This window comes from Garra rufa, chromosome 1 (assembly GCF_049309525.1).
Source record: "Garra rufa chromosome 1, GarRuf1.0, whole genome shotgun sequence".
In the NCBI taxonomy this organism is placed as follows: domain Eukaryota; kingdom Metazoa; phylum Chordata; class Actinopteri; order Cypriniformes; family Cyprinidae; genus Garra; species Garra rufa.
The window spans coordinates 22390473-22500469 of NC_133361.1; the positions used below are offsets into that span (position 1 = coordinate 22390473).

The 109997-nt window shown below is 35.4% G+C and overlaps 8 protein-coding genes and 1 long non-coding RNA gene across 13 annotated transcripts in view; 6 read left to right on the plus strand and 3 right to left on the minus strand.

The window, feature by feature from the left end:
* Positions 1 to 5577, minus strand: part of LOC141344121 (ral guanine nucleotide dissociation stimulator-like 1) — a 22102-nt gene extending 16525 nt beyond the window's left edge. The window contains exons 1-2 of the mRNA XM_073848884.1: positions 5257 to 5577; positions 519 to 793 (exon numbers count right to left, since the gene is read on the minus strand). Of these exons, the coding sequence (XP_073704985.1) occupies positions 519 to 793; positions 5257 to 5280 (299 nt within the window). The 5' untranslated portion in view covers positions 5281 to 5577. The remainder of the gene's footprint in view (positions 1 to 518; positions 794 to 5256) is intronic.
* Positions 5578 to 13578: 8001 nt separating this feature from the next.
* LOC141332336 (choline transporter-like protein 2) lies at positions 13579 to 50500 on the minus strand. 3 transcript variants are annotated; one of them, XM_073837485.1, is made up of 23 exons: positions 50363 to 50500; positions 40239 to 40287; positions 39319 to 39392; positions 39111 to 39189; positions 38166 to 38250; positions 35580 to 35690; positions 35431 to 35491; positions 35211 to 35331; positions 34998 to 35081; positions 33383 to 33495; positions 33165 to 33296; positions 32909 to 33008; positions 27490 to 27582; positions 26868 to 26952; positions 26470 to 26732; positions 26296 to 26390; positions 24519 to 24622; positions 23836 to 23909; positions 23602 to 23672; positions 22711 to 22799; positions 21515 to 21599; positions 18817 to 18996; positions 13579 to 14357 (listed from the first exon to the last, which is right to left on the minus strand). In XM_073837485.1, the coding sequence occupies exons 1-22, from the start codon at positions 50388 to 50390 to the stop codon at positions 18836 to 18838; spliced, it is 2157 nt and encodes a 718-aa protein (XP_073693586.1). In that variant the 5' UTR covers positions 50391 to 50500; the 3' UTR covers positions 13579 to 14357; positions 18817 to 18835. The 3 variants fall into 3 exon arrangements, with proteins under 3 accessions (XP_073693586.1, XP_073693578.1, XP_073693593.1); XM_073837477.1 differs by lacking the exon at positions 50363 to 50500 and adding an exon at positions 45501 to 45695; XM_073837492.1 differs by lacking the exons at positions 18817 to 18996; positions 50363 to 50500 and adding an exon at positions 45501 to 45686.
* Positions 50501 to 55219: 4719 nt separating this feature from the next.
* On the plus strand, positions 55220 to 58394 carry LOC141344128 (uncharacterized). Its single transcript, XM_073848899.1, has 5 exons — positions 55220 to 55386; positions 55593 to 55813; positions 56360 to 56495; positions 57026 to 57114; positions 57292 to 58394. Exons 1-5 carry the CDS (start codon positions 55291 to 55293, stop codon positions 57386 to 57388), a joined length of 639 nt encoding a protein of 212 aa, XP_073705000.1. The 5' UTR covers positions 55220 to 55290; the 3' UTR covers positions 57389 to 58394.
* Positions 58395 to 58641: 247 nt separating this feature from the next.
* Positions 58642 to 66663, plus strand: LOC141344132 (probable serine/threonine-protein kinase irlD). Its single transcript, XM_073848911.1, has 10 exons — positions 58642 to 58721; positions 59985 to 60023; positions 60167 to 60418; positions 60504 to 61100; positions 61225 to 61382; positions 64102 to 64322; positions 64919 to 65092; positions 65705 to 65816; positions 65926 to 66014; positions 66211 to 66663. The coding sequence occupies exons 2-10, from the start codon at positions 60011 to 60013 to the stop codon at positions 66311 to 66313; spliced, it is 1719 nt and encodes a 572-aa protein (XP_073705012.1). The 5' UTR covers positions 58642 to 58721; positions 59985 to 60010; the 3' UTR covers positions 66314 to 66663.
* A 5467-nt stretch (positions 66664 to 72130) lies between these two features.
* Positions 72131 to 74898, plus strand: LOC141344143 (uncharacterized). Of its 2 annotated transcripts, XM_073848931.1 has the most exons (3): positions 72131 to 72711; positions 72895 to 73488; positions 73570 to 74898. In XM_073848931.1, the coding sequence occupies exons 1-3, from the start codon at positions 72516 to 72518 to the stop codon at positions 73767 to 73769; spliced, it is 990 nt and encodes a 329-aa protein (XP_073705032.1). In that variant the 5' UTR covers positions 72131 to 72515; the 3' UTR covers positions 73770 to 74898. The 2 variants fall into 2 exon arrangements, with proteins under 2 accessions (XP_073705032.1, XP_073705024.1); XM_073848923.1 differs by having other exon boundaries at positions 72895 to 74898.
* A 6925-nt stretch (positions 74899 to 81823) lies between these two features.
* LOC141326555 (uncharacterized) lies at positions 81824 to 82796 on the plus strand. Its single transcript, XR_012353919.1, has 3 exons — positions 81824 to 81951; positions 82046 to 82134; positions 82435 to 82796. It is a non-coding gene; the product is annotated as an uncharacterized lncRNA (long non-coding RNA).
* Positions 82797 to 85658: 2862 nt separating this feature from the next.
* Positions 85659 to 89171, plus strand: LOC141344157 (serine/threonine-protein kinase/endoribonuclease IRE1-like). Of its 2 annotated transcripts, none has more exons than XM_073848943.1 (9): positions 85659 to 85816; positions 85927 to 86021; positions 86373 to 86934; positions 87042 to 87139; positions 87215 to 87393; positions 87676 to 87837; positions 87994 to 88129; positions 88331 to 88419; positions 88862 to 89171. In XM_073848943.1, exons 1-9 carry the CDS (start codon positions 85741 to 85743, stop codon positions 88956 to 88958), a joined length of 1494 nt encoding a protein of 497 aa, XP_073705044.1. In that variant the 5' UTR covers positions 85659 to 85740; the 3' UTR covers positions 88959 to 89171. The 2 variants fall into 2 exon arrangements, with proteins under 2 accessions (XP_073705044.1, XP_073705053.1); XM_073848952.1 differs by having other exon boundaries at positions 87045 to 87139.
* A 916-nt stretch (positions 89172 to 90087) lies between these two features.
* gcdhb (glutaryl-CoA dehydrogenase b) lies at positions 90088 to 98745 on the plus strand. The gene is made up of 12 exons (XM_073848963.1): positions 90088 to 90212; positions 90639 to 90756; positions 91013 to 91051; positions 91152 to 91292; positions 91405 to 91467; positions 92446 to 92616; positions 92749 to 92878; positions 94962 to 95178; positions 95815 to 95918; positions 96096 to 96221; positions 97822 to 97982; positions 98269 to 98745. The coding sequence occupies exons 2-12, from the start codon at positions 90657 to 90659 to the stop codon at positions 98340 to 98342; spliced, it is 1326 nt and encodes a 441-aa protein (XP_073705064.1). The 5' UTR covers positions 90088 to 90212; positions 90639 to 90656; the 3' UTR covers positions 98343 to 98745.
* A 544-nt stretch (positions 98746 to 99289) lies between these two features.
* Positions 99290 to 101487, minus strand: syce2 (synaptonemal complex central element protein 2). The gene is made up of 4 exons (XM_073838766.1): positions 101404 to 101487; positions 101238 to 101314; positions 100941 to 101148; positions 99290 to 99484 (listed from the first exon to the last, which is right to left on the minus strand). The coding sequence occupies exons 1-4, from the start codon at positions 101485 to 101487 to the stop codon at positions 99290 to 99292; spliced, it is 564 nt and encodes a 187-aa protein (XP_073694867.1).
* Positions 101488 to 109997: the final 8510 nt, after the last annotated feature.

Sequence of the window (109997 nt, forward strand, 5' to 3'; positions counted from 1 at the left end):
ACTTATTCCCAACTATTTATCGAGCTTTAAGTTACATCTCAAATGACAAGGGATCAACTTATAATCGTGTTTATATTAATTAACCCATGAAACTATTCTCTCAGATTTAGCTTATATGGACGGAACTGATGTGACCTTTCCAACGTGATTACATAATGCGTGAAGTTGAGCTAGTGCAAAATGAGCATTTGTGGTTAAAAAATATATGTTTTTTTATTGTTTTAAGAAAATTACTGATTGTTTCACTAGATTCCTTGGCCCTTTGAAGCTGCATTGAAACTGCAATTTGGACCGCCAACCTTCTGGCCACCATTGAAGTCCACTATGTGGAGAAACGTCCTGGAATGTTTCCACTCAGTGGAAAGAGTTCAAGGAAGTAGTCAGTGGTGACGTATTTTATGAACTAATGATATAGGGGGGGAAAAATACAACACACACAAACTACAGATAACCAAATGCAGCTGACCATCATAAACTCATTTGCATATGCACTAACGTGCACACATCTAAACACTGACCTCTGGAAAAGCATCTCGATGAGTTTGTTGGAGCTAGTGAAGGTGCGATACGTGGACAGCAGTATCCTGCCGTAGTCTTGCTCCTGGCAGCTGGGGTCCAGAAGGTGAGAGACAAGCTTGTCCAGTGTGGCTGCTTTTAACCTGCGTACTTTACATGTTCGGTACTGAACGAAAGCTTCTGTGGGATCAGCCGACTCCAGGACCGGCTCTCTGCGCAGGGTGATCCCAAACACCGCCCCATCTTCATGCTCCTCACCCCACTCCTGAACAGGCTCCTTTGCCACAGATACAAATAAAAAGCATAACTAATAATCCTTGTGTTTTTTATGAAAATAATATAATACTGTAGTTCACCAAAAATAAATAAATAAATACATTGTTTAAAAAAATATTAATTTAAAAATAAACTATTAAATCTTACTGATCCTAAACTTTAGTGTCCAGTTTCCCTTATAAATTTGTGTATAAAATCTTAATATTTTAAACATTGAAGTTAAGCAAGAGATCTTAAGAATCCATAATACAACATAGCACCAAATGGATGAGGCATATTCTAAATCAAATACTACTCACCAAAAACACTCCTCATAATGCATGTATGTTTGTAAAACAACACTGGTGGCCGGCCTGTCAGCTAAAAGCAGCATGGATTTGCAAACCACAGACATGAGAACAAAGAATCATTATGACATGCTTTAGCTGGCTGACAAAAAGCTGATGTGACCATAACATTAGGGCAAGTCCACACGAGCACAACTCGGGATCACTCCTGATGCTGAGTGTGGGTTATGTGCTCACCGTAAACTACTATTATGAGCTGCTGTGACACTCGAGACTATCAATTACAGCCCATTATTGACGAGTTAAAAGGATAAACAAGAGGAGAGTCGAAGATGTGAAAACACAAGCAAGCAAAACAAGAGACTACTGTTCAAATCCATAGAGTGTTAAAACAAGAAAAAGGAACAATAGGTGGTCGAGCATATTGCTGTGCAGTTGCTAGGGTGTTCTGGTGGTTGCTAGGTGAAGATCCACAGTGTACCAAACAGTTGTGAGTTGGCAGAACATTGCTAAGCAGATGTTATGGTGTTCTAAGTGGTTGCTAAGATGCTGCTAGGATGTTCTGGGTAGTTTCTAAGCGAAGAGTGTTTCCAAAATTTACCAGCATGATGCTTTGGTGTTGTGGGTTGCGAAAGTGTTGCTATGAAGTTCCTGTGGTGTTCTAAGTGGTTGCTAGGATGTCGCTAGGATATTCTGGGTGGTTGCTAAATGAAGAGTGTATCCAAAGTTCACCAGCATGATGCTTTGGTGTTATGTGTTGCCAAGGTGTTGCTATGCAGTTTTTGTTATGGTATTCTAAGTGGTTGCTGGGATGTCGCTATGGTGTTCTTGTTAGCTGTTAGGTAAGGAGTGTATCCAAAGTTCACCCGCATGACGCTTTGGTGTTATGGGTTGCAAAAGTGTTGCTATGCAGTTGTTATGGTGTTCTACATGGTTGCTAAGATGTCACTAGGGTTTTCTGGTTAGTTGTTAGGTAAGGAGTGAATTCACAGTTCACCAGTATGACGCTCTAGTGTTGTGGGTTGCCAAGGTGTTGCTATGCAGTTGTTGTGGAGTTCTAAGTGGTTGCTAGGATGTTTCTAGAATGTTTTAAGTGGATGCTAAGTGAAGAGTGCATACAGAGTGGAAGAGCATGATAGTTTGGTGTTGTGGGTTGTCAAAGTGATGCTATGGTGTTCTAAGTGGTTGCTAGGATGTTGCTATGATGTTCTGGGTGGTTGCTAAGTGAAAAGTGTATCCAAAGTTCACCAGCATGATGCTTTGGTGTTGTGGGTTGCCAAGGTGTTGCTATGCAGATGTCGTTATGGTGCAAGTGGTTGCCGGGATGTCGCTATGGTGTTCTGGTTAGCTGTTAGGTAAGGAGTGTATCCAAAGTTCACCAGCATGATGCTTTGCTGTTAAGGGTGGCCAAGGTGTTGCTATGCAGTTGTTGCAGAGTTCTAAGTGGTTGCTAGGATGTTTCTGTTTCTAGAATGTTCTAAGTGGATGCTAAGTCAAGAGTGCAAACAAAGTTCAACAGCATGATAGTTTGGTGTTGTGGGTTGTCAAAGTGTTGCTATGGTGTTCTAAGTGGTTGCTAGGATGTTGCTATGATGTTCTGGGTGGTTGCTAAGTGAAAAGTGTATCCAAAGTTCACCAGCATGATGCTTTGGTGTTATGGGTGGCCAAGGTGTTGCTATGCAGTTGTTGCGGAGTTCTAAGTGGTTGCTAGGATGTTTCTGTTTCTAGAATGTTCTAAGTGGATGCTAAGTCAAGAGTGCAAACAAAGTTCAACAGCATGATAGTTTGATGTTGTGGGTTGCCAAAGTGTTGCTATAGTGTTGTAGGTGGTTGCTAGGATGTCCCTAGGATGTTCTGGGTGGTTGCTAAGTGAAAAGTGTATCCAAAATTCATCAGCATGATGCTTTGCTGTTATGGGTGGCCAAGGTGTTGCTATGCAGTTGTTGTGGAGTTCTAAGTGGTTGCTAGGATGTTTCTAGAATGTTCTAAGTGGATGCTAAGTCAAGAGTGCATACAAAGTTCAACAGCATGATAGTTTGGTGTTGTGGGTTGCCAAAGTGTTGCTACAGTATGCAGTTGCTATGGTGTTCTAAGTGGTTGCTTGGATGTTACTAGGATGTTCTGGGTAGTTGCTAAATGAATAGTGTATCCAAAGTTTACCAGCATGATTCTTTGGTGTTGTTGGTTGCCAAGATGTTGCTATGCAGTTGTTGTTATGGTGTTCTAAGGGGTTGCTAAGATGTTCTGGGTGGTTCCTAAGTGAACAGTGTATCCAAAGTTCACAAGCATGACACTTTGGTGTTGTGGGTTGCCAAAGTGTTGCTATGCAGTTGTTGTTATGGTTTTCTGGTTACAGTAGTTGTAGGTAAGAGTGTTTCCAAAGCTCACCAGCACAATGCTTTGGTGTTGTGGGTTGCCAAGGTGTTGCTATGCAGTTGTTAGGGTGTTCTAAGTGGTTGCTTAGATGTCACTAGGGTGTTCTGGTTACCTGCTATTTGCAGTTGTTAAAGTGCTCCAAGGGGTTGCTAGGATGTTGCTAGGGTGTTCGGGTTAGTTGTTAGATAAAGAGTGTATCCAAAGTTCACCAGTATGACGCTTTGGTGTTATAGGTTGCCAAGGTGTTTCTATGCAGTTTGTTATGGTGTTCTAAGTGGTTGTTAGGATGACACTAGTGTGGCCAGCAAAGTTTAAAACTCGTTTTATGGCAATGGCTGTTTGAAAAAGCATGTCTGCCCCAGTTGCTAATAATTACATCTATTATAACTCACAATCTGAATATATAGTCTTTCCTGATGAATAAGCAAACTGTAGCGTCTTTTGATTTATTCCAGTGAACAAACACTACAGCTAATGAGAAGCTGTCCAAAGCTAAAGAGCAACAGCACTTCAGTTCAAAGGACATGCACCTGGACACAAAACATATCATCAAGCATACAAAACATGTCATTAAAGCTGCATAATATGAATTGAAACCTTTTTAACATCCTCCTGTCCTTTTACCAAAACACCCCATTCTCAGTGCCCTGACAGCTCTATATCTCCTCTAACCGCACGTTAATGGTTACTGTAGACACATTCATAACATTTTTCACTTGATCACACGAGGTCATGGGCGTTTGCCATCAGATAGCAGGACACAACAGAAACTGGCTATTATTCAAGGACCAGCAAAAGAATAACGTCTACTTTAGGGCCATGTCTGTTGTCAGTAAAGCACAAAACTGGCACACTTTTTTCCCCCTCAACAAAATAAGCTATTCAACAAAAGCTGAACTGGAAATGCTGCTGACTAGGTCATTTACGTTGGCTTAATGTCTGTTGCCCACATTCACCAGGACAAATCTCACAGCAGACAAAACAGAGGCACATGACACACAAGCCTGGGCACAAACTGCTGGCTGGTGTTGATTAGTTAGTTACAAAATGATAGAAACAATAGAAACAAAATGAATAAGAGGTTTCACGTCAATGTATATATACAGTATATATGAAGGGTTGCCAGGTTTTCACAACAAAAACCACCCAATTGTATCTCAAAACTAGCGCAATGGTGTTTCAGAGGGGATAAAATGTGTTTGGGGGTAAAAGACACATTCCAGACGCTAAATATCACGTTATTTGGGTCGATTCAACCAGCAGACATGAAAAACAACCTGTGGCAAGAGTGTTAAAGTAGCCCAATTTGACTTAAAAACAGCAGGCTTGGCAACCCACTAAGGTGGGTTTTAAAGGTATTTCAAAAATATAATGACAATTCACTTCTGCATTAGATTTTCACTTGATACTAGTTATTTTTAATAAACCCACTATACTACAAAAACAGCTGTGTGTAACTGGACTTAATTCAAGCCCCAACTTTTACTGTTATATAACGTTTGTGACAACTTGCCCCGTCCAGCCATGATTTATGACACTGTATTTGAACACAGTAACATCAAGCCCCTCTCTGACCCACATTGAACGGCTTCGTCTGTCAGCATTGATGTATATCTCTCAGGTGCTGGGACAGCACATTTTCTGAACACGATCTCTTACTCTATTTAAAGAGCATTCAGCCCATAGCAACACACTGCATTCAACACATACAACTGAGTTCATAACCTACTTACATTATGCGCAACTATAAAGTACTTGTCATTCAAAAAATAGACATATAAAAAATAATGCATTGTCTTACCATTGTCAACTGCCATTTTCCCATTTCTACGAGGATGCTTTTATCACATAATCCTTCCCATCTTCAAAAATAATCAGAAAACTGAATTACCTTGTAGAGAATAAAAGCATTTGGCTAATTTTTTTTAATTTTGATCCATGTAACATTCAGCCTAAGTTATTTCGCTATTTATAACATCTTACAGTTGCATATAAAACAGCAGCCTTTTGAATAATGCTCAATTATTTTAGACATACAAATACTAAACGATTATAAGCCTGTATATATTTCCTCTAACTATCAGAAACGCCTAGATCACATATCCTTAGAATATCCTTGCTTTGTGGCAGACTGATCGCACTAATGTGTCGTTTCACCTGCACTCATAAGGGCATCATAAAGTGGGAGGTGTTAAAGAAGGAAGCAGCTCATTATTTATTTACACTGAGCGCCGCCAAACAACTACTACGTCCATTTTTATATTCAACAAGCAATATGCAAATAATTGAATGACTTCAAAATCGAGTTTCTGACTGAAAGTTGCGAGGCGCAAATCTGTTTTTGGTCTTAAATATTGTGTTTGGGGTATGTACATGTGAAAAAGTAAAGAAGCGATATATTACCTTACTTTTATAGGTTTTATTGTCGGATCGTCAGGTAGTGATCTAAGGGGCTTGATCAGCAAACTGTTACTTCCTCAGGAGAACGCTATATCGTTACTTTTTTAATCATGAATGAGGTTTTTATAGTTACTTTTTTGACTTGAACTAAGCATGCGTTCATGAAAACAAACCATCATTATGCTATTTTTTTTTATATATATTGTATGCCTTTTAACGTGAACATATTGCCTTTATGTACTTACATATCTATAAATATATAAAGATGTACTGTAGTGTAGGCTATACAACAAACTAAATCCATTTTAATATTTATTATATCCATTTTAAATATGTATATAGAAACTGAAAATGCTTCTATACAAAACAATAAACATAGTTGGTGTTAATGCTGTAATATTAGAGATTAATATTTGTTATTTTTTAAATATTAAAATTGATTGTATTTATGTGTATAGTAGTACTTACATATTTATAAATATTTAAGCATGTATAGAAATTGATAATGTTTTAATACAAAATCCATTTTAACCTCCTTTGACCTTTGGAGTTTTAGCCTCTGGACATTATATTTTAGTAAAATTCTATGAGAACTGGCAAGTCACAGTTTTAAGCCTGGATGTCCTGTGCAGAGCACATTCAGGTCTTTTTAGAGATACCAAATGTTTGGAGGTTTGACCATGACCACAAACACTCCTTGGTCTTTAAAAATGGTTAAAATTTATTAAGTGGAAAATTGTACAACCTTATGGAAATATGATCATATTTTATAATTGTCATTTACATCTGAATAAATTTCAAATTGTTTATCATAAAGCAACATCTCAGGAAAATCTTATGGGTTTTCAAATCCAAATATGACCTAATGTTATGAAACAGGACATCATTTCATGCATGAGTGCACACCAGGACTAAAATCATTTTATTATGCATTTTGGGAGACATAACAATTGAATATTCTTATGGAATATTAGATATTATTATAAAAATCTGGCCAATTATTATTCCCATTATGACCATTCTTTTTTCAACATCCTGTCCCAACCTCAACATATTAATATGCAAATTAAATGCAGTGTGCATTATGGAAATTTTTACACACACACTGCATGAAACAAAATGGTTTTATATACCATTTATTACATTTTTGTTAAATGTTTTATAACATAATTGAGAATCATCCTTAAAGTTTGGTATAAAAAAATACTGAAATTTAAAAATCAATCAATTCAAAAATACTAATTTCCCTCTTTTTTTTCTAATGCTCTAAACAATGTAATGGCATGAAAAAATTATTTTCTTTTAATTTAAATTAATTTCGTTCTGGGTCTTAAGAGGTTAAGTATTCAGAGTTTAATAGTGTTTAATATTAATCATTTTAAAATATTAAAACATATCACCTTTATAGAGTACATACACATCTATGAATGTATAAAGATTTATATAAAATTGTTTTAATACAAAATCAAGTGTAATATTTAAACATAAATAGTTGCTGTCAATGCCATAATATTAGATTTAAATATTGGAGCTCATTATTTATTATTTTTTAAATAATACATTTGATTGTCTTTATAGGGTATTTACATATCTATAAATACATAAAGTAGTATATAGAAAATGTTTTAATAAAACAATTTTAATATTTAAAAAATAATGTAGTTGTTTTCATTGCCATAATATTATAGAGTTCGGTTTTATTCAGTATTTAATAAGAGTTCAATATTTATTATTTTTTTTAAATATTAAAATGTATTCCTTTTACATGTGAAGTACTTCATATTTCTAAAAATATAAAGATGTATATAGAAAAAAAATGTTTCATATTTCATATTTAAAAAATACCAAAAGTAGTTGCTGTCAATGCCATAATATTAGAGTTAAATGTTAGAGTTCAATATTTATAATTTTTTAAATTTAAAATTTATTGTATTTATATGTAGGGTACTTTAATATCTATAACATATACAATGATGTATAAAGAAATTGACAGTTTCAATACACACACACACACACATATACATACATACATATATATATATATATATATATATATATATATACATACATACATACATACATATATATATATATATATATATATATATATTTTTTTTTTTTTTTTTTTTTAATAACGTAGTTGCTGTCAATGCCATAATATTAGATTAAAATATTAAAGCCCATTATTTATTATTATTTTTTAATTCTACAATTGATTGTCTTTATATGTAGGGTATTTACATATCAATAAATAAATAAAGATGTACATAGAAAATGAAAGTGTTTTAATAAAAAAACAAACTATTTTAATATTTAAAAAATAAATGTAGTTGCTTTCAATGTCATAATATTAGAGTTAAATTTTCAGTATTCAATAAGAGTTCAATATTTATTATTTTTTTAATATTAAAATTGATTCCCTTTATAGGTAAAGTACTTCATATCTATAAATATATAAAGATGTATATAGAAAATGACAGTGTTTAAAAAAAAATAGCAATGTAGTTGCTGTTAATTTAGTTGCCATATCAGATTTAAATATTAGAGTTAACTATTTATTATTTTTTAAATATTAAAATTGATTGCATTTATAGGTAGGGTACTTTCATATCTATAAATACATAAAGATGTACACCGTTCAATAGGTTTGGGGTCAGTAAGACTTGTAATAGTCTTAAAAGAAGGCTCTTATGCTCATCAAGGCTGCATTTATTTGATTAAAAATACAGAAAACAAGAGTAATATTGCAAAATGTTTTTACAATATAAAATAATGTTTTTATTTTATTTTTTATTTTAACATACTTTAAAATAGAATTTATTCCTGTGATGAAAAGCTGAATTTTTATCAGCTGTTACTCCAGTCTTAAGTGTCACATGATCCTTCAGAAATCATTCTAATTTGCTGATTTATTATTAGAATGATCAATGTTGGAGAATATCAACAGTTGTGCTGCCAAATATTTTTTGGAACCTGTAATTTTTTTTCAGGATTCTTTCATGAATAACAAGTTTAAAAATTACTTATTCAAAATATAATTTTTTTTATAACAATGTAAATTATCTATTATTAACTTTTAATAAACTTAATTATTAATTTAATACATCCTTGGTAAATAAAAGTATTAATTTCTTTAAAAAAAAAAACAATAAAAATGTACTGACCCCAAAATTTTGAACGGTAGCGTATATAGAAAATGACATTGTTTAAAATAACTATTTTAATATTTAAAAAAAATAGTAGAGTTCAGTTTTATTCAGTACTAAATAAGAATTCAATATTTATTATTTTGTTATATTAAAATTGATTCCATTTATATGAAGAGCATATCTATAAACATATAAATTACAAATTTCAATTAAAAAATAATATCTAAAAAAAGCAGTTGCTGTCAGTGCCATAAAATTTGATTTAAATGTTTGAGTTCATTATTTATAATTTTTTCAATATTAAAATGGATTCCCCTTTATATGTAAAGTAATTAACATAAAGCTGTATACAGAAAATAAGAATATTTAATATTTAAAATTACAATTTTCAAAAAAAAAATAATAATGTATAAAAAAAAAACAAATGCAGTTGCTGTCAGTGCCATAAAATTAGATTTAAATACTAGTTCATTATTCATTATTTTTTAAATATTAAAATTGATTGCCTTTATATAGAAAATGACAGTGTTTCAATAAAAAATACATACACACAATATATATATATATACACATACAGACATACATATACACATATACACATACACACACACACACACACACACATATATATATGTATGTGTATACATATATATATGTGTGTGTGTGTGTGTGTGTGTGTATATATATATATATATATAACATTTAAAACATAAATGTAGTTGTCAATGCATAATATTCATAATATTATTATAATCATAATTAAATATTAGTATTCAATAAGAGTACAGTAAAGTTCAATATTTATTATTTTTTAAATATTAAAACATATTGCCTTTAAAAATAAAGATGTATATAGAAAATGACAACTTTTTAATACAAAATCAATTTATTAAAAAATATATACAAATAAATCTAGGCCTAGCTGCTGTCAATGGGATACAATTAGTTATATATTTTTGAAAATGATTTGAGAAAATTTGAGAAAATCAATATTGAACTATATTATTATAGCATGGACAGCAATATAACAACTACTGATGTATTTCCTAAATTTCATAACACACTTTGATTTGTACTCTGTGTACAGTGACTTTGACAGTCAAACTGAATTATTACATATCCTCATAAACTACAAGGCTAGAGATGAAGCGCCCGAGGGAAGGGCTTTTCTGGTTGGTGCACAACGGAGGCCAAGAGCTCAGCGTGTGTCCCGTGGGACTGGTGTGACGTGGTTACTATCGTCACTGCCGATCATCTGATCTAGCCGCTACTTGCCAAATAGTATTTTACACACTGGCAGAGACATGTGTGCTTCATTGCTATAAGGACAGGTGGAATTTTCCAATCTCAAATTGTCTTTCATCTCAGCAGCAAAATGAAGTGAAATGAAGCAAACAGAAATCGGGACAGGGCTGGTACTGTGAAAATGATAGGCCAAGCCAAGGCCACAAAACCTATCCGAATATGATGTCATTATTGCCAAGCGCACACAACACCTATATTTTGTGTTAATACACAATAACTTGAAATCTGAGCTCTGGATTAACCTCTCAAAGTGTATATGAGCTCTATAAAACTGGGTTTCGCTGTAACAGGAAGACATGAGCCCCTGGAGAGGTGCATGGGTATCATGGAGAAGTAATCACATGTCACTATGGGAGCTGTCCTTCTGTATTGTTGAGGGAGTTCAGGCACTGCAAAACAGTGTTACCCAAGACGATTTGCTTTAACGCAATGGTTATTTGTAGCACAACAGAACTTCCCTATGGGAAAGAGATTTAGTATTTTAGTACTTTCCTAATGCTCTAGAATATCAGAACATTTTTATAACACTCCCATAAGAGTTCAAGACATCTTTCAACATTTCAAATATGGAAAATTTGAATATTCAAAATTCTAATATTCTACTTAGAAATTTTCTGGTAAGATATACAAGCTATAACTAACAATTCCAGTATGAGAGTTTAAGAGATCTTCCCAACTTTAAAATATAGTAAATCTGAGTAAATTTAGCTGGACTAACTCTAAATTTCCCCATAGAGTTAACATTGTTGTTGACATATAAATTTAAATAATTTGACAAAGTCACCAAAGAGAATAGTCTTGTTTGATGCAGTCAGAACCAGCATATGAAGCAAATTTAAACAATAAAATGGGACAAAAAGTGAAAAAGTTTAAACAATACTGCCAGAGATAAAGTATAACTTATGCGCTATACTTAAAGTAATAGTTCTCCCAAACATGAGAACTTGCTGAAAACGTACTCACCCTCAAGTCACCCAAGATGTAGATGAGTTTGTTTCTTCATCTGAGAAATTTAGCAGGATGGATCCTCTGTAGTGAATGGGTGCCGTCAGAATAAGAGTCCAAACGGCTGATAAAAACCCTGGGTGAACCTATAAAGACTGTTTGTACGATAAGTTGGCATACATTTTAAACTACTTGAGCCAGGGGGTGAAAACTTCAGGGTAAATTTCACTTATTTTGTCTTCTGGGACACATGTAGGCATCTTCTGTAGCTTCTGAAAGGGCAGTACTAAATGAAAAAATTATGATATTTAGGCAATATGAGAAAAAAGTATACATCTTCAAAGTTTACACCCCTGGCTATTGATACATTTTTTTTTCCTTCTTAAGCATCAGTGAGCATTTAAAGCTTCTGTAATAGTTGCATACGAGTCCCTCAGTTGACCTTAATGTCAAAAGATGGATCTCAAAATAGAGTCAGTGTTGGAAAGGGTTCAAATAAACAAACAAACAAACAAAAAAAAAAGCTGAAAAAATAAATAAAAATGTGGGGCCTGAAGGATTTTTCTAAAGGACAGCAGGCAGTTTAACTGCTCAGGACAAAAAAGACACTCATGAACAACTATCACTTAACAAAAAAAAAACAAAAACAAAAAAAAAACAGCTGTGGATCATTCACGTAATAACACAGTATTAAGAATCAAGTGTATGTAAACTTTTGAACTATTATTTTCTCTTGTGGACTATATGTAAACATCTTTTATGTGAAATATCTTATTCAGGTCAGTATTCAATAATAATAATAAAAAAAAATAAAAATAACATGCATTTTGGTAAAATAATTAACATTTTGCAAATTCTGAAAGATGTCAACTATTTTTAAGACTCCAAGTCTGTACTAGTAGACGGTTATTTGAAAAAAGTCTTGAAAATGGAAAACAAGACCTGTATAGAAATTGTAGTACATGAAGTACTAATCATGAAATGATTTTGCATTAGTTAAGCCTTGAAAACACATGAAAAAGTCTACTCATAATAAGAAAAAAATTTCTTTAAAGCGAGTTAAAGCTGGTTTATAGCCACATATCTGATGTAGTTTCTGTTGAGCTCCAACAAAAATAGATGGACTTTTGTATATTTGGCCAACAGCGCCACCTTGTGGTTCACTGACGATCTGACTGAAGACGTCTAAGTAAGTAACTAAAAGAAAGTGTAGTAAACAGTAAAATTATTTGCGATACAAACCACTGTGTTAAGGAACTAAATTAAAATAATGTGATACGAAATAACAGTCTGCAGTATCAAGAAACATAGGCCTAACAGTCTGTTTTTGTACTGTAAACAGATTACACTAATCCATAGGTTATTGGCCACACTGAACCGAACGAAAATCGATTATTGCTGCTGAAAATGGTCTATTATTGTCATGTTTGGGTTGTAATAATCGGTCAGACCGGGGGAAAAAAAATGAGAATAGGCCTACTGCCAAAAGTTATAACAAATCAAGGAGTGCAAAAAACTGTCTGAAGAACAAAAGACGTTTGTGGTTGGCCAAACTGAACCAGGATTTCCAGAGCAAGTATCTTGACAACATGTTTGTTCTTATCAGCCTAATATTTCACCGACCTGACCGGAAATGATATCTTGCTCGTACATATCTTTACCACCTATTAACTTTAGTTTCTCAAAATACTGTGCCCTTTCCTGCTTAAGGGGCGGTGCGACGCGCTCGTTTTTTCCAGGCGCGTCCGCGCCGCATCGAGATAAAAACATCTCAACTTTTCAGAATGCAGCAAGCGCACCGCAGCTTGGAGCTAGAGCGCAGCTGATGGTTGCTTAGAAACGGCAGACGCTTCCGGAGAGCAAGCGCCCGAGCGCTTTGTTGACAAGGAAGAAAGCGGCGCGCCTAGCGTTTTCCACGCGTTTTTAGGCGCGACATGTGAATGGCCCCTAAGACCATCTTCCACACGTTTTTTTCCGTGGTTTAAACAGCATAAATTAGCAGAACAACGTATTCAGTTGTACATTAACCGTACAATCCATTTTGTTGTTTACATCCAAGTATCACCAGTGCATCCGGGTAACTGACCAAATCGTTAAGTGCAAACCCTCTATGTATTAAACAAAAAGAGGATAGCTAAGCTACTGTAGCTACTGTATGAGGTGAAAATTTAACACACTTACGAAAATTAGCATTTAATGTAAACTTATTTCATGTTTTTATATTTAGGAGCAAAACTTTACTGATCACTTTTCTCCTTAGTGTCTCACACGAAAATACACCAAAGTCTGAAAGTTTAAAGTCTGATATACAGATTTTACACGAGTATTGTAGAAAATTCTTTATTTATCATGTGTTGAGGTGTACCAACATGTAACAAAACATAAAACACTGAATAAAGTCAAAAACACAGCTAAAGTCAAATATTAAACTGTTTTACCTAGGCTACATATAGGCACTTCTTATAATGTACACAGGGAAATGAGAGGATGATCAAAGTAAAACATTTAAGCATCGTTTTAACAATCGATTCGGCACACATATTGACAAAGGAAAGTTTTTCTACAATCCTGACCAACAGCCCAATGAACAACACTGCATTGTGTTTTTACATAAAATACATAAATATAAGGACTATGAAAAATGCTAAACAAAGTAAACATCAAAACGCAAATCAAAAGATGTAGGCCAAGACAACTCGGTTACTCTTTGAACTATTCATTAAAACATATGGCAGTTATTGTTTCGTTTTTTTTAATAATTCTAAAACCTCTGGGAAAAAGGAGTAATTTGACCTCAGTCTAAAGTAAAGTTTCCGCATTTTAACTCGTAACATATGGCTGAAATAAAGTGACTGAGGTCAGTCACTTTGAAGTGTTTCGTAATTAACATGATTGTCTGGTTCTCTAAGGCACGATGAATACGCCATGAAAACTATTTCAGACACCTCACTATCTTTTTCAATCTCTGCCAAGGCACAAACATATAACCCAACCGTCAGTGAGGACTACTTGGCCTGGTTCTTCTTGCTCAAAACATTGAGAAGGTTCTCAGACATCATATAGGGTCGTTCTGGGCTGCCGTCGTTCCTCTCCAGGTCCTCCACTGTGATAAATGAATGTGAGAAAAGATGTTGAGGAACAGACAAGCCATGCTTTACCTTTAGCTAGCACACTGGAGAAAAGGAAAGTGACATGCCTGCGTTCAACAAACACCGCACACACAATAGACAGACCTAAATAACAAATGCACATCCTTCTTGCGTAATATTTATTAAAGACTAAAATAAAGACTGAGACGTTAAGTAGCAAAGCACCCAAATAACAGTGCAAAAGGCAGCACACAAAGTTAAAGGCTCAAGCCTTTAAGGCAACAAGGTGCTTTTCCAAAACAACCTTAAAGTACATTAAAATGTTATGGCTTACAGTCCAGAGGAAATGCAGCAATAACATCAGCTGCTTGATATTTCAATTACAAATAACATTAGATTTTTGTCCATCAGAAGAATAAAACAGCAGCAAGAAACAGTACACTCAAAAAAGACAAAACGCATTGTTCATCTGATAGCATGGAAAACTTGATGTTAAACAGCCAATGGACATTAAAACAGTAAGTCTGGTAAAGTAACAAGTCTGAAAGTCCTTGCCTTAAAGGGATAGTTCACCCAAGAATGAACCCTTATGACATTCCAAACGCACAAGACCTTTGTTCATCTTCAGAGCGTTTCTAGGCCTTGACCTCGGTAGTCTATGGAGCCCTCAGATTTAATAAGAAATATCTTAATTTGTGTTGTGAAGATGAACTAAGGTCTTAAGGGTTTGGAACGACATGAGGGTGACTAATTAAGGACGTAATTTTCATTTTTGCGCGAACTATCCCTTTAAAGTTGTGCTGTTCAGCAGATGAACATGCAGAGCAGAAGGCACTCACTTAAAATTGAACATGAAAACACTGACCTTATTTACTTTCGTATTATACATTCATATTGTGCATAACTCATTGAAATGTTTATCAAAATGTTATAACCTCCTTTTCAGATTGTGACCACCTGTGATAAAGACACTTTTCATCATCCAAGTTAATGGCTTCAATGGTAAAACTTTACAATAATTGTTATTATTGTATTTGTTAGAGCGTTTATTATTCTTTGTTAACATTACTTCAAAATATAACTGCTCATTGCCAGTTCATGCTTAATAAATATTAACGTAAAAGTTTTGATGATATTAATCAGTATTAGGTGCTGTTGAAATTAACATTAAGATTTAAGGAATAGTTCACTTCAAGAACAAAAATTTACTTTTAATTTACCCCCTTTTCATCAAGGATGTTCATGTCTGTCTTTCTTTAGTCGATAAGAAATTGTTTCTTGGGGGAAAACATTTCATGATTTCTCTCCATATAATGGACTTCAATGGTGCCCCCAAGTTTGAACTTCCAAAATTCAGTTTAAATGCAGCTTCAAAGGGCTCTAAAAAAAAGGGAAAAAAAGGAAAAAGCGATCAAAAAAGAAAAGAAAAAAAAAAGCGATCTGTCATTTTCAAAACAAACCGACAATTTATATACTTTTAACCTCAAATGCTTGTCTTGTCAATGTCTGCGTGAACTGTTTTTTATGGTTCAAGACAGTTAGGGTATGTCTAAAAACTCCCATTTAGTTTTCTTCCTCAACTTTAAAATCATCCTACATCACTGCAGAAGCACCGACCCAGTGTTCACAAAGTGAACATGCAAAGAAGATCAAATGCCATTTACAAAAAAAAATTGTAAAACAGCGATGTTGGATGATTTTGAGGTTGAAGAAGAAAACAAAATTGGAGTTTTTCACAACTGTATTGACCCAGATTACACAAACTACACATGCGCATTGCGCAGACAAGACGAGCATTTGAGGTTGAAAAGTATATAAATTGTCAATTTGTTTCGAAATTGACCGATCGTTTTGCTAGATAAGACCCTTCTTCCTCGGCTGGGATCTTTTCGAGCCATTTGAAGCTGCATTTGAACTGCATTTTGGAAGTTCAAACTTGGGGGCACCATTGAAGTCCACTATATGGAGATAATTCCAGGAAATGTTTTCCTCAAGAATCAATTTCTTTACGACATGAACATGAACATCTTGGATGACAAAGGGGTAAGTAAATTATCTGCAAATTTTTGTTCTAAGAGTGAATTTTAAGGCATGCTTGAGAAGCATTTTTCATTGTTAGTTAATGTTATCCAAGTAGGTTAACAAATGGAACCTTCTCTTAAAGTGTTACAGGTTTTATGATTTAAAGGGGACCCATTATGCAAAAATCACTTTTATAAGGTGTTTGAACACTTGTGTGGCCGCAGTGTGTGAAAACAAGCCTATAAATGGTAAAAATCCACACTCATTTTTTTATAATCCCAATAAATAATGAACAGTCTCTCTGAACATGCAATTCCAGATTTCTCAGAAGTCATTGTGGGGAAAAAGTCCTGCCCATTAAGTTGCCGAGCTAACAGTGGTTCAATTTCATTTTCGAAGGAAATGTTCTAGAAAAACGTTTAGGGATCAATTCCAACGTTTTATGCACAAACGTCAGCTCCAGACGAATTAAGTATCATGCGTTTGCTTTCCAAATTGCCTTTCTGAAAGTGCTTCTTGGCACTCTGTAAAGCTAATGTTGCTAAAGCTACCATTGTTTCTGCCTGTTTTCATTGATGCTGCCTTCACGTGCTACCAGAATAATCAGAAACAGGAATATGGTAGTTAAAAATTGCAAATAAAAGCAATGTAAAGTTGACCGCTTGAATTTGTCAAGCCCATAATCACATGTGGGACTTATAAAGTTTGTGAAAGCATGCGATGGCACCATGAGACCAGCTGTTGTTATTTATATCGTGCCATGCTCTCTGTCTGTATAATTTATAGACGCGCATTTATAATGGGCAAATATCAGATGACTGACTTTTAAACTAATTTTGGTTCAAACATATAAGGCTGAAGACAGCTACTGAGCTTTTCTGACATATTCAGTGCGTGAGATTGTCCTGTTTTGTTTTGCCGGCTCTTGAAACTCCACCCTCTTCTGAAAAGGGACCGGGAGCACCAGCTCATTTGCATTTAAAGGGACAAACACAAAAATGGCACGTTTTGGCTCATACCCCTGCTGAAAAAAACAACTAAAACCAGCCTAGGCTAGTTGGCTGGTCTTAGCTGGTTTAAGCTGGCGGTCTCCAAGCCTGGCCAGGCTGAGAAAGTGGCCAAAACCCCTCTAAAACCAGCCTGCTGACCAGCTGTGACCAGCTAAAACAAGCCTAGGCTGGTTTTAGCCGTTTTTTTTCAGCAGGGACCCTAAAAGTGTCAATTTTAACAAGCTATACAAACTTATCTGTCAGGTATTTTGAGTTAAACACATACACATTCTGGGAACATCAGAGACTTAATTTACATGTCGTAAAAAGGGGCATAATAGGTCACCTTTAATATCCTGTTTGACAGAAATATTACGTTATTGAAGAAGAATGTCTTGTGAATGCATTTTCCTGTCATTTTCCCTGACAATCCTTTTATGCCCATGAAGGATTAGTTCACTTCCAGAACAAAAAAATTACAGATAATTTACTCACCCCCATTTCATCCAAGATGTTCATGTCTTTCTTTCTTCAGTCGTAAAGAAGTTATGTTTCTTGAGGAAAACATTTCAGGAATGTTCTTTATATAGTGGACTTCTATGGTGCCCATGAGTTTGAACTTCCAAAATGCAGCTTCAAAGGACTCTAAACAATCCCAGTCGATGAAGAAGGTTCTTATCTAGCAAAACGATCAGTTATTTTTTATTTTTTTATTACAATAATATACTTTTTAACCTCAAACATGTCTTGCTCTGCCTAAACAGTTAGGGTATGTAGAAAAACTCCCATCTAATTTTCTCCTCCAACTCCTCAAAAATCGTCCTACATCGCTGTTTGACCTTTTTTACTAAGAGTGTTTAATCTTCTTTGAATGTTCACTTTGCAAACACTGGGTTGGTACTTCTGCAGTGATGTAGGATGATTTTGAAATAATTTAAGTTGAGGGAGAAAAATTGAGTTTTTCGACGTACCCTAACTGTCTTGAACCGGAAAAAACAGAGTTCAGGCAGAGCAAGACAAGACGAGATGAGCATTTGAGGTTAAAAAGTATATAAATTGTAATAAAAAAAAAAAATAATAACCAATCATTTTGCTAGATAAGACCCTTCTTTCTCAGCTGGAATCATTTACAATTGCATTTGGGATTGTTTGAAGCCGCATTTGAAAGATCAAACTCGGGGCACCATAGAAGTCCACTATATGGAGAAAATTCCTAAAAATGGTTTCCTCGAAAAGCAATTTCTTTACAACTGAAGAAAGAAAGACATGAACATCTTGGATGACAAGGGGGTGAGTAAATTATATGTAAATTTTTGTCCTGGAAGTGAACTAATCTTTCAACATACAATTATTGAATGCTTGACAACTGAATGAATATTTCATAACTGCAGGCATGATTGAACCTTGTGATCATTCAGTCTCTATATGTAATAAATATGATTATATATCCACATATAATTACAAATTCTGGGTAATTTTCATCAGTTTTCCATAGTTTTTTCTGAAGCCGTCAGCTGCATCGTCTCGTCACGTGAAGTAGGAGTCTGAGCCGCATCCGCTTCCTTCAGCAGAATGTCGCGCAGCCCTGCGGTCATGCAATACGGTCGTGCTGCGGAGCCGTCATTGCGCTCAAGGTCTTCACCTTTGTGTGGTGTTAGTGACGTTTAGTAATGTGAGGATGTCAGAGGGAATGAGAATTGTGTAGGTATGACAAATGTGAAATTAGGTTTGTGAGGAACAGATGTTGAATATGAAGACCAAGAAGGGACAATGGGGGAGGAAAAAGGAAGGGGAAGGAACGGCCATAAAAAGAGAAAGAGAAAAAGAAAAAGAAAGAATCAGGTTATTATGAGATAGAAGACAGAAGAGCATATCAGTCCCATTGAAATGACACACCTTAGTTAAGCAGGTACCATAGATAGATTTGATTAGGAACACCTCATACCAGAATATATAACTGAAAAACAGTACATTCTCAGTCTAGCGTGCCATGAGAGGTTTAAACCGAGCTACATGCACTGCCATGCACAATGAAGAGTCAGTCAGCTCATTAGTGGGTTTCTGCAGGATTTTCAAATCTTATTTAATGCCTTTTAATGCCCTTTTTAATGCCATTTGTAAAAAATTTTAATGCCATACGCAACCAATAACTAACACTGCTGTGTACGAATGCGTGTATATTAATAATGCACAATGAGGCAACAATAAACATACATTACTCTGCTGAACATAATTAGAAATGGATCAAGAGACAGCTTAAAGGTTGTATCAGCGATTTCTAGCCTATATCTAACAGATAAACAAACAGTGTTCCAACCAATCAGCGTCAGGGGTTTGGTGTTGTGGACTTTCGCTCCGCCTCCCTCACATTCCTGCACCAGTAGGAAAGTCCACAACACCAAACCCCTGACGCTGATTGGTTGGAACACTGTTTGTTTATCTGTGGAAAGGTTGGTAGTGCCGATTGTTTTTACCAAACTGTTTCCGTGTTTATCAGTGATACGCGGGTCAATGTATAAACAACCCGAACCCGACCAACGTTTTCAACTAACCCGCCCGCAACTCGGACCGCAAAAAAAAGGTAAATCTTGTACCCGACCCGCATGTTCAGTATTTGCGACTGACAGCAGCGATTATATGCGGCTATGCGGTGGAGATGCGTCATTCGGCATTAATTAGGTAATTTTGTCAAAAGAAATGTTCTTGATTACAAGAAAAATGCAGATTGTTCTTGTTGTGATTTATTTTGTCTTTCCTTTATACAGATTTAAATAGTTTCGTTTTCAAAGTACTCTAAATTATGTCAGTGATTCTCCGATGTTAAATATGATCAAGAATTATTTTGTGTAATAAAAGTTAAGAAAAAGATTAGCCTATAGCACTAAATATATATAGACTACAAGCTAATTCCTTTTTTCTTAACTTTTATCCTCTAAAAATGATCAAGAATATTAAATCAATTTAATAGGCTAGGTTAACAAATTTTCTTAAACAAGTTTTCATATATAAATTCAGGAATCACGAATATGACAAAATAATATTATTTTATATATATTAATAGTTGTATCAAATGAATAAGGAAATTATAGTACTTTGAATTTATTAAGTAATGATTAATTTAGTTCATTTCGCTCTCTGGAAATGTAAAGAAAAATACCGTTTTTACTTGGAATTCGTTTTTTAATCCCTGGTTTTAAACAAGCATAGACATGAGATCATTTATATGTTATTGCTTGAATAAACGTTTAAAAATAGTGCTAGAAATTTTATAATTAAGGAAATTAAACAGACCTAGGCATTTGAAAAGACATAGTGAAATGTGTCAAATAATTCCAAAAAGAAAGAGAAGCATTGGACATAATCTAAATATTCGAGACATTTATTAGGAATACCATTTTCTTAACAATTAAGATGCTGCATGTGTTTATCCAGTCTAATCGAAGTGTGCGTCTCTCCCACAACTTTCCCAACAAAAATCCCACCCCCTCTCAGACATAAAACTGACATTACTGAGCTATATGCGTTTAAAAGTAGCCTATATAAATTCAGTTCAGCTCAGTTCAACGTGTTGGGAAATCGGGCATTTTGTCCCGCGTCAGCATTTATTCAACAGTTAATAACGCTCAACATTCAGAAGGTAAATATTACTCAGCCAATAAAGTGTAGGTCTATGTATTTCATAGAAAATTGTATAAATTACAAAGGTTTAATTGGCATCTTTATTTCAAACGACCCGACCGACCGCGACCCAAATATCATTAAAAATATTTTTGGATGACTCGTAACCGCAGGCACCCACTCATTTTGGATCAACCGGCACATCACTGGTGTTCATCATACTTCACGACGGTGAATCAAAGTGAATCAACACTATCTAAAGTTTTAATGCCTGTATAAAACAATTTAATGCTTTTTAATGCCATTTAAGGCCTTAATTTTCGCAAAATCAATTTAATGACTTTTAATGCTTTTTAATGCCCCGCGGAAACCCTGCAGTATTACCCTAAATGCCGCATTATATCATTTTTTTTAAAGGATTGAAAATTACGATTTTATACTAGAGGATCTACATTGGTTTGATTTGATTTTCTACCTTCCAGAAGGTTTCTTACCTTCACTCATACTACTGGTGAAATTACTTATTAATGCTGAGTACTTACAGAAGCAGAGGAAGAGTGTGTCCACACACATGGCATAAACGCTAAAGAACCCATGTGCAATGAGGTAGGTGCCCACCAACACAGTCTGGAGAAAAATGCAAACAGATATATTCAGACAGACCAAAAAAATCCAGGCTAAATACAAGTAGCACGCACGACTGTTCAAATGTTTGGTTTTTATTTAAAAGTAAGTGATTAAACTATTATTTTATGTATTGATTTTAAAAAAAATGACATTAAAAGACAAAATAGAAGAAAGCAAATCAGCATATTGGAATGATTTCTGAAGGATCATGTGAAACTGAAGACTGAAGTAATGATGCTGAAATTTCAGCTTTGATCACGGCAATAAATTACATTTTAAAATATATTCAAAGCATGCACTTTGTTCAGGAGATCAGCTCTTGATCAGGTGTTTTTCGCACCTTAGAACGGCTCAGTTCACAGAGAATGCATGTGCTGTTTAGCGCACATTTGGGAATGCAACGGCCACCAGTTATGCTTTATTTTTGCAGCAGATGATTACAGCAATTCACTAGATTTGTAGTGAGACGTGTTTTTGTAAGCCTGTTTTCACTGAAGCTGGAGTTTTTCATCAAAATGAAAGCTCTACTGCCATTTAGCTAAAATAAAAGCTTAAAGTGCAATATAAATTGCTGACAGCTAGCGGTTTAAATGGGTAACGTTACTGCAGTCCAAATTCAAAATATCTCTTTCAAATGTAGAAATTAGGAAAGAAGTATTGTAATTTCCCAACTGTAGTGTAAAGCTAAAATAATGTACGTATGAATTACTCACTTTCATTTATTTTGCAGTGCAAATGTTTTACAATATATGGCTATTACTGTCATAGAATATATAATAATAACAATTTTATATCATTGTTATTCCTAATTAGTTTGGCTTCCTAAAACACCAATGTGAATGTAATTTAGACTGAGACAGTATACCACAAATAAAAAAAGTAGTTGAGTCCCATTTAAAGTTCAGGAACAAGTATATTCACTGACTTTTTCTTCTGACTTAAGTTTTCTTAGTTAAGAACATGGGTTGGAGCTCTTAATTTTTAACTGAACTTCTTCATTTGTCTTATATTTTTAATATCACAGTAAATATTGTATCATGGACTCATTGAGATATTATCGTATTGTGAAATTTTGCAATCATTACATCCCTTGTCACAATCTATCACTCACCAAAATGGGAACCCAGTAATAATGGAGACTGGGTGTGGCGCCCTTAAACGCATCTGTATGTCCAGAGAAGAAGAAGAAAGCGAAAATTCCTGGAGGAAAAAAAAAAAAAAGAGGGAGTGAGGAAAAACAACTTGATGCGTTTCATCAAAATGTAGTACAACAAAATAATAAAAGTTGTCTAATTTAAATAACTAATATTAAAGGAGTAGCTCACTTTCAGAACAAAAAATGTACAGATAATGTACTCACCCCCTTGTCATCCAAGATGTTCATGTCTTTCTTTCTTCAGTCAAAAAGAAATTATGTTTTTTGAGGAAAACTTCAGGATTTCTCTCCATATAGTGGACTTCTATGGTGCCCCCGAGTTTGAACTTCCAAAATGTAGTTTAAATGCCACTTCTAAGGGCTCTAAATAATCCCAGCAGAGGAAGAAGGGTCGTATCTAGCGAAACGATCAGTTATTTTCTAAAACATTTACAACTTATATACTTTTTAATCTCTACTCGGAGTACACAGAGCTAGACAAGATGAGCATTTGAGGTTAAAAAGTATATACATTTTTTTTTTTTTTAAATAACCGATCATTTTGCTAGATAAGACCCTTTTTTTCCTTGGCTGTGATCGTTTAGGGCCCTTGGAAGCTACATTTTGGAAGTTCAAACTTGGGGGCACCATAGTAGTCCACTATATGGAGAGAAAACCTGAAATTTTCCTTACGACTGAAGAAAGAAAGACATGAACATCTTGGATGACAAGGGGGTGAGTACATTATCTGTACATTTTTGTTCTGAAAGTGAACTACTCCTTTAAGTAATATTAAAATCTTCAGTGTTAGTTCAGTGTATATCCTTTATTTCATACTTTTTTCCCAGTCTAAAGCAGAAAACTTACCCACAAGCCCCACAATGAGGAGTTTTCCAAGAAATAAGATGAAATCAGTGACCTTATCCAAGACAACCACCCTGTAATTTGTGAAAACATCTGTGAAACATTCTTCAAATTCAGCCAGCCATGTTTCATTGTTTGTCAGCATTTCAAAATATGAGCACTGCATTTTTAAGACACAATTTAAATATGACAAAATCCTCACTCAGTTTCAGTCCCTTCCACACTGCATTCACCCACCTGACTACATTTCTCATGAGGAGGAAGAAGGCATCACGTGCTGAGCGGCAGAAGTTTTTACCGTATATGGCCACCTGCAGCAGAAAAAAAAAACACTTACCAGACTGCATATAGAGATGCTATTAGGATACTATACAGTCAAGTGTGTAGGCATTGGGAAGAAAAACATTTAAAACTGCCTCCTCTTTGACACTTCAGTGAATGGGTGCCATCAGAATGAGAGCCCAAACAGCTGATAAAAACATCACAATAATCTACAAGTAATCCACATCATTCCACTCCATCAAACATCTTGTGAAATGAAAGCTGTGTTTGTAAGAAACAAATCCATCATTAAGACATTTTAACTTCAAATCATTGCTTCCAGCTACAATAGTCCTCCATCTATAATACTGCTTTCTCTACTGGAAAAAGTCAACTGAATGATGAATTTGACTGGTGGTGTGGATTACTGGTGGATTATTGTGATGTTTTCATCAGCTGTTTGGACTGATTCTGACGGCACCCATTCACTGCAGAGGATCCACAGGTGAGCAAATTCTGAAATGCTAGATTTCTCCAAATCGGTTCTCATGAAGAAACAAACCCAAGTATATTTTGGATGGCCTGAGAGTGAGTAAAGTTTCAGCAAATATTAATTTTTGGTGAACACTTCGTTTAAGTTTTAATGAATGAACACGCACCATAATGTACGCGTTCCTGTTCATGAACTTGATGAACTTCTCCAGGCACCAGAAGCAGCATTTCAGACAGCACAACAAGAACTTGGCAAATTTATTCTCTGCTCCTGTGGGAACAAAAGAAAGCAAAAGAGTTCACACACAAACAGATTAATATGGCAATGGAAAACGTTCAGCATCATCTCAAAACAGGAAGCTGCAGGGTTTATTTTGCAACAACAACCAGCTGATGTACTGTACATGAACTAGCTTATTACATGAACAACTATGAATAAATAAAAAGACATTAATTATTGATCTGAGTTGTCATTATTTTATTATGCGAGAAGAAAGAGGCTTCAGAGTAATCAGAGAAACATGAAACTAGCACATCTGTGTACGAAAACAGTCAATTATATGCTTTAAAGGAGAAGTTCACTTCCAGAACACCCCCTTGTCATCCAAGACGTTCATGTCTTTCTTTCTTCAGCCGATAAGAAATTATGTTTTTTGAGGAAAACATTTCAGGAATTATCTCCATATGTGACCCTGGACCACAAAACCAGTCTTAAGTCGCTGGGGTATATTTGTAGCAATAGCCAAAAACACATTGTATGGGTCATAATTATTGATTTTCTTTTTATGCCAAAAATCATTAGGAAATTAAGTAAAGATCATGTTCCATGAAGATTTTTTGTAAAATTCCTACTATAAATATATCAAAAAGTCATTTTTGATTAGTAATATGCATTGTTAAGAACTTCATTTGGACAACTTTAAAGGTGACTTTCTCAGTATTATGATTTTTTTGCACCCTCAGATTCCAGGTTTTCAAATAGACATATCTCTGCCAAATATTATCCTATCCTAACAAACCATACATCAATAGAAAGCTTATTTATTGAGCTTTTATATGATGTATACAGCTCAGTTTTGTAAAACTTAAACTTATGACTGGTTTTGTGGTCCATGGTCACATATAGTGGACTTCAATGGTGTCCCTAAGTTTGAACTGCAGTTTAAATGCAGCTTCAAATTGCTCTAAACGATCCCAGCCTCATCCAGTGAGACAATCGTTCATTTTCACTAATCTGGTTTAGTCTCTGCAATGTGCATGCGTAGTGTGTAATCCAGGACAACACAGTTAGGATATATCGAAAAACTCCAGTCTCATTTTTTTCTTCAATGTCAAAATCATCCTACATCGCTGTTTTACCTTTTTTTTGTACAGGCCATTAGATCTACTTTGATGCAGAAGTACCGACCAAGTGTTTACATGTTAAACATGCAATGTAGGACAATTTTTAAGTTGGGAAGAAAAACCTGGATGGAAGTTTTTTGACATTCCCTAACTTTATTGAACTGGAAAAAAAAAAAACTGTTCACACAGACTTACTGTAGACAAGACGAGCGTTTGAGGTTAAAAAGTATATAAATTGTCAGTTTGATTTAAAAAAAAATGACAGTTCGTTTTGCCAGATAATACCCATTCCTTCTCGCCTGGGATCGTTTAGAGCCATTTGAAGCTGCATTTAAACTCCATTTTGTAAGTTCAAACTGGGCACCATTGAAGTCCAGTATATGGGGATAATTCCTGATTTTTTTTCCCTCAAGAAACATGATTTTTTTATTGACTAAAGAAAGAAAGAACATCTTGGATGACAAGGGGATGAGTAAATTATCTGTACATTTTTGTTCTGAAAGTGAACTTCTCCTTTAACACTGATTATATGCACATATTTGTAAATGTATTAATCAATTATATCAATTTTTCCACAGGGTATAAATGTTTTTCTCTTACCTTTGAGTTTGTGGTCAATATACTCCAGCAGAACCCTGATAATCTGGATGATAGAAAGGATGAGAGAACCAAAAGCCAGGGAGCCTGTGTGATATCTGTGTGTGTACAAAATGCATTAGGACCCAAATGACACACTTTGCTAACATGCATATACATCTTTTTCTAAAGCCACACCTGAGGGATCTGCCCAGAGAGGCACAGAGCGGGTAAGCAGGCATGTCATTGGATTTATTAGGAGCCCAGTAGTAGGACGCAAACGCCCCTGCCAGAGTCATCTGACCCAGAGCAGTGACAAAGTTGGCACACCAGAAGAACAGGAAGACGTTGTAAAATTGAAGGAAGATCAGGTATTTGTGATATGGCGTTTCCCCACCATAAAAAGCAAACAGGCACTCAGACTTCGGACACTCTCCCTTCATAGCAGAAAGAGTGTAGTTCTGCAAGAGATGGAGAAATTAGAAACACGCATCACTCACTTTGGGACTATACTAAATATACACAGTAAAAAAAAAAAAGAATGTTTAATATTTAATTTAATTTAAATTATGCATGAATATGTACATTATACGCACCTCAGGGTTGCAGGTTTGTCTTGCATGTACACAATCGGTTTCATTGAAAACCTTATAAACCGGTTCACTGGATGTAGAGAGGAAACTGATCAGAGCGATTAAGGATTCATACTGGTGTGATCGTGACAAATATCCACCATCCACGCAAAAGTAAGCCTATGGGCAAGTCTTCTGGTTCATTATCCACTATAGGGAAATATCGAGAAGAATAACAACGTGCAGTAAATGGTAAAACTCTTTGCACTACAAACCAGCCTGTTCATATTTAAGATAATGCACCACAATAACATGGTAAGACACCAATATGCACCATCAAGCAGCAAAACAAACGGTTTTGTACAGCTAAAAATAGCTGGATGCGGATAAGATCACATTATTATTTTTTTATTCAATTTAAGTAGATGCTTTGACTGTTCCCCATTTCTTTGTTTTGAGGGTCTTAAAAGCATCAAATGGACTTACATTTGACGTTTTACTTACGTTTTACTGAGTGACTCAGAAGGTGACCTTATGACCTTCCTTTTGTTAATTCAGATTAAGTGAGTGACTGTAAGATGCAAGTTCCTGTCTAATTGTGCCAACATTGCTTAATGTTTCCGCTTCAGTCTTGACTCAAGGATACACAGCAGTGACGCCCCAGAATGCGATGACTATGGTCAGGAGGAAGAAGGTAAAAATAGGGTAGAACAGGGATGACATAACGTAACCGACGGCCCTAAAAGAGGAAAAAGAAAACATCAGGGTCAACAAGGCTTATAGGTATTGTACACCCAAAAATGCTAAGAACTCTAGCAATAATAACTCTCCTTAATGTCGTTCCAAACACGTAATTTTTGCAAGAAATCTGAGAGCTTTTTGATCCTGCATAGACAGCAATGCTACTGACACGTTCAAGACCCAGAAAGGTAGTAAGGACATTGGTAAAATAGTCCATGTGACATCAGTGGTTCAACTGTAATGTTATGAAGCTACAAGAATACTTTTTGTGCACAAAGAAAACTAAAATAACTTTATTTAACAATTTCTTTTTCACTTCCATGATGCAAGTTCTGACGTAGAACCCAGATGCGCTGCATCTTGTTTACAAACAAAAGATGACACACGCTCGCTGTACATAAAACAGTCTTCGTAAACATGTCTGAAGATTTCAACAGAGGATGACTTGCAATTTTTTGCCTAGCCTTACTTACAGTTAAGATCAAATGTTTACATACACCCTCCAGAATCTGCAATTATTTTAGCAAAGTAAGAGGGATCATACAAAATGCATGTCATTTTATAATATAATATAATATAAATATATATAAATATATAAATATATATAAATAAAAGACCCTGTTCAAAATTTTACATACACTTGATTCTTAAAACTGTGTTGTTATCTGAATGATCCAAAGATCTGTTTTTTTTTTTTTTTTTTTTGTTTGGTTTGTGTGTTTGTTTAGTGATAGTTGTTTATAAGTTAAACTTCCTGCTGTTTTCCAGAAAAATCTTTCAGGGCCCATAAATACTTGGGTTTTTCAGCAAACCCTTTCCAACAATGACTGGATGATTTTGAGATGAGGCCGGTCGATAGTGGCAAAAATCATAATCACGATTTTTTAACACAATTATGAAACTTTATATTAGTGATTAATTTAAAAATATCAATACAACAGAAAAAAAGATACAAATGGAAAAAAGAAATACTGTATACTTTTATGCAAGTCTAAAGTAGTCAGCCTACCACAGAAATTGAATGTAATTATTTGAATGTAAAATAAAACTGTCTTCACTGTAAGAATTTAGCATGCTTTGTTTCTTATTAAAACTAAAAAAGTCCTTCATTCAAGAGCAGTGAGTGATTTTTCTCTTTGTATTTTTACGTTTTATGAAAATTAAGCACAGAAGGAATATTATTTGTTGCTGCTTTAAGAGCCACACTGATCTAATATAGGCCTACTGTTACACACATGTTTTCATTCTCAACTGTTTATGATCATTTAAGACATAACTAACAAGGGTTTACATGATTAATCACCAAGCGCCTCATTTTGAAATTTTGTGTGTATTTGACCATTTAGGTGTGCACCTTAAGATAAAAGATAACTTTACATGTCTTTACATGTTCTGCTCCATCTCTGAGCGCATACACAGAACAGCAAGTGCAAATTTCAAAAACACACCAAAGAAACATTAATAAATCAAGCAATATGATTATAATTTTATGAAAGTCACGTTACACGATTTTACTGATTTGCATGTGAAATTAGGCTTTTATGGAGGAGGGAAAGCACACCACTGGAAAGGGGGCGGAATGGGGCACAATAATCATTTCATCTTGATTACTGTATTTTCATGATCGTTTGAAGCTGAAATCGAAATCTAAACTGAATTTCGATTAACTGCACAGCCCTATTTTGAGATCCATCTTTTCACACAGAGGACAACTGAGGGTCTGATATGCAACTATTACAGAAGGTTCAAATGCTCAAACTTTTTGAATTCCAGGCTAAATTTCACTTATTTTGCGTTCTGTAAGTATCATGTGTAGCTTCGGAAGGGCATTGCTAAATGAAAAATTATGACATTTAGACAAAATAAGAAAAATGTACACATCTTCATTGTTCAAAAATGTACATCCCTGGCTCTTCATGCATCGTTTTTCCTTCTGGAGCATCAGTGAGTGTTTAAACCTTCTGTAATAGTTGCACATAAGTCCCTCAGTTGTCCTCTATGTGAAAAGATGGATCTCAAACTCATACAGTCATTGTTGGAAAGGGTTCAAATACAAACTCTTGACCTCAACTGTATTTGAACCAGAATATACAGATGATGAACTAAGGAATTGTTTACACCTTGCCCTTTTAATCAGTCTCAAAATGCTTTTAAATCAGATAAAAAATGTTAACACTCAAACCACTTCAGAAGGTAATCTGTGATGTGACCAGAGAACATGTTTGAAGTGACCATGTGTAAACAGGCCCTAAGAGAGATGGACATTCTACATCAGAAAGCACCAAATGTGTGCGTCATGGTACTCTCCTGAACGTGCATTAAAGACTGACATGGAAGAGAAGAAATTGTTGAATAAAGTTGTTATTTGTGTTTCCTTTGTGCATAAAAAGTATTCTTGTAGCTTCATAAAATTAAGGTTAAACCACTGATGCCACATTAACCATCTTAACATCTTAATCTTAATGCCCTTACTACCTTTCTGGGCCTTAAATGTGTCAGAAAAGCACTCGGATTTAATCAAAAATATCCTCAATGGTGTTTCTTAGATGAACTCTTATGGGGTGAGCTCAATATGAGGGTGAGCAAATAATGACAGAACTTTCATTTTTGGGTGAACTATTCCTTTAAGGGGAGACACTGCAGGCAAAAACACTTTTTTTCCATGCACCTGTCAAGTTTGAGATTTTGGTCTTTTTGGTTTTTCATAAAGTGTTTTTTTCAGACTAGTGGAAAGAAAACATCTAAAAGACACTGTTAAGTGTTTCTTTTAAGGCACTTTATCTATTTGTGTCAATAGATTTCAATTACAATGCATATTTTTAAAGGTTGTTTTCTCAAAATTAGTTTTCCTCCTACACTGAGCCATAAATCTACACTTCAGAAACAATTACACAAACAAAACTTTACACTTTTTTTATTCCTGTCTATATCCTAAAGGTTTTTACAGATTGATTTGTTCAGATATGATTTGCTTGATTGAAATTTTATTCCCCAAAAATGGTAAAAAAAAAAAAAAAAAAAAAGTGTTTCCTGTCTGTTCTAAGTTTTTTTCTGAATCATGTCCTGATTAAATGAGATACTCAAAATTCCCTTTGTAAAAACTTTTGACTCTTAATATGTCAAAAAAAAAAAAAAAATCTGAAACTGGCTTTATCCAAGGCAAGGCAAGGCAAGGCAAGTTTATTTATATAGCACATTTCATACACAATGGTAATTCAAAGTGCTGTACATTAAAAGGAATTAAAATCACAATAGCATAAAAATCATAAATTAAAATAATAATCACAACAATAAAAACAAAATTAAGAACATTTAAGATGATTTAAAAAAAGAAAATGATTTCAAATTAATTAATACAGTAAAATGATTATACATAAAATAATGCCATCTGTTCGGACGTAGCACAGTGCTCATTCAATAAATGCACAACTGAACAGATGAGTTTTGAGTCTGCATTTAAATGTGGCTAATGTATTAGCACATCTGATCTCTTCTGGAAGCTGATTCCAGCTGCGGGCGGCATAATAGCTAAAAGCGGATTCCCCTTGTTTTGTGTGAACCCTTGATATTACTAACTGACTCGATCCTAGTGATCTGAGTTGTCTGTTAGGTTTATATTCAGTGAGCATACAGTATCTGCAATGTATGTAGGTCCTAGGCCATTGAGTGCTTTATAAACAAGTACTTTAAAATCTATCCTAAACATAACTGGAAGCCAGTGTAAGGACCTGAGGACTGGTGTGATATGCTCTGAATTTTTGGTTCTAGTCAGAATCCTGGCAGCAGCGTTCTGTATGAGCAATAGTCTACCCTGCTGGTGATAAAGGCATGAACAAGTTTCTCCAAATCTTGACGGGAAACAAAACATCTAATTCTTGCAATGTTTTTGAGATGATAGTATGCTGATTTAGTTACTGCTTCGACATGGCTACTGAAACTGAGGTCTGACTCCAGAATCACACCCAGATTCTTGACTTGATTTTTTGTTTTTTGACCCCTAGCGTCAAGGTACGCATTTACCTTATGAACTTCATCTTTGTTCCCAAATGCAATGACTTCTGTTTTCTCCTTGTTTAACTGTAAAAAGTTTTGGCACATCCAACTGTTAATTTCATCAATGCATTGGCAGAGGGAGTCAATGGGGCTGTAGTCATTTGGCGATAAGGCTAGGTAAATCTGGGTATCATCTGCATAGCTGTGATATGCAATTTGGTTCTTTCTCATTATTTGACTTAGTGGGAGCATATACAGGCTGAACAACAGCGGGGCTAGAATTGAGCCTTGTGGGACTCCGCATGTCATGGACGTCCACTTAGACTTATGTTCTCCTATACTTACGTAATAACCTCTCCTTTCTAAGTATGACCTGAACCATTTGAGAACCATCCCAGAAAGCCCGACCCAGTTTTCCAGTCTATCTAAAAGAATGTTATGATCGACAGTGTCAAACGCAGCACTGAGATCTAGTAGTACCAGCACTGATATTTTGCCAGAATCTGAATTTAGGCGAATATCATTCATTATCTTTATGAGCGCTGTCTCTGTGCTATGATGTTGTCTGAAGCCAGATTGGAAGTGGTCCAGGTATCCATTTGAGTTTATGTAGTGATTCAGCTGATTGAAAACAACCTTTTCAATAATCTTACCTATGAAAGGAAGATTTGATATTGGTCTATAGTTGCTCAATATGGTGTTATCAAGATTTTTCTTTTTCAGAAGGGGCTTAACAACTGCAGTTTTCAGGGAGTTTGGAAAAGTCCCAGAAAGAAGTGAGGTGTTCACCACTTCTAAGAGATCTGCTTCTAAACAGTTAAGCACACTTTTGAAAAAAGATGTGAGAAGTGTGTCAAGGTGGCAGGTTGATGATTTGAGGTGCTGTACTGTTTCTTCCAAAATGTTGCTATCGATTGCTTCAAAAGTAGACATAATGACTTCTTTTTGAAATTGCAGTCGAATCTGTCTGACCTCTGCATAACTTGAGGGTAAGCTAATTGTCTTTCTGATATTATTGATCTTCTCAGAAAAGAAGGAAGCAAACTAGTACTAGAAATGTATGCAAATTAGCGCATATTTCATTAAATAACATTTTAGAAAACTTGTAATACAAAAAATGTTTGGAATTATCAATGTAATCAATCAACTGGGTAAGTAAGGTGATAACTATTAGTTAATTTTTTTACCCTATTCACCTGCAGTGTCTCGCCTTAAAGGTAAAATGGGTACCATGTCTTTAAACATAACAGGCAGAATCCTCATAACAAGATGTTGATGTGAAAACATCACATCTTTAATATGGTTTCATATGGATCCCCAAAAACACAAACCTGCTGGCCTCCTTCATGAGCTCAACAGCAATCCGGATTCGCTTCCTGAGGAAGATGAGGAGAATGATGATGATGAACTCCAAAATAGCCAAGATGATGACTGGAGAGAAAAACACGAGTTACTTTCACATTTCAAACAGTTATAAACTGCTTAATCTTCAGGCCCAGAGCAAAACGATTTGAGTTGTGAGAGAATAATGACTAGACTATTTCAAATTCCTAACCCCAAATATGAACAACAGTAAGAGTAACTCACTGAAGGCCAGCCAGGTCTGTCTAATGTGCAGGTAGACAGAGAAATCAGGCTGGAAGCCCAGCTGCTGTAGGGTGATATTAGCACCAGGCGCGTCCTTCAGATTGACATACTTTATGCTGCAGTGAGCAATACCTGTGTAAGGAACAGATAAATGATTGACAGTTTAACAGTCCTACTGGACTAGATGAATGTACTGAATAGTTGGATCCATGCCATACCATAGGCAACAACAGCGATGACCAAGATGATCATGACCCAGACCATGATTCCAGCCAGAAAACGCAGAAGAACGATGAAGATCAGACTCAGCACCACAGCAATCAACAAACAACTGCATGAAGAAACAGATCAACACTCGATCACAGCAGGAAACACACATCCACACCACTGTCTCATATCACCGAAATACATCAGGTTTAGATCATATTTCTAAGTTGAAAGATACCAACATTAAAACTGAAATAAATAAGTAGATAAAAAGGTTTGTCAAGACAAACTTTAAATTGGCTTGAGAAAAGCCGGACCAGAAGGTTTAAAAAGTTGCAAAGTTTTAATTAAGTTTGACGGTTTTCAGTCTGAAATAGTTTGAAGTTTAAAGTAGTTTTGAAAGCTTAGTAACATGATCGACACTTGCAAATAATGTTAACAATATGCTAGAAACATGCTAATAACTTGCTAATCATGCTAGCAACATGCTAGTAACTTGACAACTTGCTAATCACCCTAGAAACATCCTAACATCATGCAAACTTGCTAATCATGCAAAAAACCTGCTAGTAACATGCAAACTTGGTAATGATGCTAGAATCATGTTAACAAAATGTTAGCAACATGTTAATCATGCTAGAAACATGTTAACATGTTTTTAACATGATAAGCAAGTTATTAACATGTTTCTAACATGATTAGCAAGTTGTTAATAACTTGCTAATCATGGTAGTAACATGTTAACAACTTGATAATCATGTTAAAAACATGCTAGAAACTTGCTAATCATAATGCTAGAAACATGTTAATAACTTGCTAATCATGTTAGAAACATGATAGCAATTTGCTAATCATGCTAGAAATATGCAAGCAACTTGCTGATCATAATGCTAGAAACATGTTAATAACTTGCTAATCACCCTAGAAACATCCTAACATCATGCAAACTTGCTAATCATGCAAAAAACCTGCTAGTAACATGCAAATAACTTGCTAATGATGCTAGAATCATGTTAACAAAATGTTAGCAACATGTTAATCATGCTAGAAACATGTTAACAACTTGCTAATCATGTTAGAAACACGTTAATAACTTGCTAATCATGGTAGTAACATGTTAACAACTTGATAATCATGTTAAAAACATGTTAGCAACATGCTACACACTTGCTAATCATGTTAGAAATATGCTAGCAATTTGCTAATCATGCTAGAAACATGCTAACAACTTGCTAATCATAATGTTAGAAACATGTTAACAACTTACTAATCATGTTAACAACATGTCAGCAATTTGCTAATTATGTTAGAAACATGCTAGCAACTTGCCAATTGTTCTAGAAACATGTTAGCAGCATGCTAGCAACTTGCTAATCATACTACAAACATGCTAAGAACTTGATAATCATGCTACAAACATGCCAATCATGTTAGAAACATACTAGCAACTTGCTTTTAAACTTTTAAAACGTCTTTAAACGTCTTTACACTTTTTGGTCCAGCTTTCTCAAGCCAACTTAAAGTTTGTCTTGACTAACTTTATATTAAACACTGGTCAAAATATTAACACTAGATATTTCTACTGAAAGATAGGAGATATATTTACTAATACCAAAAATAACTTACATTAGGATCCAGTACCAGGACTTGGTGTAATCCTCAAAGATCTTCATTGCAACTTGACGACCCTCCATGACTATTGTTGCATTCCTTTGATTGTCAAAACAAATATGAATTTATAATAAACAGCCTCTTGAATTGCACTGCAATCGCAGCAGTGGCATTAAATGAGTAATGTTCTTGCATATGCATGTTTGAGTAGTTTAAATATGTGTTTACTTCATTCCAGCCACCAGGTCTTTCGCGTCTCTTATTATCTCTCCATCACTGAATTTTTCTTGATCACCCACTGTGATGACTTCACCCTTTTTGCCCAGAGATGGAAAACATCGCTGCAAAACTGAGAGAGAACAATAGGATTAAGAAACAGAATCATGAAAAATTACTAATCATTTCCCATATACACTAAATATTGTAATAATTAAAACAAAAGCTTTACATGGTTTGCTGGAAATCAGATAAGCAGGGCACAGTTTTTCTTGCAAAATCTGCGGCACTGCCTTTAAAGAGAGACAGAATTGATCGGTCATTAGACTGAAAAAAAAAAATAATGGAAAATTGAACAGCTAAAGTTAAAAACTACCTTACCTTCAGCCCTGGGTCTGCTCTGCAATACCTTTTGTAATATTCCCAGTCGGCTGTTTTTCCATTGGCGGTTACCAGAGTCATAGTGCGATTGGGACACTTTTCTACACACACCTATGCACAGAAAAAAAAAAAAAAAAAAAAAAAAACACCCTTCAGTATATGACTGTCACACCCCTTTGGGCTGTTTATGTTGGTTTGTCCCTGATGTGCCCATATTTTGTCCTTCCTGTTCCTGTCCTATCACCCACACCTGTCCTTGTATCATTAGCATCCCTTTTTTAGTTGGTTCAGTTCTATGTTTGTTTGCCTGGTCTGGTTAATGCAACTCTTTGTGGATTTACCTGTGTGGATTATATTAAAGACGTTGACGTTCATCTTCGCGTTGTGCTCCTTTCTACATGTATTGTGACAATGACAGGTTTGACTCAAAAACAAAACAAAAAAAGTGAAAAGAAATTAAGGTTTTTGAGGAAAACATGTCAGGATCTTTCTGCATATAGTGCACTTAGAAGAAGGTCCAAATTGCAGTTTTAATGCAACTTCAAAGGGCTCTACACAATCCCAGCCGAGAAACAAGGGGCTGATCTAGCAAAAACTAGCTAAAGCTTGACTTTTTTTTTTTTTTTCATGTTTGTCACACTTTAATATTTTAGATCATCAAACAAATTTAAATATTAAATCAAAGATAAGACAGGTAAACACAACATGAAGTTTTTGAATGAAGTTTTTTATTATGAAGGGAAAACTAAATCGAAACCTACATGGCCCTGTGTGAAAAAGTGTTTGCCCCCTAAACTTAATAATGGTTGGGCCACCCTTAGCAGCAACAACTGCAATCAAGCGTTTGCGATAACTTGCAATGAGTCTGTTACAGTGCTGTGCAGGAATTTTGACCCACTCATCTTGGCAGAATTGTTGTAATTCGGCCACATTGGAGGGTTTAAGCATGAACCGCCTTTTAAAGATCATGCCACAACATTTCAATTGGATTCAGTTTTTCTTCAGCAATTCAGAGGTGGATTTGCTGATGTGTTTTGGATCATTGTCCTGCTGCAGAACCCAAGTTCGCTTCAGCTTGAGGTCACGAACAGATGGCCGGACATTGTCCTTCAGGATTTTTTGGTAGACAGCAGAATTTATGGTTTCATTTATCACAGCAAGTCTTCCAGGTCCAGACGCAGCAAAACAGCCCCAGACCATCACACTACCACCACCATATTTTACTGTTGGTATGATGGTCTTTTTCTGAAATGCTGTGTTACTTTTACACCAGATGTAATGGGACACACACCTTCCAAAAAGTTCAACTTTTGTCTCGTCAGTCCACAGAGTATTTTCCCAAAAGTCTTAGGGATCATCAACATTTTTTTACTGGCAAAACTGAGACGAGCCTTTATGTTCTTTTTGCTCAGCAGTGGTTTTCGTCTTGGAACTCTGCCATGCAGGCCATTTTTGCCCAGTCTCTTTCTTATGGTGGAGTCATGCACACTGACCTTAACTGAGGCAAGAGAGGCCTGCAGTTCTTTAGATGTTGTTGTGGGGGTTTTTGTGACCTCTTGGATGAGTAGTCGCTGTGCTCTTGGGGTAATTTTGGTCGGCCGGCCACTCCTGGGAAGGTTCACCACTGTTCCATGTTTTTGCCATTTGTGGATAATGGCTCTCACTGTGGTTCGCTGTCCCAAGGCTTTAGAAATGGCTTTATAACCTTTTCCAGACTGACAGAGCTCAATTACTTTCTTTCTCACTTGTTCCTGAATTTCTTTGGATCTCAACATGTAGGTGAAAGACCGACCCTGTGTTGTCAAAGCGGAACTGCAAAAAAAGCAAACGGCCTTCACAAAAAAAAAAAAAAAAAAAAAAAAAATGAAACAACGATGTTGGGTGATTTTAAAGTTGCTCACCCTACCCTACATTTTTGAACCGAAGTACACAGACAAAAAAATAACCAGAGCTAGCGCACTAGAGCTAGTGCAAGATGTGCGGTTGTTGTTAAAAAGTATAGGTTTTTTTTTTTTTTTTTGGAAAATGACATTGTTTCGCTAAATAAGACCCTTATCCGTGCAGAGCCCTTTGAAGCTGCACTGAAACTGCAATTTGGACCTTCAACCCGTTGATTCCCTTTGAAGTCCACTAAATGGAGAAAAATCCTTGATTGTTTTCCTCAAAAACCTTAATTTCTTTGCGACTGAAGACAGAAAGACATTAAAATCTTGGATGACATGGGGAATTTTTATTATTTATTCTGGAAGTGATCATTTTAAGTATGTGAAAAACAGTAGTATGCAATAACTCCAGTTGCATCAATAATTTAATAAATGCTGTCCATTTATGCCCAAGAAAATAAATATCATGTAAATAAATGTGAATGTTAATGAGAGATATGTTGAGCGCATTGTATTTAGGGATACGGTATTCCCCACAGTGCACTCTGGTTGTATACTGCACATGCAAGCACATTACAGTAGAGAAAATTCACATACAATGAAGAGAATTCTGTTATAATATAAATTCACACGAGTAGTATAGTAGTATGCCAATCCAAAAATAAAGTCACCATAGACAGAAATAGGTGGGCAGGACACAAACCTGAGGCGTTGGACACTGGAACTCCAGGAGGACCATGGGACTGGCACACTTCATCATGTTGAAGTAGAACAACAAGGGCTGCTTTCTGTTACACACATCACAAAAACAAATTCTCAGTTCATTGAGGTTTTACTGATTCATTTCAAATAAATATTCACCGATTCATCAAGCATTCCCAACATTTAGCATTGTTTTTTTTGTTTTTTTTTTAGTGGTGCATCTTCTGGTTTGTTGAAGTTCCACTCAAAAAGATGTGTCGTCATATAAGGTTTTGCTCTATAAACAATCATTATCCATCCGTTTGACTGAATAAGCTGTACATTTTCCTTCATGTTTGTTTTTTCAAAAAGGCAGGAGAATAACATACTGATTGGAAAGTTAATTAACATGGTATAACGAGGACATCCGGTATGAAAATAGTCATACAGTGTGCATTTGTGGTCTGCTCTCCCAATTGTATTTATTATACATGTCCTGTGAATAATTCACTGAAACACACTATGAATATCTTGGTTTTCCCGCCAAATCCACATGCCTCATTCCAGGTAAAAACTTTGAAATCTTTGAACTACTATAACTCATTTTAGTTAATGAGCTAGCTCACTTAAACAGAAGTTTTATGACTAGCTGCCTTTCTAGTTTTAGCATTAGATTTTTTTTAATTGAATTTAATACGTACTGCATTTTGTGTATGTGTTTAAAGGCAACTCAAATGAAGCATCGCAAAGGACAGGAGCAGGCCAGCCATGCTGAGACTGACAATTCATGGAAAGAGAAGAAATTCATTATGATTTTGAGAGGCATCAAAAATTATACTAAAGGGGTACCTTGAGCATCAAAAAGCGATGCCAAGGGATCCTGACCAAGCATCAATGTGAGGAGTTGGTAGTGGGAACGCGTTTAAAAAAAAATCCTAAATTGTTTGCTTAAACTCCTTAAACTTACTCCAGCTTTCCTTGGCCACAGTACTGTCCCATACTGTCTGTGGGGTAGATCACCTTCCTCGGGTCACCGTGAGTCCAGGCTGACAGATGCAAACAGAAATTACACACTCATACACAAACCAATAAACAAAACTACCACATACAAAATTTAAAGGGTCATCCTTGCACAGTACCTAATTCATCTTTCCCAATATTGTAGACTGACTTACCCAGTATTCCCACTGCAACGTAGCCCACTATGGCCACGATGAAGAAGATACAGCAAATAATGTCTGTGCATCCTCTGTGGAGCATATAGAACCAATCTGTTGCAACATACTTTAAAATGCTTTAAAAGGGTTATGAAATGCAGTTTTTCAGATATTTGTAACATTCACAAGGATAGTTTATTTAAAAAAAAACAAGTCCAATATTTGTAAAAAATGATCAATTTCCATCCTCATTTCGACTCTGTGAAACAGAAGCGAAAAGGGCAAAAAGCAAAATAAATGCCCATTGCTGTGATTGGCTAATTTCATCACAAAGCAGCCACGCTCTCTTTTAAAGCATCCCATGAGTTTTGATACCCAAGATGGCATGCTCTGCGATAGAGCTGTATATGTTTGAGCACGACATAGGTTACTATCCTCCCAATTTCAAATCCGGGCGCTTCAGAGGGATACTTTTTTTTTTTTTTTGTAGATTAATCTTTAATGTTTAATTATCAAGAACATTTTGATTCTCCATTCATGAACCCTTTAAAAGCTTTAGGACAAATACAGAATGACCAAGGTACAACATTTCATATGACAAACCATCAAGCATTGCTTTTTGCATATAAGCGCATCCGTGAAATCAGTTTACTAAAATGCCAGGTAAATTTGACCTTGTTCATTAAACAAATCTGTATCACTTTAGACTTAAAATGAATGCATGGACCATTGTTACAACACTTTAATGGCGTTTTATCTTTTTGCAGATTGACAGTGCATAGAAAAACAAGAGAACTATGAAATTTAATCAAATAACAACCTCATCAATCAAAATCATACTCTTATGTCATTTCAAACCTGTAAGTAATGCAAGAATGTTCATTTTTAGTTGATTGCTTCAATTGCTTGTAATATCAAGAAAATCAGTTCGTTCTTACCTGTTGTGGATGGGCCCTTTGAACTCTGGTTCAAATTTTTTGGGCTCTCCTGTGAGAACAACAGGGGAAAATTAAATTAAATACCACTGAATGAAAACAGTCAGTACTTCAAACATCTTAGCAGGCCCTTTTATACCACAAAGACACATTAAGGGCTTTCGCATTGGAGTTACCTTTTCATAATTCCTAGAACTACTGGTGAAAGTTTTTGTGGTGCGAACACACCAAAAAGCATGAACTATGAATGTACAGTAGAAACTTCTTTTGTGGGAAACGAATTTAGCTTCTACTTCAGGGTAGAGTCAAAGGCCTCGTTTACACTGCAGGCCCAGCGAACAGTTTGCTGAAGACAACCTGTCCAAGAGCATGAATTACTGGAACTAGGGTTGTGCCGATAGACGATAGTATCGTGTATCGACGATAGTCAGAGATATCGCCTGTTGCTGATGCCTTTGACGATAGGAAGACGATTATTATTATCCGTCAACAAGGCACCTAACTTTAGCGATGCAGAGCAGTTAATTAGAATTACCATGCGAACAAATGGCGCTAAACATATGCACGTGAATTACACGCACAACGCTTCTCCACATTCTTTATGAACTGAACTACAACATCACCTGATGTCAACGGTCAGACGTAACATTAGCGGTAACATTATCGCAATTTGACGGGTAAAGATACACACATTTGCATTCATGCACGCACATTTACCACTCACTCACTGATGATAGCAGAAAATGAAACCGAAAGTAAACATCTCCGGCAGAACTACCGTCAGCGCTCTGTACACGCACAACATAGTCACATGCCCAATAGCAAGTCTACCTTTACAAAATGAATAAGGAATTTAGTGCATAGATAATTAAATAAATTAGCACGATAGTATCGTGTATCGGCGATCTCTCAGGCTGAGGATAGGATGATATGAAAATTGAACATATCGCCCAACACTAACTGGAACCATGTCCTGTGGTCTGATGAGAATAAAAGATAAACATATTTGGCTCAGATGGTGTCCAGCATGTGTGGCCATGCCCTGGTGAGGAGTACCAAGAAAATTGTGTATTGCCTACAGTCCAGCATGGTGGTGGTAGCATCATGGTCTGGGGCTGCATGAGTGCTGCTGGTTCTGGGGAGCTGCAGTTCATTGAGGGAAACATGGATTCTATTATGTTCTGTACATTCTGAAGCAGAACACGATACCTTCCCTCCAGAAACTAGGCCGAACGGCCGTTTTCCAACATGATAATGACCCCCAAACACATCACCAAGATGACAACTGCCTTGCTGAGGATGCTGAATGTGAAGGTGATGGGGTGGCCAAGTATGTCTCCAGAGCTGAACCCTATTAAGCACCTGTGGGGAATCCTCAAGCGTAAGGTGGAGAAGCACCATGTGTCTAAAGTTCAACAGCTCCATGAGGAGTGAAAGAGGATCCCAGCAACAACCTGCGCAGCTCTGGTCAATTCCATGCCCAGGATGATAAAGGCAGTGCCAGATAACAATGGTGCTACTGCTAACACAAAATATTGACACTTTGGACAAGTTCACTTAGGGCGTACGCACTTTTGTTGCCAGCTATTTTGACAATAATGGCTGTATGTTAAGTAATTTTCAGGGGACAATAAATTTATACTGCTATTCAAGCTTCAATTACTAAATTATGATATTTTTACAGTATATCTTCAATACTGAATATCCTAATGATTTTTGACATAAAAGAAAAATCAACAATTTTGACCCGTACAAAACATATTTGCCTATTGCTAAATAAACCAGTACTACTTAAGACTTTGTTGCCCTGCATTTTTGGGAAGCTTAGATGCTTTTGACTCAATGGGAGCAAAATGAAAAAGAATGTCTGAATTAGAAGACGCTGTTGTGTTGTCTGTCTGCCCACTTTTCCCTCCACTTCCCAGCACCACGCCTTCTTTTGCAGTACTTTTCAAAACTGTGATTAAACAGAGGATTTCAAGACCCATTGAAGAAAACCAATTCCTTATAGGCCATAAACATGCGTTTCATTGTTTACGCAAATAAGCACAACGTATAGGCTATGTGTTTGCATAACCGCTGATGATCTGGAGCCGAGGAGTGTCTCTAGACCACGCCTGGAAAAGGACATTCCAGCACAGTGAGTGAGCAAGAGCTTCTGCAAAATAGTAAAAAACCACCTAAGACACCCTAGCAACCTCCCCAAACAACCTAGCAATGTGTTAAAACCATTCAGAACACCCTTGTCTTCTTTTGATAGTGACTTTTTCACAGGCAAACACCACTCACATTTCCATCAGAAAATGACAACTCTACTTTTGTGCTGGAAATAACAACATTCTACGCATTTTGTTTCTCATTTTACAGCCCTGGAATGAATTTTTTTCCATTACAAAGTGGAACAGAAAGGGTAAGCCGAGCAAGCTAAGAGAGAGCTTTTCCGTGCAATACATGCATGCTTTTAATTACTGTACATTTGTTGCTGCTTGTCAGTTAACATTTAGGGCAGAGGGGGTTGCTTCTAAAATAGGCCAGTCACATGGTATGAAATGTTGTGCTAAACAGCCAAGTGACCGAGTTGCCATGATAAGTGAATTTAGCTTAAACAATGAGTCACCTGGAAGTTTTTGAATTGTTATGTCATGCTTAAAAATATCTGAATGCCATTGCATTAGAAAAGAACGTCAATCCAAACGGCATTTATTAAAAAAAAAAAAAAAAAAAAAAGACAGCGCAAGCACATTTCCATGCAACGTCTATTAGGTTTTAAATTTAAAACCACAAGATACAGGCCGTCTGTTTCAAACCACTTTGAAAGCAGTTGCAGTTCCTTCAGTGCAAAAAAAGGAGAAGTTGTAGTTCTAGGAATTGAGCTCAGGTGCCATTACCTTTGCCATATTTTTGAGTCTAATATAAATGGCATTCAGAAATGTCAGCATGTCCACATTTTGAGTCTACTGAACTTCAATCATGTAAACTGAAATAAAGTAAGAACAGATGTGCAAATGCTCTTATTCGCCAACCACAGAACTGTCTTGTGGAGAAAACTGGTCGAGTTTTCCACTGAGTTCATGAAAATGTCTTGTACTGGAATAGAAAATCTGCTTCGTTTAAGTCTCAAACACTAAATAAACCTTGCATAATAACAACATTAAATTCAACAAGTAATCAATATAAAATGACTTGCACATTACATATACAGTGACTGACAAAAGAGCAACATAACAAGCAATTTGTTAAAAAAATTAAAAAATTGGGTGTAAATGTAAGATTTTTTTTAATTGCATACACATTTCCCTTCATTTGGACTGCAGTTTTAACAAACTAATAAACTGAATTACTTAATGAAAGGAGTATAAACAGGTAAGATTCACTCAAAAAAAAAACATAAACAATAAAATAGACCCAAGTTAACAATAGCCTTTAAAATGACTTAAGTACATAATAGCAATGAGGCAATAATAATTAGTTCAAATAAAGTATCAAAAGCAAGTAGTCATATGGTTTCATTGAACAAAACGGTTCAAATACATAATGTATTATAAACAGTAAAGCTAATGTACATTATGCATTATAACAAATGCCTGCAGAGGGCACCAAAGGCCTGATGATTGTTTTTTTTTAACTTTAATATTTGTTTAATCCTTGTTTAATATTGACTCAAACAGTTACTTAAAATGTCCACTCAATCTTTAAAATTTGCCCATTTGGTGAATATGTGGACATCAAAACGTGTAAATAATTACCACGCATATTTTAAACCTGCATCGCATATATATTTAATTGAATCGTAGCGCTTGCAAATTTTTAATAGCATAATGCTTTCTTATCATTTTAAATGGGTTTTAATATGTGGAATGCGCACTTTCATTATTTTGCCGATTACTCGACATGGGAAAAATGTAATTGAGGATTTTTTAAAATCGAATACTCGAATAGTTAATAATCTAATGTAACGATTCCTCGATTCTATTTGCATCCATTTTTATTTAAAAAACAGTTTTTTTAAGATTATTTATTTAAATGCTTAGAAAAAACCTGTTCAAAGCAAATAATGTAAAAGCAAATACATTTATTCAATTAAAAAAGTATGAACACGGTTAAAACATGGCTAGTTGTTGTACAAGCACTATTCAATTAGTTGAAATGCACGAAACAGAAAAAATTATGGAATTAAAAAAATAATTTATAATTATTTATAATTACTGAGGGTTTATAATTACTGAAATTCACTCTCCAGAGAATCATTCTGCACTGGTTTGATTTCAATCAAGCAAAAACCTAGGGCTAGTTTACTTAGTGACTTTGTAGGCAGCCTGAATACTACCATCCCTCCAAGGTCGGGTCTCAACGACTTATGGTTTGGTCTGCAGAATCAGTTTAAAGTGGAGATCACTGATTCGTGACCATTTTAACAATTACAACAGCGCTACAAGCTTAAACCCCTAATAATGGAAATTAAATATATAAACCTGCTTATTGTGTATTTTGAAATAGATACAGTTTATAAGCACTTTTTAATATATGACTTAAATTTTAAAAATGTGCATCACATTAAGATTAGTTTGTTAAAACTGTGTAATCCTAACAGATAGACATTTTATATGCATTTCAAATACATAATCTTAATCCATAATATGCAATACCAAGTTTAGTATAAAATGGATAAGTAAAGCAGGGGTAAAATACATAAAAGTCTTGCTTTATGGTTGTAAGGTCTATTCAAAACTGAAAAGTGACACCGTGGATTGCTAAAATGTCAAACCCCCACCACTTAATGGGAAGATACTGACATGGGAATTTCTACTGTGGCATGTGACTGTAAATATCCACACCCTCCGAGACAGACATGCAAAGACTGAGAGCTTTAGTTCCCAGGCAGACCAGGGTATTATGAAGATGGACAAAGGCCTAGTATGATACTAATGCAGTGTTAACACGCAAATACGGATACACCGAATGAATGCAAATGGAATAAAAGCCAACAGTAGTGCTATTAGAGCAGCTTCAAGAGACTAAAAACGCCCTAAAACGCAGCCACTGAAATATCTCAAAGGTTATGGGAAACCATTAGAATCAATATCTGGACATGAAACCAGGCTGACTGCACAGACATACTCACAACTATCCCATTACTCATGCAAGAGAACAGAACAGCACAACTTTACTTGTGGTAAGTTGCTCAATGAGCGCTTCAAAGGGCTTGTTCATAAGCCAAAACTATGAAAACACATGCACACTGGCAAACAAGAGGAGTGACTTTACCGCTCTTTTTGTAAGCACCTTCCTCCACGGTCATCTTTATGGTCAATGGCTCTATCTGATGATCTGATATTCCTTCCTCGCTCTTACACTGGGAAACTCTGCTTCAGCCCAGCTTCTGACATTTACTTCCTGATTCAAGCGGGAAAACAACCTGCCACTGTTAAAACTGGTTTGACTAGTCTAACAGGTTCAAGCTGAACTAAACACCGCTTTTTATGCAAGAAAATATTAGATTTCCCTCATTTGATCTTTGTAAACTGGGCTTGGTGTCCTTTCTAACCTGTTTTTCCCTTAGGTTGTCTCTGCAGGATTAAATGGAGATTTTGTGTCTCCAACATGAGGAGGGATCCGAGCGGGGCGTGACAGCAATGACGCTCGCTCAACACCATTTACATTCATATTGCTAATTTGTTGCAAAGTAACTTTGTTGCGTAAGTGTCTCTTGAACCTTTCTAAACTGAAATGATTTGAACAAATATAATATCTTCAAGTTCTCAAACACCCTACTGTTTGCGTAGGTTTATCAGTGTGAAATCAAGTGTGAGAAACCAAACTTTCACAATATCTAGTTAGACCTGTTCATATGTACCACCACTCATGCTAATATGTTGCAGCTAATGAATGCATTGTGATTCTTTTTGGAATTGATTCTGAGCTAGTTTTTAACCACAAACTCAAACTCAAAAGTTCATGAAGAAGAGCACTGGAGAGTAAGTGGTTAAAATGTACTTGCAAATCCGCTTTCATGAAATGAGATTAAAGGGTTCCTATTATGGTTTTTCACAAAGTTTTTACTTTGTTTTGTTTTAGGGGTGCACTAGAACATGCTCTCATGCTTGGTGGTTCAAAAAACGCATTATTTTTCACATAGTTTACATTATTATGATAGCTTTCTCCCAAGGCTGGCACAAATGGCTCGATTAGTTCTGGGTTTGATAAAGACCCGCCTTCCAAAAAACAAAATGTGTTGTGATTGGTTAGCAGTGCCACTGCATTGCAATTGGCGAACAGCTTAGACAGCGTTTCAGTCCTGCCACGCCCCTTCCCAAAGCAGCAAGTTCCATAACTGTTGGTGCAAGCTAGATTAAAATGATTCTTACATTTTAAAAATGGATATTTTTCTTACAAAAACACATTGGTTCACTACAGGATCCACCCAGGTACACGTGAGGCCCTTTTTATTATGGATCGATGCACTTTGTTGTACTTGTTTTGAACTGATGGAGAGAAACTCCAGTCTATGCCATGCTTGGGAGTGCCAGGATTATTTTTTAATATAACTCAGATTGCATTCGTCTGAAAGAAGGAAGTCATATACACTTAGGATACATGGGTGGAGAGTAAATAATACGCTACAGTATCATATCATTGCATCTGGAAAACAAATGCTGTAGTCCAAAGGAGCCATTCGTTGTAGTTCTTAAAAACGAATAATAATAATAAAAAAAACGAAATATATTCCTTTGGAGTGGGCTTTGAGATTTGTAACTTTGTAGATGTTTTTTATGCCCAAACATAAGACTTTAATGTAAACACAGCCCACTGTGAACACACTTGTAATTCATTTCAACCTTTTCGCTTTAACTTTAAAACTTTATGAATAATTATTTTAGGTTCATTGTTGTGTGTGTAAGGAACTGGAAGCAAGCAGAGTACGGCTGTTTTTAAAGCACGCAGTGCCATCTGCTGTTAAAAACTAAGCTCAGAATCCATTTGAGAGAGAATTGCGATGCATTCAGAAAATCGCAGAATCAATCCACGGATTAATTTATCACCGCACCCCTAGTTGCAACTGCATCTTTGCCAAAACTAAGACACACAAAGCAGTTCATCATTTTGATACTACTGTAGTTTTTCCTAATATTAGTTTTTATTTTGATATTTTCCATTTTCATTTTTAATAGTTTGAAGCTTTAGTAATTTTTTATAATCTTTAATTCATTTAAGTCAATATTATTTTATTTTTTTCAGTTATAGTTTTAATCATTTTAGCACATCAAGTTGTTTTATATAGGCAATTTTACAGAATTGGTGCAAAATGCTGTTCCACAAACTAAAAACACATTTAAAAATCATTTAAGTATTCAAATCTTAGATGTTGAAATTATTTTTGCATTTTATTCTTTTTGATCATTTTTTTTTTAAAGTGACGTTCAAAATATATATAAATTAAAAAATGTTGGGACAAATATTCCAAAACTTTCTGAAAATGAGAATTAACTGCACAATTACTAGAAATGTGAAGCTTGGATATCATACTGTACAATTTGCAGTATGACTTTTTTCAGAGACGTTTCTTACTTTGAACCAATTCTGTAGACAAACATATATCAAGAAATAAAATAAGGTTACTTTATATATTTTATTTTAGTTAACGTTTATTTTATTACAAGTGACAGCATTTATAATGATTTTAGTTAACTATAAAAACAAGCTTTTTCACTTTCATGTCAATGACTCTGATAATGATTACAACATGTGGACAAACAATGTCCAAACAAACCGTATAATCTACAAAGTTCATTGCTATTAAAATATGTACTGTACAGAAAGGGAAAAAAAGAAAACAAATCAATAGCACTTTCATTTTTTCTCAGTGACTAATGGAAGGAAAGCTGCCGTCAGCAGTCTACTTCCTACACTAAATGTGATAAGACGACGACTAAATGTTATTGTACATGGAGCTTACACATTTCAAAAGTTACTGTACAGTTAACATATGCTATCAATTTTATTAGTGAGACAAATGTGATTTTTATGTGATTTTCCTGTCGTCTGGCTTCTGAGGAAATAAAAATGTGCTCTGATTAATTCAGGATTTCCCCCAAAAGTTTTCAATACACCATTGCAAGTACATTATAATTACTACAAGATGTTGGTATACATCATAAGACATGAAGGCTGTACTCTCAGTGCTTATTTATATTTTATTAGAGCCTAGCAAAAAACTGTACTGTTAAACTAATAAAGAATGCATTAAAAGGAAATACTCAATTGGGTTTATTCATGAAGAATTGCTACAAAGGAAACTTACATCAGCACAGTGACTCATATAAAAGGCTACGCATCCCTCAAAAACAAATCCGGCTAGTATTTGCCTTGAAATAAGTCTACTGCACAATTCCCAATGGATCATTCCATGTCAAATCAACCAAATTTCAAAAACTTCCCCAGCTCAAATTTTACGATTTGCTAATATTTATTTTTATAAACTGACCCACATTTGGTTTTTGACCACTGAGAATGTGTACACTTTCATGATTTACTTCTAGAGCCATATCGAAGTTCCAATATCTCTAGAACCGAATCTCATAGGGCATTAAAAATAAAGATGCCAAAAGGAAACTTTGTTAAGGAAATATCTAAACGGGCATTAAAATATCTTTAATACTTCTTCAGTTACAGGCATGCAAACTTTGGAGAAAAACGAAAGGTGCCATTTCCCCATTTTTGAATGGTCACCATAGATTGCAACAAAGATTGCCAAGTCAACATATTTTACTAATATAACTACAAAACTGTGCAAAAAAATAAGATAATGATGCTGCTATCCTTCTAAAGTAATTTTTAAATGCCTGTAACTTGACTCTGAATCGAAAATGAAAATTGCTATTTTGACCTCCCTCTACAAAATAGTGGGTTACTCAGTAATTATTCATCCATGATATTTTAATATTTTGGCTTTCATCACTATACATGTGTATCTTTTATCAGAATAAATATTAGCAAAATCAAAAATTTAAGCCGGGGACCTCTGGTTGAGTTGACACAGAATGACCACATTGCAATTAGGCAATATAACAAGTCTCCGGTGACGAACATTGCCTGTAAACTATTAGAGAAGTAGCACTGAATGTAAAAGTTATCCCTTCCCTAATTTAAAACAGCTGCAGTCAAAACTCAGGCCTTCAATGCTAGAAATAGCACATAAGTACAGCTCAGAAGAACATACAAGTTTAAAATGAAGAGGTTTGGCCTTATTTTACATCTTTAAAAAGCGCCATCCTATATTCCACCCTTTAATTACATGCACTCCAACTCATGAGAGCAGCCTCCCATAACCATGTGCTCAATGACTTGGGTTACAAGCTATACTTATGAGGAGATATGCAAAAGTAAAGCAGGCTTTCTAAAAGCTATTTTTTGCAAAGTAATTGTTGCAAAAACAGTTTTTTAACCTAATGCAAGCAATACTGTTCTTCGTTGGTTTCAAACTGAAATCCAGCCACAACTGAGTCTTTCAATGTTGTCCATGACTTGTATTCACACACAGACAGAACAGCTGCGTAGTTTCATATGTCTGTCATATGTCAGCTTTGCTGTGATTGCTTTGACTAACATGGTATTACATGAACATTTTAGCCATAATAACACAATTTAATAGACAGCCAAATGCACAGCATTTATTTTCCAACCACTAAACTTACAGTATCTAGTTACAATACCTAACAGTACTGTAACTTACAGTAACAAATCACAATGTTTACAGATAACAGTTCAGCCTTTATGTTTGTTAAGGAGTAAGAAACTCATTTCACATGACATGAGGTAATATACTTCCAAGGAAATCGCAAAATATGAACTGACAATGGAAATAACGGGAATTGTAGGCGTTGTCTTACCAACAAAACACCAATGAACGACATAAAACCACAGTCTTTCACTTTAACACGGTATGTAGAGCCAAAATAACATTTCTTTGGCTCATCTTGGTATTTCATTAGCATCGGGGAAGTTATTATTAATCAATTTCAGTTTCTGTTTGGAAGAGTAAACATGAAAGGGATCTCTTAAAAACCTCAAACCACAAACTTTAACAACAAACACCAAGAAATGTAATGGTAAACCAGGAATAAACTTACCGTATTTTGGCTTCTCGTCCATATCCATTTCAGCTTAGTGTGTGTTTACCAACTGTGGTGATATAAACTTCAATGATCATGAGCATTTCAACCCACAACAAACTGGAGAGAAACACACATAGACACACACTGCTGAATCCGTAAGCATGCAAGACGAAACAGAGAGTGCTTTGATTGGCAGTTCTTTTAACCAATCACTGGGCATTCTCGGATCTGACAAAAGACCAATAGAATCCTCTTCTGTATCCTACGTTAGACTATTCAAAAATCCTAAACACAGGAAAGAAGTCGTTTATGAAAGACTGATTTTGACCAACGCTCACTCTTTTTTAACAAACGCTGTAAAAAATCGGTTGGAATGAATTCAATATAACAAAGGAAAAGACCCGGTTGAAAAGTTCAACGAGGTAAGTTAAATTTACGTCCGTTGCTTAAGGATGTAGTTATTTTCGGTTTGCTGATGAACACAAAACTATATATCCTGGTGTAAATTTCCCTTTTGCTAAAATATTATTATGTTTTTACTTATTTTAGTCCACCGTCGTAATATACAGTGCCTTGCAAAATTATTCATACCCCTTCATTTTTTTCACATTTTGTTATGTTGCTGCCTTATGTTAGACTACTTTAAATTACTTTTTTTTCCCACAACAATCTACACTCCCTACTCCATAATGGCAAAGCAAAAAATAGGTTTTTAACATTTGTGCAAATTTATTAGAAATAAAAAACTGAAAAGATCCCGTTTCTGGGACACTCGAAATTTAGCTCAGGAGCATTCATGCTTTTAGATGTTACTACACTTCGAGTGTAGTTAAACTGTGGCAAATTCATTTGAATGAGTATGATTTAGAAAGACACACACCTCTCAGAAAAGGTCTAACAGCTGAAAATGCATATCAGAGCAAAAACCAAGTCCTGAGGTCAAGATAACTGCCTGTAGAGCTCAGTGACAGACTTGCGTTAAGGCAATGATCTAGGGAAGAGTTCAGAAAAAAATCTGCTGCATTGAAGGTTCACAGAAGCATGTAGCCTCCATTATCCATAATGGAAGATGATTGGAACAACTAGGACTCTAGAAAATGTCTGGCAGCCCCCATCCAAGCTGACAGAGCTTGAGAGGTGAAAAGGTGAGGCAAAGAATGGCAGATAATTGCCAAATGCAGATGTGCAAAGCTTGTCACATCATACCCAAAAAGACTTGAGGCTGTAAAGGTGCTTCAACTATGTACTGAGTTAAGGGTATGAATACTTATGCAATGTACTTATTTCAGTGTTTTATTTTTAATAAATTTGTAAAATTTGCAAATCTGGTTTTTGCTTTGTCATTATTATGGTGTATGGAGTGTAAATTGATGTGGGGAAAAACTATTTTACAGCAGTTTAACGTAATGCTGCAACAAAACAAAATGTGAAAAAATGAAGGGGTATGAATACTTTTGCAAGGCACTATACATTAAATATTAACAAGTTGAGAAAAAAAAACGCACTAAGTGCGAATTTTGACTGATTTTAGGCAAAACGTTTGATTGGTTGTTATGCTTATACACTACCAGTCAAAAGTTCCTGAACAGTAAGATTAGTAATATTTTTTAAGAAGTCTATGCTCACCAAGCCTGCATTTATTTGATCCAAAATACATCAAAAGCAGTCATTTTGTGAAATATGTTTACTTTTTAAAATAACTGCTTTCTATTTGAATATATTTCAAAGTGTACTTTATTCCTGTGATCAAAGCTAAATCTTCAGCATCATTACCAAGCGGCAACCTCCTGCTCTCTCTATTGAAAGAGACTTAAGTGACTTAACCTGCAATTCATCGACTGGCCGCTAGAGACTGGCTGCTTCACTATACCATTCAAAAGCTTGGAGTCAGTGTGATTATAATGAGGAAAGAAATTAATATTTGTATTTAGCAAAGATACTTTAAATTGATCAAAAGTGATGATAAAGACATTTATAATGTAACAAAAGATTTATATTTCAAATAAATACTGTTCCTCTGAACTTTCTATTCATCAAAGAAACCTTTAAAAAATTCTACTGTTTTCAACATAAAACAATACTAACAATAAAAGTTTTTTGAGCAGCAAATCAGAATATTAGATTATTTCCCGGAGGATCATGTGACTGGAGTAATGATGCTAAAAATTCAGCTTTGAAATCACAGGAATAAATTACACTTTAAAATATATTCAAATAGAAAACAGTTATTTTAAATAGTAAAAAATATTTCAAAATTTTACTGTTTTTGCTGTACTTTGGATTAAATAAATGCAGGCTTGGTGAGCAGTAGAGACTTCTTTAAAAACATTCATTAATGCTCTTACTGTTCAAAAACTTTTGACTGGTAGTGTATATTTCTTTGTTTATTTTGTTAAATAAAGTTGTCAGTATAGGATTTGTTTAAAGAGTTAAGGAGGAAAACAACAACATAAAAAATGTTTCTAATAACAATTCTTAACATTTATTCTAATACTTAGAGTGGGCTACTTAATAATTTAGGCTAAATGTCGTGTAGACATGTACATGAATATTGACATATGTACATTTATTGTATGTAGACTTGCTGCATATTCTAGTATTCATTGCTTGTATCTTTTTGATTAGATTTTCTGTGTACAGGACTTGCAGTTTTTAAAGGCATTGATCAAAAACAATGGAACAGCTGCGTAAGTTTTAAGTTGACACACCAAACCCAAGTTTAACCTGACTAAAACAAATAGCTTTAAAATGTAGATCATATACAATATATTTATTATTAGTTTTTTTATTAGTTATAAAGACTCTCTTGATTGATCTTGATTATTGTCTTTTTTTTTCAGATTCTCTATTTGTGAAATATCACAGAGAAGTCCTCATTCAGAGGGTTACTTCTGTGATGGCCATTGCTGAGGCACTAAGAGACAAAAAAATTATTTCTTTGGAAACACATAAAATGATTCTGGAAGCATCCTCAGATGCTAAAATGACAGTGCTTTTAAATGCTCTGAGCACCGACAAAGCAATATCTTATTTTTACAATGTGTTGCAAGCTAAGATGCCAAACTTGGTTAAAGAGCTTGAACATCAAGGTGAGAGGGATTTTGAAATAGTAAGGATTTTTCAACATATACTGTACAAGTCAAAACTCAACTGGCTGTGGCACAGGGATAAAGGGACAGTTCACCCTAATATTTAAATTCTCTCATTTTCTTACCATCATTTCATTCCAAACGTATGCCTTTCTTTCTTCTGTAGAACACAATATAAGATATTCTGAAGAATATGGGTTACCAAACTGTTACCAGGATAGCCATTGACTTCCATAGTATTTTTTTCCTTGCTATGGAAGGTAATGGCTACCGGCAACTGTTCCGTTACCAACATTCTTTGTGTTCAGGAAAAAAAAAAAAGAAACTCATGCATGTTTGGAACAACTTGAGTGTCAGTAAATGATGAATTTTCATTTTTTTGGGTAAACTATCCTTGCAAACTCCTTTAATGGATATGTCTACTCTGCATTATTACTCACATTGCTTTGTGCCAAATATTCTGGTTTAACTGTCATTTGTTTTTCAGATGCTCAGTTTGTGGACAGTCACAGTAACAAGCTCATCCAAAGGATTTCCACTGTGATGCCCATTGCTGATTCACTGAAAACTCTTAAAATAATTCATGAGGAAACATACTCAAAGATATCTGCAGCCTCTACACCTATGGATAAAATGAGAACGTTACTTGATGCTCTGAGCACCAACAAAGCAAAATCTGCTTTTTATAATTTCCTCCAATTTAATGACCGCTTTCTGGTTGAAGATCTTAAAGGACAAGGTGAGAGAGAGTAGGACACATGCAACTACAGCATGGAATGGATATACTCATGTTTTAAATGACTAAAATATGTTTATATTTATAATATCTGTAGTTTTAGTTTTACTTCTAATTTAATGTTTATACAGTACTAATACTAAAATCTAAGTTGTGAGGATGCATAATTATTATTTCATGGTCAGCAAGTGTACTGCATTATGTTGTGCAATTGAGATATAACACCTCAGCTTAAAATAAAAAATACTTGCCTGACCTCTTAATTATATATTTTCTTATAACTTTAAAGTAAACAACATTTATTTATTTGTAGGAGTTCAACAAGACATTCCAGGGTCATCTGCACAGACTTCAGAATCTCGCTCTGAAAGTACAGAAATACTACAGATGCAAGCTATCCAACAACGATCTGAGGACAAGCAAATCACCTGGCGAAATGAATCCTCTACAATACATAGTACAAAAATAAAGGAGATGTTAAGAGAGCCTAACATAAAAAATATAGACAGCCTCTACTTTTATAAAGATGGGAAGTACATGATAGGCTCTGGAGGAAGCAGCACCCAAGTATATATTGGAATGAGAAAAGATGGTATTGAGGTGGCCATTAAACTAATAACCAAGAACCCAAAGAACAACAAAGACTTTGAAAATGAACTGAAGCTTTTGCGAGATTTGAGCCTTGAAAGCAAGTATATCGTCAGGTATATGACCTTTGCAGAGGATAAAGACTTTTACTATCTTGCAAACCAGCTTTGCGAATATGATCTAGAGGAGTATATGAAATGTCTTCGTCAGTCAGAGCAAAGCGACCAAAAAGAGACCACTTTGAAGAAAATAGTGAAGGAGATGCTTCTTGGCCTTCAAGTTCTTCACCATGCTGGAGTGATACATCGAGATATAAAGCCCAGAAATGTTTTGATAGGTATTAATATACATATAGTTTTGTTTGATTATTTACAGAATATTATAAATGAAACTTTACTGTTAAATTACAATAGAATTACATTTCAATTCAATGTATTCAAAATTCTAACATATTTCTGATAGATCTAGAAAAAAGAGCAAGGCTGGCCGACTTCGGTATAAGTCGCAAACTGGAGGAGGGGAAAACCACTATGTATACTGATAGAGCTGGTACACAAGGCTGGGAGGCGACAGAGATTGTGAATCAGACTGAAAAAGGCAGTTACAAAAAGAGCTCAGACATCCAGGTTTGTAAAATACCATGAATGAACTGAAGCCATGATAATAATGAGATCATCTAACTAAAAGAGGATTTTATTATCAGTTTAGTTCATAGAAATCATGCCTATTTGTGATTATGCTTACACTCTGCCTACTCTAATCATGTCCAGTGGTTAATATTGTGCCGTTTGTCCCCTGTTAGATAATGTTGTTTTTGCACTATGTATTGTAGGTAGCAGGGATGTTAACCTATTACATCCTCTCTGATGGGAAACATCCTTTTGGTGATGGCATCCGCCGTGAGGTGAATATTTCTGAAGGGAAATTTTCTCTTAGCGATATTCAAGATATTACAGCAAAGGATCTCATAGAATGGATGATCAACAAAGATAAAGATAAGAGGCCATCCATTGACAAGGTCCTTAATCACCCTCATTTCTGGGATGACAAACGGTAAACTATAATTCATGTTTGATCCTTAAGAAGAAATCATTTGCTCCTTATTCTTGCTTTTACCATTGAAGGTGGCAGTTACATGAAACTGTAAGGTGTTTCTTCACTGTTACCCCTATTATCTTCTGCCTAGTCTTTAACTGCATTCTTTTACTCTTTTACTTCTTGCTCCTTTTATGTCTTTTTCCAGTTTTTCAGATGCTGTTTTTACCTGATTTTCAAAAAGAGTCTTTCTGGCACTGGCCACTGGCAGTGTCTTGTTTCTGAGGGCTTTTTATTATCTTGCCATCTATCCTGAGCTGTCAGTCTGCATGAGTTCTGATCTTCCTTGCTTTGCTGCCTCTTAGTAAGTGTACATTGTTAAATTTCCCTATTAATAAGAGTAGACCATGTCAGGGAAGTTTTTAAGTCATAAATTCCCTCATATTTATGTACCAGTTTTTCTCTGAAAGAAGAATTAGATCATTATTATATAGCTGATCCATGCAGAAATTATATGGACTAACCCCTGAACTTGCAGTTTGCCTTCATTTTGTTTTCCTTCAGAATAAAAGATGTTCTTCACAATCTGGGTAATGAAGATGATGTCCAGGAATACAAGGACTATGAAAACAATAAAAAGCTTTATGACACTGTACAAAAATACACAAAGGGAAAAACCTTTTCTGACTGGAGGACAAAGGTGAGCAATGACTTATTCACATAATAAGTGCTTTCCTCTCCTTGCTAAGTTGCTGATTGGTTGAGGGTGTGTTTGGACTATAAACAGCACAGCAATTAGTGTTTCCTAACTGGTAGGTCTTGAGTAGTACTCGTGACCCCAAATTAGGTTGTCTCTCATGTTCGGATGAAGGAAAATCGATGCTAAATAATAAAGCGCACATAACCATATAATCGTGCAAATTAGACAAACACCCTCACAATTCATACAACAAAATACACTAAGCAGGGAAAAGTACAAACCAGTTCATTTATAAGTTATATAAGTTTATTTGCAACATAGCAAAATCTAGTTTGTGCTGTCTTTATGTGCTACATGTGAGATTCATATTATTTTTAATATGATATATTATTGTTCTTATTTAAAGAACATTTAAATTATATTGATTCTAAAAAAAAAATATATATATATATATATATATATATATATATATATATATATATATATTCCTGCACTGAAATTTCCAGGTGTAAGCAACTTTGTATTTGCAGGCTCCTGAGACATGGACAAAAATTGGCAAACATCTCCCCAATGACTTGCTTGGCCTTTTACGGTATTTGCGTAATACACTAGGACATCAGTAAGTACAGAAAAGGGCTGATATAGTTTAAGAAAGAAAACCTCCAGTAGTTTCTGCATACATGTTTAGAATGTTTTACTGATGGTTCCATATATGATTTGTGTATTAATTATTGTATATTATATATTATATATTACATATTGTAAGATCTGACTGTTTTTGATTTGTTTCCAAAAGGAAAAAAGACTTCTATGAAAAGAAGATGATTGATGAGTTCCCAGATTTCCTTATCAGTGTACACAGGCTGGCTATGGACATGGGCTGGGAATATTGAAGATGCTGAGAAATTGCATGTAGACACCTGTGCATAGTCTTTGTTTTTGTTATTTTTATAGTTTGAGCATGCCCAGATATTTGACATATTTCACTTTTCAGTTTTTGCTGTCTCAACTGCGTTTCACTTAATGTTGAATATTAATGTTTTTACTACGGAAGTTGATTTCAAGGCCTGTTTTTGACTGAAGTCAATATAGATATTTTTGACTTGCTTGCTTGTTATTGTTTAAATCATTTTAAAATGTCTTGTTTTTATTGTTGTGATTATTTTTATGATTATTTTAATTCCTTTGATATGTAAGGCACTATTGTGTATGAAATGTGCTATATAAATTAAAGCAACACTAAGGAGTTTTTTTTCCTTAAAATAATGTTTCCGAACTCGTGTCAGTGGTTCATCAACTCATAACAGGGTGAAACGGCACTTTCGTACTCGCTTTGCGACCCTCTATCGGCCATAACAGCACTATGTAAGTTTGGGTCGTCGGGTCGCGGTTTTGTAGTTCAAATGAGACTACAAATGCGACTTGCTTTATGGCAGGCTTCACAAAAGGTTTTCATACTTTTATAAAGTCATACAACATACTCTACCTTGTCACTGGATATCGTTATTTCCAAAGCCGGTCCTGGATAGCCTCCAAACAAATAACGTGCATGTGACTCGACAGTAGGCTAAATTATTTACGACAGCGGTAATGGACAATTCCGCTTCCAACCTGTAGAGGGAGCGTTGAGGGAAAAGTTACTTGGTGTTGCTTTAACTTTGCCTGGCCTTATATTCATTGAATCAGTGTTGTAATGCTAAATTAATGTTATTTGATGTGAAATAGTTTGTAAAAGCATTGAAAGTGTGTCTTCTAAAGATCATAAATGCTGTGATAAAGGGATCAAACAAAAATAATAATTTTGTAATCTTTTACTCATTCCCATGCCAGTCTAAACTGTAAAACAGTTTACTGTACATCATTTATTTTAGTTTGTTTATAATTTCCTAGAGATGTAATTTCTTGCACTGTAATTTTGAAGAAAACATAAAGTACATTTTTGGACTGAATTATTAGTCTTGTTTATTTATTTTACCTTTTAAAATATGTCAGTATTTCAAATATTTCAGTAAACAAAAATCAGGAAAAAAGAACCACAAAGTTAGAAACGCCCACTATTGCTCTGTAGAGACTCCTCAGCCACAGACCCCGTGTTGTTGTATGCTATCGATGATTGGCTGCATGGCTTTCCTCTTCCGCATTAATCGCATCTATCATCAGTATATTCCGCCTGTCTAAAGTCCTGATTTCTGCACGAATGAATACGTGATTATTAGCAAACTACAGGTATGTGAAACACACATCTGTATATACATGACAGCAAATACAAGTGCTTATTAGTTTCTAGATACTCCGCTGTTGGTCAGTTTTGCAAGAGTTTCTTACGATTTCAAATAACTAAAGTCGACGTGTTCATATACTGTAGTATAGCATAGTATTAGTATAGTTTAAGCCTAGCATATAGGATAAAGTTTATTATAGTTCAGTACAAATAGTAAACAGTTTAACTCAAAAGTTTACATACACCTTGCAGGATCTGCAAAATGTTAATTATTTTACCAAAATAAGAGCGATCATACAAAATTCATGTTATTTTTTATTTAATACTGGCCTGAATAATATATTTCACATAAAAGACGTTTACATTACAGTCCACAAGAGAAAATAATAGTTGAATTTATAATAATGACCCTGTTCAGAAGTTTACATACACCTGATTCTTAATACTGTGTTGTTACCAGAATGATCCACAGGTGTTTTTGTTTGTTTGTTTAGTAATAGTTGTTCATGAGTCCCTTGTTTGTCCTGAACAGATAAACTGTTGTTCTGAGCCAAGGGTTGAAAACTTTTGGTGAAACCCCTTCCTTTGATACTTCCTTACATTTCCTTCTGAAGCATCAGTGGACGGGTAAGGACCTTACCCGTCCACTGATGCTTCAGAAGGAAATGTTTGAACCTTTTCTAATAGTTGCGAACCTTTTGTAATAGTTGCATTTGAGTCAGTCAGTTGTCCTCAGTGTGAAAAGATGGATTTCAAAATCATAGAGTCATTGTTGGAATGGGTTCAAATACACAAAAAATACTGAAAAACCAAAGAATTTGTGTGACCTGAAGGATTCTTCTGAAGAACAGCGGCAGTTTAACTGTTCAAAACATCTATCTCTAATATATAACTATAACTGTCACTAAACAAACAATATTTTATTGATCACTTAATTGACAACATAGTGGGGCATGTCGTACCTTGTCACAATGGAACAAACAATATTTTATTGATCACTTAATTGACAACATAGTGGGGCATGTCGTACCTTGTCACAATGGAACCTGCTATTAAACAGACTATAAAAAATATCACACTATTTAACTGACAGAAATTACTATATGTGACAACTTGCCCCAGACTTATATTTAGAAGTGCCCTTGTTATCATAGCTTAGCAGTTAAAATGTACTTTGACTATGACTTTGCAGGCATTAAATGATTAAGAATATACACTATTTAATAAAGCAGCATGTTAATATTGTTGTTGTCCTTTTTTCTTCTTAGCAATTTTAGGGAACTGAAGAAAAACGATGGAACATCGGCGTAAGTTTTGTATTCACTTCAACTTAAATGCACATCATTTGAAATAATATTGGCATAGATGAAATTCACTTGACCTAATGTGGCTTATTAGTTAAAAAGTCTGGAAACTTTAACAAACTGATATACATTTCATATTTATTCAGATGCTGAGTTTGTGGACACACACTATGACGTTCTCATTCAGAGAGTTACATCTGTGATGCCCATCACTGATAAGCTTTATGAAAGTGGAAATCTGACCTGGGAAATGAATTCGAAGATCACAAAGGCAACATCTAAAAAGTCCCGATCGATAGAGCTCTTAAAAGCTGTAAAATCTGGAGGACCTGCACTAAAATCTGCTTTTTACAAAGTATTGCAAGAAATTATGCCTGATATCATTCAAGAACTTGAAGGTAGGACAAGATTGGGGAAAAAATTATAAAGCAATATACATAAAACTTGTGTATTTTCAGCTTTTATTTTAAATGGATTTTGCAGGGTCATCCTCACAGACAGAAGAAATACAAGTAACTGCGTCTCACCGTCAAAGAGAAGAAACAGGAAAGGAGCCAGCTAAGACAGTCAGACCTGAAAACAACATTATCAGGTGGAACCCATCCTCAATAAAGTACAAAAGTGAAATAGAGGAGCTCCAGAAGGATTCCCGCAGAAAAAAAGTCGGGAACCTCTACTTCTCCAGAAGTAACAAATACATTATTGGTTCTGGAGGAAGTGGCACAGTATATGTTGGCCTGAAGGAAGATGGCACTGAGGTGGCCATTAAACGAATAACCAAGGACCAACAGAAAAGCAAAGACTTTGAGAACGAACTAAAGCATCTGCGAGATTTAAATCTTGAGAGCAAGAACATTGTCAGGTACGTGGACTTAGCAGAGGACGAAGACTTTTATTATCTTGCGCTACAGCTTTGTGAATATGATATGGAGGACTACATGGAAAATCTTCGTCAAGAAGAACAAAAAGACAAAGACAGCGCTTTAAGGAGAATAGTGGAGGAGATTCTTCTTGGTCTTCAAGTTCTGCACCATGCTGGAGTGATACATCGTGACATAAAGCCTGGAAATGTTTTGATAGGTATTAAAAATAGGTCTATGTACTATTTCTTTAGCTTTACAAGGATTTCATAAGCGTAATGTTAGACTTTGTATTTATTCAAGATCACAGATGACTTATAAACTCTGTAACATACTGCCAACAGATTCAGGAAAAACTGCAAGGCTGGCTGACTTTGGCTTAAGTCGCAAACTGGAGGAGGGCAGAAGCACAGTGCATACTGCTAGAGCCGGTACACTAGGATGGGAAGCAACAGAGATCCTGAAAGAAAATTCAGGCTACAAGACGAGTTCAGACATCCAGGTTTGTGAAATATCGTGCATTAGCTGCAAAGATCAGTAAAAACTAAAATACTTTAAAATTAAATTTTTAATTATAATAGGAAAACTGAATGTTCAGCATCATTGCTCCAGTCTTCAGTGTAATGTGATCCTTTAGAAATCATTCTGATATGCTGATTTCATGCTCAAAAAACATTTATTATATGAACTTTAATATTTTTGTGGAAACCATGATACAGTTTTCTCAGGTTTCATTTTTCAGTTTTAGGGGGGTAAAAATGACTTCAGAAAGGTAGCAGCATCCTTATCTTATTTTTACACAGAGATTGGTAGTTATATTAGTAGAATATGAATATTCTTTTTGCAATGTTTGCGTGACTATAACTTGAAAAGTATTAAATTGCAATATGATTTTAAATTCTGGTTCTTCATAAAATTTTCTGATGGAATCTTAATTTTCAAGACCCTACATCATTCAGTCCCAGAGATAAGGGGATCTCAATGTGGCTCCATGTTCAGGTTGTTGAATGTAAGCCATTTTCAGTGGTTGAAAACCAAATATTGGTCACTTTGTATATAGCTGATACTTATTTTTTTTTAAAGAACAATGTCTGAAGAAGAAATAATGTTGAGGTTTGTCAGGATAATGTCTCTGTTCTGTTCTGTTTTCCCAGTGTTTTTCCCCTCTGTTTCCTATTCATATGGTTTAGTCCTTGTCTCCCCCTAGTGTTTAGTTCTATTTGGTTTGATCATGCCCATATTTGTATTTCCCCCTCGTCATCTTGTTATCTCGTTTGTAGCCACGCCCTGTTTGTTGTGTATATTAGTCTGTGTCAGTTCACACCCCAGTGTCCGTCGATAACGTTATGTTGTGTTTTCTGTCTGCCCCTGGATTTCGTTTGTTTATTTAAAATAAATCAGTGTTTTTGTTTTTAGTTTTGTTTCCTGTGTTTTTCCTGGTTCCTCTCCCTGCACGGCGTGACAAGATTAGAACTGTATCTTGTTTCCCTCTATCAAAAATAGAAATAGTCAAGTTGAAGCACATTACCTTGCTTTCTGTAGTCTATTCATGAGATTCTATATTTGAATCAGTTTATTAAAATAATATTTATGAGACTCAAACCGGTATGTTATATGAAATTGTTCTGATAGAGGGAAACAAGATACAATTCTAATTTCAACATTATTTCTTCTACAGACATTGTTCTTTAAATAAAATAAGAATCAGCTGTATACAAAATGACCAACATTTGTTTTTTGACCATTGAAATGGGTAATATTCAACAATCTGGACATCAAGCCTAATTGAGATCCTTATTTCTCTGGGACTGAATGATGTAGAGCCTTAAAAAATAGATTCTAAAAGAAAAATTTATGAAGAACTAGAATCATATTGTGATATCTTTAATACTTCTTTAGTTATAGGCTCGTAAACTTTGGAAACATTTTGACACTCAGACTGATATGTTCAATGCAGTTGTCTTAACAGAAAGAAACAAGATACATCTCTAGTTTTAACATTATTTGTTCTTAGATATTCCTTTTTTAAAGAAACTAAAGCCGCTTTTCCACTATCGGGCCGAACCGTTCTCAATGCGTAACCGTTCTGTTCCGTGCCGATCCGGGCCAGTCAGCACGGATACGGTTTGATTTTCCACTGTGGTGCAGATAACGGAACTCTTTGGAATGTAAATACAAATATGTCAGTCGTTGCCTTGGTAATGCAAGAGTAGGCAGCCCCGCTTCTACTGTTATTGTCCTTTTGGACGCGATATGTTTGAGTTTTTTTTTTTTTTCCCCGGCACTGTTTTGAACTTTTCTTAATGCCCTTCTCTGCAAGACACTGCGCTATAATTTAAAAAACTTTTTCGTTTCTCTTTGCACCCTCCAGCTGTTGTTGAATTTTTCTTTCTTCCCAAATATCAATATTAGAGCAAATGTTTCATCCACAGACCAAAGTGTCTCAGCCATTTGTATTTATATTTACCGTATCTGTTTACTGCGCACCCGCTTAGCCATAGAGAAACTGGTAGCCAGGCAACAGAGTGGCGACACCATGCACACGCATTTTACCAGCCCGGTTCAGCACGGTTGTCTAACCGTGCCGAGAATTCCGTGCCGAGAACGGTTTGTAATCGTGCCGTTCCGTACCAGGCTCAGGTGGAAACACAACTGGAACTGTACCCGACCGTTCTAAGAACGGTTCGGCCCGATAGTGGAAAAGCGGCTTAAGTATTGTATTTTTTCAAACTGACCCACATTTGGTTTTTGACCTCTGAAAATCTGTACATTTTAGTGATTTACTCCTGGAGCCATATTGAAATTCCAAAATCTCTGGAACCAATTCTCATAGAGCATTAAAAATAAAGATACCAAAAGAAAAGTTTATGAAGACCCAATATCTAAAAGGCCATTTAAATATCTTTAATACTTCTTGAGATACAGACATGCAAACTTTGGAGAAAAATTTGAAAAGTGCTGTTTCCCCATTACCATTAGCACATAATGCAACAAAGATTGCTAAAGTCAACATATTTTACTAATATAACTACCAATGTCTGTGTAAAAATAGATAATGATGCTGCCATCTTTCTGAAGTCATTTTTACCCCCCTGAAACTTGACTCTGAATCTAAGGTGAAAATATTTTTCATAGTTTGTCAAAACTTTCTTTGTCAGCTCGTTTATTTCTTTCTGTCCTGCGGTCAGCGTGTGTTTCACTGTGCACTCTGTTTATTTCAGGTTGCTGGGATGTTGGTTTACTACATCCTCTCAGACGGGAAACATCCTTTTGGAGACATGAAGGATCGTGAGGAGAACATCAAGAAAGGGCAGCACTCTCTTGAAGATTTACAAGATATAGTAGCAAAGGATCTCATAGAATGGATGATCAACAAAGAACCAGCAGAGAGACTGACCATTGAAGAGGTCCTACGACATCCTTATTTCTGGGATGATGACAGGTGAATAATAAATGATGTTTTCAAAGATGTTAACAGTTTTACCTTATTTATCATTGTAAACTTAATGTTAGTTAATCTAGTATGTATTTGTTGCATCTTCCTGAAGAAATATTTCACAGTTCCTGATGATGTTCGCCACGTTCTTCTATAAGATCGATCTTATGCATGGTTTTCCACTGCAAAATTATGATTTCTTCACATCATGCTTGCTTGAAATAGTTTCTTCTGTTTATTTCCAGTTTTTCAGATGCTGTTCTTGCCTGATACTCTGACAAAATTACTCTTGACTCTCCTCTGAGTCACTGCCAGGATCTTGTTTCTAGATTTCGGGCTCTTTAGGTTGGCATCTATCTTGAGCTGTGAGTCTGAGAATCGTAAAAGAATAGTTCACCCAGATATTACAATTCTGTCATTATTTACTCATCCTCATACCTTAACATGAGGGTGAGTAAATGTTGACAGAATTGTATTTTATGGTGAACTATCACCGCATTGTACTTTATAGAAACATGCATATAGTGTACTTTCTGAATGTTCACCCTTCTTCTGTTGCTGAACTGACCTGCTTAACCCCTGCATGTTTTTCTGTTTTTCAGAAAAGATACAGTCCTTAGGAAGCTGGGCGATAGGCCTGAAATCCAGAACTATGAGATTTTAGCAAAGCTTCACAAACTCTACATAGAAAAAGGGCACACAGAGGAAACAGACCCAACAGAAGCACTGAACATTAATGTGGCCTTCAGTGAACTGAAAATCGAGAATGAAAAGAAGTAAGTTTTAAGTTTTTAAAAGAAGGCTCTTTTGCTCACCCAAGGCTGCATTTATTTGATCAAATAGAGTAAAATATTGTGAAATATTACAATTTAATATAAAATGTTTCTCTTTAAATATATATGAATTTTCAGCGTCATTACTCCAGTCTTCAGTGTCACATGATCGTTCAGAAATCATTCTAATATGCTGATTTGCTGCTTAAAGGGATAGTTCACCCAAAAATGCAAAATTAATTACTCACCCTTATGTTTTTTGTAAGATCTTCGTTCATTTTTGGAAGACAAATTAAGATATTTTAGATGAAATCCGAGATATCTGACCCTTCATAGACAGCTGGGGTACTAACACAGTCAAGGCACAGAAAGGTAGTAAGGACATTGTTAAAAACAGTCCATGTGATATCAGTGGTTCAACCTCAATTTTACTTTTTGTGCACAAAGAAAACAAAAATAATGATTTTATTTAACAATTCTTCTCGTCGGCTTCACCCTAGTGCGCCATTATGAAAAGTATTATGCATATATTAATAAATGAATTTTATTTTATATAACAGTTTACATGAAATGTGGATCATGTGCAAGGCTTTCCCTGCTTATTTTGTCCTTTAGGAAAAATGACATTCTTGCTATAGTGGGTGAAGATTTAAAGAACCTTTGGAAGCTCTTCAAAACTGCAGAGGAGGTCACAAAGGGAAAAAGGTTTTCTAACTGGAAATCAGAGGTGAGTAAAAGTGTAAAAGACTCACGTAACAAAACAGTAACCTTCCTCTCCTGCTAACAGTGTAGCATACTTAGCCAAATTCCATAAACATTGTATTTTTTATTTGCAGCTTTTCAAAATATGGCCAGATATTAATAAAAAGCTTCTGGAGGACATTCTTGGGCTGCTGCGTGTTTTTCGCAACAAACTGGTGCATGCGTAAGTGAGACAAACACGTTCATCCAGATCTCAGTTACATCTCTGTTTCTGTCATTTGACCATTTTAATCATTTCAGTTCACTTTCATTAATAAGGAAATGTAGGTAGTCAAGTGTTGATGCATTTATTTTTGTGACTGTAATGCTTCTATTTTGACTTCATGCAACAAATTCACTGTCTCTTTGGTTTCTAACAGAAATGTCAGAAATGAATTTGAAGAGAGGAAGATTTTTGACCTCTTCCCGGACTTTTTCATCAGTTTACACAGAGTGGCTAAAGTCTTGAACTGGAAATATTGAAGATGCTGAGAGGACATCAAGACATGGCATGAGTGTTTACAGTTTTCACAGTTGAAATTTAAGCACTGTTCTCAGAATTTTGACTCAGTAACTTAATTCCTACATCTATCAAACTTTTGTAGTTAAGTGGATCAATTCACAGATTAAAGCTAAGTTTCTGTTTTCATAAACTAAAGTCAGTGGGTATATATTAGTAACAAAAACACATCTGTTTGACTTTGTTTTATTATTTCACTATAATCGACCACTACTCCAAACATGATTATGAGGTGAATTTTTATGAAATCAAGATTTAACCAAATCAGGGATGTAAAGATATTGTCTGATTCCATTAAAGTGCCTTATATTCATATGGTTGGTCAGAGCAATTTTTTGGAGTAACCAAACATGAGGAATTATTTGAAAACATTAAGAATAAGATTAGATAAAGAGATGAATTCCCAGAGAATATCCAAGAAAACTACTACTAAACCCAACAGAATCAGTGCAGAGGTGACAACAATCCGAGCTCTTCAATGACTGGAAAATAGTGTGTTATTTATTATTTGCTAATTCTTACACAAATGTCCTCTTTTTTTCACTAAACAAGTGGCATTTAGATATGTCAAAAACCAATGGAATATGTCAAGAATGCAAGGAGCTGCTTTCTCTTAATTTTCTTAGTCTCGCTCTAATTTCAGTTGAATTAGTTTAAATCACAAGTAACCTACATGACAAGATTTGAACTCCATCTTAGTGTGAGTAATGCAACAGATCACTTCTCAGATCAAGTTATACCTAGGGCTGGCCAATATAGCTAAAAAATGTATCACGATATACTGTTTCATATCAGTTGGTACTGGTAATTTATTGAAAATATTTTACAACCTTTTTTAAACAAAGAGCAAAAGAAAAAAAGGTTTCAACTGAATCACTGTATTGTGTACACACACTTTAATTACTGCCTCAATTCGGCGTGGCATGGAGGTCATCAGTCTGTGGCACTGCTGAGGTGGTATGGAAGCCAAGGTTCCTTTGACAGTGGCCTTCAGCTCATCTGCATTTTTTGGTCTTTTGTTTCTCATTTTCCTTTTGACAATACTCAAGATTCCCTATGGGGTTCAGGTCATGGTCATTTAGCTAACTTTTGGTGCTTTTGGCAGTGTGGACAGGTGCCAAATCCTGCTAGAAAATTAAATCATCATTAAAAAGCTGATCAGCAGAAGGAAGCATGAAGTGCTCTAAAATGTCTTGGTAAAAGGGGTGCAGTGACTTTGGTTTTCAAAAAACACAGTGGACCAACACCAGCAGATGACATTGCAACCCAAATCATCAAATCACAGACTGTGGAAACTTAACACTGGACTTGTAGCAACTTGGGCTATGAGCTTCTCCACCCTTCCTCCAGACTCTAGGACCTTGGTTTCCAAATTAAAATACAAAACTTGCTCTCATCTGAAAAGAGGATTTTGGACCACTGGGCAACAGTCTATTTCTTCTTCTCCTTAGCCCAGGTAAGACGCCTCTGATGTTGTCTGTGGTTCAGGAGTGGCTTAACAAGAGGAATACAACAAGCCTCAGTCCATTCCTTGTGAAGTTCACCCAAATTCTTGAATTGATTTTGTTTGACAAGCCTCTGACGGCTGTGGTTCTCTCAGTTGGTTGTGCATCTTTTTTTCCACACTTTTTCTTTCCACAAAACGTTCTGTTAACATGCTTGGATACAGCACTCTGTGAACAGCAGCTTCTTTGGCAATGTATGTTTGTGGCTTACCCTCCTTGTGAAGGGTGTCAATGATTGTCTTCTGGACAACTGTCAGACCAGCAGTCTTCCCCATGATTGTGTAGTCTAGTGAACCAAACTGAGAGAGCATTTTGAAGGCTCAGGAAACCTTTGCAGGTTTTTGAGTTGCTTAGCTGATTGGCATGTCACCATATTCTAATTTGTTGTGATTTGTGAATTGGTGGATCATCCATAAAAGCTTGTAAATATCATTGCTGTACTTTACTGTTTTTGTTAGCCTATCAAGTTGAACCCACAAGATGGACCGCTGCTGCGTTTTTTATTTGAAATATTTGAGAAATATAGAAGCTCAATGCGGAGGAGACTTTAGTTAGGTTAAAACCGAAAACCAAGCCATTCGCACAGAATGCATATTCGGCGCATTTTCGAAACTGACGACTATAGACTTGTGCATCTTAAACAAGAGATAAAAGCCGTGTAAAGTTAAAAGATGTTCAACTTTTGTCTCAAGAATTTCCGTGTCTATATCGTGCTCTGTATTTTTTCTAAAGTTTTTTGATTAAGGTGCACTGTTGATAAATACCCTTGCAAAAATGAACGAATAAAACCAAAAAACATGATTACTAGTTAAATGGTAACCTCAATTTAACCATGGTCTTGCTACACTAATCATTTATCCGTGCCATAGTAATCTATGGTTATACAAATGGTAACCAAAAACCTGTGGTTTCTACACTTTTACTATAATAAAATTCTGGAAAAAATTCGTAAGGGCAATAATTAGCACAATTAAATGGCATATTGCAAGCCAAAATCATTTGTAAACTTAACCACAATCAGAACTTTATTTTATTTTAAGACCCTTTATGGGAATTCCTGAGCTTACAGGGCGGGCCTTAAGTAGAGCAGTTTGTCTCGTTTTTCAGTGACAACACCCTTCCTTGTGCGACAAGTTCTTGGGTAAGTTCCTGCTTCCTGGATAAATAGAATTTATTCAGAAAACCAATAAACTCTTTGGACTGAATTCTTACTCAGATCTCGTGTTGTTGTAAACTATTGCTGTTTGGCTGCCTTGTTTTCCTCTTGCGCACTCATCGCAGATTCAGTCTACATATATTCCGCCTGTTTTGCGTCCTGATTTCTTCAAGAATAAAAGTTAAATACGGGATTATTAATAAACTACAGGTATGTGTGTGTCACACTGTTTATTCCAGTCAATATTGTCCAGTGTGGTTGTTTCATTTGAATGCCGGTCTATGTAGTCGATAGGCTAGAAGTAGAACACAAAATGACTTATGTAATGTCATGGAAGTTTTCACAAAGTAGCCTGCCAATAAACAGCCTAAACTGGAGGAGAACAATTGACACACACACACACACACGCAAATCAGATATTTTTTTTGGCTGATTTAAATTACAATTTGTGACAACTTGCCCCAGCCTAATACTTATAAAGTGTCCTTGTTCATTCAACCTTTAAGTTAAAATCTACGTTGACTATAACTTTACAGGCATTTGTTTTATTCAAATGATTAAGAATATATAATTTTAATATTTTGCAGCATTTTAATATTTTTGTTTTACCATTTTTTTTTGTCTTCATAGCAGTTTTACAGGAACTGAAGAAAAACAATGGAACAGAAGCGTACGTTTTACATTCACTTCACATTTGAAATAATATTGGGAAAGATTAAATTCACTTGATCAAATGTTTCCCGGTTTACTAGTTGATTAGTTGGTTTGTGACCTGAAGTTGAGAAAAGTTGAAATCTGTCTTTTTTAACTGATTGATATTTCATAATTCCTCAGATGCTGATGAGTTTCTGGACAACCATTATGCCACTCTCATTAGGAGTGTTAAATCTGTGATTCCCATCACTGATAAATTGTATGAAAACAAAATGCTTACCAAGGAAATGTATTCGCAGATCAAAAATGCAACTACTACACAAGAACAAATGAGATTGCTCCTAAACACTGTGACATCTGGAGGACCTGTAGGAAAATCTGCTTTGTACAAAGCACTGAAGAAATACGAAAATTATTTAATTCAAGACCTTGAAGGTAAGGCAACAGAGGGAAAAAAATAAAGCAAAACAATATATTTAGCAATAATAGCAGTGATACAGAGTTTGTGTCGCTAGAAAGTTCTAACCGGTGAATGCGGTTTACAGGTTTCATAGACCAAAAGAGTCGCTGTATAAATCAAATACTTTGGCTGAAATACAATCCGGTCTCATGTGAAAGTCTTTCGCGAAATCACCACCAGGTGACACAAAGGGCTTGTCCATTATTCAGAAAGGCTGTAACTGACATTATCACTTGTAAATGAAGACAAAACAATTAAATAAATTAGTCTTTTAATGGTCATTTTATGTTACTGGCTGCTTCTTTCTGAGACCTTATGAAATAATTATTTCAGTCTGCTGAATTTGACAGTCACAACCTTTAGCGAGTCTGGAGTTTGGAGATTATCTTCTACTGTTTTTTAAGACATCTCAAAATATATTTTTATAGCGCTTTATAAATCTGTCATTTCTATATGTTCCTAGCTATTCTTTATGTTTCTATGTTCCTGCAACACAATAATCTATTCTTTTAAGTAAGCATGCTTCAAAAAATTATACCGTCAAGCCCGAAATTATTCATACCCCTGGCAAATTCTGAACTAAAGTTACTTTTATTCAACCAGCAAGTTGATTTTTGATTAGAAATGACACAGATGTCTCCCAGAAGATAATAAGACGATGTACAAGAGGCATCATTGTGGAAAAAATATTACTGAGGGGAGCAGTTGGGGGTTTGATGCCTTGCTCAAGGGACTCACCTCTATCGTGGTATTGAGGGTGGAAAGAGTGCTGTACATTCACGCCCCCCATCTACAATCCCTGCCGGACCTGAGACTCGAACCCGCAACCTTTGGGTTACAAGCCCGAGACTCTAACCATTAGGCCACCAAATGTTTTTCTTTGTCCAGATGAGCATTTGCAAAGGCCAAGCAGGCTTTTGTGTGCCTTATCTGGAGAAGTGGTGTCCTACTTGGTCTGCGTCCGCGGCGTGCAGTGTCCGTTGGACTTTCTGCCTTGAGATGTTGCCACCAGCAGAGCCCAGATTCATCAGGATGACCTTGGTGGTGATCTGTGGATTCTTTTTTACCTCTCTCACTTCAAAACATTTAGATATGGTCTTATAGCCCTTTCCTGACTTGTGAGCAGCCACAATGTGCAGCCGCAGGTCCTCAGGGAGATCCTTTGTCTTAGCCATGACTGTCCACAAACCAACAGCAGAGAGCTTCTGTTTTTCACCTGTTGGGTTGATTAAAACAGCTGTTCCCAATGAATCAGGGTAATTAGGATGCTTTAGAACAGCTTGAACTATTTGGAATGGTAGAGAACTGTGGGTTTTCTCATAGACTGTAACAGTTTGCAAAGGGTATGAATAATTTTGGACATGCCACTTTTTGTTCAAATGTAAATAAAAGCTGAGAAGTTTTTTTTTTTTTTTTCACAATGATGCCTCTTGTACATCATCATATTATCTTTTGGGGGGCTCATTTCCAGTCCAAAAAAAAAAAAAAAAACGCTGGTTGAATAAAAGTAACTTCAAGTCAGAATTTGCCAGGGGTATGAATAATTTTGGGCTTGACTGTATGTATATTATGATCAGTTAAATATATATTTTTTGTCATATAAATATGTTTTATATTGCAAGATTTACACCCTCTTAACTCTCCTGGTGGGCACAAAAACTGTTACACTCACACATGTGTAGTAGTGTGCAAACTACTACATAAGGATATTTAAATGTATAAGAATGAATGTTCTCGGGTTTTGAAAATACTTAGCTTACAGATCTCTGTTTAAACGCTTTAGTTTGTTTTTATATTATATTATATTATACATCTAGTAATAAATTTACCTCTAAAGGGAATTCATGCAATATCCGCTTAATTATATTATATTATATTAGAAGACATAATATAATATATTAATTAATTAGTTGTTCTCGATCACAATACAAATTACATTCAAAACAGTTTAATGAACACAATTTAAACAGAAAAGATTTTATTGTGAACAAAAAAAAAAGGCCAAACGAGTTATGGGCTAGATGTTTTGCACAATCAAATAACAGCAACATAATACAAAATAATTTACATAAAATTGGATTAAACAGGCTATGTGGGTCATATCATGGGTGTTGGATAATAAATATTTTACAATAGAATTATTATTATGGAACACCAGTGTAAGTTTTAAATTCACTTCAACTTAAGTGTACCACATTTGAAATAATATAGGCAGATTAAATTCACTTGATCTAATGTTTCCTAGTTTACTAGTTGATTTGATGGTTTGTGCTGAAGGTGAGAAAAGGTTGAAATCTCTCTTTTTTAACTGACTGATATTTGATATTTTCTCAGATTCTAAGTTTGTGGACACGCATTATGCCACTCTCATTCAGAGAGTTACATCTGTGATGCCCATCATTGATAAGCTTTATAGCAACAGCAATCTTACCGGCGAAGAGTATTCAAAGATCTTACGTACAACTACTAGACAAGCCCAAATGAGAGAGCTCCTAAACACTGTGAAATCTGGAGGATCAGCAGTCAAATCTGCTTTGTACAAAGCACTGAAAGAATACGAGCCTTATTTAATTCAGGACCTTAAAGGTAAGGTAATGCCTTTAAGGTTGCCCAGTGCAATACATGCTTTAAATTGTCCTGCAGTTACTTCAAATATTTTATTTTTCTGATTAGATACCATAATGAAGTTGTTCCTGATCAAAACACCAAACCATTGCCCAACCCTAATTCAAACCTTACACTCAACTTTTTAATAAATGTATTTTGCAGGGTCATTCTCACAGGCAGAAAATGTAAAACAGCTAAATGAGTCGCACCATCAAAAAGTAGGAACAGAAGAGTTGCAAAATGGGACAGAGAGACGCAAGAATGACATCATCAGGTGGAACCAATCCTCAGTAAAATACAGAAGTAAAATAGAGGAGCTCCAGAAAGATTCCTCCAGGAAAAGAGTTGGAAATATATATTTCTCTAGAAGTAATAACTACAAGATTGGTTCTGGAGGAACTGGCACAGTATATGTTGGCCTGAAGGAAGATGGCACTGAGGTGGCCATAAAACGGATAATCAAGGACCAACAGGAAAGCAAATACTTTGAAAATGAACTAAAGCATCTACAAGATTTAAATCTTGAGAGCAAGAACATTGTCAGGTACGTGGACTTAGCAGAGGATGAAGACTTTTATTATCTTGCACTTCAGCTTTGTGAATATGATATGGAGGAATACAGGAAAAATCTTCATAAGGAAGAACAAAAAGAAAAAGCTTTGAGGAGAATAGTGAAAGAGATTCTTCTTGGCCTTAAAGTTCTGCACCGTGCTGGAGTGATACATCGTGACATAAAGCCTGGAAATGTTTTGATAGGTATTAAAAATAGTTTTATCAAAGTAATGTTACACTTTGTATTTAAGGTGACTTATAAACTCTGTAACATACTGTCAACAGATTCAGGAAAAATTGCAAGGCCGGCTGACTTTGGCTTAAGTCGCAAACTGGAGGAGGGCAGAAGTACAGTACATACTGCTAGAGCCGGTACAATAGGCTGGGAAGCAACAGAGATCCTGAATCAAGATGCAGGTTACAAACAGAGCTCAGACATCCAGGTCTGTCAAATATCATTATATAATGTAATCCGAAAATCTTAAATCAATAACATCAATATAATAGTAATATAATAGTAAAGCTGCATTTTCAGCATCATTACTCCAGTCTTTAGTATCACACGATCCTTCAGAAATCATTCTAAAATGCTGATTTGCTGCTCAAGAAACATTTCTTATTATGATTCATGTTGAAAACAGTTGTGCTGCTTAATATTTTTATGGAAACTATGATACATTTTTCCTAGGTTTCCTTTTTCTTTGATGACTAGAAAGTTCAAAAGAACAACGTTTATTTAAAATAGAAATCTTTTGTAGAATTATAAATGTATTTACTGTCACTACAAGTTTAATCGATTTAGTTCTTCCCTGCTGAATAAAATATTAATTTCTTTAAAAATAAATCACTGACCCCAAATGTTTGAATGGTAGTGTTTTAAGAGCTTATGGACTAGCTTTGTCAAGGCTTTTGTTCAAGAAATTCAAGAGTCTTCTTGAAGCCTCCGTTCTCCGAAAAGCTCCATTTCCAGGCTTCGCTGCCGCCTGTTATGATCTAGGGCAGGGGTGCCCACACTTTTTTGGCTTGTGAGCTACTTATAAAATGACGAAGTCAAAATGATCTACCTACTATAAAAATGCAAAACATATATTTATTTATGAATATATTGAGAATTCTTTATATGTTGGTGTAGCTTGCATTACATGAACCCATATTGCACAATACAACTACATACAAGTACATTTTTTGTCATTACTTTACTCTGATGACTTGCACTGAATGGAATCAGCCACTTGGCGCCGCTGTATGCACGTTCATGCGCGGTGATTCGTGTCATAAAAAGTCAGATGTCAGACTGGCTGCCTTGTACATCAATCAAGTGACAAAATTAATAGTGAGGACGGATGATTGGCTGATCGTCTACTTAATTTGACGTCTAATTGTTAATGCCGTGCGATCTACCCACACCACCTTTGCGGTCGACCGGTAGATCGCGATCGACGTATTGGGCACCCCTGATCTAGGGTGTTTTCCTCGCTATGCTCTGGGCACCTTCTCAAGTCCACAATAGTGGCAAGCTCTGAGCACTCCCTAGAATCCATGTAGGGTGGTAAGTGCACACACGAGAAATCTTTGGGCACTTCAGGAATGGTAAAGATCCCTCTTACAGTAGGGCTCTTTCTAAAAACCTGTAAGGTATGGGTTACGCAGTATTTCTCCGTTCCCATTCTAGAGTTGGTTCTAAAAACCCCTGGGTTTTTCCAACTTCACTCCGGACAGCGCTATTATAGGATCGAGTGTCGCTAGGCTTCCTCTCATCTAGAGAGTCTTCTTGTAGAAGCCTCCACTCTCCTGAGAAATTCCACTTAGGTGGTTCTATTGCTTAGGTTCTTGGAGCCTCATGGATCACCTCCAGTGTTGAGTGTAGTTAGGTCTCTGACCTCCACTCCCAGAGTTCCCCGCAAGCACAGAGTGTTGCTAGGCTTCCTCTCACCTAGAGGGTCTTTCTGAGCCTCCGCTCTTCAGAACCCCCGCTTACTATGAAGGCTTAAGGATAAGCTTCACTACTTTTTCTAGCGGTGAGTGTAGTTAGGCCTACTCTCGCTTAGAAGTATCAGGCCTCCACTACAATGAGTTCCGTGCTTGGGTGGCCGAGTTAGTTGTGACGTCGGCCCAAGCGATTCTCGCTGGTAGTGGGGAGTGATGTTCCTTCTTGACTCCTCAGTCAGTCAGTTGTTCACATACTCCTCAGCATGGCGGCGTTGGTATATCGTTCCCATAGTGTCCTGAACCAGGACGCAGCGTAGAGTTCCCTCCGGAAGGGAACGCCTCAGGTTACATATGTAACCCTAGTTCCCTGAGGACAGAGAACGAGACGCTGCGTCTCGTAGCCATGCTTCGGGCCCAACGTACGTCTCCGTAAGATAAAAAGATGGTTGCTGTATTCACAAGCGCCCTTTTATACTAGTAGGCGCCTTGTTAATGACGTCATTGGCTGGCGCCGGTCAATGTCAAGTTCATTGTTGTTGTTTTATAAGAGCTTCAAGTCAAGTCAAGTCACCTTTATTTATATAGCGCCTTTTACAATACAGATTGTGTCAAAGCAACTGCACAGTATTTAAACAGCACAATAGTGTGTAAGTAACGCATTATTGTAACAATCAATTTTCAGTAAAAGGCAGTTCATCAATGAATTCAGTGATATCATCGTCAGTTCAGTTCAAATAGTATACGATATCGCTGGAAAGCGTCCCCAACTAAGCAAGCCAGAGGCGACAGCGGCAAGGAACCAAAACTCCACAGGTGACAGAGATGGAGAAAAAAACCTTGGGAGAAACCAGGCTCAGTCGGGGGACCAGTTCTCCTCCGGCCAGACCAAACAACAGTTTGTACCAATGTCTGATTGTAGAGAACTCCTCAGGATCCTGTGGTGTAGCGCCGATGGCCGTCAAGGTTGGCGGGGTCTTTATTGATGATCCGCCTTGGAGCTCATCTGGTTGACATCCACGGCTATTGAAGTCATCTCCAGGTGGTGATCCATGATCTAAGCTGGGTACGGACTGGATCCGGGGGACTGGAGTGACCATCTGATCCGGATACAGGCTGGGTCTGGTGGCTACGGTGACCTCGGAATAAGAATGAAACAGACTAATATTAGCGTAGATGCCATTCTTTTTACGATGCAACGAGTGCATCAGGTGTTATGGAAGGTGTTTTCGGTTCCGGTTGACCTAATTAATGCAGCCTAACAATCCTTTAACGGATTTGAATTATAGAAATGTGTTAATGATTTTATGTGTAAGCCAGGTTAAAGAGATGTGTCTTTAATCTAGATTTAAACTGACAGAGTGTGTCTGCCTCCCGAACAGTGTTAGGTAGATTGTTCCAGAGTTTAGGCGCTAGATAAGAAAATGATCTGCCGCCGGCAGTTGATTTTGATATTCTAGGTATTATCAAATTGCCAGAATTTTGAGAACGCAGCGGACGTGAAGGACTATAATACGATAGGAGCTCGTTCAAGTACTGAGGAGCTAAACCATTGAGGGCTTTATAAGTAATTAGCAAGATTTTAAAATCTATACGATGTTTTATAGGGAGCCAATGCAGTGCTGACAGAACCGGGCTAATATGGTCATACTTTCTGGTTCTAGTAAGAACTCTAGCTGCTGCATTTTGGACCAGCTGGAGTTTGTTTATTAAGCGTGCAGAACAACCACCCTATAAAGCATTACAATAATCTATCCTTGAGGTCATGAACGCATGAATTAATGTTTCAGCATTTGACATCGAGAGCATAGGTCGTAATTTCGATATATTTTTAAGATGGAAAAATGCGGTTTTGCAGATGCTAGAAATGTGGCTTTCAAAGGAGAGATTGCTATCGAATAGGACGCCTAGGTTCCTAACTGATGACGACGAATTTACAGAGCAGCCATCTAGTATTAGACTGTGTTTTAGGTCATTACTTGTGGAGGTTTTAGGTCCAATAATTAGTACCTCTGTTTTTTCAGAATTTAACAGTAAGAAGTTATTCGCCATCCAGTTTTTAATATCAGCTATGCATTCTGTTAGTTTTTCGAATTGATATGTTTTGCCGGGCTGCGAAGAAATATAGAGCTGAGTATCATCAGCGTAACAATGAAAGCTAACACCATGTTTCCTGATGATATCTCCCAAGGGTAACATGTAAAGCGTAAAAAGTAATGGCCCTAGCACTGAGCCTTGAGGTACTCCATACTGCACTTGTGATTTAAATGATACCTCTTCATTTATTGCCACAAACTGATGACGGTCAGATAAGTACGATTCGAACCAAGCCAGTGCACTACCACTAATGCCTACATAATTTTCAAGTCTATTTAAAAGAATGTTGTGGTCAATAGTAGCAAACGCAGCACTAAGATCCAGTAGCACTAATAGAGAGATGCAACCACGATCGCTTGACAATAGCAGGTCATTTGTTACTCTAATTAGAGCAGTCTCAGTACTATGATATGGTCTAAAACCTGACTGGAAATCCTCACAGATACCATTTTTCTCTAAGAAGGAGCATAATTGTGAGGATACTACCTTTTCTAGTATCTTTGACAGAAAAGGGAGATTCGAAATTGGTCTGTAGTTAATTAATTCATAGGGGTCAAGTTGTGTTTTTTTAATGAGTGGCTTAATAACAGCTATTTTGAAGGTTTTGGGGACATATCCTAATGATAGTGACGAATTAATAATATTCAGAAGAGGATCTATGACTTCTGGAAGTACCTCCTTTAGTAGCTTTGATGGAATAGGGTCTAACATACATGTTGTGGGTTTAGATGATTTAACAAGTTTATACAATTCCTCCTCTCCTATAATAGAGAATGAGTGGAATTGTTCCTCAGGAGATCTACAACGCACTATCTGATGCGATACTGTAGCGGGCGGCTGTATGGTTACAATTTTATCTCTAATAGTGTCTATCTTGGAGGTAAAGTACGTCATAAAGTCATTACTACTGTGCTTTTGGGAAATGTCTAAACCTGTTGCTGCTATATTTTTAGTTAATTTAACCACAGTATTGAACAAATACCTAGGGTTATGTTTGTTTTCTTCTAAGAGAGATGAAAAGTAATCCATTCTGGCAGTTTTTAATGCTTTCCTATAAGATAAATTACATTCACGCCAAGCAGTACGAAAAACCTCTAGTTTTGTTTTCCTCCAGCTGCGTTCCATTTTTCGTGCTTTTCTCTTTAGGGCGCGGGTATGATCGTTATACCACGGTGTTACACTGTTTTTCTTAATCTTTTTTAGGCGCACTGGAGCAACTGTATCTAAAGTGCTAGAAAAGAGAGAGTCCATAGTTTCTATTACATCATCAAGTTTTTCTGAGCTATTGGATATGCTGAGGAATTCAGATAAGTCAGGAAGATTACTTACAAAGCAGTCTTTTGTAGTAGAAGTGATGGTTCTACCGTATTTGTAGCAAGGAATTGAATTAACAGTTTTAGCTATCTGGATTATACAAGAGACTAGATAATGATCTGAGATATCGTCGCTTTGCTGCAGAATTTCAACGCCATTAACATCAATTCCATGTGACAATATTAAATCTAGAGTATGATTTCGGCAATGAGTAGGACCTGACACGTGTTGTCTAACCCCAATAGAGTTCAAAATATCTATAAATGCTGTTCCTAATGCATCTTTTTCATTATCAACATGGATGTTAAAATCACCCACTATTAAGACTTTATCTGCGGCCAGCACTAATTCGGATAGAAAATCAGCAAATTCTTTAATAAAGTCTGTATGGTGCCCTGGTGGCCTGTATACAGTAGCTAGCACAAACGTCACAGGGGATTTATCATTAGTACTTGTTTCTCTGGATAATGCTATATGAAGCACCATAACTTCAAACGAGTTATAATTGAACCCGTTCTCTGAGAGACATTGAGAATACTGCTATAAATAGTAGAAACACCTCCTCCTTTACCTTTTAGATGCGGTTCATGTTTATAACAGTAATCTTGGGGGGTGGACTCGTTTAAAATAATGTAATCGTCCGGTTTTAGCCAGGTTTCTGTCAAACAGAGCACATCTAGGTTATGATCAGTGATCATATCATTTACAAAAAGTGCTTTCGTAGAAAGGGACCTGATATTCAATAAGCCAAACTTTATCAATTGTTTCTCTGTATTATATATATTTTTTATTTGTTGAACATCAATTAAATTGTTAGTCTTGATTTGATTCAGGCGTTTTTTGTATTTTTTTGCTCGGGGAACAGACACAGTCTCTATAGTGTGATATCTAGGTGAAAGGGTCTCTATGTGCTGAGAATTAACTGATTTCTGTGACGTGAGGCAGCTAGCAGACGGTCGGTTTAGCCAGTCTGTCTGCTTCCTGACCTGGGCCCCAGTTAGTCAAGTGCAAACTCTAAGACTATGTGCCATATTTCTAGATAGGAGAGATGCTCCACATCCGGAGGGATGAAGACCATCTCTTTTCAACAGGTCAGGTCTGCCCCAAAAGCTTGTCCAATTGTCTATGAAACCTATGTTATTTCGCGGGCACCACTTTGACATCCAGCCATGGAGTGACCACAGTCTACTATGAATCTCGTCACCACGGTAAGCCGGGAGGGGACCAGAGCATATTACAGTGTCTGACATCATACTTGCAAGTTCACACACCTCTTTAACATTATTTTTAGTGATCTCCGACTGGCGAAGTCGAACATCATTAGCGCCGACGTGAATAACAATCTTACTGAATTTACGTTTAGCATTAGCCAGCACTTTTAAATTTGCCAAGATGTCAGGCGCTCTGGCTCCCGGTAAACACTGGACTATGGTGGCTGGAGTCTCTATTTTCACGTTCCGTACAATAGAATCGCCAATTACTAGAGCACTTTCATCAGGTTTCTCAGTGGGTGCTTCACTGAGTGGGGAGAACCTGTTTGATGTTCTGATCGGAACGGAAGAGCGGTGTTTTGACCCGCGACTATGCCGCCTCACAGTCACCCAATTGCCCTGCTGCATGGGCGTTGTTACCGGAACCGTACAATGTACAGGGCTTTCTGAGCTAGTCACATCCAAAACCGTATCTAAGGCCCTCACATTCTTACTATCCTCCATTAAAGTTTGGATGCGTGACTCTAATTCTGAAATCTTCTCTGTCAGCCTGACTATATTCCTGCATTTATCACATGTATAAGACTCACTGCTGACAGAGATAGATAAGCTATACATGTGGCAAGCAGTGCAGACTACAATTGTAGGAGAAGAAGCCATTACTCACCGTGATTGTAGAATGATTTCAACTTACCAATGTTGTTAGAGTTCCTGAAGAACAGATCAGGGGGAGAAAAAAACGGAACAGAACCGGCTAAAAGAGTACTAACGATATTAAACACGAGAAAAAAATAAAAACGTGAATGGAAAGCAGATGGCAAGTTAACCGGCCAGCGCAATGCTAAAAATAGTAAACGAGTTAAAAGCGTGAATGGAGTGCGAGCGGCAAATTAACCGGCTATGGAATGCTAACGCGCTGCACTCGTGATTATAGAATAAGGCGAACAATCAAATTAGTCAGATAAGTTTGATGGAGAAGACCAGAAATTAAGTTAAGCTATATCTATCAATTTAAAATGGCAGAATTAACAATAAGATAGAAAATCCAGTAGAAAAACGAAGCTGCAGAGAGCTCCAAACAAACAGACCACTCTGCAGCAAGGCTGACTGGAAGCAGGGAAACAGCGAAACAGCGACACCCACAGGACAGGACACCCACACCGACACCCACAGGACAGGAGGCGGAGGAGGCTTCAGAACCGGTCACGCTGAAGGCAGTTCCCATAGTGTCCTGAACCAGGACGCAGCGTCTCGTTCCCTGTCCTCAGGGAACTAGGGTTACATACGTAACCTGAGACGTTTTCCAGTCGTAACGACCACTTTTATATGCACGTTTTAGAGCTGGACAGCCCTCTTTTAGTGTCAATGTATTGACAAGTATTGCCAGAATATTCACATTTTCTGTGTTTTAGACCAAAATTAAGAAAGCCAGAATGCTTTGAAATAACGGGAGGGGACAGAATTTAATTTCTTGTTGAACTATCACTTTAAAGCTCAAAACTCTGCAATGTACCTCACAGAAACAGCATTTACAGCATATGTTATATATTCAGTTTGAAAGGCACTTTCTGAACTTACACCTATTGCTGAATGAACCTGCTCAGTGACTGAATATTTATATTTCCTTCAGGCAAGATACAGTCCTTAGAAAGCTTGGTGATAGGCCTGAAATTCAGAAATATGAAACTTTAGCAAAATTTCATGACCTGTACATGAAAGAAAAGGAGCACAAAGAGGGAAGAGAGCCAACAGCGACACTGACCATTTATGAGGCCTTCAATGAACTAAAAATTGATAATGAAAAGAAGTAGGTTATATATATATATATATATATATATATATATATATATATATATATATATATATATATATATATATATATATATATATACCATAATGCAATATCCACGTTTTGCTTAAATTAAATTTATTTTAGATTGCATTTGGGTAGTTAACATAAAAATGTGATTTATGTGCTCTTTAACCTGCTCATTTTTTGTCGTTCAGGAGAAATGAAATACTTACTTTAGTGGGTGAAGATTTAAAGAACATTTGGAAGCTCTTCAAAACTGCAGAGGAGGTCACAGAGGGAAAAAGTTTTTCTAATTGGCAATCAATGGTAAGTGAATGAAAGTGTAAGTATGATTCATAAAAAATCTTTTTTTTTTAAATTATTATTTGTTTGTTTTTAACATTGTATGTTTTATTTGCAGCTTTTAAATATATGGCCAGACATTAACAAAAATCTTCCGGAGGACATTCTTGGGCTGCTGCGTGTTTTGCACAACAAACTAGTGCATACGTAAGTGAGACAAAATGTTCATCCAAATCTCAGTCATATCTTTATTTCTGTCATTTGTCTCTTTATGTGTGTCAAATTGATCTGTTGAAGAGGGTTTTGCACCATTGTATTGAGATTCCAATTTAGTTCTAGAATTTGAATTGAAACATGATGCAGAATTGCAATTTTAAATACTTCAGCACGAGGAAGTAAAAAGTAAAACAAATTTGAGAAAGAAACTCATAGCAAGAAACAGAATAAATCAAGATAATTTTTAAAAGCAGGTATTACACTCTATTTCTTTTGTTGTTGTTTTTACAGAAAAGAATTTAAAGAAAAGAAGATATTTGTTCTCTTTCCGGACTTCTTCATCAGTATACACAGAGTGGCTAAAGACTTGAACTGGAAATATTGAAGATGGAAATACTAAAAATGCAGTGCATTCATATTCTGAGCCCATCTCCTTGCCTCATTATCAATAAGGTATATAAGAATCATGAATAAGGAGTTTTGTCTTTTTAAATCAGTGTATTAGTCCTTTTAACTATTTTGTATTTCAACCATTTTCTGTAGGGGAGAAAATGCTTAATGGTTAAATACTCTTTCCATTTGGATTATGGTGCTGTTATCTCTTTTTGGTCCATCTTGGAATTGAATAGGTCCTCTTTTGCACATCAGTCAAATAAATGGAATAGATCAAATATGTAAGTCTGCTTGTTTCTCTGTTTTCTTACTTTCATTCTGACTTTCAGCTGAATTAAAGTACTTTGTGACCCAATTGCAGGACCTTCTGAATCATTAAAACTTTACCTGGCCATATATTCTTACTTTTTATATTGAACTTAGTATGTTTAATGGTGCCATAGAATGGAAAACTGTATTTACCCTGGCATAGTTGAATAATAACAGTTCAGTACATGGACATGACATACCACCATGAGTCTCAAACACCACCATTTCATCCTCCTTATATAAATCTGGTGTTTGCTAAACACCACTGAAAAAGAGGCCAATTCCAACATAACACAGACTATGATGTAATAGTCGCAACCATTAATAGTCACACCCCCAACATTTGCATCGCCCAATCATCAGAGGTTCTGCAGGTAGGCTATTGTGAAAAAACAAAGCGTGGACAATAGCAAAAATGTCAGATCATGGGAATAAATGTTATGTTCAGATTGTGCAGGAGATGTTAAGTGCAGGGATGGGTTGGTGTCTGTACTCAGAAAGGCAAGGAGAACAAATAAAGCGATCTAATAAAATAAGGCGAGCCACGAAAGGGACACGGTTAGCTTCTTGTTAGCGTTAGCCTGTTACATTCCAGTACATAAAATTTCACTTACCACATAAACCGAGTAAGGAGAGATGACTGCGTGGACGATGGTGAATGATTTGCAGATCCTGATCACCGCTGGCAAGCATGTAAACTTGTCAAATGTGCTAAGTACTGCCGCTGTAGTATAACGTTACACAGAGCACCTGCGATTGCAAATGTCAAAAGCTCAAGCTCCTTAATTAAATATATATTTTCCTCCACGTGTTTCCTTCCTGCTGTGCTGCTAAATGAGCCGCTCTGTGAGACAGCCAATCAGAGCAGATCATTATTATTCATGAACCTTCAAAATAAAGTAATAACAGACCATTTCATTCTGGGGACAAATCCTAGGGTTGTAAATGAACTTGTAAAACCATTTCAAGGACTGCACTTGTTTGCTACACTTCTGACTGGCAGACACTTGCGTTCCATGTGGACAACTAAACTGCTATCAAACCACCAGACTGAAGTTCAGCTTTTACCTTCAAGCTGTCAAGACTGCTCAACAGCCAGCAGTCCTTTGTCTAGTTCTTTATTCGGGTCACTTTACTAGTCACATATTACTGTCATTTTAGACACTGAGACCTCTACCAACAGCACAATGCTCCCTTTGTTTCAGTCTGTAAAGTCTTTGTGTCTCTCACTTAGACATTGTAGAAAGACTGCATACAGATAGGAGCTCATAAAGATAGGGAGGCACAAGGCTGTGCATTTGTAAACAAATAAAATACATTTTAAAATCAACTCTTAAACTTATCGACAGACAAATGAAGTAATGCTATTGGACTGTCTGGTCAAGCCAGGATAATAGAGAAAGTTTCAATAGTCTAAGAGAGGTAATAAAAATGCACTAATCACACATTCAAAATGCTGAGGAGAAAGGAAATCAAGTTATCAAGTTTCAAATCACTGTCAAGAAGATACCTAGATTCTTAATACAAGTTGTCTATAAACTAATGTAAATTTCTAATTTCTTTGTTTGCTTTTTTATCTTAGACTCTCCAGTACACTGTAAATGTGAATGTAATTTAAACCTATTATTTGGTTAACAGTATCCATGTTACTACACATGGAAAATGTTATAGTTCTAACCTTACACTTTGTGTAACTTTAAAGTACTGTTAAATGTATAATTATTGGATGTAAAAAAAGAACAAATCATCTTTCATTTTACAGTGAAGAGCTGGAAACTGTGTGACACTGCACATTTGATGGTTTTTCATTTAAGTAAATGTTTCACATTACGTCTTTATAAATTAATGTTTATTGTATTTCTATTGTAGTGTCATGCATTTGATGGTTTAAAAGTTATTTCTTTGTAAATTGGTTTTTAATTGTAACATTTTGTTCTATAAATGTGTTTACAGGTTTACAGCGTTGTTTTTTTACAAAGTTGTCTACAGGCAACAACAGCTATCAAAAAAAAATAATTAAAATTAAAAAAAAATTAATAAAATACTACAGGGTTTTTATTATTCTTTACCAATAAAAAAATAATAATAATTGTACAACTGCTGTGTAGCTGTTTTCGTATTCTCTCCCTAAGGTCTTTGACAGTTTCCTGTAGGTCCTGATGATCTGGTGGGAATAAAGAACAATTTAACTTCCTGTAACAAATTCAGATGCAAATCTTAACTCCACCTACCCAAGCCACACCTTCCATAGTTATAAAAACTCATCTATTTTAAGGTCCGTGCCAGTAACAGCCTTCTAGTTGTGAGTATATGTGTAACTTTATTTAATGCATTAAATGTAAATTTATAGAGTAAATTATCAGCACTTTATTATGTATATTGGTATGGATTCTTGTGGTATATATTTACAATGTTGGTTGGCTTACTTTAATGTTTTTAAGACCTTTAAAAGCTCTTATATAAAACTCTTGTTGAAAAGGTCCGTGCCAATAACAACCTTCCAGTTGTGAGAACATGTGTAACTTCAGTTAATGTATTAAATGTATATTTATAGAGTAAATAAGCAGCATTTTATCTTGTATATTGGTATGGATTCTTGTGGTATATATTTTAGATACAATGTTGGTTTAATGTCGAAAGCTTGATAGCATTACTTTAGTTTGTGACGTCGTTAAGTTTTCTAGCTGGTTGAAACTGGTTTTCGGACCAGTCTGACAAGAGTAATACAAGTACCAGCAATCCATCTTAGGCTTCAGCCAGAATAGAAATACATATTAATAACTGTTTCAAATCTTGTTTTTTTTCAGAGGTCTCCAGAGAGTCACAGTATCGACAAAAAAAAAAAAAAAAAAGAAGTTTACAATTATAGTCCCACAGAATAATTTTTTTAAAAAAATGATGATGCTATTTCGTCTTCTTCACTGGTTTGAAGTGATTAATCGTGATATAAACCCTGTATATGTCTTCATAGGTATTAAATATATTTTATTTTCACATTCTTAATTGTTTCACCATATCTCAAAATATCATAACATGTATATTTTTATATGCAAATTCAAAACTATAATCTATTCTCAACAGACTCTGAAAACCATGTCAGATTGACCGTCTTTGGCAAAATCCTCAAACTGACAATAACCGAGGAAAATGGGTATATAATGAGCTTGGATATCAAGGTTTGTGAAATTTTAAGTTCCGTTCCCGATAACAACCTTCCAGTTGTGAGAACATGTGTAACTTCAGTTAATGTATTAAATGTATATTTATAGAGTAAATAAGCAGCATTTTATCTTGTATATTGGTATGGATTCTTGTGGTATATATTTTAGATACAATGTTGGTTTAATGTCAACAGTATGATAGCATTACTTTAGTTTGTGACGTCGTTAAGTTTTCTAGCTGGTTGAAACTGGTTTCGGACCAGTCTGACAAGAGTAATACAAGTACCAGCATTCCATCTTAGGCTTCAGCAAGAATAGAAATACATATTAATAAACTGTTTCAAATCTTGTTTTTTTTTTTTTCAGAATTCTCTGGAGGGTCAGAGAAAATTTACAATTAGAAGCAAAAGGGAAGCATTCAAAACGGGTATATTTGATGATTGTTTTAATAAAAACCTAGAAGTGCTTAGAAATATTAATAAAAGAGAGGCCATTAAGGACCTCTATAAAGATAACTCTAAAATAAAAATTGGAAACTTCTACTTTTCTAAAAAAGAAAAGTTTAATATTAACTCTTCAGGCCCAATACCAGTTTATGTTGGGTTCATGAATGATGGCAGTTTGATAGCTATTCATTGTTTTCCTAAGATCTCAAAGAATAGCAGTGATGATTTTAAAAATGAAATTATATTTTTACAAGATCCAAAGCTTGAGGGCAAGGTCATCAAATATGCCGGTTTTGAAGAGGATGGGAAGTATAATTATCTGGCAGTAAAGCTTTGGGATTATACTCTGAATGAATATATTAGAAACCAAATAGTCCCACAGCTTAATTTAAAAAAAATAGAGGAGATGCTTCTTTGCCTTCAAGTTCTTCACCAGGCTGGAGTGATACATCATGATATAAACCCTGAAAATGTCTTGATCGGTATTAAATATATTTTATTTTCACATTCTTAATTGTTTCACCATACCTCAAAAAATCATAACATGTATATTTTTATATGCAAATTCAAAACTATTATCTATTCTCAGCAGATTCTGAAAACCATGTCAGATTGACCGGCTTTGGCAAAAGCCTCAAACTGACAATAACCGAGGAAAATGGGTATATAATGAGCTTGGATATCAAGGTTTGTGAATTTAAGGCAGAATTACTATAATTCAACTGTTCAAAATGTTTTCACAGTCTGCTCCATTTCTTGCAGGCAGCAGGGAAGTTGGTGTACTACATCCTCTCTGATGGAAAATATCCTTTTGGGGTCATGGATGACTTAAAAAATAATGTTCAAGAAATTGTAGCCCAGGACCTTATAGACTGGATGATCACCAGTGACCCGACTATTGATCAGGTCCTGAAACACCCTTATTTCTGGAATCCTAAAAGGTAAATTATAAAAGGAGTTTAATGTCTAATGACTGTATGTTGTTCTGTGCCATTAAATTAAAATTCATAAATTTCTGTTGTACGTTTTTCTTTAAAGACTATGCATACATGTATCCTTTAATAAGATGTTTCCTAACTAATCCCTGTGTTTATTTTATTTGTGCTTGTGTTCTAATTGTAAAGAAAAATACATGTATGGTAAATGTTGGGCTTGATATGTATTTATGGAAAATATATACTTGTTCTGCTGCTAAACTAACTTGCTTTCCTTTTTTCATTCAGAATAGAGGAAGTGCTTAAGAAAGTGGGTGATCAACCTGAAGTCCAGTACTACAGTGATATTTTAAAAGCTTGCATAATTTGGAAAGCTGAAGAAGGCCTAATAGGAATAGAAGCCATCGAAAAGGCCTTCATCGATAGAAAGGACAAGAATGGACAAAAAAGGTATTCGATGTGCAGGGGGGAAAAGGGTTTTTACTTTATTATTTGACTTTGATTCCATTTCTCTCAATTCATTTGAACACTTCTTTTCACCTTCATACATACAAAAACAGCTCTGTACAAGTGTGTGTGTCTTGCTGGATTTGCTCTTCTCTTTAGGAAAACTAAAGTTCTTGGGATACTTGGAAAGACCGAGCAGGTCCAGAATGAAAACTTTCCTAAAATTTTTCTAAAGCTGTGCGACTATGCAGAGAGCTACTCCAAAGGCAAAACATTTAGTAACTGGAAAACAGAGGTGGGTAGAAATATCCAACAACGGGACTCACTAAAACAGAATATATAACTTTCCTTGCTAAACTGTTGTTTATGAAATATAGTCCAGTAGTATGCCAAGTTCACATCTGAGATTGATGACTTTCCTGATTACCACCATAATATTGTAGTTGTGTACTAACTGAACACTGATTTGTGTATCACCCTTGCGTTGTAATTGCAGCTTTCAGGTGAATGGCGGGACATAGACCAAAATTGTCCAGAAGACTTACTTGGCCTGCTGCGTACCTACCGCAACAAACTGACTCATGTGTAAGACATACAAAAATACAACTAAAATTTTATCCAGATGTCACTTTTTTTGTCTTAAGATAATGAAATAATACTAATGTCAAGTTTCAAGCACTGAAGTTCATTTGAATCTATGAATAATTAAAATCAATCTAATGCAAATTAATTGTATTAAGAGTACAAAGTGTTACAGGTGTTTTGAGTGTTACAGGATAAAAAGAAAAGGTTGAGATTTCATTTTAATGTAGTCTGGTCCTCATGTAACGCATATGACTCCTCATATAACTTTCTCTCACATTACTTTATCTCAAATTCCATGTTAATCTAGTGCTCAGATTGTAAATTTTAACTTGTTCTAGTCAATAAATTATAGATAATCTCAGCCCAGACAAATGCCCCAGTGTATCACTTTTTTTTTCTTGAATGTTCTCACATTAATAAGTCTGTGTTTTGTTTTAAAAAGGGGATTTGATGAACAGATGTTCAACCGTTTTCCAGATTTCTTCATCAGCTTACACAGATTGGCTGTAGACATGGGCTGGGACTGTACCTGGTCTTAAGATGAGCAAGGAGAACATCAGCACCTTATTGTGAGTGGGAGATGAGAGAGCCTCTAACATGGGGACTAGAATTTTTAGGTTCTAGCTTGTCCATGGAGGGGTGAGGAGACACATGTGACCCGTCAGGGAAGCATGTGTCACCACTCTCATTCTCTTTTAGAGACCTCACTAGACCACCGTGGGATTTTGGAGCTCACACCAGCCTTTTTTTCTGTCTGCCTTTTTTTTTTTTTTTTTGTCTGTGTGATTTTATAATAAATATAATTATACAAGCAGTACGTATTCCGAGAGTTTCATTTGTAATATTCAACTTAATTGTGTTGTCTTATTCTTTTTTACAGCTTTGCATGCAATTATAGAATAGTTTAATTCATTCTGGGGTTTTTTTGTAAGGGCATTTAGGATATTAGATATTCAATTAACTCCATGTGCCAACTAGATTTTTACACCCAGTACTAGATGGACAACTGGAAAGACCATTCAAACTTTTTTTTGGACTGAAAATAAAAAATATAGAAATATTGAGTTTAAAATATAGGCATGCTGCATGATCATATTACACACAATAATATAAGGGAATAATAAGGGATTAGATAGAATCATTAAATTATGAATAATTTAATGCCATTTTTTTTAATAGTTTATCAATAGCTTAAGTCTACTGGTATTCACTACGTTATGAGGACTAAATGTTCCCATAATAGTAATACAAGTAAATTTTGACCTTGTGGGGACTTTTATAAAGCTTGTTCGTGATAAAACGAGCTAATAAATAAATCATACGGAACGAAGAGTTCTGAAAATCTAAAAACGCATACAGTTTTGTGTGAGGTTTCAGGTAGAGGGATAGAAAATACAGTCTGTACAGTATAAAAACCATTACGTCTATGGAAAGTCCACCTAATGTGCAATAAAGTTGTGCACTGAAAAGTGGAAGCCTCGCACCAGCGTGTAGCGCTTCATCGTCGTGAATAGAGAAACTTTGTCATTAGTAAACGGTAAAATAGCAGTTGGAATGAATTTCCCGCTAAACGCCAATTTCATTTAGAATTTTGTTTAATTTCTGTGGTTTTAGGAGGCTGTAGGTGCCACACTCAAAATGGCGCCATGGACTCTCCATCTCTCACGCATTCATGTTCCTTTTCCGCTCTGCATGCGCTGTCAATCTGTATAAATACCACCTGTCTAACGTCCTAAGCGCTTTACGACAAAAGTGTTTTAGTACCGTGTATTCACGTTTCGTCTGGTTTACAGGTACGTTGAGTTCTTACCTGTTTATATGCCTGTTAAACAGAGTATGTTATTAGCTTGTGGATTGTGCCTGTGCTTTTGGGTCAGCTGCTATTTATGTGCGTGACTGTGGCCAAGAACTGTGACGCTTTAATGTTTATATCGACTACCTGCTTGAGGATTTGTTTACAGTTACTGAAAATCTCCCAGTTAAGGGAGCATTATCAAATCTGTCATTTAAAACAATGTTAATACCTATAATTTCATAATATTTATTAGGCTTCTACTGCATGCTGTAATTTTGGGCAGTTCTCTTTTATCTTTTCTGAAGGGACAAACCTGGTAAAATTAAGATTTAATAATAATGACGCATGGAAATGTCAAAGGCATTGTTGTCTATTGATACAGGCATGCTTTTTAAGTTCTATGACATGCATTATTGTTTTTCAGAGGTAACGTACATTCATCATGGCATTAAGGAGTGCGAGTCGTCTGCTTGTGAACAGCCAGAGATGTGTCCTCTTTACAGCTTCCAGATCACAGAAAACTGCTGCGGCTTCACCATTGGGTCAGAACAGCAGTTTATTTTATATATATATATATATATATATATGTATGTATATGTCTCTCTCTGTCTATAATGATTTAATGCACACATATGCACCCTTGTGTTATTCCAGACCTGCATATTTTTTTTAATGGAATCTTTATCAATGCATTTCTTAATTTGACAGCTCAAGTATAGAATTCAAGTCACTTCTGTTTGCAAAAAAATGCTTAAAATTGTTAATTTGCCCAACTGTATAATTCTATTGTTCTATCAGATGCAGAGAAGTCTGGCGAAAAGAAGAAAGTGAAAACGCGTATGTTTACCTGTTTTGCAATATATTGTGGTCTAAACTTGTAAAGATTTGCTGATCACTAACCTGCATGTCTGTTTCTAACCTGCCATATGAACCTCAGCTAAAGTGCAGTTTAACTGGCGTGATGCTTTGGAGCTGGAGAGTCTCTTGACGGAGGAAGAAATCATGATTCGAGACTCCTTTCGCACCTACTGCCAGGAGAAACTCATGCCGCGCATCCTGATGGCCAACAGAAATGAAGGTGTGCGTATATTCATATCACATTGACAGCTAATAGTTTACAGTAGGACTTCTAATATAGTTTCCATTGATCTAAAGCATTTTTAAACTAACTGCTCTTTGTTCTCCACTAGTTTTTCACCGTGAGATTGTGTCTGAGATGGGGGAACTTGGTGTTTTGGGACCCACTATTAAAGGTAAGCACAATACATCAGTCCCATGATATATTCCCATTGAAATCAAAATCTGCAATTTCTTTTAGTAAATTTATGTTTTTTAAAGAAGTCTCTTCTGCTCACTGAGCCTGCATTTATTTAATCCAAAGTACAGCAAAACGGTAAAATGCTAAATAGTTTTACTTTTTAAAATAACTGTTTTCTGTTTAAATATATTTTAAAATGTAATTTATTTGTGATTTTAAAGCTAAATTTTTAGCATCATTACTCCAGTCCTTAGTGTCACATGATCCTTCAGAAATCATTCTACTATTCTGATTTGCTGCTCATAAAAAATTGTTAAAAACAGCTGAGTAGAATTTTTTCAGGTTTCTTTAATGAATAGAAAGCATTTAAAACAGCATTTATCTGAAATAGAAATCTTTTGTAACATTATAAATGACTTTATCATTTTTGATCAATTTAAAGCATCCTTGCTAAATAAAAACATTAATTTCTATAATGTCTTTGCCCCCCAAAAATATATATTGAATGGTGTAGTGTATGTTACAAAAGATTTTTATTTCAGATAAATGCTGATCTTTCGAGCTTTCTATTGATCACAGAATCCTGAAAAAAATGTACTCAACTGTTCTAAATTATTGATGGTGATGATAATAATAATAATAATAATAATAATAATAAATGTTTCTTGAACAGCAAATCAGCATATTAGAATGTTTTATGAATAATCAGGTGACAGCGAAGACTAACGATGAATAAATTACATTTTAAAATATATTCAAATAGAAAAGTAAAGTAAAGTACAGCACCGTATTCATTTACACAAAAGCACTTTTTTTTTTAATCAGAAAAATTGCAAATAGATCTTTTCCCCAAATCATGTAGCCCTATTAGAGATTTTTTAAATAATGTATACTGTATACCTTGTTTGTTCACAATGTAATCAGCTATACGTTTCTGTAACTTTGTTTCACTCATGCATATTTCCCTATCAAGGTTACGGTTGTGCTGGCACAAGTTATGTGGCGTACGGTCTCATTGCGCGTGAGGTGGAGCGAGTGGACAGTGGCTATCGCTCTGTCATGAGTGTGCAGTCTTCACTGGTCATGCACCCGATCAATGCTTACGGCACCGAGGAACAGAAGGAGAAATACTTGCCCAGACTGGGTATGACTACAAAATCAATAGCCAAAAATGTGTCAGTGCAAAAAATCTTAATGGTTTGCATTCCTTATCTGTTGATGTTGGGGTTAAGCATTGTTCATAAGATTAACTCACTATTGTCTTTGTGTCGTGCAGCACGAGGAGAGATTTTAGGTTGTTTCGGACTGACAGAACCAAACCACGGCAGTGACCCAGGCAGCATGGAGACCAGAGCCAAGTACAACCCATCCAGCCGCACCTTCACCCTCACCGGCTCCAAGACTTGGTGGGTTCAGCACAACGCTTATATAACGCACAAGCTTTAGAACAACTGTAAAGACTAGCAAAGTTCACAAATGCGTTAAACGGCGTGGATGAACTCAAATTATATCTGTTGGTACAGAAAGAGATAATTAAAGGAGAAGTTTGCTTTCAGATTAAAAAAATTCCTGATAATTTACCCACCCCCATGTCATCCAAGATGTTCATGTCTTTCTTGCATTGCACAGAAATGAAGGGGTTTTTTTACTGAAAAATTCCAGGTTTTTTCTCCAGATAGTGGACTTCAATGGGGATCAGCGGGTTGAAGGTCCAAATTGCTTTACTGTTTTAATGCATCTTTAAAGGGCTCTACACGATCCCTGCCAAGGAATATGAGTCTTATCTAGTGAAAGGATTGGTCATTTTCTAAAAAAAAAAAAAAAAAAAATTTAAATGAATATACTTTAAGTACAAATGCTCATCTTGCACCAACTCGACCTCGCGCATTACGCAACAAGGTCACGCATGACGTAGACTAAAGTACCGATCCAGTGTTTACAAAGCGAACATGCAAAGAAAGTCAAACGTCCTTTAGAAAAAATGACTTTCCAACATGAATACGTAATGTGTAGAGACGAGCATTGTAGAGCTAGTCCAAGATTAGCATTTGTGGTAAAAAAATAAAAAAAGAGCAAACATTAATTTTTTTGGAAAATGACTAACCGTTTTACTAGATAAGACCTTTTTTTTCATCTGGGATCATGTAGAGCCTTTTGAATCAGCAATATGGACCTTCAACCCATTGAGCACCATAGAAGTCCACTATATGGAGAAAAATCTTGGAATGTTTTCCTCCAATTTAATTTCTTTGTGACTGAAGAAAGAAAGACATGAACATCTTGGTTGACATGGTGGTGAGTAAATTATCAAGATTTTTTTATTCTTGAAGTGAACTCCATAGTAAGTGACGTTCTCTGACACTTACAATCTGTGTCCACATGGTGGTGCCATGAGCTTTTTTTAAGGACTGCTTTCACATAATGGACAGTTGCTGCCGCTGCCACTGACCTATTTTTGTATGCCAAACCTGAAGTTAAGATCAAGCTGTTTCCCTTAACAAAAATCCAATAGGATTTTTCCTTTGGCTTTTGAATTTTTGCAGAAAATGGGGGCTGTAATCAACGAAAGTTTGATTCTTACACATTTCTTCATTATGATAATCATAAATGAACACAGATTCAACACATTTGTTCATTATGATAATCATAAATGAACACAGATTCAATCACCAAAAGTAAAAATATAGGCTATAAACGAACTACACCACGACTGGATGACTTAAAAATCTTTTTTAAGCTTCTAACAACTCTTTCAGATTAAGTTGAAAGTATGAGATAGAATAGTTTGCAAGAGTATAAACACAAGCAGGTTAGTGAGTGGATGAGTTTCCTGTTTGGTGTGATGACATTTAATGTCCCACACAACTTCTGCTACCATTTAGACATGTTGGCACTATGTTTTTCCAAGACGTTTAAAAGGTTAATCACAAGGGGTTGTTACTGATGTACTTTATGCTGTAGAATAAAACATGTAAAAATCTTAAGCTTGTGGTAACCACACACCTTATTAATTACATTTACCCAAAAACCTATTAAATAATTAATTGACTTTAAGACAGTGGAAGCTTAAGAGTTTTAGGATCCCATTGTTTATTAGGATAGGACAATATTTGGCTGAGATATAACAATTAAAAAAATCTGGAATCTGAGGTTGCAAAAAAATCTACATATTGAGAAAATCACCTTTAAAGTTGTCCAAATGAAGTTCTCAGCAATGCATATTACTAATCAAAAATTAAGTTTTGATATATTTGCAGTAGGAAATTTACAAAATATCTTAGAACATGAAGTTTACTAAATATCCTAATGATTTTTGGCATAAAAGAAAAATCTTTTTGACCCATACAATGTATTGTTGGCTATTGCTACTCTTATGACTGGTTTTGTGGTGTAGGGGGTTACATTTTGAAAAATTATTTATATTGTGGATGACATAAGTGGCTAACAGTCTCTTTTATCATCTTACACTCACTCCCTTCTCTCATACAGGATTACGAACTCACCAGCGGCTGATATCTGCGTGGTTTGGGCCAAATGTGAGGATGGGAAGGTACGTGGCTTCATTTTGGAGCGTGGCATGAAGGGTCTGTCCACTCCCAAGATCGAAGGCAAGTTCTCTCTGCGGGCTTCGGCCACCGGCATGATCATCATGGACGAGGTGGAAGTGCCAGAGGAAAACCTGCTGCCCAAAGTTTCAGGACTGGCGGTGAGTGAGAGACACTGCATCAAACACACCATCGAGACATACTGGCTCAGGGTTTACTGGCTTTATTACTAAGCAGGTGTAAAAATAAAATTCATACTTGATATAAAGTATTTGAAAATAATGGTAAAGCACTAGCTTATAGAAACCAGAGATGTAGTCATATGTAGTTATCGTATTCTCTGGTTTGAATTAAACTGTGGTTCAGTCTTGTAAATCCATATAAAAATGGATGATGACAAACGATACAACAAGAGCATATTAAATATATAATCATTTTTTCAGCTTTCTTACCTCTTGGGTGAGATCACAGTCGTAGTATTCAGTTGATCTGAAGTGTTGTTTGTATTTCAGCGGCCAGGGGAGAAGCAAATTTCCTCAGACTTTTAGAAAACAAAATTAATTTAATATCCAAATTGATTAGCAGAGGATTATTTCCAGCTCCATAAAAAGCAAAGGTCACAATTCCTAGAATCCAACCAAAATCTCAAGCTGACTTCATCCACATGTCTAAGCCCCCATAGTACACATTATCTTCTAAAAAAGCAATTTTTCAGTGTATTTCCTAACAAATACTAATTAAAATGACTTTCATTACATAATGCCAACATATTTGCAATTTTCTTCCTCGTTCACCAGGGTCCGTTCGGGTGTCTGAATAATGCTCGCTATGGCATTGCTTGGGGAGCTCTGGGAGCCGCAGAGTTTTGTTTCCATGCTGCACGACAGTACACACTGGACAGGTCCGAGCACATCTGTTATCTAATGACCATCTATACTCATAAATGAGTGACTGAATGATGTAATAAGTATGGAAGAATTTCAATACATAAATCTTCCAGTTTATTGCTTGCTTGCAAAAATTGGCTGTCCTTGTGGTTAAATTCTTTTTGTAACATAATCTGTAATGTTCCCATTAGAATCCAGTTTGGAGTTCCTCTAGCCAGAAACCAGCTGATCCAGAAGAAAATGGCAGACATGTTAACCGAGATCACCATCGGCCTGCAGTCGTGTCTTCAACTGGGCCGACTGATAGATGAGAAAAAGTGAGGTTCATCTTCATGCTGCTGCAGTTTTGAATAGAACCAAGACAGACATGTATTTGAATTCAAAATTTTACATACACCTTACAGAATCTACAAAATGTTAATTATTTTACCAAAATTAGAGGGATAATAGAAAATGCATTTAATTTATTTAGTTAGTACTGACCTGAATAAGATATTTCACATAAAAGATGTTTACATATAGTCTACAAGAGAAAATAATAGTTGAATTTATAGAAATGACCCCGTTCAAAAGTTTACATACACTTGAGTCCCTTGTTTGTCCTGAACACTGTTCTTTAGAAAAATCTTTCAGGTCCCACAAATTCTTTGGTTTTTCAGAATTTGTTTGTATTTATACCCTTTCCAACAATGACTGTATGATTTTGAGACCCATATTTTCACACTGAGGATAACTGAGGGACTCGTATGCAACTATTACAGAAGGTTCAAACGCTCGCTCTTATTTTGCCCAAATACACTATATTGTCAAAAGTATTGGGACACCCCTTCTAATGAACAGGTTTGACTACTTTAGTCATTTCCATGAGAACAAATCTTAATGTTGAAGCATATAATGATATTCTAGAAGATTGTGTGCTTCTAATTTTATAGCAACAGCTTTGACAGGACCCTTTTTGGCTCAAGGTCCGCATTTAAAGTCACACCACAGGAGTCCAGCTGGGTTTAGGATTTGACTTTCTGCAGACCAGTCAAGTTCTTCCACACTGACTGAATCAATCATTTCTTTTTGAACCTTGTCTTATACACAGATGCATTGTGATGTTAGAATAGAAAAGGTTCCTATCCAAACTGTTACTATAAAATTAGAAACACACAATCCCCTAGAATATCATTATATGCTTCAACATTAAAGATTTGCACTCATGGAAATGACTAAATTAGTCACCCTGTTCACTAAAATGGGGCATCTCAATACTTTTGGCAATATAGTATATCATCTTTTTTCATTTAGTGCTGCCCTTCAGAAGGTATAAAAAATACTTACATGTTTCCAGAAGACAAAATAAGTTAAATTTACCCTCAGTTGTCCACAGTGTGAAAATATGGATCTGAAAATCATACAGTCATTGTTGGAAAGGGTTCAAATACACAAAAATGCTGAAAAAAAAAAAATAACAAGAATTTGTTGGGACTGTTTCTGAAGAACAGCAGGCAGTTTAACTATTCAGGACAAACTATTCATGTACAACTATTACCAAACCAGCTATTACCAGCTGTGGATCATTCAGGTAATAACACAGTATTAGAATCAAGTGTATGTAAACTTTTGAACAGGGTCATTTTTATAAATTCAACTATTTTCTCTTGTGGAATATGTCTTATTCAGGTCAGTACAAAATAAAAAAACATGCATTTTGTATGATCCATTATTTTGGTAAAATAACAGATGCAGATTCTGCATAGTGTATGTAAACTTTTGACTTTAACTGTACTTGGTGCAGTTACAACCTGCAACCGAAAACCATGAAATGTCTTTTTTTTTAATATATGAGAAAAATGTTTAAATTGTTTGAAATATACCCCTAATGCATCATTTTCAAATTAACAATCTTTCCTCTCCGAAATACATTCACAGAGCGGCTCCAGAGATGATATCTATGCTAAAGAGGAACTCCTGCGGTAAAGCCCTGGATATCGCTAGACAGGCTCGAGATATGCTGGGAGGAAATGGCATCGCAGACGAGTATCATATTATTCGTCACGTCATGAACCTGGAATCCGTCAACACTTACGAAGGTCAGAGAGAGTGAAGGAGATGTGAATAAAGTGATCAGATCAGACATTACAGAGAAACCCATCTGTAATCCCCAATTTGAACTTCCTGATCCTGGTCACGACACAGGCGGGAGTTTTGTAATGCTTTGAGCTCTTAGAAAAGTGATCGGGGTTACAAAGCAAAGTTGGATTTGTTTGGAGGACATCGGAAAGCTTGCATTATAGCATTTTTATATGATCTTATGTCTCATAAGTTATTCCCAAAATCTACATGTCACTGAATACTGATTATTGTGTTCTTTTGTAGGTACCCATGATATCCATGCTCTGATCCTGGGCAGAGCCATTACTGGACTTCAGTCCTTCACAGTGGACAAATGAGCTGCTGTCACATCATGTCCACTGAGTGCTGCTGCCTTTGACTTATAGCCCATATAGTTCCTGAATGCTTTTAAAGTTTGCATCAACTACCATTACAACTGGCTTTAAATAGTCAATACAATATTCTGAATCTGGTGTTTAAAGCTGAAAAAACATGTGGTAGCACTGTGTGTCATATTTGAATGTCTGTCTTTGTCAGAGATCTATTTTTCTATGTTCTAACTAGATTGCAATACTTTGAATGAAGATGTGACTGCAGGTTTTTCAAGTAGATTTGTAAAGCAATGCACCAAGGATCGCAGAGATGAATAGTGCATGTTATTGTTTGTACATTTATGTATTATAGAAAGTGTTGGAACAAAATTGTATTTACTTTAAATGAATAAAAAGAGATATTATAGTCTTCCAGTTTGGTTTTCATTACACAGATTGTACTGAGGGGCTCTAAGGTCTGTTATCAAATCCTCATTTTATAATGGTGTTGCATCTTGCTATCTGTGTCTATTTAGAGCAGCTCATTTTGTGCTGAGAAACCATAAAGAGAATTGGCAACAGATTAAATGAGTTTTCAATAACTAATGCTGTGGGGAAAATCCTTAATCCTACAATGCTCAAACCATAGTTATAGAAACACAAATAATGCGGTTACCCAAACCACATTTGCTGGGGTTTAGAAGAAATGATAGACCTTTAGGTAATCCATCAAAAATTGATTTTACTTTTGACTTTACTTTATATACATGTAAATACAAATTAAATTAACATATTAATGTGCATTTGAACTTTCTTTAACATACTATTGTACAAAATAGAACGTTAATATATTTTGAAATGTTTAAACAGTTACTCTGCCTGTTATGATGTCTGTATACCATGAGCAACATGCAAATCCTATAAGTGTATCCCACCTCAAATTAAATTACAGTTTGATTGGTTTGGTTGTGTATCTACTGCTCTGAGCTGTGCTGCAGGCCTTTATTGATGGCAGCCAGGGTTTGACTGGCTCCCTGTAGCTCCATACTCAGCTGACTGCTTCTCTCCAGCACCTCTGACAGCTCAGTGATGCTGGCCTCCATGCCCTGACTGTGCTGCTCGTAATACTCAAACATATGCTCCTTCACCTGCTGACACATCTCACTCACCTGCACAGACACACACAGCAATAGTTCAGCCAAAAATTCAAATATGCCAAACATGCATCCAAGGTGTAGAATTTGTTTCTGTATCGAACATGACGTTCACAAGACATTAACTAATGGACTAGAGTCGTGAAGATTACTTGTGGATTATTGTGATGTTTTTATCAGCTGTTTGGACTCTCATTCTGATGGCACCCATTTGTTTTAGAGGATCCATTGGTGAGCAAGTGATGAAATGCTAAAATTTCTCTAAATCTGTTCTGAAGAAGTAACAAACTCATCTACAACTTGGATGGCCTGAGGACGAGCAAACGTTCAGCAAATATTCAGTTTGGGTGAACTATTCCTTTTAATTTCTAAATGTATGCATTAAAATTAAATGAAAGTTTTGTATATTTTAGTTTTTGCTAAATCATATTGCATAGTTCTTTATTAAAAATCACTGACTTTATGCATATACACTACCAGTTAAAAATTTTTGAACAGCAAAGGTCCGAAATTTTCAATATGAACTTTTCAATACAAAATACATATACAAAAATTTCAAACTCAGTGTGCAATGACCTAAAGATTTTAAAGAAGTCTTTTCTGCTCACCAAACCTGCATTTATTTGATGTAAAGTACAGAAAAAGTACAGCAAAAAAATAAATGTAATTTATTCTGTTATTAAATCAAAATTTTCAGCATCATTACTCCAGTCTTCAGTGTCACATTATCCTTCAGAAATCATTCTAACAGGATGATTTGCTGTTCAAAAAACCTTTATTATTATTTTATTATTATTATAAATATTTATAATACAAAACAGTTGAGTTTTTCAGGATTTTCTCATGAATAGAAAGATCAGCATTTTTCTGATATAAAACGCTTTACATTATACATTACAGTCAAAAGCTTAAAGTCAGGATAATTTTTTTATAATTTAATTTAGCAAGGATGCTTTAAATTGATCAAAAGTGATGATAAAGACATTTATAATGTTACAAAAGATTTATATTTCAGATAAATGCTGTTCAGCTTTGAAATCACAGGAATAAATTACATTTGAAAACATATTCAAATAGAAAACAGCCATTTTAAATAGTTTAAAAAAAATCAATTGTACTGTTTTTTTTGCTGTACTTTAGATCAAATAAATGCAGGCTTGGTGAGCAGAAGAGACTTCCTTAAAAAAGATTTAAAAAGATTAAAAACTTACAGTTCAAAAACTTTTGACTGGTAGTGTATGCAATAAAAACAAGAAAATGCTGTGGATATTAAGGTCCTTCAAAAGTTACTCTGAATTTTTTTTTAACCCCAAGATCAAAATGTGCATACACATAAGTATGCAGATATACAGATATTCTGATATATCTATTTCTATTAAAACATTATGTTGGTATTATTTCAGCCAACACTAAATATCAGTCAAGCACAAGTCTTTATCTGTTTCTTTGCATCTGTTGTAGTGTTGAGTACCTTTTTAATGAGCTTTTCCTCAAAGCTGTTCATCACATGTTGGTCCATGGCCCGTCTCTCATTGATTCTCTCGATGAGATCCTGTGCTTTCTTTCCAATCACATCTATTTGTGAATTTGTGGGAGGCAACGCAACAGCTTCTTCCATACTACTGCTGCCCGGCAAACTTCTAGTCGAGGTTTGTGAAACTCCGATACCCGAGTCCTCGCTGTTACAGGGTAAGAAATGGACAAAATGTCTGTAAACATAATCAACAATAGCTAACAAGCAATAAAAAGTTTTCCGTTACTGGCTCACCTTGGTTGTTCATTGGTGTCATCCAAGCTAACAAATGACAGAGTTTCACCTGTTGAGTTAAAACCATCATCTGGCGCCTGAACCGAAAGGAAATTCACTTTAGCAGCAATACTAGACCATTATCAGACATTTGACAATTTTATTATAATGTCATATGTAACGTTACCTTTGCTGATAAATGGTGATGGCCAGCTTTGGGCGTTGACTGCAATGTCATAGAGCCTGAATTTCCAAAGAAGTGCTGAGCCATAGCCTGAAAAAACATAATAAATGACACATATGTGAACATCAACATGACAGATACAGGTATATATATACGTTACCATGATAATTAACCTGCGTCGTCTTTCAAACACCTAACGTTAACGTTACAGTCGTTGTAACAAAGTACGATTTTATTATTATACTTTGAACTCCAAAGTACGTCGTCAAAGAATACCATGATACTATTATCGTACATGTAATTCATATGGCAGGTAATAATTTCATTTCACAACAAAATATTCAAGTCAAGCTTCGCGTTCATTAGCATGTTAAATTCTCATATTGTCACGTTAAGTTAACTAGCTCGTCGCTTAGCGACTTTGAATAACTTAAACTTACTCTCTTTAATGTGTCACCGTTGAGTAATGTGTCTCTGAGGTTTTTCTAAAACGTATTAGTAACAAAGTAATAAATGAGGGGTAATTCTGTTCGTTTTTATCGGAGTTGTTTACAGTTTACGCAAATCAGCAGCGCGCAATGATGCTCGTGACGTGAACGCGCAGTGTGATTTCTTTAGAAAACCGACAGGTAACGTTAACGTTAATTGTGTTTTAACCTTTTCACAGTCTATGGTTTTACCACACGTATTTTTATTTATTTTATTTTTTATATATCGACAGTTGCCAGAATAACTTATTTCTGAATAAATAAGTATTTATTGAGATGAATTTAAAAATTAGATTAAAACCTAATCAATTAAGGCGAGACACTGCAGGTGAATAGGGTAAAAAATTAAATAATAGTTATCACCTTACTTACTTACCAAGTTGATTTATTACTTTGATAATTGCAAACATTTTTTGAATTACAAGTTTTCTAAAATGTTAGGTTTAAATATGCAAATGAAGCATTATTTAATGAAATATGTGCTAATTTGCATACATTTCTAGTACAAAAATCAAAAAGTTTCAAAATTCTTGTTTCATTTTTTGACCTATTAGAGTCAAAAGTTTTTAAAAGAGGGAATTTTGGGTATCACTTCTTCAGACATATTTCAGAAAAAAAATAGAACAGACAGGAAACTATATTTTTCACAATTTTGGGGGAAAATACATTTTGTATAAAATCAAGCTAATTATATATGAACAAATCCCTCTGTAAAAACCTTCAGGATATAGACAGGAATAAAAATGTAAAGTTTGGTGTGTGTGTAAGTGTTACTGAAGTGGAGATTTAAGGCTCAGTGTAGGAGAAAAAACTCATTTTGAGAAAACGGCCTTTAAAAATATGCTTTGTAATTGAAATCTATTGACACAAATAGAAAAAATGCTATAAAAAGAAACACTTAACAGTGTTTTTTGGATGTTTTCTTTCCACTAGTCTGTAAAAACAGACAACCAAAAACACATTTAAAAAGCATTTAAATACTCAAATCTTAGATGTTTAGTAAGATCATTTTATTGTCTATTGAAACCCACAATAATATTCGAAATATTAGTAAGCTTAATATATATGCATATAAGTTGGGAGGTGGCTGTCCTGAACCCTAATTCAATGTATGAAAATGATATTGAAATAATTTTGGTATTTTTTCCATTTTTGTTTTTAAAGGTATCTTTTTGATTATTTAAAAAGTGAAGTTCAAAAAAATATTGTATTTTCTTTGTAAATTAGGAAACTTTCAAATTTTCATATCACTACCGATTCAGTGTATGTTTTAATCCATTGGCTGAGACTGATCTCTACATTTATGATCAGGAAATATTCCTGAGTCCCTCTCTGTTAAAGCTACAAGGTGTGAGTAGATAGGTCCCATCATTTTAAGGTAAATGTGTCCAAATGTCTGAAAAATCTGTGTGTAACTTTAAGGAACGTCACTACCGAACAACTTTTTTCTATAATTAAACCTACTTATTTGGGAGTTATTCCAAAGCATTTGTTTTTGATATGTTTACAAGAGTTCAGAACTGTGTTAGCTAACCATGTGCTGATTAGCATCTTTAAGCTAGCTTCAAAAGTATCTAAAATTGTCACTACCGAAACATTTGGTGGCATTTTGGTAGTTACATCTTAGGTTTAATTAGTTTTAGTTTTTTTTATATACCATAAATCATCATTGTTTAGATAGTGACAAAAGGGAACACACATTATTATTTATTTGAAGGAAATAAAAAAAGTTAGTACAGTTATGCACATTTTTATATTAGTATGTTTTAGTAGTGTTAGTATACTAAAAGTATTGTTAGTGTGACATGGTCGCTACCAAAGCATTACTGCCCCTACCGAAAATGTGCTGTCACGACCGAAACATGGAATGTTTTGCCAAAACTAAAGTATACTGAATTATCAACTGAGAAGTTATGATAGTTTTTGGTTCAATGTACATTCAGACTAATAAATGCTTAGCTTTAACATCAGTTTGATCAACTTTTTGCCTTTTACGAAGAAAAATTGGACTCAAAATTAACAAATCTCATAAATTACACTTGAAATATGGGTAAAAATGTAATTGTTATTGATTTACCTCCTCAAAATATATTTATAATGTAGATGTAAGCAAAATCCTAATAGGTCAATATAACAATTATAATTAAATGATTATTGCTGTGTTTCAGTAGTGACAATTTTTGGGGAAAGGACAAATATTCCAAAACTTTCTGAAAATACAATTCTTCAAACCATCCTTCGGTTTGCAATCCAACAGTGAGTTTTACAGGAAGACCTGACCTTATAATTTGCACTACTGTCTCAGGTCAGCATCTGAGGAGCAACCATTAATCCGTAAATGGAAATACATTCAGGTCTGGCCTCACTGGCTCAGAACATAATGGACTGTAATAATGAGATGAATGAGTGTCAGAGGACACAGATAATCCCTGCTGTTGCTGAGCCAGCTGGGACAACCAGTAGCAAAGTACAAACATTTGTACAATGATAAAAAAGGCTATTGTTTAACTTTAACGTAGTTAAGGTGAGTTTTTTCCTTATTCAAACAGATTTGGAGAAATTTACCATTACATCACTCACCAATGGATCATCTGCAGTGAATGGGTGCCGTCAGAATGAGAGTCCAAACTTGCTGATAAAAACAACACAATAATCCACAAGTCATCCACACCACTCCAGTTCATCAGTTAATGTTCATAGTCCATAATAACATTGTCCCCTCACATTTGTTTGGACTTTCATTTTGACGGCACCCATTCACTGCAGAGGGTCAATCGATAAGGAAAGAAACTCATCTTTATCTATTTCTTTAATGTTCGTTTATAAAATACAGTTGTTCATTTTTAATTCATGTTTGTTCAGTGCTTTAATGTTAGATATCGCTATAGTATTGTTTACTATTTTATATTAACGTCACATTTCATGTTTTCATGTTTATTGATATTTCATGTCATGTTTTGTTGTTTTCTGAGATGTTAAGTGACTCTAAAAAAAGTGTAATCACGTGATTCAGATTATTTCCAGGACACTGACTTCTAGCAGGGACACAAAAAAAAAAGGTGGACAAATGTTCAAAGTCAAACCAGGTGCCAGATTTCATTTAAAAGCTCATCCAAAAAATAGAAAACAGAGAGGGACACAGAGAGGAGAACAGGATGTTGTGAAGACATGATCTGATATAAAGACAGACAGTAGGCTATCTGATATAAACCCATGTGCTGACACATTATCACGGAAAGATCATATTCATCTGTGTCTAGCACTAAATATCATGACTGCTTAGATTTGTTCACCTCAAAACAGGCTCAATTCTCAAGTCTGGGGCTAGCTAAAAAATGAGAAATTAGAAGTAAATAGAAACTTCCAAAAACAAACTGTGTGACAACTTGCCCCAGTGTCAGGAACCACCACACATATTGTCACATACAATAAGAACACATAAAAACGGTTGCAGTGCATGCAATAGCATTTTTGTTGTTTGATCTATGACTGGCCATGAGATTTTTATTAAGAATTTCCTGATAGTGATATTCATATTTGCCCATTTAAATATCAGCAACTGCACTAAATTGCACATTTTTGCTCAATTTAGGCTTCTGAATGGAACTGAAGGTCTTCCCCCCTCAAATATGACCTTTATATTTCCATTTGAGCCCTTAAAACATGATGTATCAAATGTGATAAACTTTTTACAATTTGGTCATCTCCCGTAAGCACTCTTGCGCAATTATTCTTATGATTCTTATCGCAGGGGTTAAGCTAGAGAGCTGGAAATCCATCAGGAAATACACAGAGGAGATAAAAGGCCTTTCATGTAGTCCAACAGAACAACTAACACAGGCGGCTCATGATCTTCTGTCAAGCTATGTTGATTTTGAAGAGGGCCATTATGAAATCAACAAATCCTGCACAAGCTCAAATGGTTATGTAAGAGGAATACTGCTTAGCTGTAGCTTAAAATTAATTTGACAATATCCTGACAGAACTTTCATCTTTTGAACGAGTTTTCCGATGCCCCTCATCCTGAATTAAGTCTGAAAGAGGACACGCTTTACTTTCGCGTTACTCAGTCAGTGACAATGCAATCTGAAAATATTAAACATCAAACTAGCTCTTAACTAAGTGTGAAACAAACAATAAGTCTATTTAAAATTGTATGGGTCTTTTTTAATGTATTATCTTAATTATGAGCACACTTGTTTGTAGTGCAAACCGTTTGAATGAACATTGTTATTTTTCTCATTATTCCCCTAGAAAGTAACCAAAGTGGTAACTAAAGACTCCATCAAGCCTAATAACCATCCAAATAAATGTCCAACTAGAGAACAAAACTCAGTAGATCCTAGAAAGTATTTATAGTAAGTATTTATAGTAAAATTGAATTGAAGCAGTCAGTCAAGTTTACATTATTTAGTAAAGTGATTTCAACTTATTAAAAAGCATATAACAAACATGACTAATGTAAATTTTAAAGAAAATAATGTTTTGTTATAGCTTTTGGAACAAGAGTGCCATCATCTTGCAGTACCAGAGCGTGTGATGGAATTGGTATATGCTCCGATGGCCAGTGAAGTAATATAAGCATTTCATTTCACTTTTTGAACACACAAATGGTATTTTAACACACAAATATTTTGGCTTTCACCAATTTGAATGAATACGCAACATCAAACTGTCTAAATCGCTAAGTTTTGATTGTGGTATCCCAAACATTGTTTTCATAATGCGAGGCGCAATGTAAACAAACAACGCTTCATACAATATCATTTGTGTTGCATTTTACTGTTATGTCAGACCATTCAGACATACACCACCCTGGACCACAAAACTGGTGTAGTATGGGAATATTTGTAGCAATAGTCAAAAATAGTCAAACAATTGTATGGGTCTAAATTATCGATTTTTTATGCCAAAAACCATTAGGATATTAAGTAAAGATCATGTTCCACCCTGCTGAAAAAAAACAGCTATAACCAGCCTGGTTTTAGCTGGCCAACCAGGCTTGTTTTAGCTAATCATAGCTGGTCAGCAGGCTGGTTTTAGAGGGGTTTTGGCCACTTTCCCAGGCTGGTGAGGCTGGGAGATCACCAGCTAAAACCAGCTACTTCCAGCTTAAACCAGCTAAGACCAGCCAGCCAGCTGGTTTTGGCTGTTTTTTCAGCAGGGCACGAAGATACTTTGTAAATTTCCTACCGTAAATATAATTTTTTTTTTTTTTTTTAAGTTTGGACAACTTTATATTTACTATATACTTTATATTTTCTCAATATTTAGTTTTTTTTTGCACCCTCAGATTCCAGATTTTCAAATATTTTGGCCAAACATTGCCCTATCCTAACAATCCATACATCAATATAGTTTATTTATTCAGCTTTTCAGATGCATAAAACTGACCCTTATGACTGGTTTTGTGGTCCAGGATCACATATTTGCATTAAACTGACTTGTTCACCAGTTGTATGTAACGTATTTTATGTTCACCTGTGAATACAATTAGTTTTCCTGCTGTTGTTTAAAAACTTGTCAGCTTGAGTATTAATTCACTTATTAACTTATTGAATATAAGTGTTTTAAGCCATTCAAGCACCACACTGTGGTAGAGTGTTGATGTGCGTGCTGCACACACAAAAAGCTGAAGAAGCATGGGATCGACCATGCCAAAATGTACAAAAATGAGCATTCTTTTATGGAATGCCAAATGGTTCAAAAACGTGAATTATTATGCATATTATATGCATATTTCATGCATTTAACATGTAGATTTTTCACTCATAAACAACACTTCTTAATGCGTGAAAACCTGTATAATATGCGTATTTTACAGAGAAAAAAAAATCCACAGGAAGTGAGGAAGTCACGCAGTCTGTGACGGACAGATTGTTAACGGCTGGTCTGTGTGGTAATATAGTACATCGGGCAGGACATCCAAATGCTCACCTATCATTCACCGACCTCAAATAAAGCTTTTCATCTGAAAGATGTATGTAGTAGCAACTTTACATGGCAGATCAATCTAATGTTTACCTAAAAAAACTGTGCTATTGAAGTGTCTGTGTGCTCATTGCATGCTCACTTGTTCTTAAAAATACTAGTCATACAGATAAAAGTAATACATCTTTTGAATCTGTAAAGACTTTATTTGTGTGCACTCACAATAACAACAAAACGTTGCATTTTTGTAAAATAAAGCAAACAGGATGCGCTTTCTGCTGTCTCTGTAAACTTGAGTGCGAAACTACGAAACTCTGTGAAATGTCTACTTTTACAGGAACCAAGTCAAATAGAAAACAAATATTCTCACATTATATAATCCTTATGAAACATGCACACTGATGCATCACTACTCCAGAGATGTCGAATCAGCATTGCTGATCTCTTAAGCCGAAAACAAAGAAAGCACTAGTTTATCAATAAATTATTAAAACATTAATGCAGTCTCCTTGCTGTTTTTCTCTGACACATTCATAATTATTATATCTGCCGGTTCCCTGTGGCAAGCTTTTTTTGCATGCGCTTGAGCGCTTATTAGGCTATGTAGGCAATTAAAGCCTCATTATTTTGATTTATACGGTTTGACTAATAGTCAACTAATGCTTAAAATGTATGACTACTAGTCGACCAGAAAAATCTTTAGTCGAGTGCAGCCCTAGTATTTTATGTGTTGTTGATGTGTTAAAATTCACATTTTTGAACCATTTGGTCCTACATATTCTTTTGCACCTTCATCAGCAAATTTACATTGGATTGACTGTTTTGAGGATATCCACATAAACGCATATTGTTTTCAAATCCACATTTACCCAGTCAAGTCCAAAATTTAAGGAAATGCTTATATTACTTGACCGGCCATTGGTGCAAACCAACCCAGTGATATCACACGCTGTGGTACTGCAAGATGGCGGTGCCCTTGGTCCAAAAGCTATAACAAAACATACTTTTTCTTTAAAATGGTTACATTAATCATGTTTGTTTTTATTATTTTTTCATTTACTAAAGTGGAAGTTATTTTTCTAAATAATGAATATTTTACTAAAGGCTTCATTTCCACTTTAATTAAAAAAATTATTATTCACAATTTATTGTAAACATAAATCATAGGTATGCAGCGTGACACTGCAGGTGAATAGGGTTTTCTATTACAAGTTTTCAAAAATGTTAGGTTAAAATATGCAAATGAGACATTATTTAATGAAATATGCGCTAATTTGCATATTTCTAGTTCAAAAATCTAAACACCCGATGAAGTCACTTTCAAAATTCTTGTTTCATTTTCTGACATATTAAAGTCAAAAGTTTTTACAGAGGGAATTTTGGGGTCTCTAGTTTCGTCAGGACATAATTCAGAAAAAAACTTCGAACAGACAGCAAACACTATATTTTACAATTTTTTGATAAATAAAATGTATAAAATCAAGCTAATTATATATTGAAAAAACTCTTTAAAAAACTACAGGATATAGACAAGAATACAAATTTTAAGTTTGATGTTTGTAAGTGTTACTGAAGTGGAGATTTATGGCTCAGTGTAGAAGAACAAATTAATTTTGAGAAAACGGCCTTTAAAAATATGCATTGTAATTTAAATCTATTAACACAAATAGATAAAGTGCTATAAAATAAACACTTAACAGCATTTTTGGATGTTTTCTTTTTACAAAAAAAAGCACTTTATGAAAAACTTGATAGGTGCACGAAAAAACAACGATTTTGCCTGCAGTGTCTCCCCTTAAGCAATTTGCTATGTCCTTTAGCAATTGACTATCATCCTGTAAATCTGTAACTTAGTACAAAAAAAGTAATATCAAAAATTCTAATTTTTTACTTATGTTTTTAAAAAAAGGTTTCAGTGTGTCATACTTACTTTACTGGGTCTTTACAAACTGTAAAGTTGAGAATTTCTGCAGAAATTTCTTGTTTAGTAAACAAATTGCGTATTTTAATCTACTAAATAGTCGCTAGTAAACAAACGTCGAGTTCGTTTAGTGGTAACCATAGCAACCGAATATCAACAAAGCAACGTAACTATTTATTATTACTTTTTTAGATTTTCCATGAACTAAATATCAGATACTTTTACTATACGATATACTATACTAAACTACATTTTAA

Excerpts from the sequence above, each read along its gene's own strand:
- LOC141332336 (XM_073837477.1), bottom strand. The coding sequence starts at position 45,534 with ATGACCGTGGAGGAAGGTGCTTACAAAAAGAGCG. Across the intron at positions 35,691-38,165 it reads TCCAGTGTCCAACGCCTCAG|GTGTGTGTAGAAAAGTGTCC; the intron begins GTTTGTGTCCTG and ends TTCTGTGCATAG. Across the intron at positions 18,997-21,514 it reads CACACTCTTCCTCTGCTTCT|GTGAAGACCTTGAGCGCAAT; the intron begins GTAAGTACTCAG and ends CACCACACAAAG.
- LOC141344128 (XM_073848899.1), top strand. The coding sequence starts at position 55,291 with ATGTATACTGATAGAGCTGGTACACAAGGCTGGGAGGCGACAGAGATT. Across the intron at positions 55,814-56,359 it reads CATTTCTGGGATGACAAACG|AATAAAAGATGTTCTTCACA; the intron begins GTAAACTATAAT and ends GTTTTCCTTCAG. Across the intron at positions 57,115-57,291 it reads CGTAATACACTAGGACATCA|GAAAAAAGACTTCTATGAAA; the intron begins GTAAGTACAGAA and ends TGTTTCCAAAAG.
- LOC141344132 (XM_073848911.1), top strand. Across the intron at positions 64,323-64,918 it reads TATTTCTGGGATGATGACAG|AAAAGATACAGTCCTTAGGA; the intron begins GTGAATAATAAA and ends TCTGTTTTTCAG. Across the intron at positions 65,093-65,704 it reads AAAATCGAGAATGAAAAGAA|GAAAAATGACATTCTTGCTA; the intron begins GTAAGTTTTAAG and ends TTTGTCCTTTAG.
- LOC141344143 (XM_073848923.1), top strand. The coding sequence starts at position 72,516 with ATGCCCATCATTGATAAGCTTTATAGCAACAGCAATCTTACCGGCGAA. Across the intron at positions 72,712-72,894 it reads TTTAATTCAGGACCTTAAAG|GGTCATTCTCACAGGCAGAA; the intron begins GTAAGGTAATGC and ends TGTATTTTGCAG.
- LOC141344157 (XM_073848943.1), top strand. The coding sequence starts at position 85,741 with ATGATGATGCTATTTCGTCTTCTTCACTGGTTTGAAGTGATTAATCGT. Across the intron at positions 87,140-87,214 it reads TAATGAGCTTGGATATCAAG|GCAGCAGGGAAGTTGGTGTA; the intron begins GTTTGTGAATTT and ends CATTTCTTGCAG. Across the intron at positions 87,394-87,675 it reads TATTTCTGGAATCCTAAAAG|AATAGAGGAAGTGCTTAAGA; the intron begins GTAAATTATAAA and ends TTTTTCATTCAG.
- gcdhb (XM_073848963.1), top strand. The coding sequence starts at position 90,657 with ATGGCATTAAGGAGTGCGAGTCGTCTGCTTGTGAACAGCCAGAGATGT. Across the intron at positions 91,052-91,151 it reads AAAGAAGAAAGTGAAAACGC|CTAAAGTGCAGTTTAACTGG; the intron begins GTATGTTTACCT and ends TATGAACCTCAG. Across the intron at positions 96,222-97,821 it reads CGACTGATAGATGAGAAAAA|AGCGGCTCCAGAGATGATAT; the intron begins GTGAGGTTCATC and ends ATACATTCACAG.
- syce2 (XM_073838766.1), bottom strand. The coding sequence starts at position 101,487 with ATGGCTCAGCACTTCTTTGGAAATTCAGGCTCTATGACATTGCAGTCA. Across the intron at positions 101,315-101,403 it reads ATCACCATTTATCAGCAAAG|GCGCCAGATGATGGTTTTAA; the intron begins GTAACGTTACAT and ends CTTTCGGTTCAG. Across the intron at positions 99,485-100,940 it reads AGGAAAAGCTCATTAAAAAG|GTGAGTGAGATGTGTCAGCA; the intron begins GTACTCAACACT and ends GTGTCTGTGCAG.